The sequence below is a fragment of the Eurosta solidaginis genome, chromosome 2, assembly GCF_040869045.1.
Source record: "Eurosta solidaginis isolate ZX-2024a chromosome 2, ASM4086904v1, whole genome shotgun sequence".
Taxonomy (NCBI): Eukaryota; Metazoa; Arthropoda; class Insecta; order Diptera; family Tephritidae; genus Eurosta; species Eurosta solidaginis.
In genome coordinates this window covers 171,274,430-171,392,091 of record NC_090320.1, presented here as the reverse complement: position 1 = coordinate 171,392,091, position 117,662 = coordinate 171,274,430, and the positions used below count along the sequence as shown (strand labels likewise).

Sequence of the window (117,662 nt, the reverse complement as noted above, 5' to 3'; positions counted from 1 at the left end):
AAAGAACCACACCATAAGCACGAAAATATTTATCAAGGTCCGTTCATCATTACTCAAATTAACGAACCTAACGTAACTATTTTCGATGAAGTTAAAAACAAAGAAAAAGTAGTACATAAAAACCGCCTAAGTAAAGTCGATTAACATTACTTTAATACTTTGATTAAACTCTAAATTTGAGTGAAAGATAAATCCAAAAATTTTTTTTAAATCTAACAATTAATTTATCTAATAATGAAGGCTCACAAAAAAAAAAAAAAAAAAAAAAAAAAAAATGTTTCAAAAAAAAAACACAAAAAAAAGCATAAATTTTGTAAATTCAAACAACATATTCCAAAACAGCAAGGCTAAAAATGTAAAACTTTAACAAATCTAACATATATATTAAAATGTAACTATTTACAAAAGAAAATGCAAACAAAACAAACATATTTAAATTGACATTAATATTCCCGTCAATAACTTTCTGGTTCCTACCAGTAAACAAACATGAATGTAAATAAAATTTGAGTATTTTTACTTCTAAGTTGATTTGTAATAATCAGTCATAAAAATGGTTCCGAACCAACGAATTAAAAAGGGGAGGTACACCCTAATATAAATATATATTCGTTTGTTCGCAACAATTTTTATATGTTATGGCAAAAGAAGAATGTGACAAAATTGATCACTTTGTCAATTCTTCTTTTCCCCAAAAAGGGTGATGTGAGGATAAAATCCCCCAAAGTAACTTTTTAATAATCATCTGGTAACATTGCGATATTGTTGCTCACAATGATATTTAATTGTGAATATTAAAATAGAATGAATAAAACATAAACATAATACGTCATGAGATATTGTAATGTAGTATGTAAGAGTGAACCAGATATATGTGGGGTGAAACATGAAAAATGACTGGCAATGATGACATCGGCATTTTTCATGTTTCACCGCCACTCAATATATCATCGGCAGTTTTACGAGCAAGACGTGCTCAAGTTTTGTGATTTTTGACTTGCGAATTTTTAAAAGAATAAAAGAGTTATTCTCAACCTAAAAGTGTAGTTCCTTTTTCATTTTAATGAGGCATCAAGTTTGGCGTAGGAGACCGCCCCGCAATTGACGCTATCCAACACACAATGGCCACAATCTGGAGGCGGCGTCCGCCAAGAACATGTGCAGAATCCGATCGAGGGTGAGTTTACAGTGCGGCAAATAAAGCCGTACACAACAGTGTGTTGCTTTGACGTTGGCGTTGCGTTGCTTATGGATTGAAGCAATTAAAGCGCGTGCGTTCAAAGTCAGATGTAGACGCAACGCAAGTGCCAAAATGATGCAAAAGTTACCTTAAGCGTAGTTGGTTTACGTTTTATTTGTCATAACTTATTAAAAATGTTCGATCTCGTAAAAAGTTAAACTCAGGCAAGATACTCACGATACGTACCTTCGTATAAAAATAAAAACATTATATTCATGTACATGTGTGCTACTCTGGCAGTTGCTTGCATACTATCATTTCATTATTAAAAAAAAATTTAATTCTGGAAAATGCAACCTTGTCACATGCCTTCTCAAACACGTCTGCCACACCATGTTTTCATTTGGGACTAAAATACATCGAAAAAAGGACCACACCTCATAAAAAGGGACCAAATTTTGGTTTTATTGGTGTACAAACAATTCGGCAAGCTAATAGGGTGTCGTATTTGTTATAAAAAGCAAAAATTGTAGGATGTTTCCGTGATTTCCTATATAAAATTTTAATAAAGGAGACACTTGGCTTTAGTTCAAATTGCACAAACAAAAGTAAAGTGTACCTTTAGGTAATACATTTTCAAATTTCTAAGTCTATGTATTTCATCAATCAAAGGTTGTGAACCTAATTTTGCTTAATTGCAATGAAATAAAATGTATAGCGCAGTTAGGGTTTAGTAAGTGTAGTCGTCGCGCAAGAATTTTTGCGCTCGAATGTATAGCAATGAGTAACAACAAGTAAAAAAACCTTAGAATGTATGTATGTATTTATTTAATGATCAAAATTATTAGTACAATAAGATTTGAGGTCTTTTATAGTACAACATGAAAGGAAAGATAGTTATAAGTAGTAGTACAAAAAGAAAATAAACAGTTACATGATATTGATATAAACAGATATATATATATATATATATATATATATATATATATATATATCATATCCATAAAACCTAATTTGTAATTTGTAATTTATTCTAGTATCGTGATCAAATACACGGCCAGTCTGCATACTATTATCACAAAAATAGTTATAGATAACATTCTTATAGTTTCTCCTACTTATACTATTTCTTATAGCATTGGGAATAGAATTCCAGGTACGTGTAGTGTTCACGAAGAATAGTCTAGTCGACGCAACAGATTTAAATATGGGTACTATAAGGTCGTTTGAACGAGCGGATCTTGTGAAAGAAAGCTTATTATAAAGATATAGGGGCGTCTTAGTGAGCATGTGTCGGAAAAGGAAAATGCAGCTCCTGGCTTTGAGATAGTCGGATATTTGACATCCCAGAAGGCTAGATTTCCAACGGGATATGTGGTCGAACTTCGAAAGCCCATACACATAGCGTATTATATGGTTAAAGGCCACGTCTAACCGATGAGCCGAGTGCGAGTCTAGCTTATTGTATATCAACTCGGAAGATGTCAAATAAGGTAAAATTAATTTGATAGCCAATTTATGGCGGATGTTACGAGGAGTAAACATCGCCGATAGCCTCAGATTTCGCAGTGCGCCATACACCCTTCCTATAGCCTGGTTAATGTGGTCAACACAAGTCAAACTGGAGTTGACTACAAAGCCAAGGTTTGTAATTTTACTCGTCAGTTTAATTTGGTCGGTACCAATACAAATCGGTGGTATACCCGTCTCAGCCAACTTTTTCTTTGATATAGGTAAGACGTAAGTTTTATTTGCGTTAAGACGAAGCCCGTTGTGATTAGCCCAATGGAAAATTTCTGAGATGTCAGCGTTATGTTTATAACAGAGATCATCGACGTCATCAAGACGACTAGAAATGTAAAGCTGAACATCGTCTGCATAAGCGTGCATAGTAACAAATTTACAGACTGTAAAAATGTCGTTGATAAATAAGCTAAACAGCAACGGCCCAAGAATTGACCCCTGAGGCACACCGCAGACTACTGCACTAAGTCGTGACATTTGGGACCCCATAATTACCCGTTGGTATCGGTTGGCTAAATAACTTTTAATTAAAGCTAATGAATTGTAACTAAAACCAAAGTAAGACTTCAGCTTAGCGCAGAGCAAATCGTGGTCAACTGAGTCAAATGCCTTGGAAAAGTCAAGCAGACACAGCAACGTTAGTAAGTTTTCATCGAAGTGACTACGATATCGTCGCGGATCTTAAGGTGACGGAAGTTGATATCTCTGCACGTGGTTTGAGATTTGTTCGGCTATTAATGCCTCAAATGCTTTGGACAGGGCAGGTAGTATACTAATAGGACGGAACTCAGAAGGAGTGTCGGCATACTTCTTCTTTGCAATGGGTCGAACTGATGCAATCTTCCATTGATTAGGGAAGCAAGACGAAGTAATGCAATGATTCACGATATGAGTTACGGCTCCAATGATGAATGTTAACACCATTTTTATAAATCTTATGGGAATCCCATCCACACCAGTAGCAATCGATTTAATTTTTGATATACACTTTATGACGTCCAAGTCCGATACAGCTTCAAATTCAAACATATTACTGTAATAACAGGCGTTATCGGGGGGGGGGGGGGGGGGGGGGGGGGTTAAACGCACGGTGAACGCCGGGTGTAGGGCAGATAACAAAGGCTTCATTAAGCAGGTCAGGATCTAGTGTGTAAGCTTCATCATTGTCCCTACCACATAGACGCAGGCGTTTAAGGTTATGCCATAAAACATTAGGAGGCAGGGAGGGGTCAAGCTTGGCAACATAAAAATTACGCTTTTCACATCTGATAACGGAAATTGCTCTGTTCCTGGCGGCTTTGAACGAATTCCAGTTAGACTGGTAAGGGTTTGCTTTCCATTTAGATAAAGCCTTGTTACGCGCCTTGATTGATGCCAACACTCTAGGCGTGAACCAGGGCGAGACCGATGATTTTCTCTTACCAAATCGCTCGGGGACATGCTTGTTAAAAATACTTAGCAGATTCTCATTTAGGAACTCAAGCTTATCATTAACACTACTAAAATACCAACAATTGGACCAGTTCCCAGAGCTAACATCCATAGCCAATAAGTTCATGTCAATGTTTCGAAAGTCCCTAAATGAGAACGTGACTTCAGACTCACGTTGTCCAAGATTTATATCAAGTGTACAGAATATTAAGTCATGATCCGATATAAATGCAAATTGGCCAAACGCAGAGACAGAGGAAAGTTCAGAGACAATAAAATAGTCCAATAAGCTTGGGTTATTTATGTTGGATTACCTTGTGGGAATGGATGAATTTACTACAGAGAGACCAAACACAGACAAATTTTTCAACAAACTAGAAGTATTGGAGTCACGAACAAGAAGATTAACGTTAAAATCACCGCATAAGAATATACTTTGGTAATCAACAACAAGCGGAGAATGGTGTTGTTTTGTTCACGATATAATTGCGAATGCCAAATCTTTATTGAGAGTTTGTTATAAAGAACAATAAGGGTTGCAATGTGAAAAAACTCAAATGTGTAGTAGGTGATGCCACTTGGTTATGCAGTAGCGCTCTGAACATCCTCCCCCCTTGGCAGGATATACCGCCAACTATGTCGTCATTGACGGGAAGAGCACACAATTTCCTATAGCTCGTTTACAAATACCACCTTCCGTTTTAACTTCTGCTACACGAACCATGCCATCGTTCCCCTAGAAAACTTTGTTATGGTCCACTTGGGAGAGTCAACCTTGGAACGTACCAGTTGGCTAGTGATTGGGAAAAAGGTAGGATTCACCCTCACTCATGTCAAGCTGGGGTGGTTAAAACAAAATTTTGTTAGTTTCGTGCGGGTGGCATCATCAAAAATGCCCATGACATTGACGAATTTTCAATAACACCTGGCTCGATGGTGTAGGCTCATCTCATCAGCTGATTTTATTCGTTCCATTGTACTGGTCTAGAGATTGTCAAAAGGAGATGGCAAACGCAAAATGCAACCGATGCATTAGCAATTATGCGCTATCGTGGTGGTAAAATTTTACTTAATTTAGCGTACAACGTTCCCACAACACACAAAAGTTGCAAATTTTTACGCTTTCTCTACGTTCCATGCGCCTAACCTCAACACAAAGGTTTGACAGCCGGAACGCGACACGTATAATTCTGTAGGGATGAGCTAACCATAACAATGAACCAATCGATAATCGCCGCCACAGTTAGATAACTGCGTTTTTCCATCCCTGGATGGAATGGAAAAATTTTCTACAATACCATGGCGTGTGCGGCCATTTTGGTAGAGAGGTTTTTTGCTTGCAAGCATGAGGGTCGAAATAAGTGGTTGACGGTGGAAAAAATCGTGTAAGAAAAAAGAACGTTGAGAATTGGCTGGAGAAGACTTGTGAAAATTTTGGCTTGATTGCTGTTGCTGAAATTTGCAACTAAATTTCTCGTCTAATGTGTTAAGGCAATATTGGAAAAAAAATTGCCAAAAGTTTTGTGCGGGTGATAACTGGGGGTTACATAACAACTGAAATTGTGAAAAGCGTTGTGTATACGAAAATTATTGAAGATATTTTAATAACCCATATCTACGCCTCCAGTCTTGGTGTATGCGCGTGTGTTCAAAGGAGCCCTAGTTAGCAGCAGCAGCAGGAAAAATTATAAACTGAGGAATATTTCAAGTTTTAGCTGTAGATCAGCAGCAAATTAAGCCATAAAATTTGAGGAAAGCTAAATTTTAATTGTGTTCCGTTTAAATACCTGCCATTCGGGGTTAAATGTTAGACACAGTCCCACCGCATAACACGATTTGACGTTTTTACAAGCCACGCACAAGTGTGCCAGCCTTTTCCCAGTATAACAAACAAACGCAATTCGCGTTCCACTAGACATTTCTATCGACGTGAATATGGGCAAATATAATCGAGCATGGTGGAATCACATAATTGAGTTCGCACTTTTGCATAGCGAACACAATTGAGAAATACCATAAAGCACGTTCTTGTATGTATGCATGTGCGCCACCACCAACGCCGCACGCCCGCCCCGCGCGATATCCTCAGCAATCGCGCCGCACCAACAAATGCGCAACAACTAATACCATAAACGGCGCCAACGTAATCGCGCCAATAACGACCACCAATAGCGCGAACACCTCGAGCGGAACCACCACTGTCAGCGCCAACCACCATCGCCAGTGGCCACAACAACCACTTCGACCGCGCAACCTCCATCGGCAGCGCCTATCAAACGCACTGCAACCACCAGGCTTACCACTACCACAACACCAGCCGGGCCGCCGAGTATAGGATTGCTGCAACACTAGCTACAACAACAACACCAGCAGGGCCGCCGAGTATAGTCCTGCTGCAACACTAGCTACAACAACAACAACAGCAGGGCCGCCGAACATAGGCCTGTTGCAACACCACCTACTTTAACAACAACAGCAAGGCCTCCGAGTATAGGCCTGCTGCAACACTAGCTACAACAACAGCAACAGCAGGGCCGCCGAACATAGGCCTGCTGCAACACCACACACAATAACAACGAGGTTGAACCAACGGGTGAGTTCGTTCCGTACTACGGACAACTTAATAATAATAGTACTACCTTGTAAACTCGTAGTTTAATATAAGTATTTTTTTTTGTAATCAGGAAATTTTAATTATCTTAATCGCAGCATAAGCGGGTTGCATCAACATTTGATGTATTTGAGATTCAATTTTTTTTACTTTTATTGAACAACTGTAACCTCGGTAATCAGATGTATTAGTAGCTCACTAAAATTTCTTTTTGTCTTTTTGAAGTCATGCTACTTCATACGGAACTAACTGATTATGTACCGGCCTTGCTTTTCTTAACCCGTATATTTTAAATAGCAATGCACGAAATATTAAATTCCTATACAGTTCAATGCCTACCGCAGACCGCAACCCAGCAAACCAACAAAAGATTTTTGCATCCAGCTTATGTGATGCAAGAGGACTATCCACTTCCGAGCCTGAGCTGTAGAGTTCGATTCCAAGGTATTTAGAAATTCCAAACCCTAGCATAATCTCCGTTTCGTTGAGTTTTTTTTGTGCTGTAAACTGGTAGGGAATAGCAGAATTAACGCGTAACGACAAATTAGTACATATTTCAATAAAAGTTTGTTAAAGTCGAGCAGAATCACGTAAGCTGGGTGTGACGGTTTATTGTTGTCGTGCTTATGCTGCGTAGCGTTAAGAGCGAGTTCTTTTTAAGGAAGCTGATTCCATATGAATCTCTTCCATTTTTTCTCTAATAGTAAAATTATGCATAATGTACTTAAAATACATATTAAGAACGATTTAAATTGTATCCGAATTGTCAGTTTGACTATACATATATACATATAATTGTGTACTTATGTATGCAGCTACATGCATAGTGAAAGCCTAAAAGGGGTGAAAATTTTAGTTATCCGAATTTTATGCTGCATTCATGCCAACCTAGCTATCGGTTCAAATATTAAATAAATGAAGACCAAAATAAGAAACATTTAGATAAGCTACATAATACATACATACACAATTGTACGAACGATACATTTATACATATCGCAGCTATAATTTGTACACGTATTAATGAAGTGAGCCATTAGACTTAAGCAGGAGAGGTAATTAACAAAAAATTACACGCTGGAATTTAATAAGAATATATTGTATACATGATAGTTGAAGGAATATTTAATTAAAAGTAAATAGAGCGTAGGTTATTACAAGCGCGTACATAAATTGATACAATGTAATAGCTTATATAATTGCCCATATGATCCTAAGATTTTCTAGTAGGTCCTTACCTGCATTACTGAACATTTATGAATTAAATAGCGTTAGGCGTGGTAGATATATACATACTCATATAAACATACAATTTTTCAAGATTTTTGTTACCGATCAGTTAAAATCAGTAAAAATTTTTCATTTTTTTGGTTGTTTTAGCGAAAGTACAACCTTATATACTTAACATACAAAAAAAAAAACTTAATAAATACTAAAATTAAGGTTAATCCAAATTAACTTAAAGTAAACTAGAATCAAGGTAAATTAAAATTAAATAAATACATTAAATAAATAAAAAACCGATGAATAAATAAGGAAAAAAAAGAAAACGAATAACAACCTAAGGCCAATTATAAAAGTACGAATAAACGGAGGTGAATAACTAAAGGATTTCCAATCCCTAGCCTTCGATAGTAATAGAACATAAAGTAGTAGGAGGAATTTGATAGAAAACTAGCTCTACTGGTTTTCAGAAGTGTTGTCAAGACAAAATCTTTTTTTTGCTATATCCTTTATTTTAATAGCATTACCATATAGTGTATGTAGTAAATTTTTTTTACTTCTTAATTTCGTACCTACATTAAATAAAGAATGATTGCAAGTCTAACAAATCTAAGAATCGGTTTAGATGCAGCCATTCCCTCTCATATACAAGCGTATACATATACTAATCTGTTTTCCGCGGCAAGTCCACTTTAAGTTACATTAAAAAAAAAAAAAATAAACAGAACCCTCTTACAGGACTGCTGGTTGGTCATAATTATTTTTCTTTTCCAGTATTTTTCGCACTTAACTTAAAGTAAGCGTCAATATACACTTACTTACTTACTTAATTGGCGCTTAACCGTCTAAACGGTTATGACCGTCCAACAAGGCGCGCCAGTCGCTCCTTCGTTCCGCCAACCGGCGCCAATTGGTCACATCAAGGGAGTTTAAATCGTTTTCCACCTGGTCCTTCCAACGGAGTGGGGGCCGCCCTCCACCTCTGCTTCCATAGGCGGGTTCCGATAGAAACACTTTCTTGGTCGGAGCATCATCTTTCATTCGCATAACATGGCCTAGCCAGCGCAGCCGCTGCGTTTCAATTCGTTGGACTATGTTGATGTCTGCGTATAGCTCGTACAGCTCATCATTAAATCTTCTTCGGTACTCGCCATCGCCAACGCGCAGAGGTTCATAAATATTTCGAAGAACTTTTCTCTCGAACACTCCCAAAGCCGCTTCATCTGCTGTTGTCATGGTCCATGCTTCTGCCCCATATAGCAGGACGGGTACGATAAGTGGCTTGTAGAGTATGATTTTCGTTCGCCGAGATGTATTCGGCCCTTTTCGTTTATTTCTATTTTCAGCATTTTTTTTTTTTTTTGATTATCAGCGTTTAGTAACCGGTCATTTCCGGTTCGGTTAATTTTGTTTCTTTTTTTGCGTTTATTTTTTTTAATTTTTAATTTGAATGTTTTAGTGGTCTGTCCGTAGCATCTGGTTCGACCGGATGTCGTTTTATTTTGAATTTCCAGCGTTTTGAATTAGTTCTGCGCTGTTTGACCATTTTAAAGGCATGACAGGAATTTTTTTCTGTTTAGGCGCAGGACGGTAAGGTTGGCAAGAACCCCGCCCAGCCGACATGACTAGCCATAGAGCACCACTAGATCATGCCGACTGCCTTCCTTACTGCTCCCTTAAAGATGCGAAATCCATAACAGATGGCGCCCAACGTGGGGCCTGAGGCGCTGTCGCTCTGGTCATTCCTGATCAACTTGTGAAGTTGACCATCCCACCAGTCCGAGGTGAGCAGCCGCAGGAGCAGCCACCTGCGTTGCGGTGGGATGGTTGGACGGATCAAGTTGTCCGGAGTGATCATCGTTGACAGTTGCTGAGGGCGCCATTACAGATGGCGCCCAACGTGGTTCTTGAGGCGCTGGTCGCGAGTGCCATTTCGGGTCGACTTGTGAAGTTGACCGTCCCAACAGTTCGAGGTGTGCAGCCGCAGGAGCAGCAACCTGCGTTGCGGTGGGATGGTTGGACGGATCAGGTTGTCCGGAGTGGTCATCGGGGGTAGTGGCTGAAGGAGCCATGTGACTGCACGTCAAGTCCTCCGGATCTTGGTATTCACCCGGTGAGACAGTGCTTAACGCAGTTAGATTTTTTTTTGTAGATTTGGGGTTTTTGTTTTCCCGGAAGTTGTCCGCAGTCGGCTTGGGAAATATATACGTCCGCTAATTGGGTATCTATTTTTTTTTAATGTTTAAATTTTTTTTAGTTTTCGTTTTTTCTTTTGCCGAATTTGTGTTGTCTGGTATGAGAGTGTGTGTGTGTGTATTATGAGGACCCCGGCTCATCCCACGTCTCAGGTGGTAACTCAGAATACCACCTGGATTGTGACGGGTTGATCTGGGATTCAAAGTGGCAGCCATTCCTGTCCCACAAGCCTGGGGAGAGGCTCGGAATCGGTTCGGATGGACGGGAGGCCTCAACACCCCCAACCAGTCCAAGGGGTGAGCCCCTGGAGACCGCCCCTGCGTTGCGGCTGGGCGTGTTGGGGCCAACCTGTGTGTGCCTGGAGCTGACCCTAGTGGCCCCAACCAGTCTCGGAAGGGGCCTCAAGACCCCCTCGCATTGCGGTTGGGAGCACTAGGGACAGGTATGAATGGACTTGTGTTGACTTTTTTTCCTGTAGCCCTACTGCCTTCTAATGATGGGATGTCAGCATTCCCATTGATTATATAAGATATATATTTAACTAATCACTTTTTTTACAGTTTTCAATTTTTTTTTCGATACGATTATCGAACAAATATTATTGTATTTATTCTCGCGAATTTTTTTTCCCCTCGCGCAAATTGTTTCTATATATAGGGTATTTCATCCCATTTCGACCAATTTTGAACCCGACCCCTTTAGAATTGGCTGAAAGTTTTTCTTCTTTTTCTAGCTTACGAAAGACGTTTTTCAGAATTTTTTCATCCAACTCAAAAAAAGTTATGAATTTAAAAAAAAACACCGTTTTTGATTTCAAAATGCTATAACTTTTTCAAAAATTGGCCCTTTGGGATCTTTTTTTTTTAATTTGGTTTTAAATGTACTTTTCACACAAAAAAATTTTTAGTTTTTTTTTTTGTAATTTTTCAGTTTTTCGAGATTTTTCGAATTTCGCAATATTTTTTTTTTCTCATAAAAACCTTCAATCAATTCTGATATCATCCCCACTAATCCCGGAGTGGGCCGATTTTTTTTTTATTTAATTGAAAAAAAAAAACTTTAAAAAATTTTTTGTAGTTTTTCCGAAAAGTACATTTAAAAACAAATAAAAAAAAAAAGATCCCAAACGGTCAATTTTTGAAAAAGTTATAGCATTTTGAAAACAAAAACGGTTTCCAACTCAAAATAAGTTACGAATTTAAAAAAAAACACCGTTTTTGTTTTCAAAATGCTATAACTTTTTCAAAAATTTACCGTTTGGGATCTTTTTTTTTTTAAATTTGTTTTTAAATGCACTTTAAAAAATTTTTTGTATTTTTTCCGAAAAATACATTTAAAAACAAATTTAAGAAAAAAAAGATCCCAAACAGTCAATTTTTGAAAAGTTATAGCATTTTGAAAACAAAAACGGTGTCCAACTCAAAAAAAGTTATGAATTTTTAAAAAAACACCGTTTTTGTTTTCAAAATGCTATAAATTTTTCAAAAATTGACCGTTTGGGATCTTTTTTTTTAAATTTGTTTTTAAGTGTACTTTTCGGAAAAAATACAAACAAATTTTTAAAGTGTTTTTTTTCAATTAAATAAAAAAAAAAAAAATCGGCCCACTCCGGGATTAGTGGGGATGATTGCAGAATTGATTGAAGTTATCTATGAAAAAAAAATGGCGAAATTCGAAAAATCTCGGAAAACTTAAAAATTACAAAAAAAAAACTTTAAACATTTTTTTGTATTTTTTCCGAAAAGTTTATGGGCAAATATAATCGAGCATGGTGGAATCACATAATTGAGTTCGCACTTTTGCATAGCGAACACAATTGAGAAATACCATAAAGCACGTTCTTGTATGTATGCATGTGCGCCACCACCAACGCCGCACGCCCGCCCCGCGCGATATCCTCAGCAATCGCGCCGCACCAACAAATGCGCAACAACTAATACCATAAACGGCGCCAACGTAATCGCGCCAATAACGACCACCAATAGCGCGAACACCTCGAGCGGAACCACCACTGTCAGCGCCAACCAGCTGCGCCAACCACCATCGCCAGTGGCCACAACAACCACTTCGACCGCGCAACCTCCATCGGCAGCGCCTATCAAACGCACTGCAACCACCAGGCTTACCACTACCACAACATCAGCCGGGCCGCCGAGTATAGGATTGCTGCAACACTAGCTACAACAACAACACCAGCAGGGCCGCCGAGTATAGTCCTGCTGCAACACTAGCTACAACAACAACAACAGCAGGGCCGCCGAACATAGGCCTGTTGCAACACCACCTACTTTAACAACAACAGCAAGGCCTCCGAGTATAGGCCTGCTGCAACACTAGCTACAACAACAGCAACAGCAGGGCCGCCGAACATAGGCCTGCTGCAACACCACACACAATAACAACGAGGTTGAACCAACGGGTGAGTTCGTTCCGTACTACGGACAACTTAATAATAATAGTACTACCTTGTAAACTCGTAGTTTAATATAAGTATTTTTTTTTGTAATCAGGAAATTTTAATTATCTTAATCGCAGCATAAGCGGGTTGCATCAACATTTGATGTATTTGAGATTCAATTTTTTTTACTTTTATTGAACAACTGTAACCTCGGTAATCAGATGTATTAGTAGCTCACTAAAATTTCTTTTTGTCTTTTTGAAGTCATGCTACTTCATACGGAACTAACTGATTATGTACCGGCCTTGCTTTTCTTAACCCGTATATTTTAAATAGCAATGCACGAAATATTAAATTCCTATACAGTTCAATGCCTACCGCAGACCGCAACCCAGCAAACCAACAAAAGATTTTAGCATCCAGCTTATGTGATGCAAGAGGACTATCCACTTCCGAGCCTGAGCTGTAGAGTTCGATTCCAAGGTATTTAGAAATTCCAAACCCTAGCATAATCTCCGTTTCGTTGAGTTTTTTTTGTGCTGTAAACTGGTAGGGAATAGCAGAATTAACGCGTAACGACAAATTAGTACATATTTCAATAAAAGTTTGTTAAAGTCGAGCAGAATCACGTAAGCTGGGTGTGACGGTTTATTGTTGTCGTGCTTATGCTGCGTAGCGTTAAGAGCGAGTTCTTTTTAAGGAAGCTGATTCCATATGAATCTCTTCCATTTTTTCTCTAATAGTAAAATTATGCATAATGTACTTAAAATACATATTAAGAACGATTTAAATTGTATCCGAATTGTCAGTTTGACTATACATATATACATATAATTGGTACTTATGTATGCAGCTACATGCATAGTGAAAGCCTAAAAGGGGTGAAAATTTTAGTTATCCGAATTTTATGCTGCATTCATGCCAACCTAGCTATCGGTTCAAATATTAAATAAATGAAGACCAAAATAAGAAACATTTAGATAAGCTACATAATATATACATACACAATTGTACGAACGATACATTTATACATATCGCAGCTATAATTTGTACACGTATTAATGAAGTGAGCCATTAGACTTAAGCAGGAGAGGTAATTAACAAAAAATTACACACTGGAATTTAATAAGAATATATTGTATACATGATAGTTGAAGGAATATTTAATTAAAAGTAAATAGAGCGTAGGTTATTACAAGCGCGTACATAAATTGATACAATGTAATAGCTTATATAATTGCCTATATGATCCTAAGATTTTCTAGTAGGTCCTTACCTGCATTACTGAACATTTATGAATTAAATAGCGTTAGGCGTGGTAGATATATACATACTCATATAAACATACAATTTTTCAAGATTTTTGTTACCGATCAGTTAAAATCAGTAAAAATTTTTCATTTTTTTGGTTGTTTTAGCGAAAGTACAACCTTATATACTTAACATACAAAAAAAAAACTTAATAAATACTAAAATTAAGGTTAATCCAAATTAACTTAAAGTAAACTAGAATCAAGGTAAATTAAAATTAAATAAATACATTAAATAAATAAAAAACCGATGAATAAATAAGGAAAAAAAAGAAAACGAATAACAACCTAAGGCCAATTATAAAAGTACGAATAAACGGAGGTGAATAACTAAAGGATTTCCAATCCCTAGCCTTCGATAGTAATAGAACATAAAGTAGTAGGAGGAATTTGATAGAAAACTAGCTCTACTGGTTTTCAGAAGTGTTGTCAAGACAAAATCTTTTTTTTGCTATATCCTTTATTTTAATAGCATTACCATATAGTGTATGTAGTAAATTTTTTTTACTTCTTAATTTCGTACCTACATTAAATAAAGAATGATTGCAAGTCTAACAAATCTAAGAATCGGTTTAGATGCAGCCATTCCCTCTCATATACAAGCGTATACATATACTAATCTGTTTTCCGCGGCAAGTCCACTTTAAGTTACATTAAAAAAAAAAAAATAAACAGAACCCTCTTACAGGACTGCTGGTTGGTCATAATTATTTTTCTTTTCCAGTATTTTTCGCACTTAACTTAAAGTAAGCGTCAATATACACTTACTTACTTACTTAATTGGCGCTTAACCGTCTAAACGGTTATGACCGTCCAACAAGGCGCGCCAGTCGCTCCTTCGTTCCGCCAACCGGCGCCAATTGGTCACATCAAGGGAGTTTAAATCGTTTTCCACCTGGTCCTTCCAACGGAGTGGGGGCCGCCCTCCACCTCTGCTTCCATAGGCGGGTTCCGATAGAAACACTTTCTTGGTCGGAGCATCATCTTTCATTCGCATAACATGGCCTAGCCAGCGCAGCCGCTGCGTTTCAATTCGTTGGACTATGTTGATGTCTGCGTATAGCTCGTACAGCTCATCATTAAATCTTCTTCGGTACTCGCCATCGCCAACGCGCAGAGGTTCATAAATATTTCGAAGAACTTTTCTCTCGAACACTCCCAAAGCCGCTTCATCTGCTGTTGTCATGGTCCATGCTTCTGCCCCATATAGCAGGACGGGTACGATAAGTGGCTTGTAGAGTATGATTTTCGTTCGCCGAGATGTATTCGGCCCTTTTCTTTTATTTCTATTTTCAGCATTTTTTTTTTTTTTTGATTATCAGCGTTTAGTAACCGGTCATTTCCGGTTCGGTTAATTTTGTTTCTTTTTTTGCGTTTATTTTTTTTAATTTTGAATTTGAATGTTTTAGTGGTCTGTCCGTAGCATCTGGTTCGACCGGATGTCGTTTTATTTTGAATTTCCAGCGTTTTGAATTAGTTCTGCGCTGTTTGACCATTTTAAAGGCATGATAGGAATTTTTTTCTGTTTAGGCGCAGGATGGTAAGGTTGGCAAGAACCCCGCCCAGCCGACATGACTAGCCATAGAGCACCACTAGATCATGCCGACTGCCTTCCTTACTGCTCCCTTAAAGATGCGAAATCCATAACAGATGGCGCCCAACGTGGGGCCTGAGGCGCTGTCGCTCTGGTCATTCCTGATCAACTTGTGAAGTTGACCATCCCACCAGTCCGAAGTGAGCAGCCGCAGGAGCAGCCACCTGCGTTGCGGTGGGATGGTTGGACGGATCAAGTTGTCCGGAGTGATCATCGTTGACAGTTGCTGAGGGCGCCATAACAGATGGCGCCCAACGTGGCTCTTGAGGCGCTGGTCGCGAGTGCCATTTCGGGTCGACTTGTGAAGTTGACCGTCCCAACAGTTCGAGGTGTGCAGCCGCAGGAGCAGCAACCTGCGTTGCGGTGGGATGGTTGGACGGATCAGGTTGTCCGGAGTGGTCATCGGGGGTAGTGGCTGAAGGAGCCATGTGACTGCACGTCAAGTCCTCCGGATCTTGGTATTCACCCGGTGAGACAGTGCTTAACGCAGTTAGATTTTTTTTGTAGATTTGGGGTTTTTGTTTTCCCGGAAGTTGTCCGCAGTCGGCTTGGGAAATATATACGTCCGCTAATTGGGTATCTATTTTTTTTAATGTTTAAATTTTTAAATTTTTTTTAGTTTTCGTTTTTTCTTTTGCCGAATTTGTGTTGTCTGGTATGAGAGTGTGTGTGTGTGTATTATGAGGACCCCGGCTCATCCCACGTCTCAGGTGGTAACTCAGAATACCACCTGGATTGTGACGGGTTGATCTGGGATTCAAAGTGGCAGCCATTCCTGTCCCACAAGCCTGGGGAGAGGCTCGGAATCGGTTCGGATGGACGGGAGGCCTCAACACCCCCAACCAGTCCAAGGGGTGAGCCCCTGGAGACCGCCCCTGCGTTGCGGCTGGGCGTGTTGGGGCCAACCTGTGTGTGCCTGGAGCTGACCCTAGTGGCCCCAACCAGTCTCGGAAGGGGCCTCAAGACCCCCTCGCATTGCGGTTGGGAGCACTAGGGACAGGTATGAATGGACTTGTGTTGACTTTTTTTCCTGTAGCCCTACTGCCTTCTAATGATGGGATGTCAGCATTCCCATTGATTATATAAGATATATATTTAACTAATCACTTTTTTTACAGTTTTCAATTTTTTTTTCGATACGATTATCGAACAAATATTATTGTATTTATTCTCGTGAATTTTTTTTCCCCTCGCGCAAATTGTTTCTATATATACGGTATTTCATCCCATTTCGACCAATTTTGAACCCGACCCCTTTAGAATTGGCTGAAAGTTTTTCTTCTTTTTCTAGCTTACGAAAGACGTTTTTCAGAATTTTTTCATCCAACTCAAAAAAGTTATGAATTTAAAAAAAAACACCGTTTTTGATTTCAAAATGCTATAACTTTTTCAAAAATTGGCCCTTTGGGATCTTTTTTTTTTAATTTGTTTTTAAATGTACTTTTCACACAAAAAAATTTTTAGTTTTTTTTTTTGTAATTTTTCAGTTTTTCGAGATTTTTCGAATTTCGCAATATTTTTTTTTTCTCATAAAATCCTTCAATCAATTCTGATATCATCCCCACTAATCCCGGAGTGGGCCGATTTTTTTTTATTTAATTGAAAAAAAAAACTTTAAAAAATTTTTTGTAGTTTTTCCGAAAAGTACATTTAAAAACAAATTTAAAAAAAAAGATCCCAAACGGTCAATTTTTGAAAAAGTTATAGCATTTTATAATTTATTTAATAATTTGGGAAAAATTTAAACAACGTGACATCAGGACGGACAAGGCGACAGCTGTTTCGATTATACCTTGTAAATCTCTTCAAAGCCTTTTCTCCCGGGAGTGGGAGTCGAACTCGCACCCCTACGATAGTTGAAATGGTTGTAAACGCATTCAGCTACGTCATGCCTGTTGTGAAGTCTTTCCCAATTGCCTTCTTTATGCATATTTTAATCTTTTACACATTGCATACTTCGTATGCAATTATGTGTTAAAGCTATGCTTGGTACGGCGGTTTTCAAAGAAACTTTGGTTTTTGTTGCTGTTTTCATTCTATTTATAGAACTACAACGAATTAACCAATTTTGTCTGTTTGTATGATTTTTAATAATCGGGGATTGCCCATATTGCTTTTTTTTTTTTAAATGTATGAAAACATTTATTTGAAGCAATTTTTTAATTTTATAATTTATTTAATAATTTGGGAAAAATTTAAACAACGTGACATCAGGACGGACAAGGCGACAGCTGTTTCGATTATACCTTGTAAATCTCTTCAAAGCCTTTTCTCCCGGGAGTGGGAGTCGAACTCGCACCCCTACGATAGTTGAAATGGTTGTAAACGCATTCAGCTACGTCATGCCTGTTGTGAAGTCTTTCCCAATTGCCTTCTTTATGCATATTTTAATCTTTTACACATTGCATACTTCGTATGCAATTATGTGTTAAAGCTATGCTTGGTACGGCGGTTTTCAAAGAAACTTTGGTTTTTGTTGCTGTTTTCATTCTATTTATAGAACTACAACGAATTAACCAATTTTGTCTGTTTGTATGATTTTTAATAATCGGGGATTGCCCATATTGCTTTTTTTTTTTAAATGTATGAAAACATTTATTTGAAGCAATTTTTTAATTTTATAATTTATTTAATAATTTGGGAAAAATTTAAACAACGTGACATCAGGACGGACAAGGCGACAGCTGTTTCGATTATACCTTGTAAATCTCTTCAAAGCCTTTTCTCCCGGGAGTGGGAGTCGAACTCGCACCCCTACGATAGTTGAAATGGTTGTAAACGCATTCAGCTACGTCATGCCTGTTGTGAAGTCTTTCCCAATTGCCTTCTTTATGCATATTTTAATCTTTTACACATTGCATACTTCGTATGCAATTATGTGTTAAAGCTATGCTTGGTACGGCGGTTTTCAAAGAAACTTTGGTTTTTGTTGCTGTTTTCATTCTATTTATAGAACTACAACGAATTAACCAATTTTGTCTGTTTGTATGATTTTTAATAATCGGGGATTGCAAATATTGCTTTTTTTTTTTTTTAAATGTATGAAAACATTTATTTGAAGCAATTTTTTAATTTTATAATTTATTTAATAATTTGGGAAAAATTTAAACAACGTGACATCAGGACGGACAAGGCGACAGCTGTTTCGATTATACCTTGTAAATCTCTTCAAAGCCTTTTCTCCCGGGAGTGGGAGTCGAACTCGCACCCCTACGATAGTTGAAATGGTTGTAAACGCATTCAGCTACGTCATGCCTGTTGTGAAGTCTTTCCCAATTGCCTTCTTTATGCATATTTTAATCTTTTACACATTGCATACTTCGTATGCAATTATGTGTTAAAGCTATGCTTGGTACGGCGGTTTTCAAAGAAACTTTGGTTTTTGTTGCTGTTTTCATTCTATTTATAGAACTACAACGAATTAACCAATTTTGTCTGTTTGTATGATTTTTAATAATCGGGGATTGCCCATATTGCTTTTTTTTTTTTAAATGTATGAAAACATTTATTTGAAGCAATTTTTTAATTTTATAATTTATTTAATAATTTGGGAAAAATTTAAACAACGTGACATCAGGACGGACAAGGCGACAGCTGTTTCGATTATACCTTGTAAATCTCTTCAAAGCCTTTTCTCCCGGGAGTGGGAGTCGAACTCGCACCCCTACGATAGTTGAAATGGTTGTAAACGCATTCAGCTACGTCATGCCTGTTGTGAAGTCTTTCCCAATTGCCTTCTTTATGCATATTTTAATCTTTTACACATTGCATACTTCGTATGCAATTATGTGTTAAAGCTATGCTTGGTACGGCGGTTTTCAAAGAAACTTTGGTTTTTGTTGCTGTTTTCATTCTATTTATAGAACTACAACGAATTAACCAATTTTGTCTGTTTGTATGATTTTTAATAATCGGGGATTGCCCATATTGCTTTTTTTTTTTTTTTAAATGTATGAAAACATTTATTTGAAGCAATTTTTTAATTTTATAATTTATTTAATAATTTGGGAAAAATTTAAACAACGTGACATCAGGACGGACAAGGCGACAGCTGTTTCGATTATACCTTGTAAATCTCTTCAAAGCCTTTTCTCCCGGGAGTGGGAGTCGAACTCGCACCCCTACGATAGTTGAAATGGTTGTAAACGCATTCAGCTACGTCATGCCTGTTGTGAAGTCTTTCCCAATTGCCTTCTTTATGCATATTTTAATCTTTTACACATTGCATACTTCGTATGCAATTATGTGTTAAAGCTATGCTTGGTACGGCGGTTTTCAAAGAAACTTTGGTTTTTGTTGCTGTTTTCATTCTATTTATAGAACTACAACGAATTAACCAATTTTGTCTGTTTGTATGATTTTTAATAATCGGGGATTGCCCATATTGCTTTTTTTTTTTTTTAAATGTATGAAAACATTTATTTGAAGCAATTTTTTAATTTTATAATTTATTTAATAATTTGGGAAAAATTTGATGTCACGTTGTTTAAATTTTTCCCAAATTATTAAATAAATTATAAAATTAAAAAATTGCTTCAAATAAATGTTTTCATACATTTAAAAAAAAAAAGCAATATGGGCAATCCCCGATTATTAAAAATCATACAAACAGACAAAATTGGTTAATTCGTTGTAGTTCTATAAATAGAATGAAAACAGCAACAAAAACCAAAGTTTCTTTGAAAACCGCCGTACCAAGCATAGCTTTAACACATAATTGCATACGAAGTATGCAATGTGTAAAAGATTAAAATATGCATAAAGAAGGCAATTGGGAAAGACTTCACAACAGGCATGACGTAGCTGAATGCGTTTACAACCATTTCAACTATCGTAGGGGTGCGAGTTCGACTCCCACTCCCGGGAGAAAAGGCTTTGAAGAGATTTACAAGGTATAATCGAAACAGCTGTCGCCTTGTCCGTCCTGATGTCACGTTGTTTAAATTTTTCCCAAATTATTAAATAAATTATAAAATTAAAAAATTGCTTCAAATAAATGTTTTCATACATTTAAAAAAAAAAAAAAAAAAGCAATATGGGCAATCCCCGATTATTAAAAATCATACAAACAGACAAAATTGGTTAATTCGTTGTAGTTCTATAAATAGAATGAAAACAGCAACAAAAACCAAAGTTTCTTTGAAAACCGCCGTACCAAGCATAGCTTTAACACATAATTGCATACGAAGTATGCAATGTGTAAAAGATTAAAATATGCATAAAGAAGGCAATTGGGAAAGACTTCACAACAGGCATGACGTAGCTGAATGCGTTTACAACCATTTCAACTATCGTAGGGGTGCGAGTTCGACTCCCACTCCCGGGAGAAAAGGCTTTGAAGAGATTTACAAGGTATAATCGAAACAGCTGTCGCCTTGTCCGTCCTGATGTCACGTTGTTTAAATTTTTCCCAAATTATTAAATAAATTATAAAATTAAAAAATTGCTTCAAATAAATGTTTTCATACATTTAAAAAAAAAAAAAAAAAAAAAAAGCAATATGGGCAATCCCCGATTATTAAAAATCATACAAACAGACAAAATTGGTTAATTCGTTGTAGTTCTATAAATAGAATGAAAACAGCAACAAAAACCAAAGTTTCTTTGAAAACCGCCGTACCAAGCATAGCTTTAACACATAATTGCATACGAAGTATGCAATGTGTAAAAGATTAAAATATGCATAAAGAAGGCAATTGGGAAAGACTTCACAACAGGCATGACGTAGCTGAATGCGTTTACAACCATTTCAACTATCGTAGGGGTGCGAGTTCGACTCCCACTCCCGGGAGAAAAGGCTTTGAAGAGATTTACAAGGTATAATCGAAACAGCTGTCGCCTTGTCCGTCCTGATGTCACGTTGTTTAAATTTTTCCCAAATTATTAAATAAATTATAAAATTAAAAAATTGCTTCAAATAAATGTTTTCATACATTTAAAAAAAAAAAGCAATATGGGCAATCCCCGATTATTAAAAATCATACAAACAGACAAAATTGGTTAATTCGTTGTAGTTCTATAAATAGAATGAAAACAGCAACAAAAACCAAAGTTTCTTTGAAAACCGCCGTACCAAGCATAGCTTTAACACATAATTGCATACGAAGTATGCAATGTGTAAAAGATTAAAATATGCATAAAGAAGGCAATTGGGAAAGACTTCACAACAGGCATGACGTAGCTGAATGCGTTTACAACCATTTCAACTATCGTAGGGGTGCGAGTTCGACTCCCACTCCCGGGAGAAAAGGCTTTGAAGAGATTTACAAGGTATAATCGAAACAGCTGTCGCCTTGTCCGTCCTGATGTCACGTTGTTTAAATTTTTCCCAAATTATTAAATAAATTATAAAATTAAAAAATTGCTTCAAATAAATGTTTTCATACATTTAAAAAAAAAAAAAAAAAAGCAATATGGGCAATCCCCGATTATTAAAAATCATACAAACAGACAAAATTGGTTAATTCGTTGTAGTTCTATAAATAGAATGAAAACAGCAACAAAAACCAAAGTTTCTTTGAAAACCGCCGTACCAAGCATAGCTTTAACACATAATTGCATACGAAGTATGCAATGTGTAAAAGATTAAAATATGCATAAAGAAGGCAATTGGGAAAGACTTCACAACAGGCATGACGTAGCTGAATGCGTTTACAACCATTTCAACTATCGTAGGGGTGCGAGTTCGACTCCCACTCCCGGGAGAAAAGGCTTTGAAGAGATTTACAAGGTATAATCGAAACAGCTGTCGCCTTGTCCGTCCTGATGTCACGTTGTTTAAATTTTTCCCAAATTATTAAATAAATTATAAAATTAAAAAATTGCTTCAAATAAATGTTTTCATACATTTAAAAAAAAAAAAAAAAAAAAAAAGCAATATGGGCAATCCCCGATTATTAAAAATCATACAAACAGACAAAATTGGTTAATTCGTTGTAGTTCTATAAATAGAATGAAAACAGCAACAAAAACCAAAGTTTCTTTGAAAACCGCCGTACCAAGCATAGCTTTAACACATAATTGCATACGAAGTATGCAATGTGTAAAAGATTAAAATATGCATAAAGAAGGCAATTGGGAAAGACTTCACAACAGGCATGACGTAGCTGAATGCGTTTACAACCATTTCAACTATCGTAGGGGTGCGAGTTCGACTCCCACTCCCGGGAGAAAAGGCTTTGAAGAGATTTACAAGGTATAATCGAAACAGCTGTCGCCTTGTCCGTCCTGATGTCACGTTGTTTAAATTTTTCCCAAATTATTAAATAAATTATAAAATTAAAAAATTGCTTCAAATAAATGTTTTCATACATTTAAAAAAAAAAAAAAAAGCAATATGGGCAATCCCCGATTATTAAAAATCATACAAACAGACAAAATTGGTTAATTCGTTGTAGTTCTATAAATAGAATGAAAACAGCAACAAAAACCAAAGTTTCTTTGAAAACCGCCGTACCAAGCATAGCTTTAACACATAATTGCATACGAAGTATGCAATGTGTAAAAGATTAAAATATGCATAAAGAAGGCAATTGGGAAAGACTTCACAACAGGCATGACGTAGCTGAATGCGTTTACAACCATTTCAACTATCGTAGGGGTGCGAGTTCGACTCCCACTCCCGGGAGAAAAGGCTTTGAAGAGATTTACAAGGTATAATCGAAACAGCTGTCGCCTTGTCCGTCCTGATGTCACGTTGTTTAAATTTTTCCCAAATTATTAAATAAATTATAAAATTAAAAAATTGCTTCAAATAAATGTTTTCATACATTTAAAAAAAAAAAAAGCAATATGGGCAATCCCCGATTATTAAAAATCATACGTTATAGCATTTTGAAAACAAAAACGGTTTCCAACTCAAAATAAGTTACGAATTTAAAAAAAACACCGTTTTTGTTTTCAAAATGCTATAACTTTTTCAAAAATTTACCGTTTGGGATCTTTTTTTTTTTTAAATTTGTTTTTAAATGCACTTTAAAAAATTTTTTGTATTTTTTCCGAAAAATACATTTAAAAACAAATTTAAGAAAAAAAAGATCCCAAACGGTCAATTTTTGAAAAAGTTATAGCATTTTGAAAACAAAAACGGTGTCCAACTCAAAAAAAGTTATGAATTTTTAAAAAAACACCGTTTTTGTTTTCAAAATGCTATAAATTTTTCAAAAATTGACCATTTGGGATCTTTTTTTTTAAATTTGTTTTTAAGTGTACTTTTCGGAAAAAATACAAACAAATTTTTAAAGTGTTTTTTTTCAATTAAATAAAAAAAAAAAAATCGGCCCACTCCGGGATTAGTGGGGATGATTGCAGAATTGATTGAAGTTATCTATGAAAAAAAAATGGCGAAATTCGAAAAATCTCGGAAAACTTAAAAATTACAAAAAAAAAACTTTAAACATTTTTTTGTATTTTTTCCGAAAAGTTTATGGGCAAATATAATCGAGCATGGTGGAATCACATAATTGAGTTCGCACTTTTGCATAGCGAACACAATTGAGAAATACCATAAAGCACGTTCTTGTATGTATGCATGTGCGCCACCACCAACGCCGCACGCCCGCCCCGCGCGATATCCTCAGCAATCGCGCCGCACCAACAAATGCGCAACAACTAATACCATAAACGGCGCCAACGTAATCGCGCCAATAACGACCACCAATAGCGCGAACACCTCGAGCGGAACCACCACTGTCAGCGCCAACCAGCTGCGCCAACCACCATCGCCAGTGGCCACAACAACCACTTCGACCGCGCAACCTCCATCGGCAGCGCCTATCAAACGCACTGCAACCACCAGGCTTACCACTACCACAACACCAGCCGGGCCGCCGAGTATAGGATTGCTGCAACACTAGCTACAACAACAACACCAGCAGGGCCGCCGAGTATAGTCCTGCTGCAACACTAGCTACAACAACAACAACAGCAGGGCCGCCGAACATAGGCCTGTTGCAACACCACCTACTTTAACAACAACAGCAAGGCCTCCGAGTATAGGCCTGCTGCAACACTAGCTACAACAACAGCAACAGCAGGGCCGCCGAACATAGGCCTGCTGCAACACCACACACAATAACAACGAGGTTGAACCAACGGGTGAGTTCGTTCCGTACTACGGACAACTTAATAATAATAGTACTACCTTGTAAACTCGTAGTTTAATATAAGTATTTTTTTTGTAATCAGGAAATTTTAATTATCTTAATCGCAGCATAAGCGGGTTGCATCAACATTTGATGTATTTGAGATTCAATTTTTTTTACTTTTATTGAACAACTCTAACCTCGGTAATCAGATGTATTAGTAGCTCACTAAAATTTCTTTTTGTCTTTTTGAAGTCATGCTACTTCATACGGAACTAACTGATTATGTACCGGCCTTGCTTTTCTTAACCCGTATATTTTAAATAGCAATGCACGAAATATTAAATTCCTATACAGTTCAATGCCTACCGCAGACCGCAACCCAGCAAACCAACAAAAGATTTTTGCATCCAGCTTATGTGATGCAAGAGGACTATCCACTTCCGAGCCTGAGCTGTAGAGTTCGATTCCAAGGTATTTAGAAATTCCAAACCCTAGCATAATCTCCGTTTCGTTGAGTTTTTTTTGTGCTGTAAACTGGTAGGGAATAGCAGAATTAACGCGTAACGACAAATTAGTACATATTTCAATAAAAGTTTGTTAAAGTCGAGCAGAATCACGTAAGCTGGGTGTGACGGTTTATTGTTGTCGTGCTTATGCTGCGTAGCGTTAAGAGCGAGTTCTTTTTAAGGAAGCTGATTCCATATGAATCTCTTCCATTTTTTCTCTAATAGTAAAATTATGCATAATGTACTTAAAATACATATTAAGAACGATTTAAATTGTATCCGAATTGTCAGTTTGACTATACATATATACATATAATTGTGTACTTATGTATGCAGCTACATGCATAGTGAAAGCCTAAAAGGGGTGAAAATTTTAGTTATCCGAATTTTATGCTGCATTCATGCCAACCTAGCTATCGGTTCAAATATTAAATAAATGAAGACCAAAATAAGAAACATTTAGATAAGCTACATAATACATACATACACAATTGTACGAACGATACATTTATACATATCGCAGCTATAATTTGTACACGTATTAATGAAGTTAGCCATTAGACTTAAGCAGGAGAGGTAATTAACAAAAAATTACACACTGGAATTTAATAAGAATATATTGTATACATGATAGTTGAAGGAATATTTAATTAAAAGTAAATAGAGCGTAGGTTATTACAAGCGCGTACATAAATTGATACAATGTAATAGCTTATATAATTGCCTATATGATCCTAAGATTTTCTAGTAGGTCCTTACCTGCATTACTGAACATTTATGAATTAAATAGCGTTAGGCGTGGTAGATATATACATACTCATATAAACATACAATTTTTCAAGATTTTTGTTACCGATCAGTTAAAATCAGTAAAAATTTTTCATTTTTTTGGTTGTTTTAGCGAAAGTACAACCTTATATACTTAACATACAAAAAAAAAAACTTAATAAATACTAAAATTAAGGTTAATCCAAATTAACTTAAAGTAAACTAGAATCAAGGTAAATTAAAATTAAATAAATACATTAAATAAATAAAAAACCGATGAATAAATAAGGAAAAAAAAGAAAACGAATAACAACCTAAGGCCAATTATAAAAGTACGAATAAACGGAGGTGAATAACTAAAGGATTTCCAATCCCTAGCCCTCGATAGTAATAGAACATAAAGTAGTAGGAGGAATTTGATAGAAAACTAGCTCTACTGGTTTTCAGAAGTGTTGTCAAGACAAAATCTTTTTTTTGCTATATCCTTTATTTTAATAGCATTACCATATAGTGTATGTAGTAAATTTTTTTTACTTCTTAATTTCGTACCTACATTAAATAAAGAATGATTGCAAGTCTAACAAATCTAAGAATCGGTTTAGATGCAGCCATTCCCTCTCATATACAAGCGTATACATATACTAATCTGTTTTCCGCGGCAAGTCCACTTTAAGTTACATTAAAAAAAAAAAAAATAAACAGAACCCTCTTACAGGACTGCTGGTTGGTCATAATTATTTTTCTTTTCCAGTATTTTTCGCACTTAACTTAAAGTAAGCGTCAATATACACTTACTTACTTACTTAATTGGCGCTTAACCGTCTAAACGGTTATGACCGTCCAACAAGGCGCGCCAGTCGCTCCTTCGTTCCGCCAACCGGCGCCAATTGGTCACATCAAGGGAGTTTAAATCGTTTTCCACCTGGTCCTTCCAACGGAGTTGGGGCCGCCCTCCACCTCTGCTTCCATAGGCGGGTTCCGATAGAAACACTTTCTTGGTCGGAGCATCATCTTTCATTCGCATAACATGGCCTAGCCAGCGCAGCCGCTGCGTTTCAATTCGTTGGACTATGTTGATGTCTGCGTATAGCTCGTACAGCTCATCATTAAATCTTCTTCGGTACTCGCCATCGCCAACGCGCAGAGGTTCATAAATATTTCGAAGAACTTTTCTCTCGAACACTCCCAAAGCCGCTTCATCTGCTGTTGTCATGGTCCATGCTTCTGCCCCATATAGCAGGACGGGTACGATAAGTGGCTTGTAGAGTATGATTTTCGTTCGCCGAGATGTATTCGGCCCTTTTCTTTTATTTTTATTTTCAGCATTTTTTTTTTTTTTTGATTATCAGCGTTTAGTAACCGGTCATTTCCGGTTCGGTTAATTTTGTTTCTTTTTTTGCGTTTATTTTTTTTAATTTTGAATTTGAATGTTTTAGTGGTCTGTCCGTAGCATCTGGTTCGACCGGATGTCGTTTTATTTTGAATTTCCAGCGTTTTGAATTAGTTCTGCGCTGTTTGACCATTTTAAAGGCATGATAGGAATTTTTTTCTGTTTAGGCGCAGGACGGTAAGGTTGGCAAGAACCCCGCCCAGCCGACATGACTAGCCATAGAGCACCACTAGATCATGCCGACTGCCTTCCTTACTGCTCCCTTAAAGATGCGAAATCCATAACAGATGGCGCCCAACGTGGGGCCTGAGGCGCTGTCGCTCTGGTCATTCCTGATCAACTTGTGAAGTTGACCATCCCACCAGTCCGAGGTGAGCAGCCGCAGGAGCAGCCACCTGCGTTGCGGTGGGATGGTTGGACGGATCAAGTTGTCCGGAGTGATCATCGTTGACAATTGCTGAGGGCGCCATAACAGATAGCGCCCAACGTGGCTCTTGAGGCGCTGGTCGCGAGTGCCATTTCGGGTCGACTTGTGAAGTTGACCGTCCCAACAGTTCGAGGTGTGCAGCCGCAGGAGCAGCAACCTGCGTTGCGGTGGGATGGTTGGACGGATCAGGTTGTCCGGAGTGGTCATCGGGGGTAGTGGCTGAAGGAGCCATGTGACTGCACGTCAAGTCCTCCGGATCTTGGTATTCACCCGGTGAGACAGTGCTTAACGCAGTTAGATTTTTTTTTGTAGATTTTGGGTTTTTGTTTTCCCGGAAGTTGTCCGCAGTCGGCTTGGGAAATATATACGTTCGCTAATTGGGTATCTATTTTTTTTTAATGTTTAAATTTTTAAATTTTTTTTAGTTTTCGTTTTTTCTTTTGCCGAATTTGTGTTGTCTGGTATGAGAGTGTGTGTGTGTGTATTATGAGGACCCCGGCTCATCCCACGTCTCAGGTGGTAACTCAGAATACCACCTGGATTGTGACGGGTTGATCTGGGATTCAAAGTGGCAGCCATTCCTGTCCCACAAGCCTGGGGAGAGGCTCGGAATCGGTTCGGATGGACGGGAGGCCTCAACACCCCCAACCAGTCCAAGGGGTGAGCCCCTGGAGACCGCCCCTGCGTTGCGGCTGGGCGTGTTGGGGCCAACCTGTGTGTGCCTGGAGCTGACCCTAGTGGCCCCAACCAGTCTCGGAAGGGGCCTCAAGACCCCCTCGCATTGCGGTTGGGAGCACTAGGGACAGGTATGAATGGACTTGTGTTGACTTTTTTTCCTGTAGCCCTACTGCCTTCTAATGATGGGATGTCAGCATTCCCATTGATTATATAAGATATATATTTAACTAATCACTTTTTTTACAGTTTTCGATTTTTTTTTTCGATACGATTATCGAACAAATATTATTGTATTTATTCTCGCGAATTTTTTTTCCCCTCGCGCAAATTGTTTCTATATATAGGGTATTTCATCCCATTTCGACCAATTTTGAACCCGACCCCTTTAGAATTGGCTGAAAGTTTTTCTTCTTTTTCTAGCTTACGAAAGACGTTTTTCAGAATTTTTTCATCCAACTCAAAAAAAGTTATGAATTTAAAAAAAAACACCGTTTTTGATTTCAAAATGCTATAAATTTTTCAAAAATTGGCCCTTTGGGATCTTTTTTTTTTAATTTGTTTTTAAATGTACTTTTCACACAAAAAAATTTTTAGTTTTTTTTTTGTAATTTTTCAGTTTTTCGAGATTTTTCGAATTTCGCAATATTTTTTTTTTCTCATAAAAACCTTCAATCAATTCTGATATCATCCCCACTAATCCCGGAGTGGGCCGATTTTTTTTTATTTAATTGAAAAAAAAAAAACTTTAAAAAATTTTTTGTAGTTTTTCCGAAAAGTACATTTAAAAACAAATTAAAAAAAAAAGATCCCAAACGGTCAATTTTTGAAAAAGTTATAGCATTTTGAAAACAAAAACGGTTTCCAACTCAAAATAAGTTACGAATTTAAAAAAAAACACCGTTTTTGTTTTCAAAATGCTATAACTTTTTCAAAAATTTACCGTTTGGGATCTTTTTTTTTTTTAAATTTGTTTTTAAATGCACTTTAAAAAATTTTTTGTATTTTTTCCGAAAAATACATTTAAAAACAAATTTAAGAAAAAAAAGATCCCAAACGGTCAATTTTTGAAAAAGTTATAGCATTTTGAAAACAAAAACGGTGTCCAACTCAAAAAAAGTTATGAATTTTTAAAAAAACACCGTTTTTGTTTTCAAAATGCTATAAATTTTTCAAAAATTGACCGTTTGGGATCTTTTTTTTTAAATTTGTTTTTAAGTGTACTTTTCGGAAAAAATACAAACAAATTTTTAAAGTGTTTTTTTTTCAATTAAATAAAAAAAAAAAAAATCGGCCCACTCCGGGATTAGTGGGGATGATTGCAGAATTGATTGAAGTTATCTATGAAAAAAAAAATGGCGAAATTCGAAAAATCTCGGAAAACTTAAAAATTACAAAAAAAAACTTTAAACATTTTTTTGTATTTTTTCCGAAAAGTACATTTAAAAACAAATTTAAAAAAAAAAGAACCCAAACGGTCAATTTTTGAAAAAGTTATAGCATTTTGAAAACAAAAACGGTGTTTTTTTAAAAATTCATAACTTATTTTGAGTTGGATGAAAAAATTTGAAAAAATTCTGAAAAACGTCTTTCGTAAGCTAGAAACAGAAGAAAAACTTTCAGCCAACTCTAAAGGGGTCGGGTTCAAAATTGGTCGAAATGGGATCGAATACCCCATATATTTATACATTTTTTTAAAATAAACCATCGTCTAGAATATAGGGTGAAGGGGGTGAATTCTGACCTTTTTTCCTTAACCCCTAACTGCCTTACGTTTTGCTTAAGCAGAAGTTTTTTTTTGAGATACCAAAACTACGATTTAACAAATAACATTTTTTTTTTAGTTTAATGTCGCGTGGCCAGTCATTTAGGCAACCGGGCCGGAATACTCCGTTCGGGAGTGCGGGAAACTTTAGAGGGAACCAGCACCGGGGTGAAAATAATAGGGGGCTTTTTCGAAGACTAAGCGTCCCTGGTGATGCATACGCCAGTAGGTAGGCAGTATGGAGATCCCGCGGGGACGAATGCAGGCTCGGACCTAAACGACCATCGCGAAAAATTGGATAGACCGGGAAGCACCAGTAATCTGAACGCGCCCCTATTAAACGCGCATGATATCTCGGGGCTAATGACCAATGTGTCGACCTACGTACTGGATGGAGCTGGTGTTTTACCACTAAATCATGGAACTGGAAATTTTAGAGAAGCTGCAAGCGACAGGGCGAACACCCCAGGGATCCATACCGAAGCTGCTCGTGGAGACTCGTGGGTGGAAGTGTTACATCAGCTTTTCCGGACCTCGCAGGAAGAAATGCGTAGGGAGATGGGGACAATTCGAAACAACTTGGACCAACTCAACGCAGCTCTCGAGTCTGCGCAGCAATCTATAAATTTGAACAGGAACGCGAATAGAATGAAACGTAACCCACTTCCAGCAGTTGTAACTCCACTGAACTCTGCTCCGAGCAGCATAGTAGTGAAACCCCAGGAGTGGAAAATATCGTTCGACGGTACTGGGAGCGTTGCGGACTTCCTATTTAAGCTAAACACCCTGTGTGATCGTACGCAATGCACTGACGACCAAATAATGGCTAGTTTCCACCTATTCCTTTCTGGGCGGGACGAAGAGTGGTACTGGCTGTTCACGAAATAAAGCCCAAACGCGACATATGCCGCTTTGTGCTATTCCCTAAAGAGAGAGTTCGGTACTATAAAAAATGACCACGAGATCATGATGGAGATCTCCTTGCGTAAGCAGGAGCTGAGTGAGTGCTATGACGTGTTCCACACGGACATAGTCTCCTTGAACGCGCGCTTAAGAGAACCAATGTCAGAGGTCTTACTGATTGACATCATAAAAAGGAACGTCAACAGTAGCCTTAAGCTGATGTTTTTAAAGCGGAAGTGAGAACCCTTCATGATCTACGCAATGTAGCGCGCAGAGGTGAACTAGTGCTGTAAGAAAGCAAGCTATTTGGACCCACTTACCCCGGACGGCACGTGAACGAAGCCCGCACGATAAACCCGGACATGAGGATGGAAGACGAAGACTGTGAAGGTGATCCGCAGATAGAGGCGTTGGAGTATCGCCGTAACCGGAAACCGGACTATTCAGGAATCCAATGCTGGAATTGTCAGGCAATGGGGCATTCATATATATACTGCGAGGAACCCATTAGGAATTCATTTTGTTTTAAATGTGGCTATAAGGGAGTACTTACTCCTAAATGCCCAAGAGACCATCGCAGGCAGGGAAACCAGTACCTGAGCGAGAAGATGGGGGAACCTCGTTCGGCTTCATAGCTCCCACACCAGCGAGTGCTCGAGGCGTCGTCCCGATAATGAGATTAATTCAACTGTTTTGGGTCAATGTGATTACTTTGAAGAACGTCAAGTTCGTGGTGAACATTTCAACATTTTCCAAGGTTTGATAGTGGGTTTAACATTACTTTTATTTTTATAGTTTATAATTATTTAAAGGTTGCGTTAATGCTAGAACATGTGATTGATTTTACGTGGCAGTGCCGAATAATTTTTGGAAGAAACTGAGCTTTGTTACATGATGGTACAATAATTGTGCAGCGTACAATTAAACATGATTCTATTGTTGCTGGTAAGTCAAAATACAACTTGAAAAAATGTCTAATCTTAAATTGTTAAGTAATATTATGAAAAAATTGTGTCCAACTACGGAAGAAAAAACTATAAAATTTGTGTCAGTAAATGATAATTATTGCTTTTGGTTGTTAGTTTTGAGGCATCGTCTTCGAGTGCCTTCTGATGTTGTTGTTGTAGCAGTGCTTCGCCCCATCCAATAGGTCTGACCAATCACAAATTGTCATCAATGTCCTCCAACGGGAGTCCGAGGAAACTTGCTGTTTCAACAGGGGTGGACCATAAAGAGAGGGGTGTTAGAGGAGTTGGTTCCACATAACAATTGATGAGATGGTTTTTGTCATGTGGGGACACATTGCAAGCAGGGACATTTTGTATGTCGGGGTTGATTCTAGATAGGTAAGAGTTTAACCTGTTACAGTATCCAGATCGAAGTTGGACTAGAGTGACTCGCGTTTCCCTAGGGAGCGTGCGTTCCTGTTCTGCAATTTTAGGGTATTGTTCTTTGAGTAATGAATTCACCGGGCAATTCCTGACATAGAGGTCCGACGCCTGTTTATGGAGTTCACCAAGGACCTGCTTATGTTTTTGGCTTCATACGGCTGTGTTCTCAGCTGCCGTATTTCCTCATAGTGCTTACGGGGGTGACTCCTTAAGACCCTGGGCAGTGTTGGCTCATCAATCAGATGTCTGTTGGGATGCTGAGGTTCCTGGGTATTCAACAGAAACTGTTCGGTTAGCATTTCATTTCTTTCACTTATTGGGAGTATTCTCGCCTCATTATGTAGATGGTGTTCTGGGGACCTAAGGAGACAACCCGTGGCGGTTCTGAGGGCAGTATTTTGGCAGGCCTGTAACTTCTTCCAGTGGGTAAACCTTAGGCTTGGCGACCATATGGTGTAGGAAACTATAGTGACTCCTTCTGGTGGTGAAGATTGCTATTGATATGTACAATTTAAACAGAAGTAGGGATATGACACCATTTTGAATGTGAGCTTTTTTGAAGTTATTGCAAAAAGCATTGAGGATTTTTAATATCTTACGAGGTACCTTTGTCAGGGGCAAATTTCTGGGCACCCTGAGCGATGTTTTGCAGGGCTACCTGTGTGTATACTGTGGCTAGGTGGGCTGAATCATGTGGATTGGCGGTCAACCCGGGAAAAACAGAATTGGTTCTTTTTACAAGGAGATATAAGATACCCGACTTCAGAACTCCTTCGATTGGAGGGGTACCGTTGGTACTTACTGAGAGGGTTAAATATTTGGGAATTGTTCTGGACAAGAAGCTGTCCTGGAGGCCCAATGTGGAAGGTAGGGCCAGGAAGGCCGCGGTTGCCTTGTACTGCTGCAGGGGGGCTATCGGAAAGAGATAGGGGCTCTCGCCAGGAGTAGTACACTGGCTTTCTGAGATGGTGGTCAAACCGATTCTGCTCTATGGGGTACTGGTCTGGTGGAAAGCACTGGACGCGGCGAGCACCTCCAAAATGTTAGTGTCAGTGCAACGGACGGCACAAAAACGGTGTCCAACTCAAAATAAGTTACGAATTTAAAAAAAAACACCGTTTTTGGTTTCAAAATGCTATAACTTTTTCAAAAATTGACCGTTGGGGATCTTTTTTTTTAAATTTGTTTTTAAATGTACTTTTCGGAAAAAATACAAAAAAATTTTTAAAGTTCTTTTTTTCAATTAAATAAAAAAAAAAAAATCGGCCCACTCCGGGATTAGTGGGGATGATTGCAGAATTGATTGAAGTTATCTATGAAAAAAAAAAATGGCGAAATTCGAAAAATCTCGGAAAACTTAAAAATTACAAAAAAAAACTTTAAACATTTTTTTGTATTTTTCCGAAAAGTACATTTAAAAAAAAATTAAAAAAAAAAAATCCCAAACGCTCAATTTTTGAAAAAGTTATAGCATTTTGAAAACAAAAACGGTGTTTTTTTAAAAATTCATAACTTATTTTGAGTTGAATGAAAAAATTTGAAAAAATTCTGAAAAACGTCTTTCGTAAGCTAGAAAAAGAAGAAAAACTTTCAGCCAATTCTAAAGGGGTCGGGTTCAAAATTGGTCGAAATGCGATGGAATACCCCATATATTTATACATTTTTTTAAAACAAACCATTGTCTAGAATATAGGGTGAAGGGGGTGAATTCTGACCTTTTTTCCTTAACCCCTAACTGCCTTACGTTTTGCTTAAGCAGAAGTTTTTTTTTTGAGATACCAAAACTACGATTTAACAAATAACATTTTTTTTTTTATTTTAATGTCGCGTGACCAGTCATTTAGGCAACCGGGCCGGAATACTCCGTTCGGGAGTGCGGGAAACTTTAGAGGGAACCAGCACTGGGGTGGAAATAATAGTCGGCTTTTTCGAAGACTAAGCGTCCCTGGTGATGCATGCGCCAGTAGGTAGGCAGTATGGAGATCCCGCGGGGACGAATGCACGCTCGGACCTAAACGACCACCGCGAAAAATTGGATAGACCGGGAAGCACCAGTAATCTGAACGCGCCCCTATTAAACGCGCATGATATCTCGGGGCTAATGACCAATGTGTCGACCTACGCACTGGATGGAGCTGGTGCTGTATCACTAAATCATGGAACTGGAAATTTTAGAGAAGCTGCAGCGATAGGGCGAATACCCCAGGGATCCATACCGAAGCTGCTCGTAGAGACTCGTGGGTGGAAGTGTTACACCAGCTTTTCCGGACCTCGCAGGAAGAAATGCGTAGGGAGATGGGGACAATTCGAAACAACTTGGACCAACTCAACGCAGCTCTCGAGTCTCCGCAGCAGTCTATAAATTTGAACAGGAACGCGAATAGAATGGAACGTAACCCACTTCCAGCAGTTGTAACTCCACTGATTTCTGCTCCGAGCAGCATAGTAGTGAAACCCCAGGAGTGGAAAATATCGTTCGACGGTACTGGGAGCGTTGCGGACTTCCTATTTAAGCGAAACACCCTGTGTGATCGTACGCAATGCACTGACGACCAAATAATGGCTAGTTTCCACTTATTCTTTTCTGGGTGGGACGAAGAGTGGTACTGGCTGTTCACGAAATAAAACCCAAACGCGACATATGCCGTTTTGTGCTATTCCCTAAAGAGAGAGTTCGGTACTCTAAAAAGTGACAACGAGAGCATGATGGAGATCTCCTTGCGTAAGCAGGAGCTGAGTGAGTGCTATGACGTGTTCCACACGGAAATAATCTCCTTTAACGCGCGCTTAAGAGAACCAATGTCAGAGGTCTTACTGATTGACATCATAAAAAGGAACGTCAACAGTAGCCTTAAGCTGATGTTTTTAAAGCGGAAGTGAGAACCCTTCATGATCTACGCGATGTAGCGCGCAGAGGTGAACTAGTGCTGTAAGAAAGCAAGCTATTTGGAGCCACTTACCCCGGACGGCACGTGAACGAAGCCCGCACGATAAACCCGGACATGAGGATGGAAGACGAAGACTGTGAAGCTGATCCGCAGATAGAGGCGTTGGAGTATCGACGTAACCGGAAACCGGACTATTTGGGAATCCAATGCTGGAATTGTCAGGCAATGGGCATTCATATATATTCTGCGAGGAACCCATTAGGAATTCATTTTGTTTTAAATGTGGCTATAAGGGAGTACTTACTCCTAAATGCCCAAGAGACCATCGCAGGCAGGGAAACCAGTACCTGAGCGAGAAGATGGGGGAACCTCGTTCGGCGTCATAGCTCCCACACCAGCCAGTGCTCAAGGCGTCGTCCCGATAATGATATTAATTCAACTGTTTTGGGTCAATGTGATTACTTTGAAGAACGTCAAGTTCGTGGTAAACATTTCAACATTTTCCAAGGTTTGATAGTGGGTTTAACATAAATTTTATTTTTATAGTTTATAATTATTTAAAGGTTGCGTTAATGCTAGAACATGTACATTGATTTTACGTGGCAGTGCCGAACAATTTTTGGAAGAAACTGAGCTTTGTTACATGATGGTACAATGATTGTGCAGCTTACAATTAAACATGATTCTATTGTTGCTGGTAAGTCAAAATACAACTTGAAAAAAATGTCTAATCTTAAATTGTTAAGTAATATTATGAAAAGATTGTGTCCAACTACGGAAGAAAAAACTATAAAATTTGTGTCAGTAAAATGATAATTATTGCTTTTGGTTGTTAGTTTTGAGGCATCGTCTTCGAGTGCCTTCTGATGTTGTTGTTGTAGCAGTGCTTCGCCCCATCCAATAGGTCTGACCAATCACAAATTGGGGTGGACCATAAAGAGAGGGGTGTTAGAGGAGTTGGTTCCACATTACAATTGATGAGATGGTTGTTGTCATGTGGGGACACATTGCAAGCAGGGACACTTTGTATGTCGGGGTTGATTCTGGATAGGTAAGAGCTTAACCTGTTACAGTATCCAGATCGAAGTTGGACTAGAGTGACTCGCGTTTCCCTAGGGAGCGTGCGTTCCTGTTCTGCAATTTTAGGGTATTGTTCTTTGAGTACTGAATTCACCGGGCGATTCCTGACATAGAGGTCCGACGCCTGTTTATGGAGTTCACCAAGGACCTGCTTATGTTTTTTGGCTTCATACGGCTGTGTTCTCAGGTGCCGTATTTCCTCATAGTGCTTACGGGGGTGACTCCTTAAGACCCTGGGCGGTGTTGGCTCATCAATCAGATGTCTGTTGGGATGCCCAGGTTCCTGGGTATTCAACAGAAACTGTTCGGTTAGCATTTCATTTCTTTCACTAATTGGGAGTATTCTCGCCTCATTATGTAGATGGTGTTCTGGGGACCTAAGGAGACAACCCGTGTCGGTTATGAGGGCAGTATTTTGGCACGCCTGTAACTTCTTCCAGTGGGTAATCCTTAGGCTTGGCGACCATATGGTGTAGGAAACAATAGTGACTCCTTCTGGTGGTGAAGATTGCTATTGATATGTACAATTTAAACAGAAGTAGGGATATGACACCGGTTTGAATGTGAGTTTTTTTTTGAAGTTATTGCAGAAAGCGTTGAGGATTTTTAATATCTTACGAGGTACCTTTGTAAGTGTTTCTGAGAATGAAGAATGAGACCTACTCAAACTCAGTTTTCACCAGGACAATCCCGATGAGACTTTGCTATACTTTAACATACAATACTCCTGTGTCGTGCCCCTGGGGGGGGGGGGGGGGGGGGGGTGTCCTATCTCCTCTGCTCTGGGTTGTGGTAGTCAACGAGCTTCTTGTGGAGCTGGAAGCCAATGGTTGTCGGGTAGTTACCTATGCAGATGACCTCGCTATCCTAGTCAGGGGCAAATTTCTGGGCACCCTGCGCGATGTTCTGCAGGGCTACCTGTGTGTATACTGTGGCTAGGTGGGCTGAATCATGTGGATTGGCGGTTAACCCGGGAAAAACAGAATTGGTTCTTTTTACAAGGAGATATAAGATACCCGACTTCAGAACTCCTTCGATTGGAGGGGTCCCGTTGGTACTTACTGACAGGGTTAAATATTTCGGAATTATTCTGGATAAGAAGCTGTCCTGGAGGCCCAATGTGGAAGGTAGGGCCAGGAAGGCCGCGGTTGCCTTGTACTGCTGCAGGGGGGCTATCGGAAAGAGATGGGGGCTCTCGCCAGGAGTAGTACACTGGCTTTATGAGATGGTGGTCAAACCGATTCTGCTCTATGGGGTGCTGGTCTGGTGGAAAGCACTGGACACGGCGAGCACCTCCAAAATGTTAGTGTCAATGCAACGGACGGCGCTTATTGGTATCAGTGGCGCTATGAGAACAACACCTACCTTGGCACTGAATGTCATGCTGAATATACATCCAGTAGATATTGCGGGAAAGGCAGCCGCGGCCCGGTCGTTGGTCAGGCTTCGTGATATGGGTTATATTCTTTCTGATTTCGGACACTCTAGCCTTCTTACTAGTTTCGACTTTATCCCGGACAGGACGGACTATTGCATGCCGGTGGCCGCTCCCTATACAACTTTCACCCCAGTCATTCCCCCGAGGGAGGAGTGGAGAAGAGGAATTATCTGGGGCATGGGACCGGTTAACTTGTTCACGGATGGGTCGAAGTTGGACGGAAAGTTTGGCGGGGGGGTCTTTTGTCAAGAGCTAAATGTAAGCCGCAAGTTTAAGTTGGCTGATCACTGCAGTGTATTCCAAGCGGAAGTTGCTGCGATTAAGGATGCGGTGGATGAAATGCTATCCAGCGCTACTAAGGTTAGGGAATTTAACATCTACTCTGATAGCCAAGCGGCTATAAAGGCCTTGAGCTCAACTACAGTGCGATCGGGGGTGGTCTGGGAATGCCTGACCTCACTTGCGATTGCATCGAATTATTTTACAATTAAGATTATCTGGGTCCCGGGACATAGTGATATTCCGGGTAACTGTCAAGCGGATCTCTTAGCCCGAATCGGTACAACTGAATCGGATGAAGATGGCTGTAGGGATTTCGGGATTCCGCCAGCCACCCGTGGATTGCTCTTCCATAGCTGGGCCTCGAGTCAGCTCAGCAAACATTGGGCGGACACTACGTCTTGCAGGGATCAAGATCTTTCTGGCCGAAAGTGGATGGCAGGAAGTCTGCTGAAATAATTGGGTTCACCTATCAATGGTCATTGGGGTTTTGATAGGGCACTGTCCCATGGGTATCCATGCGGTACGTCTCAATATATTGGAAATTCCATCCTGCTGCAGCTGTATGGAGGATGATGAGGTGGAATCACCAAATCACTTTATGCTTGACTGCCCAGCTTTTGCCAGAACTAGGCGAAAGTATTTCGGCCGTGACTCACTTGGATCTCCCGAGGAGCTATCCAAGGTTGAGATCGGGATCATTCGGATCTTTATCGTTGCTACCCAACGATTCTCTAAGTAGTTATATCTACGTCACCGTTAGTTTAGTTTATTATATGTGGTATCACAACGGACCGTCATGTTGTCCAAGTCAGCTTCCCCTATCAGGGAAGCTACCACCCAACCTAACCTAACCTAACATACAATACTTTACCGCTTTTTAGCACAACTATCATTTTTGATTTTATTAAAATTTAAAAATATTTCTTCCTCTACAGTTCAGCATATCTTTTGCCAACACAGGTTGGCGATGTGTTTGCGCAGGACTGTGCCTTCGCTTCGTGGATAGTGCGGCGCGCGATTGACCAACAAGATGATGCCACGATAACTTTGAGTATTGTTAATCTGAAAATTAATATGCAATGAATTTGTACAACAAATGAACAACACACACTGAAATAATCTTGGTTAAAAAGTGTCTAAGAATCTAATAATTCTAAGTTTTTTCCTACGTTACTATTCTAAGTTTTTTATGCTCTAATTAAAATAATATTCAACAATCTCGTAAAGATTGCAAAGATTTTTAAAGCAATTTAATTGCAACGAATTTGTCAATAATTTTTAACCAAAATTTATAAAAGAGATGTATAACAAAAAATATTTTGCTGATGAATTTAACTGACAGTACCAATACCATCAGCTAAATGGTCCTTATAAATATTGTAATCACATAATTCAAAACAAAAAATTACTATGAGTACCTACATACGTTTATTATTGCAAAATCATGAAGAAAGAAAATTGCATGAAGTACCCTCAATTTAAATTATTCCACTGAATGTATATATCGCATTTTAAACTAAAAAATGTGAAAACTTAAAAAAAAATTAAATCGGTATTTAATTGTAAATCGATCCTTGAAAGCATCGTAAAATAACTTATGTTTTTTTGGTATTTAACGTTATCGTTCAGCCTGGTTTTGTTAAGAATTTTGTTATTTTTGTGATATAAATCAACATTCAACACAAAGCTTCTCTGATTATGAGTTGCAATACATTTTGGTTTAGGTTGCGATATGTAAAATTACATATTTTTGTACACTGTTCTAAAATGTAAAGGAAAAAAAATTTTATTTAAGTTCAGTAAACTATAATTGAAGCTCAGGAATTTCAACTGCAGTAAGTTCAATTATAATTTTCTGAACTACAAACAGAAATTCTGAACTTCAATTTTAATTTTCTGAACTACAAATAGAAATTCTGAGCTTGAATTTAAATTTTGTGAACTTGAATTGAAATTTTTGAACTTCAATTGTAACTTTCGAACCTCAACTGAAGCTTTCTGAACTAAAATAAAAAAGCTATAGTATTAAAATTCGCGAATTACAAGTCAACTTACTCCATTTAAGTTTCCCTTAACTTTGTATGCATACAATCGCATACAATAAAATTTGTATTTATGGCTCACCAACAAGACTGAAAAATTATTCCTTCCTTAAGACTTATAGTTAATAATTTACAACTATTATAAATAATCTAATATATTATAAAAATCTTGAATAAAAGAAATGTTAATGGATTTGAATTAAAGAAATGTTTTATTTATATAGCAGTATAATACAAGTAAAAAAACGGTCATAATACTAAGGAAAAGGCGGTCATTTTAACGAAAAAGTCCTCGTAAAGTTACAGGTATATAACTTAAAAAATGACTGTCATAACGTGAATGTAAGAACATTACAGCACTATAGTTTGTTTACATTTCGGTAACCTAATACCGCATATGTGTGAGAAGTATGGACAATCACATAAATAGGTACGACGGAATGGACTGTAGCCCGTTTCTGTAACTTCCCTACAAAAATTTGGTCACAAAACTTACCCACGCCCATGCAAATGTGACTATAGATATAACTTATGACCGTAAAATGCTAGTCAAATGACGTGGAATGACGACAGCGTTTTGCAGGGTTTGAGTTATAATAACGAACGATTTGCTTTCGCAAGGCTCGTATCACTTTCGATATGAAAAGTGTTTCTGTAACGCACTCAATTCCCCTTGCGATATAATAGTGGGGAGTTTTTATCATATCGATGGAACAATCGAAATGGAACATAGGATCTGTCATTAATAGCTAAAAATGTAATAAAAAACACAAATTCTTTTTTCGTTGTTGTACTCCATGATTCAATCACAAGAGAAGAAGTTCAATATTCATTTTGTTTAAATTGGTATTTTAAGGAATTTACAATCATCCCTTGACTATAATAATAAAGGAAAAATAGTGTGCTACGGGTACTTACTTTGGAAGATTCAATTCCCAAAACCAAAAAAAAAAACAAATTGTTTTTTTATGATCAACATTCGAAGACTCAGTCCACCGAGGAGCTATAAGTAAGTAAATATGGACATATATGCATAGAAAGAATTCGGGCCAAGTTACTTTACAAATTCGCCTTGTGCTCTTTAAGTTTTACTAATATATATGTACTTTTTCCATAGGAAAAAATGTTTCCGGCTGCACTATTTGCTCTGGCAACTGACCAACGAAACATGTTGCGCATACATAGATGCCATTTACGGGATGCAACGGACCCCTTTCAGTTGCCTGAAGTACGCTTCGAAGAGCTCTTTCGCACTACATTATTTTGCAACTGGCTCGTTTCTTTGAGATGTTGGGCAGGATTTTGTTTGCTCCTTGAGCAAAACGATGGTCAGTAGATCGATTAAGGAGGTTGCGCACATTATAGAAATAGAATTGATGTGCAGCTACATCAAATTTCCTACTACGGTCGATGAACAAGATACCGTAAAACAAATGTAAGTACTCTAAGAGACAGCGGGCAAGCTTTTCAGAGCTGCTTTAAACTCCAGTCAAAGTTGATCATAGTTTAACCTTATCAATTTGGCTACACTTATTATTATTAAAGCTGACCCACTCAGCATTTAGGTGATAAAATTTTGAATTGACTGAATAATGAATTTTATACTTGTTAAAATTTTATTTTTGATTGAAGATCTTATTTTTTCGCATATACACATTTTTTCAATCATGAAGTTCAGAAAAAATATATTAAAATTGTATTCTTCAAGAGAAGAAATAATATATGTATATACTGCTCCTAACAAAAGATTTCCCCAACCATTTCTCCACCTTCGGCTTCCCAGAAAATATAAATCCAACCATTACACAATACAAAGGTTGTGAACTATTTGAACCCCAGGTAAGTGAAACTCTCTTGGCATATATACCTGGATATGGCTTCAACATCCCGTACCATATCGTATTTTAAGATATTGACGATCATATCTGATGCTGGATGTTGTAGTCGCAGATATATATTGGTCTAGTTTGTTTGCGAATTACCTTTGGTTCAAATAGCTCACTTTGGCATGCTTTCTTCCCCTTAGCATGTAGTATCTTATTTTGTATAACATATGAAAAATAAATGCCTGATAATCGCATTCAAAAATGATTCAAAAATCTCAACCAAAATGCCTGAAATATGTTCACGAATATAATCAGAAAATGACTGTGAAAAGCATTCAAATATTACTCTAAAACAATTAAAGCTGAATTTTACAATGATATCAGATATGCACAAAAAGCGTTTCGAAATACATATAAATCATAAATGATTATTCAAGAATAATCACATATAATTATACCAGTTAATTTCTATTTCAGATTTTACTCTGCTACCGGCTTTCCCGAATGCATTGGCGCTATTAACTGCACACAAGTAAAAATTAAGAAGCCGGCAGCAGACATTGAAAACTGTTATATAAATAGAAAAGGATTATTTTCAAAAAACGTGCAGTTAATATGCGATTACAACCGACGTATACTCGCCGGCAACGCACGTTTTGGTGGAAGTACCCACGATACTTTTATATGGGAAAATAGCCTTTGTAAAGATTTCTTGGAAAGGCAATACAGCCTATGTGCAAATACGAGTTGGCTTATTGGTGATTCCGGATATCCGCTGCAGCTATGGCTTATAACACCGTTTCGCGCTCCGACCACAACTGGCCAAAACAATTTTAATTTTGCGCATATAAGAGCTCGAAACTGCGTAGAGAGACTAAACGGCGTTCTAAAAAAGTGTTTGCGTGTTTGTCCCATGAGCGCGGAGTGTTGGTGAAGCCTGAGTTGGCAGGCGCAATCATAAACGCGTGTCTAACTTTGGACAATTTTCGACTGCAACATAGGCAAATTATGCCAGACACAGCAAATGCAAATGGAAATCCATCAGAAGTAGATTTTCTTGAGGAAGACTGCCCAAACGACAGCTTACCACAACAAGGTCGGACGGTTCGAGAAGCTTAGAACCAGGAGATGGACATAGGATACTTTTTATCCCGTTGTGGCTAGGGTCTTGAGATCACAACGTGGACTTGGTATCAGCGAAACTGACGTCACAACAGTAATTACATCACGTGAGCTGCTGCCCAAATTTAAACAGTTATTGGATAAGTGTTCTAAGTTTCCTTCCATTAGCACATGTTTTCATGCTACCCGCCGAGAGTGTTTGCTTAATAACTGGAGTGCCTATTGGCTATTCAACGCCATTGACTTTAATTGATACCAACAGTAAGATAATGCGAAGGTGATGCGGTTGTATTAAAACCTACTTGCATGACTTCCTTACCGGTTAGTATAGATTTTTACAATATATATTTTTTTGCTGAGTACAATGATTTGGCTTTATACTATTTTTTTAATTTTAGCTAATTCTGGATCAAACACCGTTAATTGATAAGTAAATTATAAACGGCATTTAAAACAAATGTACATTTTATTTATATTTCAATTCACTCTATAAAGAATGGTTTTCCAGAATGTTGTTAAACTTATGGGTGGACGTGTGCACTTGATTATGTGCGGTGGATGGCAAAATGTGGTTTAGGACTGGTGATATTAGTGAAATGCATCCAGATGATGTACTTAAAATCATTGGTGGGTGTGCGTATTCAATATTTTGCATTCTGTTAATTATTCCGATAAAAATTGTATCAGATTTATTTGAATTAAATAATGGGGTCGACTAAGTCCATAATTATCTCCAGATAGCAAACGTTAATGCAGGGGGATTTGCAATTGTTGTTGTAGCAGTGATTTCCAGTAGTATTTGGCAGTTCTCCTGCCATATATATGATTTCTTCCTTGCATATCGCGTCTGCCACATCAAAGCCTATCAAAGTTCAAGCCTCTCCTACGCTTGATGTACACTATACAAAATATGTACATACATACCAAATAAAGAATGTGGGTATCTACATTGCAGATGATACTCAGGTATTGAATACGACGTGTTTGCATCTATACTTTTCAAGATATGCTGTTTTCAATCAAGTCAGAATATACAGCTTTTGATATGATATTTTTATTTAATATTCGTTAAAGGTCAAACTTTGATTCCTTATACGTGGAACTGTCGATACTGCTAACCCTTAACGAAAATTTGTTACAAAACCTAATCAGAAGCCGTATCTACAACTTTATATGTCGTTTTTTTTTCTTTAAAAGGAAAGTACGGTTGGAAAAGTGTATTGAATGCTTCGGGCACTATGGTTAACACAGTATTTCACGCCTTTGCATATAAGACTACTTCTGGCTAAAGCGTACTTAATACCTACGCTACTCTATGGTTGTGAGACTTACTCAAATTGTGACTATGTGTGCAAGAACAAACTAAATTTTGTATACAACAACATTATGCAATTTTAAAAATGTTTTTGCACAAATAAATTAGCGGTTTCAAGACGAGTGCACCTATGTAAATATCTCATTTTCGAAAAAAAAAATTTAATACCCACATTCTTTATAAGGACGGCAGGATACATCCCCTGATGTTTACCACCGTTCTTCATGCTGCGATAAAGAGACTCCTTGAAGATTTTGGGAATTTTTGCTGTTGTCGATGTGGACAGCATATTGATCCTCTACATTTCGTAAAATACCACCATTAAGGTATTTGCCCGAACATCTCGGGGAAACCACATTAAACCTTCTACCCTCTGTCCGAAAGGAACTTGGGGTGGATTTATCCTGGCCTGCGAAATAAATAGGATTCGTTGGCTTGTCGACTTTTATCTACCTCTGTATCTTTCTCCATATCAAAATAACATTAATTTCCTTTCATTCCCTTCCAGACCGTAAAAAGGATTTGGTTAAACTGCAGGCCGGCGAATACGTTTCTCTGGGGAAATTTAGTCCGAATTGAAAACGTGTCCTCTTGTAGAGAAGATCTGCTTTTACGGCGGTCTAAACAATTTACAGTGGCGTTGCTAGTTCCAAATCAAATACTTATACCAATTAATGATTCAAGGTTCGATTCGAGCTCAAGGCCAGAACAATAATTTTTTTCTAATGATAATTATTGTTATTTTTTAATTTTTCTAAATTTGAAAAATTGTATTTTGTTTTTGGAATAGTAAGTAGAAAATTTTTCAGACAACCTGCCATAGCTGCGCAGATAGATCCATTTCGAAGGGTGCTAAGCCTTCATCATCAGTACGCTTTAGGCACGCTGCACACAAACAAAAACAATTATATCAGTTAATTTCTATTTCAGATTTCACTCTGCTACCGGCTTTCCCGGATGTATTGGCGCTATTTACTGCACACATGCAAAAATTAAGAAGCCGGCAGCCGACATTGAAAACTGTTATATAAATAGAAAAGGATTATTTTCAAAAAACGTGCAGTTAATATGCGATTACAACCTACGTATACTCGCCTGCAACGCACGTTTTGGTGGAAGTACCCACGATGCTTTTATATGGGAAAATAGCCTTTCTAAAGTTTCTTGAAAAGGCAATACAGCCTAGGGGCAAATACGAGTTGGCTTATTGGTGATTCCAGATATCCGCTGCAGCCATGGCTTATAACACCGTTTGGCGCTCCGACAACAACTGGCCAAACCAATTTAAATTTTGCGCATATAAGAGCTCGCAACTGCGTAGAGAGACTAAACGGCATTCTAAAAAAAGTGTTTGCGTGTTTGTCCAATGAGCGCGGAGTGTTGGTGGAGCCTGAGTTTGCAGACGCAATCATAAACGCGTGTCTAACTTTGCACAATTTTCGACTGCAACATAGGCAAAGTATGCCAGACACAGCAAATGCGAATGGAAATCCATCAGAAGTAGATTTTCTTGAAGAAGACCGCCCAAACGACAGCTCTACTACAACAAGGTCGGACGGTTCGGGAGAGGATAGTTAGGCAATATTTCAATTAATCTTATACACTATTATATCTATATATATAAATGAAAGTGGTGTTAGATACACTATTTATAACTCAAGAACGGATGAACCGATTTGCTGAAAATTGGTGGAGAAGTAGCTTAAAACCAGGAGACGGACTTACTACACTTTTTATCCCGTTGAGGCTAGGGTCTTGAGATCAAAACGTGGACTTGGTATCAGCGAAACTGACGTCACAACAGTAATTACGTCACGTGAGCTGCTGCCCAAATTTAAACAGTTATTGGATAAGTGTCCTAAGTTTCCTTCCATTAGCTCATGTTTTCATGCTACTCGCCGAGAGTGTTTGCTTAATAACTGGAGTGCCTATTGGCTATTCAAGGCACTTGACTTTAGTTGATACCAACAGTAAGATAATGCGAAGGTGATGCGGTTGTAATAAAACCTATGCATGACTTCCTTACCGGTTAGTATAGATTTTTACAATATATATTTTTTTGCTGAGTACAATGATTTGGCTTTATACCAGGCATGCTTAACGAACGAAACGATATCATTTCGTTACGATAATCAACGTTAACAAACGAAACGAAGTCACTTCGTTTCGTTTATTAACGTTAAGATCGTCAAATTAACGAAATGATATCGTTTCGTTCGTTAAGCATGCCTGCTTTATACTATTTTTTTACTTTTAGCTAATTCTGGATCAAACACCGTTAATTGATAAGTAAATTATAACAAATACCGTTAGTTGATAAGTAAATTATAAACGGCATTTAAAACAAATATACATTTTATTTATATTTCAATTCACTCTATAAAGAATGGTTTTCCAGAATGTTGTTAAACTTATGGGTGGACGTGTGCACTTTATTATGTGCGGTGGATGGAAAAATGTGGTTTAAGACTGGTGATATTGGTGAAATGCATCCAGATGATGCACTTAAAATAATTGGTGAGTGTGCGTATTCAATATTTTGCATTCTGTTAATTATTCCGAGAAAAACTGTGTCAGATTTTTAAGAATTAAATAATGGGGTCGACTGAGTCCATAATTATCTCCAGAAAGCCAACGTTAATGTAGGGGGATTTGCAGTTGTTGTTGTAGCAGTGATTTCCAGTAGTATTTGGCAGTTCTCCTGCCATATATATGATTTCTTCCTTGCATATCGCGTCTGCCACATCAAAGCCTATCAAAGTTCAAGCCTCTCCTACGCTTGATGTACACTATACAAAATATGTACATACATACCAAATAAAGCATGTGGGTATCTGTATTGCAGATGATACTCAGGTATTGAACACGACGTGTTTGCATCTGTACTTTTCAAGATATGCTGTTTTCAATCAAGTCAGAATATACAGCTTTTGATATGACATTTTTATTTAATATTCGTTAAAGGTCAAACTTTGATTCCTTACACGTGGAACTGTAGATACTGCTAACACTTAACGAAAATTTGTTACAAAACCTAATCAAAAGCCGTATCTACAACTTTATATGTCGTTTTTTTTCTTTAAAAGGAAAGTACGGTTGGAAAAGTGTATTGAATGCTTCGTGCACTATGGTTAACACAGTATTTCATGCCTTTGCATATAAGACTACTTCTGGCTAAAGCGTACTTAATATCTACGCTACTTTATGGTTGTGAGATTTACTCAAATTGTGATTATGTGTGCAAGAACAAACTAAATTTTGTATACAACAACATTATGCAATTTTAAAAATGTTTTTACACAAATAAATTAGCATTTTAAAGACGAGTGCGCATATATAAATATCTCATTTTCGAAAAAAAATTTAATACCCACATTCTTTATAAGGACGGCAGGATACATCCTCTGATGTTTACCACCGTTCTTCATGCTGCGATAAGGGGACTCCTTGAAGATTTTGGGACGTTTTGCTGTTGTCGATGTGGACAGCATATTGATCCGCTACATTTCGTAAAATACCACCATTAAGGTACTTGCCCGACCATCTCGGGGAAACCACATTAAACCTTCTACCCTCTATCCGAAAGGAACTTGGGGTGGCTTTATCCTGGCCTGCGAAATAAATAGGATTCGTTGGCTTGTCGACTTTTATCTACCTCTGTATCTTTCTCCATATCAAAATAACATTAATTTACTTTCATTCCCTTCCAGACCGTAAAAAGGATCTGGTTAAACTGCAGGCCGGCGAATACGTTTCTCTGGGGAAATTTAGTCCGAATTGAAAACGTGTCCTCTTGTGGAGAACGTCTGCTTTTACGGCGGTCTAAACAATTTACAGTGGCATTGCTAGTTCCAAATCAGAAACATTTGGAAGACCTAGCGGAACGAAATGGCTTCCAGGGTAAATCATTTGAGTAATTATTCGCGTCAACAGCTATGGAGAAGGCAGTTATTAAGGAAATTGACGAACATGCTAAAAGTGTAAGTGCAAAAAATAATATAAAAAACAACTTCCAAAAGAATTACGTTTATCGAATTTCAGTGTTAAAGACCGAGTTGTTATTTATGGGAGAAAAATATTAACAGATTAGCGGTTTCATAAATTTAGATTTGTCAATCCTTTTTACGAATGTATTTAAATACGACGCATACAAATTTAAGAGGTCACCTGAATTGCCTAAATAACTTAGCACATCTGACATACAAACGTGGGCTGTTGGATTGTACTTTTCATTTTAATTTTATATGAGAACCAACAACAAAGAATAAATGAGGGTTTTTAAAATCATAAAACATGCGAAGAATAGGCGACCTTATAAATTGCCTAATTTATTTTATAAAAATAACAAACCCGGTCTGGAACACAATTGGTTTGCAAATAGCTAGCACATCAGTAAAGATACGACTTTTACATCATGCTCTTTAACATTTACCATCCAGGCAAATACCAAAAGTTTGAAGTACCCGCAGCTATTACCCTCTGCAAAGAAGTTTGGCCACCGAATATGGGTCTCGTTACGGCCGCTTTCAAATTGAGACGCAAGAAAATTCAAGATAAATATCAGCATGACATCAATCGCATGTACGCTTCAATAAAATCAATGTATTGATTTGATGTTGCGGGAGAAGTAAATTAAAAGCGTACATTTTTCCGCTGAGCATGCAGAGTTTTTCGAAAAGGAAATTAATTTCAATATTTTCCAAATTGTAGAAAAGAGGATACTGGCCATTGATTGGCTACGTATAATTGTACAATTTAGACTAGCAAGAACGAAATTGGTGACTAAGGTGAAAAAGGCAAACAAGTTGCATTAAATTATAAGACAAAAAATGAGATATAGATGATATTTTTTTTTTGTAAATTTTAATTATTAAATATAATGGAAGTTGTAATGTGTTTTTAGGTGCGTTATTACGCTTATATTTGTATTGTGCAATGAGTAAGAGAAAAAAGAAAACGTTATCTATTTGAATGCTGATTTATTTAATTATAATTAATATGTATGTACTACCATATGAACTACTTCGCGGCTATTCAACATTCAATATTTCTTTATTTAATTAATTTCATAAATAAAAATAAACAAATATAAGTTCATTTCATAAGTAGTTTTTTATGAAATAGTTACTTTTTATGTATGTACAGCTACTTAAAAAAAATTGTAAAATTTAAACACAAATATATGTAAATTCTATCTATTTTACGTTTCTTAATCAATTTCTAAATTTTTTTTACATAATTTTATGTCAAAAAGCATAGTAATTGATTTGAAACTCTTTATTCAAAATTCGAGAAACTTTTTAAAAGTCATCACAAGTTTTAAAATTGTTTTCTTAGAATTCTTAGAAACTTTCTGAATATGCATTTTTGTACCCCCATCCATCAATTCTAGCTAAACAAGATTCAACTTTAATCTTCCTAAAATATCCGCTTATTTTTGACAATTTTCTTTGTGAAAGGTGTTTAGTATTTTCTTCTTTATAAACTTATTTCTCTTGTTTGGGAGAATATGCTTAATATGCATTTGTACCCCCATCCATCAATTCTAGCTAAACAAGATTCAACTTTAATCTTCCTAAAATATCCGCTTATTTTTGACAATTTTCTTTGTGAAAGGTGTTTAGTATTTTCTTCTTTATAAACTTATTTCTCTTGTTTGGGAGAATTTAAGCATATTCACTTACCCTTCAGAAAACAAATTTTCAAAAATAAGCGAATATTTTAGGAAGATCAGAAAGTTTCTAAGAATTCTAAGAAAACAATTTTAAAACTTGTGATGAATTTTAAAAAGTTTCTCGAATTTTGAATAAAGAGTTTCAAATCAATTACTATGCTTTTTGACATAAAATTATGTAAAAAAAATTTAGAAATTGACTAAACAACGTAAAATAGATAGAATTTACATATATTTGTGTTTTAATTTTGCTCCTACATTTTTGACCACGGCCATGTATTTTTTGTCGGTCGCTTGAGATATGTTAGTATAATAGTAATAGCAGTAATTCAATCGTTAAGTGATTGTGGTTTTAACGCCTGCATGTCTTTCAGCGTATTTAAAATTTCGTTAGTTAATTGTTGTTGCCCATTATTGAACTGTCTTTGCCTTTCATCCTGGTCTTCCATATACTTTTTTATTTCGGCGTAAGCACCGCCAAAAGTACTATGACCACGTGGGGTCGATTGAGATGTGGCTGGGTCGAGTACGGTAGCCCTTGAAGTCACTTTTGGAGTTTCTTTGGTAAGATCCAAAAATTCTATACCTTCTTCTTTTATTTCACTTGTTTGCAAATAAAAACATAAAATGTTGGCATATATAAACAAACAGGAATAAAAATTTGTATTCATGACACAATCCAAAAAAACCAATCTCCTTGCCGAACTTATTTTGAACATTTGAGCTGCGAAGTTTTTCCCGAGAATATTTATGTACATTTACCTCAGTAAATCCCGCTTCCTTTGTTCTTCCATCTCCGTCTATTGAATCTGAACGTAGGAACTCCAAAACTTCCACATCAACTCCCTCGAGTGGAATAGGTCCCCCGCTTGCCGGAAGATTGCCGGTTCTATTTCTGAATTTTTTATTTTTTGCCTCCTGCTTTTTCACGGACACTTCCAATCGTACCAACTCTATAAATAAAATAGTACAATACAAATATATATTACGTTTAGTTCCTTAGTATATACACACTTTTTTCCACTGTTCGGCTGTCTTGAAAGCTCCCCCCACCGCATTTAGCTCAAGAGCAACGGCTTCCCATACACTACGGCTCAGGTTAGCACTATTGGGACCGCTAAAAGTCCCCATTGCCACTTTTTTATTTGCCTTCATCAATTCCACCAATTTCACCTGGTTTCTGGTTTTTTTTTTAATTTTTCCACTTCTGGTTTTTACAAACGAACTTCACTCATTTTCTTTTTATAGTTTGATGCAATCACGACCTTCGGAGCTGGTGATATGAATATCGCAAGAAATATCGAAAATACATACTCACCACTCATACAGAAACACTACCTAGCGATAACCATGAATTAGGGTTGCATTTTGCGATATAATTCATATCGCAAAGATACAGAAACGGGCTACTGGGGGTCAATTCCCTAACTGTGAAAAACTGAAAAATGTACACTCATTGAAAACTCATTTGCACACACAATTTACACTTTAAATTTTCATGCGATTCTCTAAATTATTGTGTACATTGTTTTGCTGAATGAGCGCTGAAATTAAAAGTCTTATGTCAGTGAGAAAATATTCATCAAACGCCATGAAAAAAAGGTCATTCTGCAACAGTGCGTATGAGTTTTGAATGTCACAATAGTGTACACGGGCTGCCAAGAAAACTCACGAAATTTTTATCAGTGAATTTTTTTGTTCACAGTTTTATTTTACAGAATCAGAATTTCAAAGTTTACACAATTTCTTGTGTACACTTTAAAACTCACAGTTAGCGAATAGGGCCCCTGTAGCCCGTTTCTGTATCGTTGCGATATGAAATATATCGCAAAATGCAACCCTAATTCATGGTTATCGCAAGGTAGTGTTTCTGTACGAGTGGTGAGTATGCATTTTCGATATTTCTTGCGATATTCATATCACTAGCTCCGAAGGTCGTGATAGTATCAAACTATAAAAAGAAAATGAGTGAAGTTCGTTAGTTTGAAACTGAATTGAATTTTTTGTTTTCTAATTAATTTTTTATTTTATAGAAAAAAACCAGAAGTGGAAAAATCGGAAAAAACCAGAAGGTGAAACTAGTGGAATTGATGAAGGCCAATAAAAAAGTGGCAATGGGAACTTTTAGCGGTCCCAATAGTGCTAACCTGAGCCGCAGTGTATGGGAAGCCGTTGCTCTTGAGCTAAATGCGGTGGGGGGAGCTTTCAAGACAGCCGAACAGTGGAAAAAAGTGCGTATTTACTATGGAACTAAACGTAATATATATCTGTATTGTATTATTTTATTTATAGAGTTGGTCCGATTGGAAGTGTGCCGTGAAAAAGCAGGAGGCAAAAAATAAAAAATTCCGAAATAGAACCGGCAATCTCCCCGCAAGCGAGGGACCTATTCCACTCGAGGGAGTTGATGTGGAAGTTTTGGAGTTTCTACCATCAGATTCAATAGACGGAGATGGCAGAACAAGGGAAGCGGGATTTACTGAGGTAAATGTACATAAATATTCTCGGGAAAAACTTCGCAACCCAAATGTTCAAAATAAGTTCGGCAAGGAGATTGGTTTTTTTTTTGGATTGTGTCGTGAATACAAATTTTTATTGCTGTTTGTTTATATATACTAACATTTTATGCATATATGTAATACGCCTACATTGCTACAAAAGGCTAGGTACATTCCCAAACATCAGAGTGCCGATATATTGCTGTTTAAACGTTTTTTTTTGTATTCAATAATCGAATGTACCTAAATTTCAATTTTTTCTTGTCACACTTATGCTGTTAAAATCACAATAATTTTATAGGCTGTCTTGTTTTGATTTCGAATTCAAAACACATTGCGAGCGTTTTCTATTATCAATATAGGAGTATTACATATATGATTTTATGTTTTTATTTGCAGAAAAATGAAATAAAAGAAGAAGGTATAGAATTTTTGGATCTAACAAAAGAAACTCCAAAAGTGACTTCAAGGGCGACTCCAAACCCAAACGCTACCGTACTCGACCCAGCCACTTCTCAATCGACCCCACGTGGTCATAATACTTTTGGAAGTGCTTACGCCGAAATAAAAAAGTTTATGGAAGACCAGGATGAAAGACAAAGACAGTTCAATAATGGGCAACAAAAATTAACTAACGAAATTTTAAATACGCTGAAAGACATGCATGAAACGCTCAAATCAATAGACATGGCGTTAAAACCACAATCACTTAATGACTGAATTACTACTCTTACTATTATACTAACATATCTCAAGCGACCGACAAAAAATACGTAGCCGTGGTCAAAAATATAGGAGCAAAATTAAAACACAAATATATGTAAATTCTATATATTTTACGTTGTTTGGTCAATTTCTAAATTTTTTTTATATAATTTTATGTCAAAAAGCATCGTAATTGATTTGAAACTCTTTATTAAAAATTCGAGAAACTTTTTAAAAGTCATCACAAGTTTTAAAATTGTTTTCTTAGAATTCTTAAAAACTTTCTGAATATGCATTTTTGTACCACCCTCCATCAATTCTAGCTAAACAAGATTCAACTTTAATCTTCCTAAAATATTCGCTTATTTTTTTAGACTTTTTTTTTTCTGAAGGGTATTAAGAATATTCTCCCAAACAAGAGAAATAAGTTTATATAGAAAAAAATACTAAATACCTTTCACAAAGAAAATTGTCAAAAATAAGCGGATATTTTAGGAAGATTAAAGTTGAATCTTGTTTAGCTAGAATTGATGGATGGGGGTACAAAAATGCATATTCAGAAAGTTTCTACGAATTTGAAGAAAACAATTTTAAAACTTGTGATGACTTTTAAAAAGTTTCTCGAATTTTGAATAATGAGTTTCAAATCAATTACTATGCTTTTTGACATAAAATTATGTAAAAAAAATTTAGAAATTGACTAAACAACGTAAAATAGATAGAATTTACATATATTTGTGTTTTAATTTTGATATTTTTTTTTTAAGTAGCTGTACATACATAAAAGTAACTATTTCATACAAAACTACTTATGAAATGAATTTATATTTGTTTATTTTTATTTATGAAATTAATTAAATAAAGAAATATTGAATATTGAATAGTCGCGAAGTAGTTCATATGGTAGTACATACATATTAATTATAATTAAATAAATCAGCATTCAAATAGATAACGTTTTCTTTTTTCTCTAACTCATTACACAATTCAAATATAAACGTAATAACGCACCTAAGAACACATTACAACTTCCATTATATTTAATAATTATAATTTACAAAAAAAAAATATCTATATCTCATTTTTTGTCTATTTTTTATAATTTAATGCAACTTGTTTGCCTTTTTCACCTTGGTCACTAATTGCGTTCTTGCAAGTCTAATTGTACAATTATTCGTAGCCAATCAATGGCCAGTATCCTCTTTTCTACAATTTGGAAAATATTGAAATTAATTTCCTTTTCGAAAAACTCTGCATGCTCAGCGGAAAAATGTACGCTTTAATTTACTTCTCCCGCAACATCAAATCAATATATTGATTTTATTGAAGCGTACATGCGATTGATGTCATGCTGATATTTATCTTGAATTTCCTTGCGTCTCAATTTGAAAGCGGCCGTAACGAGACCTATATCCGGCGACCAAACTTCTTTGCAGAGCGTAATAGCTGCGGGTACTTCAAACTTTTGTAATTTGCCTGGATGGTAAATGTTAAAGAGCATGATGTAAAATCGTATCTTTACTGATGTGCTAGCTATTTGCAAATCAATTGTGTTCCAGACCGGGTTTGTTATTTTTATAAAATAAAGTAGGCAATTTATAAGGTCGCCTTTTCTTCGCATATTTTATGATTTAAACACCCTCGTTTATGCTTTTTTGTTGGTTATCATATAAAATTAAAATAAAAAGTACAATCCAACAGCCCACGTATGTATGTCAGATGTGCTAAGTTATTTAGGCAATTCAGGTGACCTCTTAAATTTGTATGCGTCGTATTTAAATACATCCGTAAAAAGGATTGACAAATCTAAATTTATGAAACCGCTAATCTGTTAATATTTTTCTCCCATAAATAACAACCCGGTCTTTAACACGGAAATTCGATAAACATAATTCTTTTGGAAGTTGTTTTTTTATTTTATTTTTTGCACTTACACTTTTTAGCATGTTCGTCAATTTCCTTAATAACTGCCTTCTCCATAGCTGTTGGCGCGCATAATTACTCAAACGATTTACCCTGGAAACCATTTCGTTCCGCTAGTTCTTCCAGATGTTTCTGATTTGGAACTAGCAACGCCACTGTAAATTGTTTAGACCGCCGTAAAAGCAGATATTCTCCACAAGAGGACACGTTTTCAATTCGGACTAAATTTCCTCAGAGAAACGTATTCGCCCGCCTTCAGTTTAACCAAATCCTTTTTACGGTCTGGAAGGGAATGAAAGTAAATTAATGTTATTTGGATATGGAGAAAGATACCGAGGTAGATAAAAGTTGACAAGTCACAATTTGAGTAAATCTCACAACCCTAGAGTAGCGTAGGTATTAAGTACGCTTTAGCCAGAAGTAGTGTTATATGCAAAGGTGTGAAATACTGTGTTAACCATAGTGCACAAAGCATTCAATACACTTTTCCAACCATACTTTCTTTAAAGAAAAAAAAAACGCCATATAAAGTTGTTAATACGGCTTCTGATTAGATTTGTAACAAATTTTCGTTAAGTGTTAGCAGTATCTACAGTTGCACGTATAAGGAATCAAAGTTTGACCTTTTTATCGAATATTAAATAAAAATATCATATCAAAAGCTCTATATTCTGACTTGATTAAAAACAGCATATCTTGAAAAGTACAGATGCAAACACGTCGTGTTCAATACCTGAGTATTATCTGCAATGTAGATACCCACATTCTTTATTTGGTATGTATGTACATATTTTGTATAGTGTACATCAAGCGTAGGTGAGGCTTGAACTTTGATAGGCTTTGATGTGGCAGACGCGATATGCAAGGAAGAAATCATATATATGGCAGAACTGCCAAATACTACTGGAAATCGCTGCTACAACAACAACTGCAAATCCCCTTGCATTAACGTTGGCTATCTGGAGATAATTATGGACTTAGTCGACCCCATTATTTAATTCATATAAATCTATGACACAATTTTTAGCGGAATAATTAACAGAATGTAAAATATTGAATACGCACACTCACCAATGATTTTAAGTACATCATCTGGATGCATTTCACCAATATCACCAGTCTTAAACCACATTTTGCCATCCACCGCACATAATGAAGTGCACACGTCCACCCATAAGTTTAACAACATTCTGGAAAACCAATCTTTATAAGTGAATTGAAATATAAATAAAATGTATATTTGTTTTAAATGCCGTTTATAATTTACTTATCAATTAACGGAGTTTGTTATAATTTACTTATCAATTAACGGTGTTTGATCCAGAATTAGCTAAAAGAAAAAAAAATAGTAGAAAGCCAAATCATTGTACTCAAGCAAAAAAATATATATTGTAAAAATCTATACTAACCGGTACGGAAGTCATGCACGTAGGTTTTAATACAGCCGCATCACCTTCGCATTATCTTACTGCTGGTATCAATTAAAAGTCAATGGCGTGGAATAGTCAATAGGCACTCCAGTTATTAAGCAAACACTCTTGGCGAGTAGCATGAAAACATGTGCTAATGGAAGGAAACTTAGGACACTTATCCAATAACTGTTTAAATTTGGGCAGCAGCTCACGTGACGTAATTACTGTTGTGACGTCAGTTTCGCTGACACCAATTCCATGTTTTGATCTCAAGACCCTAGCCACACAGGATAAAAAGTATCCTAAGTCCGTCTCCTGGTTCTAAGCTACCTCTCCACCAATTTTCAGCCAAATCGGTTCATCCGTTCTTGAGTTATAAATAGTGTAACTAACACCACTTTCTTTTATATATATAGATATAATAGTGTATAAGATTAATTGAAATAATGCCTAACTATCCTCTCCCGAACCGTCCGACCTTGTTGTAGTAAGCTGTCGTTTGGGCGGTCTTCCTCAAGAAAATCTACTTCTGATGGATTTCCATTCGCATTTGCTGTGTCTGGCATACTTTGCCTATGTAGCAGTCGAAAATTGTGCAAAGTTAGACACGCGTTTATGATTGCGCCTGCAAAATCAGGCTTCACCAACACTCCGCGCTCATGGGACAAACACGCAAACACTTTTTTTAGAACGCCGTTTAGTCTCTCTACGCAGTTTCGAGCTCTTATATTCGCAAAATTAAAGGGCCTATTACGGTACACAACTCAACTTGGTTGGGTTGTAATTAAAACAACTCAACTTTCAGACAACTCAACTCCTGTTTGGTATTACGAATTACAACTTATTTCAGTTGAAGTTGAATTGGTGCTGCCAAGCTAAGAAAGTGATGATTTGACAGATAAATGAACAGCTGATCAATTTGTGGCAGAAATTTAAGCATTTTCAAATGTGATTTTTTTATTAATGTTATATGAAATCTATTTTATAATGGCGAAAATGTTGGTGATTGACATGTTGCGAATACGGAAAACATTCGCGTGATCATTCCAATCCCTTGGAACTACCAAGCACCAAGTAAGAAAATGTTTAAGTGACAAATAATGAGCTTCATATGAAGTTATTTTGCAGATTGGAAAGGAAGCATTTTACTCAGTGCTAAACAAAATTAAGGACCATTTCCGCATACGCGTTCGTATTTTAGAATTATGCGCCACACTCCGATTCCTTGCTGACGGCAGCTATCAAATATGCTGTGGAAATGATTTGGTGTTGGACTGGTTTTAGATATAATTGAGGAGCGTATTTGTGCGAAGTAGATTAAAACCCTAACAGAAAAAACTGTATTTTACTCAAATAGGATTCCCAGGAGTAGGGATTAGTATCAATGGTACTCGCATAATTTCACATATTTTGGCTGCATCTGAACTGCGACCAGCCTCGTCCAACTATGGAATGTCAAAAAGTTATTCAATGTAATTCGTTTAAACTTTGGTTTTTCTAGAAATGTGTACAAAATTGTTGATTATTGTTTGATTAAAAAAGGTTTAACTACCGGCTTTAAATTTTTTGTTTTTTTTGGTAACGTTTTATAAGCCCGTGCACCATCTAACTCTTTTCAAAGGTGGTATCAAAAGACGGGTTTCCATCTCCGTTTTTAGGATTCGAAAGCGAAAATTTTATTTCTTTCGAAAGATATTTACAAAGACCCACAAAATGGCCCGAGAGGGTCCGAAATATGAGGCCCGGTCCACAGTTTTTTTGCACAGAACATCTTTCTGCGTTGGCGGCCTTTGGCCGCGATTCGTAAAAATAATCCTGGTTGGGTCCACCACCTTTCTGCATTGCTGTGTACGAAAAATCTGGCAAAACACAGCAACCACATGAAATTAGATTTTATTAGAATTAATTTTTGTGGTAATTATTTACGACAGCATGACACTGCTAATACGTGTCCAAAAATATCGAGAGAGGTATTAAAATACGCGTCTTGACATCAGTATTAATAATCCGAAGGCGGAAAATACAAATTTTAACTCGTTCAAAAGATATTAAACACAAACCTAAAAAAGACAACAACATTACAACAACCACATGAAAATCGCCAACTTCAACTGAAAATATCTCCGGACAGAGATAAAATGTTTATTTTCCGCCTTCGGTTCTCGAGATTAATACGCGTCTTTTGGCACCTCTCTCGATATTTTTGGACGCGTATTAGCAGTGTCATGCTGTCGTAAAGAATTACAATTTTTGTTTTCGGATTCTTAAATCGGAGGTCGAAACGTGTCTTTTGACCTTGAAAATTTTTGTTAAAAATTAGGTGGTGAACCGTCTTCTAAAACGTAACATTTTTTTCAAAACAACTGCAAAATTGTATGAGACAACTGCTAGTAAGCAGTTGTAAGATTTTGACGTCTTTGACAACTACACCAACACAAGGTTGTAAACGGCAATGCCACAAAAAGTTGTAAGGCTAGACAACTCAACCGAAATTTTTTTTTACAGGTTGAGTTGTAATCTGTAATACCAAATTGCGAAATTTCAACCCAACCAGAGTTGAGTTGTAAACGGTAATAGGGGCATAAAATTGGTTTGGCCAGTTGTTGTCGGAGCGCGAAACGGTGTTATAAGCCATGGCTGCAGCGGATATCCGGAATCACCAATAAGCCAACTCGTATTTGCACCTAGGCTGTATTGCCTTTCCAATAAATCTTTACAAAGACTATTTTCCCATATAAAAGCATCGTGGGTACTTCCACCAAAACGTGCGTTGCCGGCGAGTATACGTAGGTTGTAATCGCATATTAACTGCACGTTTTTTGAAAATAATCCTTTTCTATTTATATAACAGTTTTCAATGTCGGCTGCCGGCTTCTTAATTTTTACATGTGTGCAGTCAATAGCGCCAATGCATCCGGGAAAGCCGGTAGCAGAGTAAAATCTGAAAACGAAATTAACTGGTATAAGTATATTTCATATATACACTCCCCAGCTTGCATTTTTTGAAAATTTTGATCAAAAAATATTCAAATATCATGCCCCAAGATGATCAAAAATGTCCAAATTTAAAAGGATTTTCTGTTCGAAAATTAACGTATCGTCGGGAGAAAAATGTACCATCCCACTCAGCATTTCGATGATTAAATTTTGAATTTACCTACATATCAATACAATTTGATTATTCTTTCCGACTAAATAATGATTTGTCATACAATTGAACAAAAGAAATAATCAAATATGAATACTTTTGATGATCAAAAATTGAAAATCATTTCTCGATCACTTTTTGAAATCATTTTTGAAGTCCTTTGATGATTAAATTTTTATATTTCATAAAAAACAGCAAAAGGAATAATCAAATATGCTTACCTTTGATGATCAATAACTGAATATAGTTTTTCAATCACATTTTGGAATTTTATTTGTATCAAATGTATTTACTTTAGGTGATCAAAAATGTATAATCATTTTTAATTCAGATTTTTGAATCTTTTATGAATATATTTGTTGACTGAATAATGAATTTTATACTTGTTAAAATTTTACTTTTCAATGAAAATCTTATTTTTTCAATAATTAAGCTCAGAAAAAATATATAAAAATTGTATTATTTATATAATTATACATATTCTTCAAGACAAGAAATAATGTAAATGCTGCTTGTGACCAAAGATTTCCCGAACCATTTCTCCACCTTCGGTTTCCCAGAAAATATAAATCCAACCATTACACAATACAAAAGGTTGTGAACTATTTGAACCCCAGGTAAGTGAAACTCTCTTGACATATGTACCTGGATATGGCTTCAACATCCCGTACCATATCGTATTTTAAGATGTTGACGATCATATCTGATGCTGGATGTTGTAGTCGCAGATGTATATTGGTCTAGTTTGTTTGCGAATTACCTTTGGTTCAAATAGCTCACTTCGGCATGCTTTCTTCCCTTAATGAAATAAGATTAGCATGTAGTATCTTATTTTGTATGAGATATGAAAAATAAATGCATGATAATCGCATTCAAAAATGATTCAAAAATCAAATGTGATTATTCTTGAATAATCATTTATGTTTCATTTGTATTTTGAAACGCTTTTTGTGCATATCTGATATCATTGTAAAATTGGGCTTTAATTGTTTTAGAGTAATATTTGAATGTTTTTCATAATCATTTTCTGATCATATTCGTAAACATATTTCAGGCATTTTGGTTGAGATTTTTGAATCATTTTTGAATGCGATTATCATGCATTTATTTTTCATATCTCATACAAAATAAGATACTACATGCTAATATTATTTCATTAAGGGAAGAAAGCATGCCGAAGTGAGCTATTTGAACCAAAGGTAATTCGCAAACAAACTAGACCAATATACATCTGCGACTACAACATCCAGCATCAGATATGATCGTCAACATCTTAAAATACGATATGGTACGGGATGTTGAAGCCATATCCAGGTACATATGTCAAGAGAGTTTCACTTACCTGGGGTTCAAATAGTTCACATCCTTTTGTATTGTGTAATGGTTGGATTTATATTTTCTGGGAAGCCGAAGGTGGAGAAATGGTTCGGGAAATCTTTTGTTAGGAGCAGTATATACATTATTTCTTCTCTTGAAGATAAAATTTTAATATATTTTTTCTGAACTTCATGATTGAAAAAATGTGTGTATGCGAAAAAATAAGATCTTCAATCAAAAGTGAAATTTTAACAAGTATAAAATTCATTATTCAGTCAACAAAGATTGTCAGAAAAGATTCAGAAAGCTGAATGAAAAATTATTAAAAATTTTTGATTTTATTTGATTTTTGAATTTTGATTCAAAATTTTATCACCTAAATGCTGAGTGGGTCAGCTTTAATAATAACTGTAGCCAAAGTGGCAAGGTTAAACTATGATCAACTTTGACTGGAGTTTAAACCAGCACTGAAAAGCTTGCCCGCTTGCTCTTAAAGTACTTACATTTGTTTTACGGCATCTTGCTCGTCGACCGTAGTAGGAAATTTGATGTAGTTGCACATCAATTCTGTTTCTATAACGTGCGCAACCTCCTTAATCGATCTACTGACCATCGTCTTGCTCAAGGAGCAAACAAAATCCTGCCCAACATCTCGAAGAAACGAGCCAGTTGCAAAATAATGTAGTGCTGACAGCATCCTAAGTGCCTTTGGCACAAACGTCGTTCTTTGCCCGTTCTTCATGTACGGGCTGATTTCGTCGAGCAACACGATAGCTGCTTCTTTTTTGAAGCGAAAGAGCTCTTCGAAGCGTACTTCAGGTAACTGAAAGGGGTCCGTTGCATCCCGTAAATGTCGTCTGTGTATGCGCAACATGTTTCGTTGGTCAGTTGCCAGAGCAAATAGTGCAGCCGCAAACATTTTTCCTGCGAAAAAAGTACATACATATTAGTAAAACTTAAAGAGCACAAGGCAATTTGTAAAGTAACTTGGCCCGAATTAACTCTTTCTATGCATATATGTACACATTTACTTACTTATAGCTTCTCGGTGGACTGATTTGTTTTTTTTTGGTTTTGGGAATTGAATCTTCCAAAGTAAATACCCGTAGCACAATACTTTTCCTTTATTATTATATTCAAGGGATGATTGTCAATTCCTTAAAATACCAACTTAAATAAGAGTTGACGATTTATATAATGAATATTGAACTTTTTTCTTGAATTAATTCATGGAATACAACAACGAAAAAATAATTTGTGTTTGTTATTACATTTTTAGCTATTGATGACAGATCCTATGTTCCATTTCGATTGTTCCATCGATATGATAAAAACTCCCCACTATTATATCGCAAGGTGAATTGAGTGCGTTACAGAAACACTTTTCATATCGAAAGTGATACGAGCATTGCGATAGCAAATCGTTCGTTGTTATAACGCAAGGTTATAGAAACGGGCTACTGGTCACAAAAGGGCCCAACGCCCTGTACAAATGCTACTTAACGATTTATGTGTTCCATCAACACAGATATTAGTCATTTTACTGGTCAATTTACGGGTACATTTTTGCTGGATAGATCTACCAACTTTTTGACCCATTTTCATTTTCTACCACTTCTACCAAAGAAAATAAATATAATAAGAGCCGCCATTCGTTATTTTTTAGGCATTTACTCGATGTAAACTGTGAGGTAGTCGCTACTTTTGTTTTATGAGGGACATTTTTGAATTGCTTTCCATTTATCCATGCGGTGTTGTCACTTTATGCAAACGTCTTTTTTGGAAAGAGAATTAAATAATTAATTAAATACAGCCGGAAAAATAAACACAAATACCCCATTAAATTGTATAGAAGACATTTATAAATATCTCGCCAAAAAAAAAGTAGCGACTACCTCATAGTTTACATCGATTAAATGCCTAAAAAATAACGAGTGACGGCTCTTATTATATTTATCCTCTTTGGTCAAAGAGAATAAATATAATAAGAGCCGTCACTCGTTATTTTTTAGGCATTTACTCGATGTAAACTGTGAGGTAATCGCTACTTTTGTTTTATGAGGGACATTTTTTAATTTCTTTCCATTTATCCATGCGGTGTTGTCACTTTATGGAAACGTCTTTTTTGGAAAGAGAATTAAATAATTAATTAAATACAGCCGGAAAAATAAACACAAATATCCCATTAAAATGTATAGACGACATTTATAAACATCTCGCCAAAAAAAAAGTAGCGACTACCTCATAGTTTACATCGAGTAAATGCCTAAAAAATAACGAGTGACGGCTCTTATTATATTTATCCTCTTTGGAGCAGCCACATGGATAAAATACCAACAAAGAGGATAAATTCCCCGCAAAAACGCTCCACGTCATGTGACTGGTCATTTTACGGTCATTGTGACTTTTCCCAGCGGTTATATTCATAGTCACATTTGCATGGGCGGATTATGTGACCAAATTTTCCGTTTCGTTCCTAATGTGATCGTGCATTCCGCTCCCACCTATAGGATGTGAGCATAGTACTGTGCTGCTCACACACGTCACAATGCTCGTCAAATCGCGGTCAATTCTCCGTCATTTCACACTACATTTTCGAGTCATTTGACAATCAATTTTATTGCGATTTTACCATTTATATAACCGCCATATAACGTGAATTTTACCTGCAGATTTACTTTACTTGGAGCAGCCATATGAATAAAATATGAACCAAAAAAATTGAATTTTCAATATTTATTATTTTCAATATTATTATATATGTACACGAAATTGGGACTTATATTAATACAGTTCATATAAAAGAGAAGAACTTTAATAATAAATAAACTCGCTTAATTGGTTTTTGTTTTCCAATTGAAATCTCTTCTAGGAGAGCAAAAAAATAATATTAAGCTTTAGAAAAAACTCCTATTATTTGAATCAATTTAAATCTACAACTTAAAGCTAATTATAAACTCAGATTAGATTTACTCTTTTTTTCAGATCAAGAATATTCAAAGGTGTCGTGAAATCCGATTGCTGTCGTAATTGAATTTGAAAGTAATAAAGTAAAGTAAAATATGAATTTAAAAATGTAGGACTAGTAATTGAGTCAGACTTATTATTGTTCTAAATCTAATCATTCAAGCAATAATTCTGCAACCCTTAGCAGGAGTATTGATTGGTTTCAAATCTAATTCCAACAGCAATCGTATCACGACATACCTTATTATATATGTACATGAAATTGTAACTTAAATTAATGCACTTGATATAAAGAAAAGTAAGTATTTTAATAATAAATAAACTCTCTTAATTGGTTTTAGTTTTCCAGTTGAAATCTCTTCTAAGCGAGCAAAAAAATAATATTAAGCTTTACAAAAACTCCAATTACTTGAATAATCTACAACTTAAAGCTTAGTAGAAATTCAGATCAAGAATATTCGTGGAATCCGATTGCTGTCGTAATTGAAGAACTTAAAAATGTACGACTATTAATTGAGTCAGACTTATTATTGTTCTAAATCTAATCATTCTCTTTGGTCAAAGAGAATAAATATAATAAGAGCCGTCACTCGTTATTTTTTAGGCATTTACTCGATGTAAACTGTGAGGTAATCGCTACTTTTGTTTTATGAGGGACATTTTTTAATTTCTTTCCATTTATCCATGCGGTGTTGTCACTTTATGGAAACGTCTTTTTTGGAAAGAGAATTAAATAATTAATTAAATACAGCCGGAAAAATAAACACAAATATCCCATTAAAATGTATAGACGACATTTATAAACATCTCGCCAAAAAAAAAGTAGCGACTACCTCATAGTTTACATCGAGTAAATGCCTAAAAAATAACGAGTGACGGCTCTTATTATATTTATCCTCTTTGGAGCAGCCACATGGATAAAATACCAACAAAGAGGATAAATTCCCCGCAAAAACGCTCCACGTCATGTGACTGGTCATTTTACGGTCATTGTGACTTTTCCCAGCGGTTATATTCATAGTCACATTTGCATGGGCGGATTATGTGACCAAATTTTCCGTTTCGTTCCTAATGTGATCGTGCATTCCGCTCCCACCTATAGGATGTGAGCATAGTACTGTGCTGCTCACACACGTCACAATGCTCGTCAAATCGCGGTCAATTCTCCGTCATTTCACACTACATTTTCGAGTCATTTGACAATCAATTTTATTGCGATTTTACCATTTATATAACCGCCATATAACGTGAATTTTACCTGCAGATTTACTTTACTTGGAGCAGCCATATGAATAAAATATGAACCAAAAAAATTGAATTTTCAATATTTATTATTTTCAATATTATTATATATGTACACGAAATTGGGACTTATATTAATACAGTTCATATAAAAGAGAAGAACTTTAATAATAAATAAACTCGCTTAATTGGTTTTTGTTTTCCAATTGAAATCTCTTCTAAGCGAGCAAAAAAATAATATTAAGCTTTAGAAAAAACTCCTATTATTTGAATCAATTTAAATCTACAACTTAAAGCTAATTATAAACTCAGATTAGATTTACTCTTTTTTTCAGATCAAGAATATTCAAAGGTGTCGTGAAATCCGATTGCTGTCGTAATTGAATTTGAAAGTAATAAAGTAAAGTAAAATATGAATTTAAAAATGTAGGACTAGTAATTGAGTCAGACTTATTATTGTTCTAAATCTAATCATTCAAGCAATAATTCTGCAACCCTTAGCAGGAGTATTGATTGGTTTCAAATCTAATTCCAACAGCAATCGTATCACGACATACCTTATTATATATGTACATGAAATTGTAACTTAAATTAATGCACTTGATATAAAGAAAAGTAAGTATTTTAATAATAAATAAACTCTCTTAATTGGTTTTAGTTTTCCAGTTGAAATCTCTTCTAAGCGAGCAAAAAAATAATATTAAGCTTTACAAAAAACTCCAATTACTTGAATAATCTACAACTTAAAGCTTAGTAGAAATTCAGATCAAGAATATTCGTGGAATCCGATTGCTGTCGTAATTGAAGAACTTAAAAATGTACGACTATTAATTGAGTCAGACTTATTATTGTTCTAAATCTAATCATTCAAGCAATAATTCTGCAACCCTTAGCAGGAGTATTGATTGGTTTCAAATCTAATTCCGACAGCAATCGTATCACGACATCCCTTATTATATATGCGCATGAAATTGTAACTTAAATTAATACAGTTCATATAAAGAAAAGTAAGTATTTTAATAACAAATAAACTCGCTTAATTGGTTTTTGTTTTCCAATTGAAATCTTTTCCAAGCAAATAGAAAATAATTTTAAGCTTTAGAAAAAACTCCTATTATTTGAATCAATTTAAATCTACAACTTAAAGCTAATTAGAAATTCAGATTAGATTTACTCTTTTTTTCAGATCAAGAATATTCAAAGGTGTCGTGAAATCCGATTGCTGTCGTAATTGAATTTGAAAGTAATAAAGTAAAATATGAATTTAAAAATGTAGGACTAGTAATTGAGTCAGACTTATTATTGTTCTAAATCTAATCATTCAAGCAATAATTCTGCAACCCTTAGCAGGAGTATTGATTGGTTTCAAATCTAATTCCGACAGCAATCGTATCACGACATACCTTATTATATATGAACATGAAATTGTAATTTAATTAATACAGTTCATATAAAGAAAAGTAAGTATTTTAATAACAAATAAACTCGCTTAATTGGTTTTCGTGTTCCAATTGAAATCTTTTCCAAGCGAACAGAAAATAATTTTGAATCTACAACTTAAAGCTAATTAGAAATTCAGATTAAATTTACTCTTTTTTTCAGGTGAAGAATATTCAAAGGTGTCGTGAAATCCGTTTGCTGTCGTAATTGAATTTGAAAGTAATAAAGTAAAGTAAAATATGAATTTAAAAATGTAGGACTAGTAATTGAGTCAGACTTTTATTGTTCTAAATCTAAACATTCAAGCAATAATTCTGCAACCCTTAACAGGAGTATTGATTCGTTTCCAATCTAATTCCAACAGCAATCGTATCACGACATACCTTATTATATATGTACATGAAATTGTAACTTAAATTAATACAGTTGATATAAAGAAAAGTAAGTATTTTAATAATAAATAAACTCTCTTAATTGGTTTTTGTTTTCCAATTGAAATCTTTTCCAAGCGAACAGAAAATAATTTTAAGCTTTAAAAAAAACTCCAATTATTTGAATAATCTACAACTTAAAGCTTAGTAGAAATTCAGATTAGGTTTACTCTTTTTTCAGATCAAGAATATTCAAAGGTGTCGTGGAATCCGATTGCTGTCGTAATTGATGAACTTAAAAATGTATGACTAGTAATTGAGTTAGACTTATTATTGTTCTAAATCTAATCATTCACGCAATAATTCTGCAACCCATAGCAGGAGTATTGATTGGTTTCAAATCCAATTCCGACAGCAATCGTATCACATCCCTTATTATATATGTACATGAAATTGCAACTTAAATTAATACTGTTGATATAAAGGAAATAAGTACTTTAATAATAAATAAACTCTCTTAATTGGGTTCAATTGAAATCTTTTCCTGTGCAAGCACATCGCTAACCTCTGTTGGCAAAAGATATGATTATACTGTCTTCGATAGATAGTCGGACGGGCCGCTACTCGGCGATGTAGAGATGACCGTTGTGTCGGTGGCAGCAGTTACAACAGCATTTTCTAACTTTGCACCATATGTACAGTGTGATGAATGCTTCACTGCCTTTTCCAATTGCTTGGCGCCAGCAATTTTTGCTGTTTGGAAAGTTTTAGCTGTAATGCAAATATATAGGTGGGTTAAAGTGGTTTTCGTATGGTATTCAACAACTCACCCTTTACCATCATCACAGCCTTCTCATCGATTTTGAATATGTGTACTGTTTCAGTATTCAGACCTAGTTCGTTTGGTGCAATATTTTCGATTTAATTATGTATACTATCCGCTAGGTAGACAATTAGGTGCGTTCGATTCATTCATATACTGTAGGTATTTGAGCCGTAGGCGCAATGGCAAATATTTTGATTTTTTTTGAAGTGTAACATTTATAAACAGTTGGGTTTCTCTGCTGTCACCATCACCACTAGAGAGCTATTGAAGAGACGATCCGAGTCACGCTGTGGCCATCTTGTCACAGGTACTGATGGAGATAATGCGAAGCCATCTTTATCATCTAATAAGTAAATTGAACTGTAGAGGAAGAAACATTTTATAAAATTTAATAAAATCAAAAAATGATAGTTGTGTCAAAATGGGGTAAATTATTGTATGTTAAAGTAAAGCGAAGTTTGAATAGGTTTTAATCTTCATTCTTAGAAACATGTACGAAGGTACCTGATAAGATATTAAAAATCCTCAACTTTTTTTTTTAGTCGCCTCCTCCAACCGGCAGACCTGCCGCGTCTATATTCTAAGCCCCCTAATGCACTGGGGATAATAGTGCTTGTTACCGGAGTGTACGCATCTATATCCGAAAAAGGACCATCTACATCGTTAACACTCCCTAACACCTTCGAGTGTCTTTATCGCTACAACATCAACATCTTTAATGAGATATGGTATGACTTCATAAGGTCTTTAGGATTAATCCAACAAATGATTATAAAAATAAAAACTCTTGCCTGCATACCTTTAGTGCCTGTTACAACAGCTGTAGGTTTTCCATTGATAAACTTTTTAGCTGGCGAGCCACAGTTGCTTTTTGCTTTTTCGGCGAATACGTTCCTGTAATGGTTTCACCACCATTTGGGTTTCATTTACGGTTGGCGACAGATTACCCAGTTTTGTTGTAGGTTCAGCGGCTTGCATATACTGCATACCTTTTTTCAGCATGTACTCAACTTCTTCCATGGTATCATTGACGTGCAATGATTTTTCGGTACTCTCATTGAACAAACTACGATTTTCTTTATCATTTTCAAATGATTCTTCAAAGTCAATAGAACTTTTGTTATGGTAATTACTGAACATGCTTTCCGCATTTCGTGCTATTGGCTCTATTGCAATTTCCTTCTGTTGTTGTTCTTTCTCCTCTTTAATAAAGACACTTTTCTTTAAATTTCCGCCCGTTTCGTCTGACTCATCATCCGACAACTCAATTACTCCTGAATAATCATCAAAGGACGCGATGGAAAAGAGTTTTTCACTGCCATGCATATTTTTATTATCATTGGTGATAAGTTCAGTGACAGTTGCATGCTCATTTGCTGGCGGCTCTAGTGTGTTATCTAGGTTTATCAATGTTATACTTTTTTACAGTTCATGCGATTCTTCGGAGGACTCGCTTTGGGTATAATGTGAAACTTTCCTGTGTGCACTTGCGCCTGTGGGGTCATGTGCTGTTTCATAACAGCTTGTTGTCGCTGAAGTTTCACTGCCTTTTTGAGCGCTTTGAAAGCTTATGTGTGATGATACATCATCACCACCCAAAGAACTATTAGACTGATCTTCGCAATTTTCCTCTAGTATAGTAGATGGTCTGAGAAGTCTCACCATTTTCAAAGGTGAAGTTTGTAAAGTGGTATCGCCCACTATTGTGGAGTCCCACATTTTAGATGGCGCTTCAATATCTTCTAGGAGTGTTACATCAATACTTTTTAAAGGAGTTTCATTATCCAATTGATGCTACTCCTGTACGCATAAGTCATGCAATAGACGTTGCAATGATTGTGCTTCTTCATCTATTTCTTGTAGTTCTAAAATTATATTATTAAATTTAAACCACACAATCTTATCAACTTTCAATATGTTGTATATTCACTTACCTTGTTTACAAGGGGTTTTAAAATAGTTTCCATCGGCGCTGCGCTTTTTAGCATCTTCTATAACCATATCCTTGTTCTCGCTATGTATGTACTTAAATAGTGTGCTGTCAGGATCGGATGTTGTTTTATCACACATTTTTTCCAAAGCCATACAACTTTCATCAGACGTACGTTGCTGTTGGCATTCGAATATAGTTTCGTCACAAGATGCCTTCGTTGAAAAATTATAAGGAATCCTCTTTATAGTGTTTGCATTGTTAGATTTATTTACATCATCCTCCATTTCAAATATTTTGTTCATTGCATTTCCGCTAACAGCAACGTTACTTTCGTGTTGATCCATATTCGCTACACGAGGAGCTGCGCGTGCTTCTAGCAAAGTTATTGTTAAATATTGTTTGTATTAATTTTTAATTATAGGTATATATTACCGCATATATACCGCATTTTACTTCCGCATTGCCTTTATCTGAGATCTTGCTTTTAACAATACCCATAGGCTGTAGCGTATAGGTATCACAACCAATGCATTGAAATATCATTGATTGTTTGCTGTGTTCATAATATAAAGATATGGTACGTAATTGGATTGTGGTAAAAGGCCAAAATGCTGTATACCAACCTCATGCTATATTTACACTTCGCTTGACTACTATGCACAACATCGGCAGAAATGCTCAAAAGTGGCTCAATATATTTTCCATAACGATTAGCGTGCGTTTCAATGCAATGCAATAGTATACGCAATCTCATCTCATGGCAGAATTTCATACGCAAAGGCACAGAACTACATTTGGCATAGCAGGTTTCAGGCGTATTGCCAGCCAGCACAGCCATATCAGTCGCAGTTACAAGTAATAAACCCCCACTCGTCAGTGATTGCATAGCGCCATCCAGAAAGCGATTCGGACAACCATAAGGATCTAGGTCTATAACATCGAAACGCTTCTCATATGAAGTTCAAAGGTACATGAGAGTCCTATTGCGAATTTTATTATTATTACAGTTAAATCACTAGTTATTGATTCGTATATCAAACCTACATTGCATACCCTTCGCTTGGCACAATTAAATGTTCCACTCCATTGTGTCGCATATTTACGCTAATGGAATCTACTGCCACCTTAGATAGATCATTTGCAACAATTTCACGCACGCCTGCTACTTCTTTTGCATAACGTATGCTACGTAAACCTGCTGCAGCAAGCGCTTCCAATATTCGCAGTCCATCGTCATATTTTACACCAGCCGTGTATGGTTTCTTGTCATTAGCATTGCTTTCGTTTGTATTTTGTGCATTTTTATGCGCCGCCGCTTCCCGCTCTCTTATCAACCGCTTTGAGTATACACTAAGTACTGAAATACTTAAATCACGATTAAATTCTTGTACTGAATTGTAGAATACGGCCCCGCCGGCAATAATTTCTGTAGTGCTTTCTTTGATCACACGTTCGGATGCTTTGTCGTTCGTAGCGATCTGTTAATTCATAACATTTAGGGCGATTTTGTTGATAACGCGAAACATATATTTACCTTATTTTCAGCTATTTCCCCACTTCCATTTTGGCCTTAAACTGCTGTGCATCCACGTTTTTGTTATCAGCTGTTCATTGTGGTGGCATACGCTGAGCTGCTGCTTTCGTTGAACAGTTAATCGTGGAAACTGTTTCAACAGACGAATATATTTAAGTATTAAAGATGCATGACACTGTTTTTTTATAAATCAACGATGATAGCCAGCCTGGGGAGGTTGTTGCAGCTGCTATCGTGGCATTGGATTACCTGGTTGCTGTTGTGGTATATACCTTGGTATAACTGGATGTGGCGTCATTGCCCCACCTGGTCCAGTTGATGCGGACCACGAACAACAACCACCACGACCTACACTGTTTGGGTTCACTTTGCTGCTGCAAACACACCTCCGTCACAATAATTAATAGAGACCATGGATGGGTATCTCAACAAGAGAGGCTATTTTAGGTAATAGTCTAGTTGAGGGGTCGACTGCTAATACGCTACCAAAAATATCGAGAGAGGTGTCAAAAGACGCGTATTAATCTCGAGAACAATAATCCGATGGCGGAAAAGAAAAAGGACGCTATTCATGCTGTTGAGAACAAAATGGCGGATAGTGAGGGAATGGAAATGACAAAAAATTATTAAAAATAGTTGAAAAACTTAAAATTTATCGTACTTGGAGTAAAACATTAAATCAAATTGAATATAACATGGCGTGGTGCCAAATAAAAACCAACCCTAATTGAAAATACGAACAATTATAATAATTAATACCAAATTGCAAGCTGCTACACATGGTTCTGGCCACCTTGGTACTACCATTGTGTATTAGTGGAGCTAAAATTACATATACAACAATCTGACATACAACCTGGCGTTATGGACTAGCGTCCGTGCCATTCAACCAAACCCCAAAAAAAAAAAAAAAAACACACACCCGGACTTGGCATGGCGTAGCCCAGGGTTATTTTTATAAGAAAGGTGTTCTGCCCAAAAATACTATGGATCCCACCCCCGGTTTCGGAGGTACCCGCGCGTCTTTTTTCGGTTTTTAGTTAATATCTTTTGAACGAGTTAATATTTTTATTTTCCGCCTTCGGATTATTAATACTGATGTCAAGACGCGTCGTTTGACACCTCTCTCGATATTTTTGGTAGCGTATTAGCAGTCGACCCCTCAACTAGACTATTACCGCCGTTTTTTACACCGAATTTTCTAATAATTTTTTTCAATTTTGGATAATAAATCTTAATGGTATGTATTTTGTAAGTAGATCCATATAAGCACTGTAACAAGAATTTTTTTCTTGTATGTATGTGGAAATTAAAATTTACTATTCTGCATTAGAATTGCTCACGATTATTTATACTATGCAATTACATATTTCACTTTTTCTTTATAAAGATGCACACATTGATATGAGTTTTTTTTTGCAAAACACACTTTAGTAGACCAAAAAATATTAAAGAATGCGTATATTAATTTCTGCAAAATGTAGTAAATACAGGTTGAAAAAATTAACCAAAAAATCGATTTGTCTTGCTGTCTCGGCTGAATTAGAAATGGCGGATTTTTTTGCACGCAAAAATGACGTATTTTGCTATCCCTATGAAAATACTAGGTGCGAGAGAGCACGATACATTGTGGGAAAGCAAATTTGTCAGCATGCTATTTCATTTGCACAATTTTTCATTCCAAATCGTCACCTCTGTCAAAAATTCGTGTGGTTGTGTGCGTTTTTGGTCACACGATTTTTGCAGGGTATAATAAGAGCCATCACTCGTTATTTTTTAGGCATTTACTCGATGTAAACTATGAGGTAGTCGCTACTTTTTTTTTGGGCGAGATGTTTATAAATGTTTTCTATATATTTTAATGGGGTATTTGTGTTTATTTTTCCGACTGTATTTAATTAATTATTTAATTCTATTTCCAAAAAAGACGTTTGCATAAAGTGACAACACCGCATGGATAAATGGAAAGCAATTCAAAAATGTCCCTCATAAAATAAAAGTAGCGACTACCTCACAGTTTACATCGAGTAAATGCCTAAAAAATAACGAGTGACGGCTCTTATTATATTTATCCTCTTTGATATCAACCAAAAAAATTTTATTTTCAATATTTATTATTTTCAATATTATTATATATGTACATGAAATTGCAACTTAAATTAATACAGTTCATGTAAAAAAGAAGTAAGTACTTTAATAATAAACTCGCTTAATTGGTTTTTGTTTTCCAATTGAAATCTTTTCTAAGCGAGCAGAAAATAATTTTAAGCTTTAGAAAAAACTCCAATTATTTGAATAATCTACAACTTAAAGCTCAGTGGAAATTCAGATTAGGTTTACTCTTTTTTTCAGATCAATAATATTCAAAGGTGTCGTGGAATCCGATTGCTGTCGTAATTGATGAACTTAAAAATGTACGACTAGTAATTGAATCAGACTTATTATTGTTCTAAATCTAATCATTCAAGCAATAATTCTACAACCCTTAGCAGGAGTATTGATTGGGTTCAAATCTAATTCCGACAGCAATCGTATCACGACATCCCTTATTATATATGTACATGAAATTGCAACTTAAATTAATACAGTTCATATAAAAAAGAAGTAAGTACTTTAATAATAACATAAACTCGCTTAATTGGTTGATATAAAAAAGAAATAAGTACTTTAATAACAACATAAAAAATATATTAATTGCTTTGAGCTATATTGTTGCAGCGTCGTCTAAGTGGCCTGCACTGTACATAGAAAAATATTATTATATTACATTATATTATATTCATAATAATTAAATGCTTACAAAACTTAAGCGTTATTTATTTTAAAGTTACTATCAAATTAAAATTTTAATAAATTTCACACTTCAAACGTCGCCAAAACAGCCTACACTAAACCAGTAAAAAAATGCATAATCCTTTTTCATGTTCAAACAAAAATTGTTTACGCTCTCGCTGCGGCAGTCAAACGTTCTTTATCCATACTGCGCCGTCGTCTTGTTGGTCAATCGCGCGCTGCAATAGCCATTCGTGGGTATTGACATTCATCATATAGTAGCGAAGGCACAGTCCTGCGTAAGCACATCGCTAACCTATGTTGGCAAAAGATATGATTATACTGTGTTCGATAGATAGTCGGACGAGCCGTTACCCGGCGAAGTAGAGATGACCGTTGTGTCGGTGGCAGCAGTTACACCAGCAGTTTCTAACTTTGCACCATCCGCACAGTGTGATGAATGCTTCACTGCCTTTTTCAATTGCTTGGCGCCAGCAATTTTTGCTGTTTGTAAAGCTTTAGCTGTAATGCAAATATATAGATGGGTTAAAGTGGTTTTCGTATGTTACTCAACAACTCACCCTATACCATCATCACAGCCTTCTCATCGATTTTGAGTATGTGTACTGTTTCAGTATTCAGACCCAGTTCGTTGAGGGATATGTATACTATCCGTTAGGCAGACAATTGGGTGCGTTCGATTCATTCATATACTGTGGGTATTTGAGCCGTAGAAGCAGATATTTTGATTCTTTTTGAAGTGTAACATTTGTAAACAGTTGGGTTTCTCTGCTGTCACCATCACCACTAGAGAGCTATTGAAGAAACGCTCGACCAAGATAATATGTTGCGATTTACGCGCATAGATTTCTTCCACCTTGTCACAGTTATTGATGGAGAAAATGCGAAAGCCATATTTACTATCCAATACGGAAATGGAACTGTAGAGGAAGAAACATTTTATAAAATTTAATAAAATCAAAAAATGATAGTTGTTTTAAAATAGGGTAAATTATTGTATGTTAAAGTATAGCGAAGTTTGAACAGGTCTCATTCTTCATTCTTAGAAACAAGTATAAAGGTACCTCGTAAGATATTAAAAATCCTCAACGCTTTTTTTGCAATAACTTAAAAAAACTCATATTCATCAAATTTCTGTTTAACTTCTACATATCAATAGCTACCTTTACCACCAGAAGGAGTCACTATTGCTTCTACACCTATGTAATTGCTTCCTACATCGATGAGCTTTGTAATAAAATAAACAGCTATCTCCCCAATCTCTCCCTCACTAGGGTAGGCACCTCGTCGTTGGTGTGAGGGCTTAGCCGATCTTCATAGCGCCTGATTATGAGGCGGAGCTATTTAGGACTGGCATCTACACCGTTTTGCCTCTTAGGAGGGCGGCGGGATGCCGGTGACCAAGAACTGCCAACCCCCTAATCCAGGGTGTTATGCGGACCGTGCCTATTATACAATTTGCAGCCAGGGGATAAATTCGGCTGTATTCGAACGGAGCCTTCCCGATACCAGACCACCTCGGGAAGTATTGATGGTCTTACCACAGTAAGAGGCGCTGCTGTGGCTGACGGTTCTTTCCCCGTATATAATACTGGTCGTACGACCAAGTTGAACGACTCTTTACCAAATTGTAATAAGGAGGATGATAAGAGGACTGAGTCGCAAGCCAAGGACGACGAATACGCATTAAGCGATGCGTCGGACTCGGCGAGCGAGAGAACTCCGTGCTGGAAAAGCACACAAATGAGTAGAAGAGTGGAGAAGGGTACGGAGCAGGGGAAGTAAAAGAGCTCTCTCGCAGTACCGTGCAGCACTAAGAATGGTCCAACTCCTGGGAGCAGTGGTCGACCCAACAGAAAAGGAAAGCGAGCGCTTGGCATGGGCCCATGAGGCGGTAGAAGTAGGTCGAAGGCAGTTCAAAAGGTATGCTGCTAGAAACCATCGGTTCTGCAAACGGTACGAGGAAGAAGCGTCGAACCGTAGAATGAAGAGGCAACGTTCGGCGGAAGGCGACAAGCCGCGAGGCAAAGCAGTCACATAGACAAGACAAGTAGGCCCAAACCTGTAAGACAGATGGGCCCCAATAGCGAGGTAGCAACTACCTCGAAGGTTGCGAGTCAGAGGGAAGTTCCAATTCCAACTACGGAAGTAGGAGATAAGCCAAAGGGAGATAACGCTAAGACTCCAACTTTATCGGAGGTGCACGCCGGCTTTTCCCGAGAAGATGAGTGATTCGACGGGTGCATAAGGCTGAATTATGTACCGCACTCTTGCATAATTGCTCGTGTAGCTTTCCTACCAAAGGCGGGGAAGATAGGTCACGTGTATCCCAAAGATTATAGACCCAATAGCTTAACATCATTTCTGCTCAAATTCTTTGCTCTCCATAACACAACAGGCGTACACCAAAGGCAAGTCAGTAGACACGGCATTGCATATGATGGTAATAAGCATAGAAAAAGCCCTGGAATATAAGGAATATGCTCTAGAAGTCTTCTTAAACATTGCCGGGGCTTTCAAGAGTGTTTCTAAATGGGCGATTATGGATGGTCTTAAATACGTTAAAGTACATCCAGCCTTACCCAGATGGATCGACTGCATGTTAAACTGCAGTAAGATTACATCGCAATGGGGATTGTACGCGGCCACGAAATTAGTGGACAGAGGCACTCCGCAGGGAGGGGTGCTATCACCTCTGCTGTCGACGCTGGTCATTAACCAACTGCTCAGGGGATTCTACGAGGGACCAGCAAAACTTACGGTTTACGCAGATGACGTTGCATATGGTCTTGTTTACAAAGAGGTACAAACTACCTAAGTTAGAAGGGGCGACCCTACGGGAGAAACCGTGCACAAAATATTTAGGAATAATCCTAGACAGTAAGCTGTCATGGAAACTCAACGTGGAGGAGAGGGTGAGGAAGGCTTCAACGGCACTTTATGCATGTAAAAGGATGCAAAAGAACCGGCATATACGATCAGAAGGCACTCGAAGACGATGCCTCAAAACTAACAACCAAAAGCAATAATTATCATTTCACTGACACAAATTTTATAGTTTTTTTCTTCGGGAGTTGGACACAATCTTTTCACTATATTACTTAACAAATTAAAGGCTTCATTCTGTATTTCGAACGATAGCTCAGAACGATTCGCCTCAAACGATTTCGTCTAGCAATGGTATTCTCTATCATTTTTGTTCGGTCTTTACGTTTCTAACTAACAGGAAGGCAAAAGTAATTGTCAAGTGATAAATTGCCATCGTTTAACATAGTGCAAATACACTAGCGATTCGTCTCTGATCCGCAACGAAAGTTCGTTTTGTAATAGAGAATGAGGCCCTAAGATTAGACATTTTTTTCAATTTGTATTTTGACTTACCAGCAACAACAGAATCATGTTTAATTGTACGCCGCACAATCATTATAGAATCATGCAACGGAGCTCAGTTTCTTCCAAAAATTGTTTGGCACCGCCACGTAAAATTAATGTACATGTTCTAACATTAACGCAACCTTTAAATAATTATAAACTATGAAAATAAAATCAATGTCAAACCCACTATAAAACCTTGGAAAACGTTGAAACGTTCACCACCAACTTGACGATCTTCAAAGTAATCACATTGACCCAAAACACTTGAATTAATATCATTAGCTGTAGTCATAACAGCACCACCACAAGCTTTCATTGTACGTTTCAAATTTTCTTCTGGTACACGAACAGCACAGAACATATCACAATCTGCAAAATAGTGTGTACCAACATCACCAATTGGTAGTTTAGATAACACAACATTGACGCCTTACTTAGCTGGTTCATTGTACAGAATACGCCATTCAGCATCAACAATTTTCTGATACTCTTGAACATTATCAACACGTACTTTTCAGAATTATCACGCTCAGCCTTGAATTCCAAAACTATATTTAATAATGCGATTTTACATCTTTTGTATGACGTTGGGTCCATCAAAGGAAAGTACAGCGTCCACAACAATTTTAGAAAATAAATCGTTTTGTTGTTGAATAAGTTTGGAGGACATTGCTGTGGCAGCAAGTTTTCCAATAAAGCACGTTGTTGTTCCTTTTATTGGCGCTTCGACATGTACAGCCATGTCATATTTTGGTCACGCATAATTATAATGCTTTACGTATAGCTTTAATGATGATACGTGCATGCACGCCTTACTCAACATATGGTTTAACTTGTTTTAAGGTTTCACCAGCTTCAAGTACTACTGAAGTGGTGCCATCGCCGACCTGATAAGAGAAACATTTGTATTCTACACATTCTAATATAACAAAAAACTGACCTCAGCATCTTGAGATTTGGCGATGTCGATTAGAGTTTTACGGCTGGATGCACAATATCCAATAGTTTCATAATGGCTGCACCATCATTTGAAATTGTGGCCTTACCACTGGAATCAACAATATGCTTGTCCATACTGCGTAGACCCAACGTAGTGCGTACAGCGTCCACAATTGATTGCGAGGCATTGATGTTGAATATGAGTTGAGGTTTAAGGGCGAATTAATGGTGACTTATAACCATAATGCCACAACCAGATAAAAGAGCTGAACACACCTACCTTATGGAAATCCATGTAATCGATTACATTGATTTCCATAAGGTAGGTTCGATCAGCTGTTTTATCTGGTTATGGCTTTATGGTCAAAAGTCACGATTAATTCGCCCTTTACCTTGAGAGCTATCGGTACCCACATATTTTTTACGCAAAAACTCATATTTACTCAATAAACGTTCAGGACATTCATATTTATCGACACGCCGTCTGGTGTAGCCCAAATGTTGCAAATGTACAGTTGGCACTGTTGAGAAAAAATGTAGATCAGTGAAAACAAGTAAAAGTGAAAGATTTTTTTACCATCTGTTTTTACTTTACACATAAGACATTGGTAACGACGGCCAGCATCTACAAATTGCATATGAACCTGGCAACGATTACATCTAATTGGACCCAATTCACCAAAATTTATAATGGGTGGCTCATATTCACCCTCAACCGTTCGTGCCATTCGTTAGACGGTAAGTGTAATGGACAAAGCTGTTGTTTTTAATAAATCAGCTGTTGCAGGTATGCAATACAAAGAGGACCTGCAAAGAAGAAAGATCAATGTAATTGCCAAACAAAACATTAATTTCGAATAGCGATACCTAACGTAACGTGGCGAGGAGTTACCCTGATCTACCACATATTTTGTGGTCACCAATGGTGGTAATAAACCCTGTTCGGATTTGGCATCTGATCGGGATCTAAACGGCCTTGGGCTTGATCATACTGTTGCGGCTGTTGATATTTACCAGTAACAGGTGCAGGTGGTTGCTAAAGAAAATAACATCAAAATAATCATCAGCAAATTTTTAAATATATTAGTTGTATTAGCATACATTATAACCAGGACGTCCGGACGTGTCCGGGTATTGGGGGTTAACCCGGCTTAGGTGGTTGATTGGGCATCGGCGCCTGTCCAGGTTGTGTTGATAACCTGGCTGTTGAGGTTGTGGTGGATAGACAGGACGTCCGGACGTGTCCGGGTATTGGGGGTTAACCCGGCTTGGGTGGTTGACTGGGCATCGGCGCCTGTCCTGGTTGTGTTGGTGGCATCATTTGACCCATGTAACCACGTGGTGCACCTGGTTGCTGTAGAGGATAGCCCGGATGTTGTGGCATTGGCAGATAGCCAGGCTGGGGAGGTTGTTGCTGCTGGTATTGTGGCATTGCATAACCCAGTTGCTGTTGTTGTTGCTGTTGTGGTATATACCTTGGTATAACTGGATGTGGTGTCATTTCCCCACCTGGTCCAGTAGATGCTGCAAATAATTATTTTGTATTAATAATAATAGTTTTAAGTATTCTAACCCGGTTGCCACATTTTGAACGTGTTTTTGGTGATACTCTTTACTGAGCATAAAGTAAGGAGCACTTCAAAGCAAATTACAAAAAAATAAATCTTTGATGTACTCACTTGATAGTTTTCGGCCATATCTCAGCCTTGAGTCGAGCTTTCCAGCTTAAAAGATGGATCATATTGACGTAAAATGTTTTCACATTCAAGTACCTTATGATTATCACTTTTACTGCCGCTTTCGTTGTCCTTATTTATTGATTTATACACATCCCAATCATTGTCGTTTACGCCAAATGTATCGATACCTTTACCATTGTCGGCCAATAAAGAAATAATACGCATACGTTCTTGAGCCGCTGCAATATTTCTTTTTGCTGTTTCTTGTCGCTGAGCTTTACGTTGTTCTTTACGCTGTAAGATTTCGTTAACCACTTTTCTACAGGCATGTCCGTTGGTGGTTTCTTGGAGTTGGTTACTTTTTTCATTTGTGCTCGATTTCCAGGCAACGAAGCGTATTGTGTTGTTGATTCCATTTGTTGGAGACGTCCACGATACATTGTGGCAAAGCTAAATTTGTCAGCATGCTATTTCATTTGGAGAATTTTTCATGCCAAATCGTCACCCCTGTCAAAAATTTGTGTGGCTGTGTGCGTTTTTGGTCACACGATTTTTTCAGGGTAGCCAAACTAACGAATTTTGAAAAATGTGTGCAAAAATTCAAACAAAATAAATTTGTTTATGAAATAAATGTAGTAAATGAGCACACATATTTTCCTGCACTACTTTCATCAGTTTTTTGTGAATAATTTTTAACGAAAATAAAAAAAATTTGAAGTAAACGATATGCCGAAGTCGGTTACTTTGTAGCAGTATTTTTGGGACAAGGGGAAAATTGTTGTTGTAATTAGACGTTTCGGTAAATTTCCGTCAGTATTTCAAGCTGGAAATACAAGAAAAAAGCAAATATTATAGAGGCAATTTTACATGTATTTTTTTGTTTTGGTTACATGTTTTTTTAAAAGTGTTATTTCCGTGAAATATTCTTTATTTGTTTTACAATAAATTATGAATTGTTTTGTACAAATATAAACTGTAGCTATTTTCTTGAAAAAAAAAAATCTACCGACTTCTACTACTATTTTAATTTTTCGTCTACCAACATCCTCTTTTTAAAAGTCCGCGCACTGGGCGAAAACCACTTTTGAGACAATTTGCCATTCTGTAAGCTCTCCAGCCTCACAAAAGCAATCACTAAAAGCGGAGTCATTGGTGCCGTTTGTCGTATCGCTGTAGTCGTATCCCTAACCCAGCAAAAATGTGCCCGTAAATTGACTAGGAAAATGACTAACAGCTGTGTCGATGGAACACGTAAATCGCTAAGTAGCATTTGTACAGGGCAGCAGTAACATTTGTGACCAGTCCATTCCGTCGTACCTATTTATGTGATTGTCCATACTGCTCACACATATACGGTTTTAGGTTATCGAAAAGTAAACAAACTATAATGCTGTACTGTTCTTACATTCACGTTCTGGCAATCATTTTTTGAGTTATATACCTGTAACTTTACGAGTATTTTTACGTTAATATGACCGTCTTTTTACTAGTGTTATGACCGTTTTTTTACTTGGATTATACTGCTATATAAATAAAATATTTCTTTAATTCAAATCTATTAATATTTCTTTTATTAAACATTTTTACAATATATTACATTATTTATAATAGTTGTAAATTATTAACTATAAGTCTTAAGGAATAGTTTTTCAGTCTTGTTGGTGACCCATAGATACAAATTTTATTGTATTCGATTGTATGCAAACAAAGTTAAGGTAAACTTAAATAAATTAATTAATGATATAGAAAACAAAAGAGAAGAACTAATAAAACTATTGGTTGCAGTAAACCATCAAATCGCGAGTAGGCAATTCACAATTTGAGTAAGTTGACTTGTAATTCGTCAATTTTAATGCTATACCTTTTTTATTTTAGTTCAGAAAGCTGCAATTGAGGTTCGAAAGTTACAATTTAAGTTCAAAAATTTCAATTCAAGTTCAGAAAATTTAAATTCAAGCTCAAAATTTCTATTTGTAGTTCAGAAAATTAAAATGGAAGTTCAGAATTTCTGTTTGTAGTTCAGAAAATTATATTTGAACTTAAATTGTAATTTTCTGAACTTCAGTTGTAATTTGCTGAACTGCAGTTGAAATTCCTGAGCTTTAATTATAATTTACTGAACTTCTATTGAAAATTGTGAACTTCAATTGTAATTTTTTGAACTTAAATTGAAATTCCTGAGCTTTCAGAACTTCAATTGCAACTTTCAAATTTTTTTTTACATAAAATAAACAATTTAAAATTTTTTCTGACAGTTAAAGTGGTGAATTGCCTACCAGTGGTTTGAAACCACTTGCATTCGTGTTGGCGCTTCTCTATATCATTAATATAACAATATGTTTTGAATAATTTAATTAATACACAAATATACATTTTTTTCCTTTACATTTTAGAACTGTGTACAAAAATATGTAATTTTACATATCGCAACCTAACCCTTAAAGTATTTCAACTCATAATCAGAGTAACTTTGTGTTGAATGTTGATTTATACCACGAAAATAACAAAATGGGTAACAAAACCAGGCTAAACGATAACGTTAAATACCAAAAAAAAGTTATTTCACGATGCTTTCATGGATCGATTTACACTTAAGTACCGATCTGAATTTTTTTTAAGTTTTCACATTTTTTAGCTTAAAATGCGATATATGCATTCAGTGGAATAATTTTAGATTGAATGTACTTCATGCAATTTTTTTTCTTCGTGATTTTGCAATAATAAACGTAGGTACTCATAGTAATTTTTTGTTTTGAATTATGTGATTACAATATTTATAAGGACTATTTAGTTGATGGTATTGGTACTGTCAGTTAAATTCATCAGCAATCATTTATATTCAAAATATTTTTAACAATTTTTGTTGTTATATCGGCCTACTGATTTTAAGATCGCGGGCTCGAATCGAGCTCAAGGCCTAACAATAATTTTTTATCATTATTATTGTTATGATAAATTTTTTCTTAATTGAAAAAATTTTTAAATTAGAATAGAAGAAAGAAAAAATTTTAGACAACTGCCAAAGCTCGTTGTATAGATCCATTTCGGGAACTGCTAAATTCCTTCATCGGCAACGTTTAGGCGCCGCTGCTATAACCATTCAGCCACCACAGCGGTTTTTTGTTTGTCTTCATTAATCCTACTTCTATTCTGGTTCGTGCCAATTGATATTCACACCACTGCGACATCTGTTGCAGAATAGCTGTGAAAATTGGACTTGTTTGTTGGCAATGCTGCCATAGTGTCATATTTTATTGACACTTTTTTTCCCCGTGCTCTGGGATGTATTAACAATTTTTGTTGTTATATCGGCCTACTGATTTTAAGATCGCGGGTTCGAATCGAGCTCAAGGCCTAACAATAATTTTTTATCATTATTATTGTTATGATAAACTTTTTCTTAATTGAAAAAATTTTTAAATTAGAATAGAAGAAAGAAAAAATTTTAGACAACTGCCAAAGCTCGTTGTATAGATCCATTTCGGGAACTGCTAAATTCCTTCATCGGCAACGTTTAGGCGCCGCTGCTATAACCATTCAGCCACCACAGCGGTTTTTTGTTTGTCTTCATTAATCCTACTTCTATTCTGGTTCGTGCCAATTGATATTCACACCACTGCGACATCTGTTGCAGAATAGCTGTGAAAATTGGACTTGTTTGTTGGCAATGCTGCCATAGTGTCATATTTTATTGACACTTTTTTTCCCCGTGCTCTGGGATGTATTAACAATTTTTGTTGTTATATCGGCCTACTGATTTTAAGATCGCGGGTTCGAATCGAGCTCAAGGCCTAACAATAATTTTTTATCATTATTATTGTTATGATAAATTTTTTCTTAATTGAAAAAATTTTTAAATTAGAATAGAAGAAAGAAAAAATTTTAGACAACTGCCAAAGCTCGTTGTATAGATCCATTTCGGGAACTGCTAAATTCCTTCATCGGCAACGTTTAGGCGCCGCTGCTATAACCATTCAGCCACCACAGCGGTTTTTTGTTTGTCTTCATTAATCTTACTTCTATTCTGGTTCGTGCCAATTGATATTCACACCACTGCGACATCTGTTGCAGAATAGCTGTGAAAATTGGACTTGTTTGTTGGCAATGCTGCCATAGTGTCATATTTTATTGACACTTTTTTCCCCGTGCTCTGGGATGTATTAACAATTTTTGTTGTTATATCGGCCTACTGATTTTAAGATCGCGGGTTCGAATCGAGCTCAAGGCCTAACAATAATTTTTTATCATTATTATTGTTATGATAAATTTTTTCTTAATTGAAAAAATTTTTAAATTAGAATAGAAGAAAGAAACAATTTTAGACAACTGCCAAAGCTCGTTGTATAGATCCATTTCGGGAACTGCTAAATTCCTTCATCGGCAACGTTTAGGCGCCGCTGCTATAACCATTCAGCCACCACAGCGGTTTTTTGTTTGTCTTCATTAATCCTACTTCTATTCTGGTTCGTGCCAATTGATATTCACACCACTGCGACATCTGTTGCAGAATAGCTGTGAAAATTGGACTTGTTTGTTGGCAATGCTGCCATAGTGTCATATTTTATTGACACTTTTTTTCCCCGTGCTCTGGGATGTATTAACAATTTTTGTTGTTATATCGGCCTACTGATTTTAAGATCACGCGTTCGAATCGAGCTCAAGGCCTAACAATAATTTTTTATCATTATTATTGTTATGATAAATTTTTTCTTAATTGAAAAAATTTTTAAATTAGAATAGAAGAAAGAAAAAATTTTAGACAACTGCCAAAGCTCGTTGTATAGATCCATTTCGGGAACTGCTAAATTCCTTCATCGGCAACGTTTAGGCGCCGCTGCTATAACCATTCAGCCACCACAGCGGTTTTTTGTTTGTCTTCATTAATCCTACTTCTATTCTGGTTCGTGCCAATTGATATTCACACCACTGCGACATCTGTTGCAGAATAGCTGTGAAAATTGGACTTGTTTGTTGGCAATGCTGCCATAGTGTCATATTTTATTGACACTTTTTTCCCGTGCTCTGGGATGTATTAACAATTTTTGTTGTTATATCGGCCTACTGATTTTAAGATCGCGGGTTCGAATCGAGCTCAAGGCCTAACAATAATTTTTTATCATTATTATTGTTATGATAAATTTTTTCTTAATTGAAAAAATGTTTAAATTAGAATAGAAGAAAGAAAAAATTTTAGACAACTGCCAAAGCTCGTTGTATAGATCCATTTCGGGAACTGCTAAATTCCTTCATCGGCAACGTTCAGGCGCCGCTGCTATAACCATTCAGCCACCACAGCGGTTTTTTGTTTGTCTTCATTAATCCTACTTCTATTCTGGTTCGTGCCAATTCCCAAAATGGATCTATACTATCTTCCCGAAATGGATCTATACAACGAGCTTTGGCAGTTGTCTAAAATTTTTTCTTCCTTCTATTCTAATTTAAAAATTTTTTCAATTAAGAAAAAATTTATCATAACAATAATAATGATAAAAAATTATTGTTAGGCCTTGAGCTCGATTCGAACCCGCGATCTTAAAATCAGTAGGCCGATATAACAACAAAAATTGTTAATACATCCCAGAGCACGGGGAAAAAAAGTGTCAATAAAATATGACACTATGGCAGCATTGCCAACAAACAAGTCCAATTTTCACAGCTATTCTGCAACAGATGTCGCAGTGGTGTGAATATCAATTGGCACGAACCAGAATAGAAGTAGGATTAATGAAGACAAACAAAAAACCGCTGTGGTGGCTGAATGGTTATAGCAGCGGCGCCTAAACGTTGCCGATGAAGGAATTTAGCAGTTCCCGAAATGGATCTATACAACGAGCTTTGGCAGTTGTCTAAAATTTTTTCTTTCTTCTATTCTAATTTAAAAATTTTTTCAATTAAGAAAAAATTTATCATAACAATAATAATGATAAAAAATTATTGTTAGGCCTTGAGCTCGATTCGAACCCGCGATCTTAAAATCAGTAGGCCGATATAACAACAAAAATTGTTAATACATCCCAGAGCACGGGGAAAAAAAGTGTCAATAAAATATGACACTATGGCAGCATTGCCAACAAACAAGTCCAATTTTCACAGCTATTCTGCAACAGATGTCGCAGTGGTGTGAATATCAATTGGCACGAACCAGAATAGAAGTAGGATTAATGAAGACAAACAAAAAACCGCTGTGGTGGCTGAATGGTTATAGCAGCGGCGCCTAAACGTTGCCGATGAAGGAATTTAGCAGTTCCCGAAATGGATCTATACAACGAGCTTTGGCAGTTGTCTAAAATTTTTTCTTTTTCTATTCTAATTTAAAAATTTTTTCAATTAAGAAAAAATGTATCATAACAATAATAATGATAAAAAATTATTGTTAGGCCTTGAGCTCGATTCGAACCCGCGATCTTAAAATCAGTAGGCCGATATAACAACAAAAATTGTTAATACATCCCAGAGCACGGGGAAAAAAAGTGTCAATAAAATATGACACTATGGCAGCATTGCCAACAAACAAGTCCAATTTTCACAGCTATTCTGCAACAGATGTCGCAGTGGTGTGAATATCAATTGGCACGAACCAGAATAGAAGTAGGATTAATGAAGACAAACAAAAAACCGCTGTGGTGGCTGAATGGTTATAGCAGCGGCGCCTAAACGTTGCCGATGAAGGAATTTAGCAGTTCCCGAAATGGATCTATACAACGAGCTTTGGCAGTTGTCTAAAATTTTTTCTTTATTCTATTCTAATTTAAAAATTTTTTCAATTAAGAAAAAATTTATCATAACAATAATAATGATAAAAAATTATTGTTAGGCCTTGAGCTCGATTCGAACCCGCGATCTTAAAATCAGTAGGCCGATATAACAACAAAAATTGTTAATACATCCCAGACCACGGGGAAAAAAAGTGTCAATAAAATATGACACTATGGCAGCATTGCCAACAAACAAGTCCAATTTTCACAGCTATTCTGCAACAGATGTCGCAGTGGTGTGAATATCAATTGGCACGAACCAGAATAGAAGTAGGATTAATGAAGACAAACAAAAAACCGCTGTGGTGGCTGAATGGTTATAGCAGCGGCGCCTAAACGTTGCCGATGAAGGAATTTAGCAGTTCCCGAAATGGATCTATACAACGAGCTTTGGCAGTTGTCTAAAAATTTTTTCTTTCTTCTATTCTAATTTAAAAATTTTTTCAATTAAGAAAAAATTTATCATAACAATAATAATGATAAAAAATTATTGTTAGGCTTTGAGCTCGATTCGAACCCGCGATCTTAAAATCAGTAGGCCGATATAACAACAAAAATTGTTAATACATCCCAGAGCACGGGGGAAAAAAGTGTCAATAAAATATGACACTATGGCAGCATTGCCAACAAACAAGTCCAATTTTCACAGCTATTCTGCAACAGATGTCGCAGTGGTGTGAATATCAATTGGCACGAACCAGAATAGAAGTAGGATTAATGAAGACAAACAAAAAACCGCTGTGGTGGCTGAATGGTTATAGCAGCGGCGCCTAAACGTTGCCGATGAAGGAATTTAGCAGTTCCCGAAATGGATCTATACAACGAGCTTTGGCAGTTGTCTAAAATTTTTTCTTTCTTCTATTCTAATTTAAAAATTTTTTCAATTAAGAAAAAATTTATCATAACAATAATAATGATAAAAAATTATTGTTAGGCCTTGAGCTCGATTCGAACCCGCGATCTCAAAATATTTTTTGTTATACATCTATTTTATAAATTTTGGTTAAAAATTATTGACAAATTCGTTGCAATTAGATTGCTTTAAAGATCTTTGCAAATTTTGTGCGATTGTTGAATATTATTTTAATTAGAGCATAAAAAGCTTAGATTAGTAACGTAGGAAAAAACTTAGAATTATTTCAGTTAAGTTCATCACAAATATGTATATTCAAAATACTTATTTCTTATACATCTAGTTTATAAATTTTTGGTTAAAAATTATTGACAAACTCGTTGCAATTAAATTGCTTTAAAATTCTCTGCAAACTTTGGGCGATTGTTGAATATTATTTTAATTAGGCATAAAAACCTTAGAATAGGAACGTAGGAAAAAACTTAGAATTATTATGTTCTTATATAGTTTTTAATCAAGATTATTTCAGTGTGTCTTGTTCGTTTGTTGTATGTAGGCTTATGCTGTTGCAGAGCTGGATTTATTGCTCAGATACCGCCTTTGTTTATGCCGGTTGTGGCTCAGCGTTAAACACCGTCTCATGCTGTCTTCGAAGTCGATCCTGCCTTGCAGTTTGAAAACGTCTAAATTAATAGGAATGGACAATGAAAATAATGACATTTTAAAACAATTTAAATTACACTACCAAAAAGTACGCTGTTCACGAATTTCAGTTTAGATAAAGATCGTTTGCCATGTACTCCGTCCCAGTTAAAATTGAAAAGAACGTTGTCAGAGAAAAGTTTTCTCATTACTCCAATAATGTCTGATGATGCATCTTTCAGCATAAAGATATATGATTTCTAAATGAAAACCACCAATTTAAGTTATGAAATACAATTAAAAATATTCAAAAATACCATTGATTCTTGATAAGCATCTGAGTCCAACTTTTTCTCAATGTCATAAACTGAATCCAGCGATGTTAGTGGCATAACGATAGAGAGCTCGGTGTGAGTATCATTTTCCATTTCTCCGCTGATACGGCATAATATTTTGTGCGTTTTCTTCCAATGTTGAGCCATGACTTCTGCCAATTCTGGAAGCTGAAATTATAGCATAAATAATAATTAAAGAGAATCAAGGTATTGCGGCTACAATTACTAGGGTTTCACAAATAACAGTTCAATATTTCACTATGCACCTTTTCTTCAATCTTAGTCAATCTAAATTCCAGGTCGATATGCTTCTGTAATATTGTTTGTAGTATCGGAAGTAGCCGCATTATTCAAAACGGTACTCGTTGTATTAAGGAGGAGTGAAAGGACGCGCTGTGTTGTGCTACATCGATGATGTAGTCGTATCCCTAACGTAATCAGCTGTTTATTGTTACGACGGTAAACCAAAAACCAATTGGTTGGCTACGATATGTTTACGACCTTAGCGGCACCAATAATTGATTGCATTGATTCTCATAAGGTTGGTCGAATCAGCTGTTATAAGGTTACCGATAAAGCACCAATGTCTGCAGCTTTAGTGACGCGATAAACGTAAAAAGCCAAAGCAAAGAGGATAAATTATGAAGAGACGTATGCTCAATGTTTTCTAAGAGGAAGTCGCTGTTTTTTTGGGCGAGATGTGCATAAAATGTCTTCTAACCATTTTCGTGGGGTACTTGCGTTTATTTTTCCGCCTGTATTTAATTAACTAATTAATTCTCTTTCCAAAAATCACAGTTGCATAAAGTATCTACACTGTAGGAATAAATGCGAGACAATTCAAAAATGTCCCTCTTTGAAAAAATTCGGCATATATTTTTTGATTTCTGGGAGTTACTCGCCACTCGTAGCAGACTGGTGGCTCTTATTTTATTTATCCTCTTTGCATTGTTGCTCAACACAAGTTTCCTGAAAGCGCCGATTGTGACGCAGCCATTTTGACGAGGCCATTTACAGTACGGCATCACATCACCGCAATCTGCTGTTCTATTTGTTTTGAACCGAGGTTCCTATAGCTTTCGTAATGTTGCGGAAATTTTTAACAAATTCCAATAAATATGTGCCGTTGCTTCACAGAAGACAGCAAGTAAGATTAAAATTAATGAGTTAATGAATATTTTTAATTTAGTTCATACATGACCAACAGCTATCAACACCAAGTACGGTGAGCACAGTGCTCGATGATGAAACACCATTGGATCAAGCGCACATAGACGAAGCTGTGAGAGTGAATCCTTTGTTGGCTAGAGTGTCCCGGCACAATGGCGTAATGCACATGAAACACTCATGAATCACGGTCTCAATACGAGCAATTTCCTGCGCATTCCAACCGGTAATCCGGAGGTGTTTGCACGTCCGACACAACGTCTAGTTGATGCAATGGAATTTTGGCGCAGCTTTCAATTCACCGAGAAGCTAATGTTTTTACTGCTAACAAAATATCCAGAACTTTTAGACGTGAACGAAAACATGCGTTTACGTAAACATATTGGTTATTTGAAATCATTTGCTGGCACTAGCAAAAATGTTTGGAAATTGTTAATAAATTGTCCGGATTTACTTGAACAGTCGGAGCGACGTGCCGAAGAAAAGGTGACGTACTTGAAAGAGGTAATGCGTGCGGAAATACCTGAAAAAATAAAATCAGAAGCGTTATCTAAGCCATTAGAGGAGATACGTTGCCGCCATGTCTTTCTTGAAAGACTGGGTCTATTCAAACCAAAACCACTTAAAGTAGATCCAGATGAGCCAACTAAGAATCCACTTTTATATCAAATAACCAATAAATCGGACAATGCATTTGCAACTAAGGTGTGCCATGTTACACTTGCTGAATTTGAAGCATTTAAAGACTTGTACGCACGGGAATTGAAACGAAAACAGGTTGCTGAATACGAAGATGAGGATATGCAGCTAGTACGCGGGTATAAAAAGCATTGAAAAGCTCGTAGATATTTTTGTTAGTTACATGTTACATATATTAATTTAATTAAAAAAAAAAAAACAATTGTTTTAAAATTCCGATGTGAATTTCTTATTCGAACAATTTGCACAAATTTGTTTAGTAACGCCCAATTGTCTACGAATTTGATCCTCAATATATTACAATGCCAAACTTTCTTTATGATCAAGTAAATCAATTTGTGTTTTGTGCTCTAAAATGCAATGACGTACCTCTTCTGCTTCAAAACTCAGCGCTAAGCGATTGGGAAAATATGTTGATAAATCACTTTTTGTCAATGGAAATTCTTTTTCTTCACCATTTACATCTATAATTTTCACAGGACACCAATAGTGCGGCACCTAGTTTCATTGAAAATTCCATAGCTCATATTAATTTATGTATAAACGTTTTTTATATGCACGAATTGAATTATTCACTGTACGCAGATGCTACCAAAAATGCAATAACCTACATCCATTAAAAATCACTTGATTTTGGTTCCTTTGTGGAAAATATAAATGCAAATACCGTAGAGCACACAACACTTAATTTAAATTTAGTTTTTATTATATCCTAAATTATTTGTAAATAAATTTTTCTTACTCTGCTGTTGCGTTTCAAGCTGAAAATAACAAATGGTGGATTCGCATAAAATTTTTGTGATGTATTTGAGGGTACATAGCATGTAAGAAAAGGCAAGCATATATGTATCGGGCATTTCAATTAGGCCATCTCATTCTGCCATACTAATAATTGTGGAACAATGTGGGATATTTTGTTGTTGGTCGCCTGCTATAACCATTCAGCCACCACAGCGGTTTTTTGTTTGTCTTCATTAATCCTACTTCTATTCTGGTTCGTGCCAATTCCCAAAATGGATCTATACTATCTTCCCGAAATGGATCTATACAACGAGCTTTGGCAGTTGTCTAAAATTTTTTCTTTCTTCTATTCTAATTTAAAAATTTTTTCAATTAAGAAAAAATTTATCATAACAATAATAATGATAAAAAATTATTGTTAGGCCTTGAGCTCGATTCCAACCCGCGATCTTAAAATCAGTAGGCCGATATAACAACAAAAATTGTTAATACATCCCAGAGCACGGGGAAAAAAAGTGTCAATAAAATATGACACTATGGCAGCATTGCCAACAAACAAGTCCAATTTTCACAGCTATTCTGCAACAGATGTCGCAGTGGTGTGAATATCAATCGGCACGAACCAGAATAGAAGTAGGATTAATGAAGACAAACAAAAAACCGCTGTGGTGGCTGAATGGTTATAGCAGCGGCGCCTAAACGTTGCCGATGAAGGAATTTAGCAGTTCCCGAAATGGATCTATACAACGAGCTTTGGCAGTTGTCTAAAATTTTTTCTTTCTTCTATTCTAATTAAAAAATTTTTTCAATTAAGAAAAAATTTATCATAACAATAATAATGATAAAAAATTATTGTTAGGCCTTGAGCTCGATTCGAACCCGCGATCTTAAAATCAGTAGGCCGATATAACAACAAAAATTGTTAATACATCCCAGAGCACGGGGAAAAAAAGTGTCAATAAAATATGACACTATGGCAGCATTGCCAACAAACAAGTCCAATTTTCACAGCTATTCTGCAACAGATGTCGCAGTGGTGTGAATATCAATTGGCACGAACCAGAATAGAAGTAGGATTAATGAAGACAAACAAAAAACCGCTGTGGTGGCTGAATGGTTATAGCAGCGGCGCCTAAACGTTGCCGATGAAGGAATTTAGCAGTTCCCGAAATGGATCTATACAACGAGCTTTGGCAGTTGTCTAAAATTTTTTCTTTCTTCTATTCTAATTTAAAAATTTTTTCAATTAAGAAAAACTTTATCATAACAATAATAATGATAAAAAAAAAAAAAATTATTGTTAGGCCTTGAGCTCGATTCGAACCCGCGATCTTAAAATCAGTAGGCCGATATAACAACAAAAATTGTTAATACATCCCAGAGCACGGGGAAAAAAAGTGTCAATAAAATATGACACTATGGCAGCATTGCCAACAAACAAGTCCAATTTTCACAGCTATTCTGCAACAGATGTCGCAGTGGTGTGAATATCAATTGGCACGAACCAGAATAGAAGTAGGATTAATGAAGACAAACAAAAAACCGCTGTGGTGGCTGAATGGTTATAGCAGCGGCGCCTAAACGTTGCCGATGAAGGAATTTAGCAGTTCCCGAAATGGATCTATACAACGAGCTTTGGCAGTTGTCTAAAATTTTTTCTTTCTTCTGTTCTAATTTAAAAATTTTTTCAATTAAGAAAAAATTTATCATAACAATAATAATGATAAAAAATTATTGTTAGGCCTTGAGCTCGATTCGAACCCGCGATCTTAAAATCAGTAGGCCGATATAACAACAAAAATTGTTAATACATCCCAGAGCACGGGGAAAAAAAGTGTCAATAAAATATGACACTATGGCAGCATTGCCAACAAACAAGTCCAATTTTCACAGCTATTCTGCAACAGATGTCGCAGTGGTGTGAATATCAATTGGCACGAACCAGAATAGAAGTAGGATTAATGAAGACAAACAAAAAACCGCTGTGGTGGCTGAATGGTTATAGCAGCGGCGCCTAAACGTTGCTGATGAAGGAATTTAGCAGTTCCCGAAACGGATCTATACAACGAGCTTTGGCAGTTGTCTAAAATTTTTTCTTTCTTCTATTCTAATTTAAAAATTTTTTCAATTAAGAAAAAATGTATCATAACAATAATAATGATAAAAAATTATTGTTAGGCCTTGAGCTCGATTCGAACCCGCGATCTTAAAATCAGTAGGCCGATATAACAACAAAAATTGTTAATACATCCCAGAGCACGGGGAAAAAAAGTGTCAATAAAATATGACACTATGGCAGCAATGCCAACAAACAAGTCCAATTTTCACAGCTATTCTGCAACAGATGTCGCAGTGGTGTGAATATCAATTGGCACGAACCAGAATAGAAGTAGGATTAATGAAGACAAACAAAAAACCGCTGTGGTGGCTGAATGGTTATAGCAGCGGCGCCTAAACGTTGCCGATGAAGGAATTTAGCAGTTCCCGAAATGGATCTATACAACGAGCTTTGGCAGTTGTCTAAAATTTTTTCTTTATTCTATTCTAATTTAAAAATTTTTTCAATTAAGAAAAAATTTATCATAACAATAATAATGATAAAAAATTATTGTTAGGCCTTGAGCTCGATTCGAACCCGCGATCTTAAAATCAGTAGGCCGATATAACAACAAAAATTGTTAATACATCCCAGAGCACGGGGAAAAAAAGTGTCAATAAAATATGACACTATGGCAGCATTGCCAACAAACAAGTCCAATTTTCACAGCTATTCTGCAACAGATGTCGCAGTGGTGTGAATATCAATTGGCACGAACCAGAATATAAGTAGGATTAATGAAGACAAACAAAAAACCGCTGTGGTGCCTGAATGGTTATAGCAGCGGCGCCTAAACGTTGCCGATGAAGGAATTTAGCAGTTCCCGAAATGGATCTATACAACGAGCTTTGGCAGTTGTCTAAAATTTTTTTCTTTCTTCTATTCTAATTTAAAAATTTTTTCAATTAAGAAAAAATTTATCATAACAATAATAATGATAACAAATTATTGTTAGGCCTTGAGCTCGATTCGAACCCGCGATCTTAAAATCAGTAGGCCGATATAACAACAAAAATTGTTAATACATCCCAGAGCACGGGGAAAAAAAGTGTCAATAAAATATGACACTATGGCAGCATTGCCAACAGACAAGTCCAATTTTCACAGCTATTCTGCAACAGATGTCGCAGTGGTGTGAATATCAATTGGCACGAACCAGAATAGAAGTAGGATTAATGAAGACAAACAAAAAACCGCTGTGGTGGCTGAATGGTTATAGCAGCGGCGCCTAAACGTTGCCGATGAAGGAATTTATCAGTTCCCGAAATGGATCTATACAACGAGCTTTGGCAGTTGTCTAAAATTTTTTCTTTCTTCTATTCTAATTTAAAAATTTTTTCAATTAAGAAAAAATTTATCATAACAATAATAATGATAAAAAATTATTGTTAGGCCTTGAGCTCGATTCGAACCCGCGATCTCAAAATATTTTTTGTTATACATCTATTTTATAAATTTTGGTTAAAAATTATTGACAAATTCGTTGCAATTAGATTGCTTTAAAGATCTTTGCAAATTTTGTGCGATTGTTGAATATTATTTTAATTAGAGCATAAAAAGCTTAGATTAGTAACGTAGGAAAAAACTTAGAATTATTTCAGTTAAGTTCATCACAAATATGTATATTCAAAATACTTATTTCTTATACATCTAGTTTATAAATTTTTGGTTAAAAATTATTGACAAATTCGTTGCAATTAAATTGCTTTAAAATTCTCTGCAAACTTTGGGCGATTGTTGAATATTATTTTAATTAGGCATAAAAACCTTAGAATAGGAACGTAGGAAAAAACTTAGAATTATTAGGTTCTTATATAGTTTTTAATCAAGATTATTTCAGTGTGTCTTGTTCGTTTGTTGTATGTAGGCTTATGCTGTTGCAGAGCTGGATTTATTGCTCAGATACCGCCTTTGTTTATGCCGGTTGTGGCTCAGCGTTAAACACCGTGTCATGCTGTCTTCGAAGTCGATCCTGCCTTGCAGTTTGAAAACGTCTAAATTAATAGGAATGGACAATGAAAATAATGACATTTTAAAACAATTTAAATTACACTACCAAAAAGTACGCTGTTCACGAGTTTCAGTTTAGATAAAGATCGTTTGCCATGTACTCCGTCCCAGTTAAAATTGAAAAGAACGTTGTCAGAGAAAAGTTTTCTCATTACTCCAATAATGTCTGATGATGCATCTTTCAGCATAAAGATATATGATTTCTAAATGAAAACCACCAATTTAAGTTATGAAATACAATTAAAAATATTCAAAAATACCATTGATTCTTGATAATCATCTGAGTCCAACTTTTTCTCAATGTCATAAACTGAATCCAGCGATGTTAGTGGCATAACGATAGAGAGCTCGGTGTGAGTATCATTTTCCATTTCTCCGCTGATACGGCATAATATTTTGTGCGTTTTCTTCCAATGTTGAGCCATGACTTCTGCCAATTCTGGAAGCTGAAATTATAGCATAAATAATAATTAAAGAGAATCAAGGTATTGCGGCTACAATTACTAGGGTTTCACAAATAACAGTTCAATATTTCACTATGCACCTTTTCTTCAATCTTAGTCAATCTAAATTCCAGGTCGATATGCTTCTGTAATATTGTTTGTAGTATCGGAAGTAGCCGCATTATTCAAAACGGTACTCGTTGTATTAAGGAGGAGTGAAAGGACGCGCTGTGTTGTGCTACATCGATGATGTAGTCGTATCCCTAACGTAATCAGCTGTTTATTGTTACGACGGTAAACCAAAAACCAATTGGTTGGCTACGATATGTTTACGACCTTAGCGGCACCAATAATTGATTGCATTGATTCTCATAAGGTTGGTCGAATCAGCTGTTATAAGGTTACCGATAAAGCACCAATGTCTGCAGCTTTAGTGACGCGATAAACGTAAAAAGCCAAAGCAAAGAGGTAAATTATGAAGAGACGTATGCTCAATGTTTTCTAAGAGGAAGTCGCTGTTTTTTTGGGCGAGATGTGCATAAAATGTCTTCTAACCATTTTCGTGGGGTACTTGCGTTTATTTTTCCGCCTGTATTTAATTAACTAATTAATTCTCTTTCCAAAAATCACAGTTGCATAACGTATCTACACTGTAGGAATAAATGCGAGACAATTCAAAAATGACCCTCTTTGAAAAAATTCGGCATATATTTTTTGATTTCTGGGAGTTACTCGCCACTCGTAGCAGACTGGTGGCTCTTATTTTATTTATCCTCTTTGCATTGTTGCTCAACACAAGTTTCCTGAAAGCGCCGATTGTGACGCAGCCATTTTGACGAGGCCATTTACAGTACGGCATCACATCACCGCAATCTGCTGTTCTATTTGTTTTGAACCGAGGTTCCTATAGCTTTCGTAATGTTGCGGAAATTTTTAACAAATTCCAATAAATATGTGCCGTTGCTTCACAGAAGACAGCAAGTAAGATTAAAATTAATGAGTTAATGAATATTTTTAATTTAGTTCATACATGACCAACAGCTATCAACACCAAGTACGGTGAGCACAGTGCTCGATGATGAAACACCATTGGATCAAGCGCACATAGACGAAGCTGTGAGAGTGAATCCTTTGTTGGCTAGAGTGTCCCGGCACAATGGCGTAATGCACATGAAACACTCATGAATCACGGTCTCAATACGAGCAATTTCCTGCGCATTCCAACCGGTAATCCGGAGGTGTTTGCACGTCCGACACAACGTCTAGTTGATGCAATGGAATTTTGGCGCAGCTTTCAATTCACCGAGAAGCTAATGTTTTTACTGCTAACAAAATATCCAGAACTTTTAGACGTGAACGAAAACATGCGTTTACGTAAACATATTGGTTATTTGAAATCATTTGCTGGCACTAGCAAAAATGTTTGGAAATTGTTAATGAATTGTCCGGATTTACTTGAACAGTCGGAGCGACGTGCCGAAGAAAAGGTGACGTACTTGAAAGAGGTAATGCGTGCGGAAATACCTGAAAAAATAAAATCAGAAGCGTTATCTAAGCCATTAGAGGAGATACGTTGCCGCCATGTCTTTCTTGAAAGACTGGGTCTATTCAAACCAAGACCACTTAAAGTAGATCCAGATGAGCCAACTAAGAATCCACTTTTATATCAAATAACCAATAAATCGGACAATGCATTTGCAACTAAGGTGTGCCATGTTACACTTGCTGAATTTGAAGCATTTAAAGACTTGTACGCACGGGAATTGAAACGAAAACAGGTTGCTGAATACGAAGATGAGGATATGCAGCTAGTACGCGGGTATAAAAAGCATTGAAAAGCTCGTAGATATTTTTGTTAGTTACATGTTACATATATTAATTTAATTAAAAAAAAAAAACAATTGTTTTAAAATTCCGATGTGAATTTCTTATTCGAACAATTTGCACAAATTTGTTTAGTAACGTCCAATTGTCTACGAATTTGATCCTCAATATATTACAATGCCAAACCTTCTTTATGATCAAGTAAATCACTTTGTGTTTTGTGCTCTAAAATGCAATGACGTACCTCTTCTGCTTCAAAACTCAGCGCTAAGCGATTGGGAAAATATGTTGATAAATCACTTTTTGTCAATGGAAATTCTTTTTCTTCACCATTTACATCTATAATTTTCACAGGACACCAATAGTACGGCACCTAGTTTCATTGAAAATTCCATAGCTCATATTAATTTATGTATAAACGTTTTTTATATGCACGAATTGAATTATTCACTGTACGCAGATGCTACCAAAAATGCAATAACCTACATCCATTAAAAATCACTTGATTTTGGTTCCTTTGTGGAAAATATAAATGCAAATACCGTAGAGCACACAACACTTAATTTATATTTAGTTTTTATTATATCCTAAATTATTTGTAAATAAATTTTTCTTACTCTGCTGTTGCGTTTCAAGCTGAAAATAACAAATGGTGGATTCGCATAAAATTTTTGTGACGTATTGAGGGTACATAGCATGTAAGAAAAGGCAAGCATATATGTATCGGGCATTTCAATTAGGCCATCTCATTCTGCCATACTAATAATTGTGGAACAATGTGGGATATTTTGTTGTTGGTCGCCATCTTTGGTCACTAGATTTTTGCTGGGAATCTAGTGACTGAAAATGGCGACCAACAATAAAATATTCCACATTGTTCCACAATTGTTAGTACATGCTATGTTCCCTGAAATACGTCATAAAAATTAGTCATTTTACCGGTAAATTTACGGGTAGATTTTTGCTGGGCACATTCCGTGGGACATTTCCTTCGTTTAAATTTTTTGCTGAATATTTTGGGTTGGTCGTCGTTGTTTCTAGTTCTTTAAAAGTTCCGAAAATGTTAAATTTGTATGAAAAGGATAAATAATAAGTAAAAACAAAATGTTGCCCAAGTGCATTTACATATAACATATTTAAATAATCGAAATCATTTATGGTTGGTGTAGAGATTAACCAAAAATATTTAATATTACGAAGGTTAAGGTGGTAATTGCAATATTTCTAAGGATTCGAGTATATACACATAATCAACGCATGATTAGCATTTATATGCCAAAATATGAATTAAGTTTAAAAGAACTTTAAACCCAAAAAGTCCCATCGTGATTTCGTCGACCACATTTCACATGTTGATCCTATCGACGGGGTAGTTTTCATCGATCCCGAATATGTAAAAGATCGCAAGGTGTTTGGACAAGTACTTGCCGCTTTCAGATATGGGCGTGAGGATTTGGACGTGCTTGGTCTGACATTTCGTAAAGACTTGTATTTAGCGCAAATATATCCGCCACAACAAACTGAACGGCCATTAACGAGATTACAAGAGCGGCTTGTTAAAAAATTAGGACCCAATGCGTATCCATTTTATTTTGAAGTTCCTCCTTATTGTCCAGCTTCTGTGTCACTACAACCCGCGCCTGGCGATACGGGTAAATCTTGTGGCGTTGACTATGAGTTACAACCCTTTGTTGGTAAGTATAATTAACAGTACATGGTAAAAAAAAATAATGCAAAAGTATATTAAAGAAAAAAAATACTATTTCGAGCCTGAGAATCAGATTCACTTGGGCAAATCATAAGAGTGTCGTACTCGTGTAAAATTTTCAGTTTTTCCAGGGTTTCAAATATATAACTTGATTAAATCTTAGGGTAATTCTTTACTTTAGCTCACAACTGCTAAAACTCGTGCAAAATTATTGGGAGGGGTGTCAAAAGACGTGCTTTGGGCCCAGGATCACAAAATACGAAATTTTCATGTGGTTGTTGTTACTTTGATGATTTTGTTGAACCCACAAGAAAAGCTGGGTAAAAGTGTTTTGCGCAGATATAGTTTTGGTCTCCAAACCGGTGTTGGACCCAGGAAAAGTGTTCTCCGCAAAATTACTTTGGATCCCACCCCACCCCCGGTTTCGGAACTCCCCAGGGCCATTTTTCGGTTTTGGAAATATCTTTTGACAGAAACTAATAATTTAATTTCCGCTTTCGGATTCGTGGTCCTGTGTTCATAATGCGTCTTTGACACCTCTCGCAATATTTTTGGACGAGTTTTAGCAGTTGTGAGCTAAAGTAAAGAATTACCGTGCTTCTCCAAACCCAATTGTCAACCTCACCTATCCGTGGCGAGTCCTGTTTCATTAACATCCGAGGCTCTGCGACCCCGAACTCCTCATGGATCTAGGGGGTGGGATGGCCTAGCAGGTCGCATGTGGCCATAACAAATCGTTCCCGAGACGGTCGGGCCTGGTACCGGAACGTACCGGATCTGCATCCGGTAAAGGATCATCAACATCGATAACACTCCCCAAGGCCTTCGGGGAGTGTCCTTATCGCTACAACAAAAACAATACATCTATTTGAGATCGTTAATTTCTTTTGTCAAATATCTTTATTACTCTGCTTTTGTTGTTGCTGTTGTTGTTGTTGCCTGCTAAATATTCATATTTATAACAGGATTGGCCTCGCGTAGGTGAGTTGCGGAAGCTTTGAATGGGTTGCCAGCGCAATTTATAGCTTCTCCAACCCAATTGTCAACCTCACCTACCCGTGGCGAACCACGTTTCTTTAGCATCCGAGGCAATGGCGACCCCAAGTTCCTCATGGAACTAGGGGCTGGGGCGGAATGGCCTAGAAGGTTCAATGTAGTCATTTTAAATCGTCCCCAAGATGATGGGCTTGTACCTTAATGGTGCTTGTTACTGGAACTTACCGGATCTATATCCGGCAAAGAACCATCAACATCGATAAATCTCCCAAAATCCTTCGAGAAGTGTGGTTATCGCTATAACATCAATGTCGTCGCATTTAAAATTCAAAATTTCGTATTTACCACCTTAAGTTTCGAATTTATTCCCAGATTTTGTCGAAAGTGCACTCAATAGACAGTAGAGCGTGACCGAACAAAATTTATTAGACATAATACTAATATAGAGGTGTATAAGGTGTCAATGTAGGTCTACAAGTCTATAAAATATATAAAATAAGGTAATGGAACCAAAAACTCCATATTTACACGAAGCCTAAAATAAAGGGTCTCTATTATATCTACTTTTGGGCCGATAGTCAAATGTATGTACAATAATTATAAATGTGATTAATAAACCAAGCTATCCAATTTAAAATATATATTCGCTCAAACCTCTTAAAATTTTAACTAGAGACAAAAAATAATGTTTAAATTTTTCTATTCAGCCCAATTCTAAACAAAAATTCCGTGCGAGTTTTTTCCCTTCTCCCATTCCTCGTATTCAGAGCTGTGTAAATTCAATTCCATTACATTACCCATTACATTCCTCAGTAATTGGAAAAAGTAATCAATTCCTTTCCCCCACAGCAAAGGAATAGATTACCGTTCAATTCCTCAAAAAAAAAAAATACCAAAAATAATTTCGTTTTTTTGAGACTCGAGTACAAAAAATTTTTTGTTTGTAATTGAAAAAAAAAAATTCTTTTCTCTAATGTAATTTCTGCCCCAGTATTTTCGAAAGGAATTGCAAATGTAATTGAAAATTTTCCAATTACATTACAAGGAATTGAAAAAGTACTTTCGAATTTCCCATTCCATTCCTCAAAGGAATTGCGAAAGTAGTTGAAAAACTACAAGTTCGTCTGTGTATAGGAACTTACGCAGGTTGATGTGGGTGACTTTTCGGGTCACACTTTTTATTATTTCATCAGATTTTTCTTTTGAGTGGTAACTGAAAGCATTTGGAAACACCAATGAATATAAAATCATTATCCTCTTAAAGTTCCCAGCTAAGTAAGGGCATCTCCTTTCCTTCATCCGCTATCAAAGGGTGGTGGCTATAGGAAAGCGGTATACTTTTTAATTTTCTTTGATACATTCAGCTGGCATAACGTAAATACCAATAATGTTCCGGAAAACTTTTTTTCTGGTATTCTTGATCTTTTGATTCACTCATAGTTGCCTCCTCTGAACCATATTGTAATAAATAATATTATAGCAGACAATGACAAATCGCCCGTATAAAACCTCAGAAGCGTTTGAAGTGAAGTGTAATAAGGTAAGCGGCACCAGGTTCTACTACATTTCTCAATGGCAAATGCTTCTTAATATTTAAAAGTTTCGTAAAAATGATCCATCGTTTCGCCTCCTTGTTTGAAAAGTTTAGTGGCCAAATTTTCTTCTGTGCCTCATTGATTTTAAGTCGGGATATTTGCATTTCCACCTCTTGTTGTTGTTGTAGCGATTAGGTTACTCCCCGAAGGCTTAGGGGAGTGTTATCGATGTGATGGTCCTTTGTCGGATACATATCCGATACGCTCCGGTAACACAGCACCATTAAGGTGCTGGCCCGACCATCTCGGGAACGATTTATATGGCCACATTAAACCTTCAGGCCATCCCTCCCTCCCCACACCCAAGTTCCATGAGGAGCTTGGGGTCGCCAGAGCCTCGTCTGTTAGTGAAACGGGATTCGCCGCTCGAAGGTGAGGTTGACAATTGGGTTGGAGAAGCTATATATTGCGCTACACAACCCCTTGAATCCCCTTCTTCACAGTACGATGTTGTCCTGTTGTTGTTGTTGTAGCAGTGCTTCGCCCCACCTAATAGATGCGACCGATCACAAATTGTCATCAATATCCTCTAACGGGAGTCCAAGGAAACTTGCTGTTTCAACGGGGGTGGACCATAATGAAAGGTGTGTTAGAGGCGTTGGTCATGTGGGGACACATTGCAAGCGGGCATACATTTTGTATGTCGTGGTTGATTCTGGTTAGGTAAGAGTTTACTTTGTTACAGTGTCCAGATCAAAGTTGAGCTAGAGTGACTCGCGTTTCCCTGGGGAGTATGCGTTCCTCTTCCGCAAGTTTTGGGTACTGTTCTTTGAGTACTGGATGCACCGGGCAATTCCTGGCATAAAGGTCCGACTCCTGTTTGTGGAGTTCACTGAGGACCTGCTTGTGTTTTTTGCTTCATACGGCTGAGTCCTAAGGTGCCGTATTTCCTCAAGATGCTTACGGAAATAGCTCTAAGCCCCTAGGCGGTGTTGGTTCATCAATCAGATGTCTGTTGGGATGCCCAGGTTTCTGGGTATTTAACAGGAACTGTTTGGTTAGCATCTCATTTCTCTCCCTGATGGGGAGTATTCTCGCCTCATTATGTAGATGGTGTTCTGGGAACATAAGAAGACAGCCCGTGGGGTTCTGAGAGCAGTATTTTGGCAGGCCTTTAGCTTCTTCCAGTGAGTAGTTTTTAGGCTTGGCGACCATATAGGGGACGTGGATGTTCAAAATGGTCGACATTTGGGACGTCCATGTTGTAAATAAGGTTGCGGAGGATTTAGTCGATAATGCCAGGTTTCGCGAGGCGAAAAAACTGGAGATATCAGGGAGGTAGCTGTTTATTCTGTTGCAAAGCTCATCGATCTGTGGGCCGGACCTGTGGCCATTATTGTGCAGTCATCGGCGTAGGAAACGATAGTGACTCCTTCTGTTGGTGAAGGTAGCTTTGATATATAGAAGTTAAACAGAAGTGGGAATAGGACACCAGCATGTGGTACCCCTTGTTCAATTCTTCTTGGTTTGGATGTTGCGTTCCTGAATTGCACCGATGCCTGCCGATAACCCAGATAATTTGCGGTCCACCTTTTAAGACATGGGGAAGGGTCTACCCTTCTACCAATGGCATCTTCAACCTCTCTGGCGGTGATAGTAGTTGGTGACACGCTGAATTTATGTTTATGTGCGTGTCTGTTGGCCCTCGGTCTATCTTTGTCGACCCTAGAATGCATTACATATTGACGGCAGAAAGCACTCGCGCATTTTTTCGAATCCGACAGCACTTTATCGCCGAAGGCGATGGAAACTTTTTCATTGTGCTTAGACGGATTCGATAGGGACTTTACGGTGGACCAAAGTTTACCCACACCGGCAGAGAGGTTACAATCTTAGGTGCTCCTCCCATTTCGCCCGCTTGGTTCATCCACAAGCAATCTGATGCGTTAGTTTATATCCCTTATTTGGGGGCGCCGGGATCGAGCTGTCTTATAAGGTCACGTTCTCTCGCTAAATTTGCGGCCTCCGCCGGGAAGTGGGGCCGAATTTCGGGAATTCTCCCGGCGGGAGTGAAACGTGCCGAGGCGGATTCAATGACCTTGCGGAAAGCACGCTCCCCTTGGCGGAAATCAGTCGGGATAGGGAGGGCAGCGAAGAGGTTGTCTGTAAAAGATTTGTATTCGTCCCACTTTCCTTTTTTAAAGTTTATGAAAGTGCGGCCACCGTGGTGTGATGGTAGCGTGCTCCGCCTACCACACCGTATGCCCTGGGTTCGAACCCCGGGCAAAGCAACTTCAAAATTTTAGTAATAAGGTTTTTAAATTAGAAGAAAATTTTTCTAAGCGGGGTCGCCCCTCGGCAGTGTTTGGCATGCGCTCCGGGTGTATTTCTGCCATGAAAAGCTCTCAGTGAAAACTCATCTGCCTTGCAGATGCCGTTCGGAGTCGGCATAAAACATGTAGGTCCCGTCCGGCCAATTTGGAGGGAAAATAAAGAGGAGCACGACGCAAATTGGAAGAGAAGCTTGGCCTTAGATCTCTTCGGAGGTTATCGCGCCTTACATTTATTTTTTTAAGAAAGTGCATTTTTCTGTAACGATGAAGTCGGCGGTACGCTCGAACGAAATAAGTATAGGCAGGTGGTCGGATGCCAATGTTACCATCGGCTGCCAGTTGACGCAGCTTACGAGTTCTGCGCTCACGATTGAGATGTTCGGCGAACTGTGACAGCTTCCTACCATACGTCGGGGGCGTCTCCATTTATTGTGCAGAACGTCGTTTCTTCTATTTGATTCGCCAATATCTCACCCCTACTGTCCGGCCGCAAGTTTGAATGCCATAGATCGTGATGGGCATTAAAGTCGCTTAAGATAATGCGATTGTTGCCAGTGAGTAAGGCGCTAATATGAGGGCGGTATCCACTGGGGCAACAGGTGGCAGGAGGGATGTAGATGTTGACGATTTCGAGGTTTGCATCGCCTGACCGGACACATAGGCCTTGACGTTCTAAGACATTGTCCCTGCGGTCGATGCCAGGATCAAATATATGATATTGCACAGAGTGGTTTATGATAAACGCGAGGCCGCCTCCATTTCCGCTCATGCGATCTTTTCTGTGGACATTATACCCAGAACAGGTTTGCAGTGCAGATCTTGCTGTGAGTTTAGTCTCTTGAATCGCAGCAATGCGGATGTTGTGCCGCTTCATGAAATCGACTATCTCCGTGATCTTCCCAGTTAGTCCATTACAGTTTAACTGCAGAATTCTGAAGTGCATAGGGGGAGACGTCGCCACTCTGGGAGTAAGTGACGGGTGACTACGCCTGGGTTGAGGAAGGCCAGGACGCAACTGCTGTTGTGGCTCTGGGACTGGGCGTCTTTGGGCAAGCATTGGGGTACCCGGTAGATTGGGGTTTGCGACCTGACAACATGGCGCAATGAAACTCGTTCGGGGGGTTGCCGTCGCGTAGACCAGAACATCTAGGAAAGTGGCACCGCCCAAGGCAGGAGCTGCATTGGGCGGATGTCGCAAACATATATATTCTGTGCTGGCAAACGGGGTTAGGGACTAAGAGTCTGTTTCCCTGACCTACACGATTGCTGCCGGAACAGAGGGGGGGGGGGGGGGAGAAGACGGGGGCAGGGGCTGATGTTCAGCATTGCTACCTACTCTGCTACGAAGATAGTAGTTGTGAGTGATAGCAGCTGTTTGAGTTGTTGGCGCCGCGGGGCGCGAGCAGCAGCGGATACTAGTTGTGGCTTGCTGAGCAGCTGCGCTAAGGCGTAGACTAAGGGACGCCCTTGGACGTGAACAGCAAGGAGCCACAAAAGATTTATAAAAGTTACGTGGACGTCGGGTTTTGGGATCAAGCCCAGAACAACCTGTCCGATGCAACCATCCCTTACACGAGACACACTGAACAGAGTATGACCGTCCTAAAAAGATTCTTTTGCGGCATATGCAGCAAAACTATTTCTCAGGACCGGGGCCAGTAGCCCGGAGCAAGAGAATATGGAGCAGTCCCGCTGCAAGGAGCTGCTGGGTGGAGCTTTTCTAAAAAAGAATCCCAAATTACTTTGTTATATGTATCAGACGGTAAAAGAAAAGCAACCTAAGAAGATTCCCCAATCTACGTTACTAAAAAATTCAGGTTTGCTTGCCCACTTGGAGCTGCGTCCTAAAACTGTAACCTGGGGATAAAAAGTTTGGCTCCCGACTTTTTTATTTATTAAATAAATCTAGCTGTATACTCACGCTATAGGCGACTAAAATGAACAGACCCGAATGCTCGAATGTAAAAAAAATGCTTCGCGAAGCTACACTAAGATAAAAACTCCTCCCGATTGAAGAAAAATGGGAATGAAATGGCACTTAAGAAATTCTTCCTCATTCGCATGGCCAAAACGTTTCCGCATTTTAAAGAAATATTGGCCATCAAATGAGGAATAATTTTTTAAGCGCCATTTCATTCCAGTTTATCTTCAATCGGGAGAAGTTTTTTTCTGAGTTCGTCGGGGTAGTACCAGAATATTCGTGTATCAGAACATACCAGATTCATATCCGTAGAACCCACTGAGCTGACATCCCAGGTCTGAGAGACTCTGGGACATGGTTTATAATTTATTCAACTCCATAAAGTTGAGAGTTGTAAGATGTTGTACGCAGATCTCAATCACGGAGAGTAATCGCGATCAATTCAATTTTTGTATATTCAATTTTTTGTATCTGAAAAAATCAAAAATTTAGAAACAAGTTTTTTCAATTAGTTTCAAAAGTTTTTCTAAGCAGGGTCGCCGCTAGACAGTGATTTGGCTAACATTTACACTTTTTATTCAATATTTAGGCAACCATATACTTTGGAAAAGATTAGGTATATCAGTAGTGGAAGCAGAATTTTTACGCTTGCGTGTTTGGGTCCGTGCTATTTTGGGGTGTTTCTGAACGTGCCCTACATCAGGTAAGAAATATGAAGAGAAAAACCTTTTATAATCTTGCCAGTCAAGAAAATAAAGATTTCAAGCGCAGTGTAGAGGAATACGCCAATATTTAAAAATTTGCTCGGGTAGATGCTGATTTTAATGCAGCTGCGACAGATATATGGGACACCCTTCCCTTCTGAACTTTCGACTGCAGAAAAATTGTATTATATAATGTCATGGGCCATGCGACAAAATATTACCCAAGAAGCATTAAATGACCTCGTTCGGACCTTATTAATTATTGGGGTGAAAGATCTGCCGCTGTCGGCACAGACAATTCTTGAAACACCCAAAAATAGCGTGGAAGTACAGAATATTCTCGGTGGTGAGTTTGCATACTATGGCATTCAGTCCTACTTCGAGTCAAGGTTGTTTCCTAGTCTAAAAACACTACAAAAGTATTAATAGATGTGGGAGTTGATGGTCTCAAACCATTTCAAAGTTCGAAGAGAGCGCTATGGCCGATTCTAGGATCAATTGTCGGTGATCCAATTGAGCGTCCTTTTTTTGATTGCGTGTTTTTCAGGAAAACAAAAACCCACAAACGCAAACGGATTTTTGAAAGACTTCGCGGAGGAAGTTAGTCAATTAAGGATAAATGGCTTGAAAGAAGGCTCATTCCCCGATTTGAAACGGTTTGATGTTCATCTATTTATATGCGATTCACACGCACGAGCTTTTATTTCTGGAGTACTAGGACATAGCGGAAAACACAGTTGTCTTAAGTGTTGCCAGGTGGGAGAACGTATAGGAACAAGATTTTCATTCTCAAAACAGGTATGTGAGTTGCGAACGGACTTGTCCTTTAAGAACAGACTTGACAAGGAACACCATAACTTAGAACAACAAAGTGTGCTCGAGGCAGCAAACTTTCGTATGGTATCCCAAACCCCCCTAGATCCAATGCATCTTGTTGATCTAGGCGTGACAAAAAAACTGCTTCAGCAATTGGTTAACAAGGCAAACATTGCTGAAATAAAAACAAGGTTTGACTATATATCTTCCTACGTCCCTTCAGAATTCGGAAGAGTTTGCAGAAATTTAGAAGAAAATAAAAACTGGAAATCAACAGAGTACAGACAGTTTTTACTTTATTCTGGGATATTTGTTTTAAAAGGTTGCGTTGATGATAATTTGTATTATCATTTCCTTCTTTCACATGCCAGCATACGAATACTTTCTTGTGGAACATTTTGCGAAACCGAAACCAATGTTGTACAAGAAATGTTAGACGAGTTTGTCAACCTCTTTGGTGAAATTTACATTGAGGATTTAATTAGCTTTAACATCCACTGTTTGTTGCATTTGCCTGCGTGTGCCAGGGATAATGGGACTTTGGATCAATTCTCTGCATACAAATTTGAAAATCTTATGCAATTCCTGAAAAAGTTGATAAAAAAGCCCAATCAAATTTTGCAGCAACTTTATTTTCGCCTTCAGGAGAGAAAATGCCTAGAAATAAAAAAACATCAAAATATGGTTCTCTTATTATTGATCCAAAAAAGAGAAGGAATCATATTTCTTTAGTAAGGGGACAGGTCCAATAAAAATAATAGAAACAATAAACGAATCGGGAAAGGACGTGGTAGTAGCGAACGCATTTCTAAAAGTCGATAATTATGACGAAGCACCACTTGAGTCACTTTCAGCCCTTGGTATATTGGTTGAAAGTAGGTTGGGTGAAATGAGACTTGAAATTTCCTGGTAAGATATTGAACATAAGTACTTTTGTATTCCTTTTGAAAATAAATATCTTTTCATAACCTTACTTCATAACCTTTTTCACAAATTTTCAAACTAATATTCTTATATTATCGCTTGCTCCAATTTGATGACATGCGGAGGTCCACACCAAAACGTAACATTTTCAAAATTTTTATTTTGGAAAATATATTATATTCGTAAGAAGCTTTCATAAGACATCAATGGTAAAATTAACTTTATCAATTTACTCGCACTACACAGCGAACCGTTTCCCTCTAGCTCAAAAGCTATAAAGAACAATTTCAATAATTCATCCAGCTCTAGTACCAACAAAACACGCAACCAATTGATTGATGTACCTCCCTCCAATTCCGATTCAGCAAACGGCGATTTCATCGATGTAGCACAACACAGCGCGACCTTTGTCTCCTCCTTAAATACAACGAGTACCGTTTTGAATAATGCGGCTACTTCCTTAACCATCGAAGGAACATTCCCTACAACAAACGAAAATATAATGGCGATACTACAAACAATATTACAGAAGCATATCGACCTGGAATTTAGATTGACTAAGATTGAAAAAAAGGTGCATAGTGAAATATTGAACTGTTATTTGTGAAACCCTAGTAATTGTAGCCGTAATACCTTGATTCTCTTTAATTATTATTTATACTATCATTTCAGCTTCCAGAAATGGCAGATGTCATGGCTCAACATAAAGTCAGGCGTGACTCAAAAGTTCTGATTACGAAAACGCACAAAATAGTATACCGTATCAGCGGAGAAACGGAAAATTATACTCACACCGAGATCTCTGTCGTTATGCCATTAACATCGCTGGATTCAGTTTATGACATTGAGAAAAAGTTGGACTCAGATGATTATCAAGAATCAATGGTATTTTTGAATATTTTTAATTGTGCTTCATAACTTTAATTGGTGGTTTTCACTTAGAAATCATATATCTTTATGCTGAAAGGTGCATCATCAGACATTATTGGAGTAATGAGAAAACTTTTCTCTGACAATGTTCTTTTCAATTTTAACTGGGACGAAGTACATGGCAAACGATCTTTATCTAAACTGAAACTCGTGAACAGCGTACTTTTTGGTAGTGTAATTTAAATTGTTTTAAAATGTAATTACTTACATTGTCCATTCCTATTAATTTAGACGTTTTCAAACTGAAAGGCAGTATCGATTTCGAAGACAGCATGAGACGGTGTTTAACTCTGAGCCACAACCGGCATAAACAAAGGCGGTATCTGACCAATAAATCCAGCTCTGCAACAGCATAAACCTACATACAACAAACGAACAAGGCTAACTGGAATAATCTTGATTAAAAACTATATAAGAACCTAATAATTCTAAGTTTTTTCCTACATTCCTATTCTAAGCTTTTTATGCCTAATTAAAATAATATTCAACAATCGCACAAAGTTTGCAAAGATTTTTAAAGCAATTTAATTGCAACGAATTTATCAAATTTATAAACTAGATGTATAACAAAAAAGTATTTTGAATATAAATATTTGTGATGAGCTTAACTGAAATAGTTCTAAGTTTTTTCCTACGTTACTAATCTAAGCTTTTTATGCTCTAATTAAAATAATATTCAACAATCGCACAAAGTTTGCAAAGATTTTTAAAGCAATATAATTGCAATGTATAACAAAAAAGTATTTTGAATATAAATATTTGTGATGAACTTACCTGAAATAGTTTAAAGTTTTTTCCTACGTTACTAATCTAAGCTTTTTATGCTCTAATTAAAATAAAATTCAACAATCCTGTAAAGTTTGCAAAGATTTACTTTCCAGTTTGCTGGCTCGAGGTCTATGTTTTTCTTGCAAAAACTAATAAAACACAAGTTTTTCGTTTTGCCAATATATTTCGAATTACCGTCGGTAATCGTCTTCAGGACAAACTAATAACAAAATAAAGCATTAATATAATAAATAATTATCCCTACAACAAATTTATTCATATATGTACATACATTTATTTACACGTTTGTACTGCTTAACGTGGAGTATCATACTAACTCTTTTTTGATAACAAAAATCTGTACGCCTGTGCTACGTTCTCTACATCAGATTTGTAATTTAATCTCTTGTCTGTCGGTGTGTTGATTATGTGCAGCATTTCTAATGTGAATCTCTTCTTGTATTGTTTTTCTTGTTGGAGCACAGAAGCTTCATCAAAGTTTGGTGAGTGTTCATTGCTTGCACAGTTGGCCATTAAGGCCGTTTTATGGTTCTGTGTTTGTTTACAATATTTAAAATCAGATTTATGTTGTGCTAATCTGCTTTTTAATTTTGATTTTGTAGTTCCTACATAATACTTGTTACAGGATTCATTGGCATTACCTTTGCAAGGTATTTTATATATAATATTGCTTTTTTTCGCGGTTGGTATTTTTGACTTTGTTCTATTAAAAATGTGTTTTAGTGTGTTTACGGGTTTATGGGCTATTTTTATTTCGTTTTTGTTGTAGCAATCTGATTTCGTACGCCGCTCTGATAATTGTGGTACATATACTACTGACTTGAATATCTTTGGCTCGTCTACTATTTGATTTTGGGTTTCTGATACCGTTCTTTTTATTAAAGAATTTATAATACTATCCGGAAAGTCATTATTTTTTAATATCATTCTAATTTCAGTCTTAATTTCTCTGTGGTAAGTGTCGTCAGATATTTGTAACATTCGTCGAATACAGCCTCTCGCTGTATTAATTATCATCGTTTTTGGATGTTTAGAATTATAATTGATGATTCGTCCTGATGCTATAGGTTTCTTATACCACTTTAGCTTTATTTCGTTACCATGTCTTATTATGATTGAGTCCAGGTACGGTAGTTTTCCTTCGTTTTCGAGCTCGGTAGTAAATTTAATATATCTATTGAAAGAATTTAATGCGTCAAGAGTGTTTTGGAGCTCGTTTTCGTTTATAATTGCAAATATGTCATCGACATACTTTGTAAGTAGTCTCGGCTTTTGTTTAACTTTTTCCATCGAACTTTGAAGCAACTTATCCATAACAATATCTGCGATAACTGGTGACGTTGGCGACCCCATTGGTAATCCTCTTATTTGTGTGTATATTTGATCTTCGTATTTAAAATAACGGTTTTCCTCAATACAAAATTTCAATATTTCCATGAATAGTTTTTCGGTATTTTAGTGTGCATTTCTATTATTGTCCATTTCTCTTGAATAACCTCAAGAGCTAGCTGTGTTGGAACGCTCGGAAACAGCGAGACAACATCGAACGAAATTAGTTTTTCATCATCATTAATATGAGTATTACTTATTCTTTCTTTAAATTCGAGTGTATTTTTGACATTATAACTAGACTTTTCTGTTAAATTTTTTAAAATATTTGTAATGAATTTACATAGACCCAACGATGGTGATCCAGTGGTTGAACATATCGGCCTAAGGGGTGTCCCTTCCTTATGGATTTTTGGGAGTCCATAAATTCTAGGGGAAAGGGCTGTGGTGGTGATCAGACTATTTCTTTCGGCCTTTGAAATTAGCTCCATTTCAAACATTTTATTTACTAAATTGTTGTTTTTTGTTTGTAATTTTACGTAGGGTCTTGCCTTTGTAATCTGTACATCGTTAAATCATTTAATATTTCTTTCATTTTTAGATTATAATCATCTTTCTCCATAGCCACAGTTTTATTGCCTTTGTCAGACGTGAGAATTTTAATGTTGTTATTTTGCCTAAGAAACTTTCGCGTTCGACCCACTGTATCAACTATTGCACTATCCATTGCATTCAGTTTATTTGTTTTTGTATGCTCTTTTATTAGTACCGAAAATTTTGTGCGAGCTTCCTCTTGCTGCTCTTTGTTTTTAATTGTTTGTACAAGTTCTTCACCGTCTGCGATGCATTCGAATAAAGGGAAATTCTTATTGTTTGTTGGTAACGCGAACTTTGGACCCTTAGCTAAGAGCGACTTTATGTCCGATGGAAAGCTTACATTTGTTGTGTTAATAAACCAATCTTGTTGCGTGTTGTTTTTGGCGAAGATGTTGTTGCGCTTGCTTTGTAGTTTTAAATATTTACTTTCCTGTTTCTCTTTTAACTTCGTTTTTAGTTTGCGCGCTATAATTTCTTCGCTAATTTTAAATCTTTCAAAGTCATCTGCGCTCAGACGCATTCGAAGTATTTTTGTAATCTTTTCAAACCGTCGTTTTTGTTCTTTTAACAATGTATGTTTTTGTTTAATTAGAAGATTCAATATTTTTGTGTGAAAGTAATAAGTGTATCTATCTAAAGTTCTGTCTATATTTTTGTGTGTGTTACGGTCAAAAACAAATAACTTATCACATCTAGTCGTATTTTTAATAAAATTGAACTAACCTAGATTTTCTACATTTTAACAAAAATTTTATGTTGGATTCAATTTTTACCACTTTCTTTGATACAACCTGATATTTATTTATTACTGCTTTAGAGTTGCTATTGTTGTTTTTTATTTCCGCATATCCCATTTTCTTGTTGTTTGTATGCTGACGGCGTGGCGTGCCTTCCGTTTCTTTAAAAATACTGATTTATCGACCTTTTCTTCTTAACTTTCCAGTTTGCTGGCTCGAGGTCTATGTTTTTCTTGCAAAAACTAATAAAACACAAGTTTTTCGTTCTGCCAATATATTTCGAATTACCGTCGGTAATCGTCTTCAGGACAAACTAATAACAATATAAAGCATTAATATAATAAGTAATTATCCCTACAACAAATTTATTCATATATGTACATACATTTATTTACACGTTTGTACTGCTTAACGTGGAGTATCATACTTACTCTTTTTTGATAACAAAAATCTGTACGCCTGTGCTACGTTCTCTACATCAGATTTGTAATTAAATCTCTTGTCTGTCGGTGTGTTGATTATGTGCAGCATTTCTAATGTGAATCTCTTCTTGTAATGTTTTTCTTGTTGGAGCACAGCAGCTTCATCAAAGTTTGGTGAGTGTTCATTGCTTGCACAGTGGGCCATTAAGGCCGTTTTATGGTTCTGTGTTTGTTTACAATATTTAAAATCAGATTTATGTTGTGCTAATCTGCTTTTTAATTTTGATTTTGTAGTTCCTACATAAAACTTGTTACAGGATTTGTTGGCATTACCTTTGCAAGGTATTTTATATATAATATTGCTTTTTTCCGCGGTTGGTATTTTCGACTTTGTTCTATTAATAATGTGTTTTAGTGTGTTTACGGGTTTATGGGCTATTTTTATTTCGTTTTTGTTGTAGCAATCTGATTTCGTAAGCCGCTCTGATAATTGTGGTACATATACTACTGACTTGAATATCTTTGGCGCGTCTACTATTTGATTTTGGGTTTCTGATACCGTTCTTTTTATTAAAGAATTTATAATACTATCCGGAAAGTCATTATTTTTTAATATCATTCTAATTTCAGTCTTAATTTCTCTGTGGTAAGTGTCGTCAGATATTTGTAACATTCGTCGAATACAGCCTCTCGCTGTATTAATTATCATCGTTTTTGGATGTTTAGAATTATAATTGATGATTCGTCCTAATGCTGTAGGTTTCTTATACCACTTTAGCTTTATTTCGTTACCATGTCTTATTATGATTGAGTCCAGGTACGGTAGTTTTCCTTCGTTTTCGAGCTCGGTAGTAAATTTAATTTATCTATTGAAAGAATTTAATGCATCAAGAGTGTTCTGTACCTCGTTTTCGTTTATAATTGCAAATATGTCATCGACATACTTTGTAAGTAGTCTCGGCTTTTGTTTAACTTTTTCCATCGAACTTTGAAGCAACTTATCCATAACAATATCTACGATAACTGGTGACGTTGGCGACCCCATTGGTAATCCTCTTATTTGTGTGTATATTTGATCTTCGTATTTAAAATAACGGTTTTCCTCAATACAAAATTTCAATATTTCCATGAATAGTTTTTCGGTATTTTAGTGTGCATTTCTATTATTGTCCATTTCTCTTGAATAACCTCAAGAGCTAGCTGTGTTGGAACGCTCGGAAACAGCGAGACAACATCGAACGAAATTAGTTTTTCATCATCATTAATATGAGTATTACTTATTCTTTCTTTAAATTCGAGTGTATTTTTGACATTATAACTAGACTTTTCTGTTAAATTTTTTAAAATATTTGTAATGAATTTACATAGACCCAACGATGGTGATCCAGTGGTTGAACATATCGGCCTAAGGGGTGTCCCTTCCTTATGGATTTTTGGGAGTCCATAAATTCTAGGGGAAAGGGCTGTGGTGGTGATCAGACTATTTCTTTCGGCCTTTGAAATTAGCTCCATTTCAAACATTTTATTTACTAAATTGTTGTTTTTTGTTTGTAATTTTGACGTAGGGTCTTGCCTTTGTAATCTGTACATCGTTAAATCATTTAATATTTCTTTCATTTTTAGATTGTAATCATCTTTCTCCATAGCCACAGTTTTATTGCCTTTGTCAGACGTGAGAATTTTAATGTTGTTATTTTGCCTAAGAAACTTTCGCGTTCGACCCACTGTATCAACTATTGCACTATCCATTGCATTCAGTTTATTTGTTTTTGTATGCTCTTTTATTAGTACCGAAAATTTTGTGCGAGCTTCCTCTTGCTGCTCTTTGTTTTTAATTGTTTGTACAAGTTCTTCACCGTCTGCGATGCATTCGAATAAAGGGAAATTCTTATTGTTTGTTGGTAACGCGAACTTTGGACCCTTAGCTAAGAGCGACTTTATGTCCGATGGAAAGCTTACATTTGTTGTGTTAATAAACCAATCTTGTTGCGTGTTGTTTTTGGCGAAGATGTTGTTGCGCTTGCTTTGTTGTTTTAAATATTTACTTTCCTGCTTCTCTTTTAACTTCGTTTTTAGTTTGCGCGCTATAATTTCTTCGCTAATTTTAGATCTTTCAAAGTCATCTGCGCTCAGACGCATTCGAAGTATTTTTGTAATCTTTTCAAACCGTCGTTTTTGTTCTTTTAACAATGTATGTTTTTGTTTAATTAGAAGATTCAATATTTTTGTGTGAAAGTAATAAGTGTATCTATCTAAAGTTCTGTCTATATTTTTGTGTGTGTTACGGTCAAAAACAAATAACTTATCACATCTAGTCGTATTTTTAATAAAATTAGGAACTAACCTAGATTTTCTACATTTTAACAAAAATTTTATGTTGGATTCAATTTTTACCACTTTCTTTGATACAACCTGATATTTATTTATTACTGCTTTAGAGTTGCTATTGTTGTTTTTTATTTCCGCATATCCCATTTTCTTGTTGTTTGTATGCTGACGGCGTCCTTCCGTTTCTTTAAAAATACTGATTTTTCGACCTTTTCTTCTTAACTTTCCAGTTTGATGGCTCGAGGTCTATGTTTTTCTTGCAAAAACTAATAAAACACAAGTTTTTCGTTCTGCCAATATATTTCGAATTACCGTCGGTAATCGTCTTCAGGACAAACTAATAACAATATAAAGCATTAATATAATAAATAATTATCCCTACAACAAATTTATTCATATATGTACATACATTTATTTACACGTTTGTACTGCTTAACGTGGAGTATCATACTTACTCTTTTTTGATAACAAAAATCTGTACGCCTGTGCTACGTTCTCTACATCAGATTTGTAATTTAATCTCTTGTCTGTCGGTGTGTTGATTATGTGCAGCATTTCTAATGTGAATCTCTTCTTGTATTGTTTTTCTTGTTGGAGCACAGAAGCTTCATCAAAGTTTGGTGAGTGTTCATTGCTTGCACAGTGGGCCATTAAGGCCGTTTTATGGTTCTGTGTTTGTTTACAATATTTAAAATCAGATTTATGTTGTGCTAATCTGCTTTTTAATTTTGATTTTGTAGTTCCTACATAAAACTTGTTACAGGATTCGTTGGCATTACCTTTGCAAGGTATTTTATATATAATACTGCTTTTTTCCGCGGTTGGTATTTTCGACTTTGTTCTATTAAAAATGTGTTTTAGTGTGTTTATGGGCTATTTTTATTTCGTTTTTGTTGTAGCAATCTGATTTCGTAAGCCGCTCTGATAATTGTGGTACATATACTACTGACTTGAATATCTTTGGCTCGTCTACTATTTGATTTTGGGTTTCTGATACCGTTCTTTTTATTAAAGAATTTATAATACTATCCGGAAAGTCATTATTTTTTAATATCATTCTAATTTCAGTTTTAATTTCTCTGTGGTAAGTGTCGTCAGATATTTGTAACATTCGTCGAATACAGCCTCTCGCTGTATTAATTATCATCGTTTTTGGATGTTTAGAATTATAATTGATGATTCGTCCTAATGCTATAGGTTTCTTATACCACTTTAGCTTTATTTCGTTACCATGTCTTATTATGATTGAGTCCAGGTACGGTAGTTTTCCTTCGTTTTCGAGCTCGGTAGTAAATTTAATTTATCTATTGAAAGAATTTAATGCGTCAAGAGTGTTCTGTACCTCGTTTTCGTTTATAATTGCAAATATGTCATCGACATACTTTGTAAGTAGTCTCGGCTTTTGTTTAACTTTTTCCATCGAACTTTGAAGCAACTTATCCATAACAATATCTGCGATAACTGGTGACGTTGGCGACCCCATTGGTAATCCTCTTATTTGTGTGTATATTTGATCTTCGTATTTAAAATAACGGTTTTCCTCAATACAAAATTTCAATATTTCCATGAATAGTTTTTCGGTATTTTAGTGTGCATTTCTATTATTGTCCATTTCTCTTGAATAACCTCAAGAGCTAGCTGTGTTGGAACGCTCGGAAACAGCGAGACAACATCGAACGAAATTAGTTTTTCATCATCATTAATATGAGTATTACTTATTCTTTCTTTAAATTCGAGTGTATTTTTGACATTATAACTAGACTTTTCTGTTAAATTTTTTAAAATATTTGTAATGAATTTACATAGACCCAACGATGGTGATCCAGTGGTTGAACATATCGGCCTAAGGGGTGTCCCTTCCTTATGGATTTTTGGGAG

The 117,662-nt window shown here is 36.5% G+C and overlaps 2 protein-coding genes, 1 long non-coding RNA gene and 3 pseudogenes across 22 annotated transcripts; 3 read left to right on the top strand and 3 right to left on the bottom strand.

Annotated features, from left to right (window-relative positions):
• Positions 1 to 468: 468 nt before the first annotated feature.
• Positions 469 to 53,424, top strand: LOC137240329 (uncharacterized). Of its 9 annotated transcripts, none has more exons than XM_067766417.1 (11): positions 40,853 to 41,118; positions 41,227 to 41,544; positions 42,413 to 43,378; positions 43,456 to 43,684; positions 44,881 to 46,400; positions 46,630 to 46,661; positions 46,771 to 46,889; positions 48,083 to 48,352; positions 52,080 to 52,277; positions 52,339 to 52,530; positions 52,944 to 53,424. In XM_067766417.1, exons 8-11 carry the CDS (start codon positions 48,308 to 48,310, stop codon positions 53,262 to 53,264), a joined length of 756 nt encoding a protein of 251 aa, XP_067622518.1. In that variant the 5' UTR covers positions 40,853 to 41,118; positions 41,227 to 41,544; positions 42,413 to 43,378; positions 43,456 to 43,684; positions 44,881 to 46,400; positions 46,630 to 46,661; positions 46,771 to 46,889; positions 48,083 to 48,307; the 3' UTR covers positions 53,265 to 53,424. The 9 variants fall into 8 exon arrangements, 7 of the variants coding, with proteins under 7 accessions (XP_067622525.1, XP_067622523.1, XP_067622520.1 ...); XM_067766422.1 differs by having other exon boundaries at positions 42,413 to 43,164; positions 43,226 to 43,378; positions 46,630 to 46,889; XM_067766419.1 differs by having other exon boundaries at positions 43,456 to 43,487; positions 43,553 to 43,684; positions 46,630 to 46,889.
• Positions 51,360 to 62,429, bottom strand: LOC137240327 (long-chain-fatty-acid--CoA ligase 4-like). 12 transcript variants are annotated; one of them, XM_067766405.1, is made up of 7 exons: positions 62,085 to 62,373; positions 61,553 to 61,973; positions 56,582 to 59,525; positions 56,244 to 56,502; positions 55,184 to 55,454; positions 54,380 to 54,725; positions 51,361 to 51,997 (listed from the first exon to the last, which is right to left on the bottom strand). In XM_067766405.1, exons 2-3 carry the CDS (start codon positions 61,966 to 61,968, stop codon positions 59,126 to 59,128), a joined length of 816 nt encoding a protein of 271 aa, XP_067622506.1. In that variant the 5' UTR covers positions 61,969 to 61,973; positions 62,085 to 62,373; the 3' UTR covers positions 51,361 to 51,997; positions 54,380 to 54,725; positions 55,184 to 55,454; positions 56,244 to 56,502; positions 56,582 to 59,125. The 12 variants fall into 12 exon arrangements, with proteins under 12 accessions (XP_067622513.1, XP_067622506.1, XP_067622515.1 ...); XM_067766414.1 differs by lacking the exon at positions 51,361 to 51,997 and having other exon boundaries at positions 54,116 to 54,725; positions 62,085 to 62,219; positions 62,321 to 62,429; XM_067766415.1 differs by lacking the exon at positions 51,361 to 51,997 and having other exon boundaries at positions 54,116 to 54,725; positions 56,238 to 56,362; positions 56,471 to 56,502; positions 62,085 to 62,382.
• A 6,312-nt stretch (positions 62,430 to 68,741) lies between these two features.
• On the bottom strand, positions 68,742 to 71,660 carry LOC137241753 (uncharacterized; annotated as a pseudogene).
• An 18,157-nt stretch (positions 71,661 to 89,817) lies between these two features.
• LOC137241752 (transcription termination factor 4, mitochondrial-like) lies at positions 89,818 to 90,734 on the top strand (annotated as a pseudogene).
• A 4,296-nt stretch (positions 90,735 to 95,030) lies between these two features.
• Positions 95,031 to 98,221, bottom strand: LOC137240325 (uncharacterized). Its single transcript, XR_010949695.1, has 4 exons — positions 97,960 to 98,221; positions 95,709 to 95,894; positions 95,495 to 95,651; positions 95,031 to 95,432 (listed from the first exon to the last, which is right to left on the bottom strand). It is a non-coding gene; the product is annotated as an uncharacterized lncRNA (long non-coding RNA).
• On the top strand, positions 96,810 to 97,832 carry LOC137240032 (transcription termination factor 4, mitochondrial-like; annotated as a pseudogene).
• Positions 98,222 to 117,662: the final 19,441 nt, after the last annotated feature.

Coding starts and splice junctions, on each gene's coding strand:
- LOC137240329 (XM_067766424.1), top strand. CDS start 48,308: ATGGAGAAGGCAGTTATTAAGGAAATTGACGAACATGCTAAAAGT. Junction 48,353..52,079: donor TTGACGAACATGCTAAAAGT/GTAAGTGCAAAA, acceptor TTTATTTTATAG/AAAAAAACCAGAAGTGGAAA. Junction 52,531..52,943: donor GGGAAGCGGGATTTACTGAG/GTAAATGTACAT, acceptor TTTTATTTGCAG/AAAAATGAAATAAAAGAAGA.
- LOC137240327 (XM_067766414.1), bottom strand. CDS start 61,968: ATGTTTGCGGCTGCACTATTTGCTCTGGCAACTGACCAACGAAACATG. Junction 59,526..61,552: donor CAAGATGCCGTAAAACAAAT/GTAAGTACTTTA, acceptor TTTCGTTTTCAG/ATTTTACTCTGCTACCGGCT.